The 130247-nt window shown below is 48.4% G+C and overlaps 7 protein-coding genes and 1 non-coding gene across 14 annotated transcripts; 2 read left to right on the forward strand and 6 right to left on the reverse strand.

Moving 5' to 3' along the window:
* Nucleotides 1-516: 516 nt before the first annotated feature.
* On the reverse strand, nucleotides 517-19433 carry RBM23 (RNA binding motif protein 23). 7 transcript variants are annotated; one of them, XM_063138372.1, is made up of 16 exons: nucleotides 19276-19433; nucleotides 13743-13870; nucleotides 13567-13647; nucleotides 11421-11468; nucleotides 11240-11310; nucleotides 11107-11160; nucleotides 9073-9246; nucleotides 8211-8264; nucleotides 7757-7874; nucleotides 6408-6560; nucleotides 5364-5501; nucleotides 5197-5262; nucleotides 4878-5088; nucleotides 2716-2814; nucleotides 2054-2138; nucleotides 517-1405 (listed from the first exon to the last, which is right to left on the reverse strand). In XM_063138372.1, the coding sequence occupies exons 2-16, from the start codon at nucleotides 13776-13778 to the stop codon at nucleotides 1402-1404; spliced, it is 1392 nt and encodes a 463-aa protein (XP_062994442.1). In that variant the 5' UTR covers nucleotides 13779-13870; nucleotides 19276-19433; the 3' UTR covers nucleotides 517-1401. The 7 variants fall into 7 exon arrangements, with proteins under 7 accessions (XP_062994442.1, XP_062994438.1, XP_062994439.1 ...); XM_063138368.1 differs by having other exon boundaries at nucleotides 2716-2817; XM_063138369.1 differs by having other exon boundaries at nucleotides 2716-2817; nucleotides 19272-19433.
* A 4461-nt stretch (nucleotides 19434-23894) lies between these two features.
* On the reverse strand, nucleotides 23895-50492 carry PRMT5 (protein arginine methyltransferase 5). The gene is made up of 17 exons (XM_063138052.1): nucleotides 50345-50492; nucleotides 46762-46880; nucleotides 46375-46460; nucleotides 44274-44408; nucleotides 43026-43141; nucleotides 42107-42156; nucleotides 41824-41987; nucleotides 40984-41145; nucleotides 36497-36574; nucleotides 35856-35914; nucleotides 33780-33902; nucleotides 30807-30982; nucleotides 29600-29709; nucleotides 27611-27704; nucleotides 27296-27412; nucleotides 27002-27066; nucleotides 23895-24280 (listed from the first exon to the last, which is right to left on the reverse strand). Exons 1-17 carry the CDS (start codon nucleotides 50467-50469, stop codon nucleotides 24128-24130), a joined length of 1932 nt encoding a protein of 643 aa, XP_062994122.1. The 5' UTR covers nucleotides 50470-50492; the 3' UTR covers nucleotides 23895-24127.
* Nucleotides 50493-50959: 467 nt separating this feature from the next.
* TRNAR-ACG (transfer RNA arginine (anticodon ACG)) lies at nucleotides 50960-51032 on the forward strand. The gene has a single exon. It is a non-coding gene; the product is annotated as a tRNA-Arg (tRNA).
* A 2029-nt stretch (nucleotides 51033-53061) lies between these two features.
* On the reverse strand, nucleotides 53062-62449 carry HAUS4 (HAUS augmin like complex subunit 4). Its single transcript, XM_063137436.1, has 10 exons — nucleotides 62375-62449; nucleotides 60715-60784; nucleotides 60489-60631; nucleotides 59872-59988; nucleotides 59317-59457; nucleotides 56787-56883; nucleotides 56396-56541; nucleotides 55645-55775; nucleotides 54916-54984; nucleotides 53062-53324 (listed from the first exon to the last, which is right to left on the reverse strand). Exons 2-10 carry the CDS (start codon nucleotides 60758-60760, stop codon nucleotides 53147-53149), a joined length of 1068 nt encoding a protein of 355 aa, XP_062993506.1. The 5' UTR covers nucleotides 60761-60784; nucleotides 62375-62449; the 3' UTR covers nucleotides 53062-53146.
* Nucleotides 62450-67065: 4616 nt separating this feature from the next.
* Nucleotides 67066-75036, reverse strand: C11H14orf93 (chromosome 11 C14orf93 homolog). Its single transcript, XM_063137649.1, has 6 exons — nucleotides 74518-75036; nucleotides 73571-73837; nucleotides 73300-73361; nucleotides 71621-71724; nucleotides 70439-70551; nucleotides 67066-67800 (listed from the first exon to the last, which is right to left on the reverse strand). The coding sequence occupies exons 1-6, from the start codon at nucleotides 75034-75036 to the stop codon at nucleotides 67399-67401; spliced, it is 1467 nt and encodes a 488-aa protein (XP_062993719.1). The 3' UTR covers nucleotides 67066-67398.
* Nucleotides 75037-80391: 5355 nt separating this feature from the next.
* PSMB5 (proteasome 20S subunit beta 5) lies at nucleotides 80392-87623 on the reverse strand. Its single transcript, XM_063137732.1, has 3 exons — nucleotides 87335-87623; nucleotides 83904-84210; nucleotides 80392-80953 (listed from the first exon to the last, which is right to left on the reverse strand). Exons 1-3 carry the CDS (start codon nucleotides 87581-87583, stop codon nucleotides 80655-80657), a joined length of 855 nt encoding a protein of 284 aa, XP_062993802.1. The 5' UTR covers nucleotides 87584-87623; the 3' UTR covers nucleotides 80392-80654.
* A 5163-nt stretch (nucleotides 87624-92786) lies between these two features.
* PSMB11 (proteasome subunit beta 11) lies at nucleotides 92787-93521 on the forward strand. The gene has a single exon (XM_063137213.1). The coding sequence runs from the start codon at nucleotides 92787-92789 to the stop codon at nucleotides 93519-93521; it is 735 nt and encodes a 244-aa protein (XP_062993283.1).
* Nucleotides 93522-104312: 10791 nt separating this feature from the next.
* Nucleotides 104313-120072, reverse strand: CDH24 (cadherin 24). The gene is made up of 11 exons (XM_063138379.1): nucleotides 119766-120072; nucleotides 118414-118708; nucleotides 114548-114667; nucleotides 113495-113662; nucleotides 111462-111652; nucleotides 110693-110946; nucleotides 110399-110535; nucleotides 109105-109226; nucleotides 108221-108335; nucleotides 106365-106613; nucleotides 104313-104833 (listed from the first exon to the last, which is right to left on the reverse strand). The coding sequence occupies exons 1-11, from the start codon at nucleotides 120030-120032 to the stop codon at nucleotides 104313-104315; spliced, it is 2439 nt and encodes an 812-aa protein (XP_062994449.1). The 5' UTR covers nucleotides 120033-120072.
* Nucleotides 120073-130247: the final 10175 nt, after the last annotated feature.

Consider the following 130247-nt stretch of genomic DNA (forward strand, 5'->3'; position numbering starts at 1 on the left):
TGACATTGCACTCCAAAACTCCGGATGACCGCACCCAATGGTTTCATGTAAGTAGTAAACAGCATGGGGGCAAGGCTGACCCCTGTGGAACCCCCTACTGGGGAATCTACAGGGCCGAGCAATGTCCCCCAAGCACCTTCTGGAGCCGACCTGCCAAGCAGGAGCGGAACCACTGCAATGCAGTGCCCCCCACTCCCAACTCAGCCAGACGTTCCAGAAGGATACCATGGTCAATGTTATCGAAAGCCGCTGAGGGATCAAGGAGAATCAAGAGAGTCACACTCCCCGTCTTTCTCCCGACATAGGTCATCCTACAGGGCGACCAAGGCTGTTTCTGTGCCAAAAACAGGCTTGAAACCCGACTGAAACGGATCCAGATAATCGGTCTCATCCAAGAGAGTCTGGAGCTGGCCACCAGCCTGTAGTTACTAAGATTTTCTGGGTCCAGGGAAGATTTCTTCAGGAGTGGTCTCCTGGAAAAAAACGGCACGCACACACACACACACACACCCCTGGTTAGATTTGGTGACTTTTATTACTCATTTATAAGCAAAAAAAAGAAGAAGAAAATTAAGATAAAAAGAAAGAAAACCAAAATACACCTTTGAAGGTTGGGAATAGGGGAGGGGGGGGGAAGAGGTGTTCTGAGGGACGTTGAGGGAAGGTGCAGCAGAAAATGGGAACACCAAGAACAGGCTACAGACCCAAGAAAAAGGAGAGGATGGGGAAAGGAGGAAAGGAAAGGGCGGAATGGGACGACCTCCCCACACTGTATGCAACCTCCTTACAGATTGAGGGGGAACAACAGAACACTGCTTGGGAAGGAGGGGGGAGGAATCCCCTCAGGACCAGGCCTCCCACCCAAACGCTGGTTCGCCGCTCTCCTTTCTATGTACAAGACACACACACACACACACACTTGCGATGATGAGTCCCTTCTGAAAGCCATCCAGCAAATACCCACAACACAGCATCGGAGAGCACAGGGCGGGAAAGAGGAATGGCAAAGGGGCACCCGGACACGGAAGTCCTTCCGGGCTCTGCCGGGAGGCAAAAGTAAAGGGATGCTGCGTTACAGGGGGGGAAATGGGTCGCCTGGTCCCTCAGAGGCTCCCACATGGGGGGTGGGGTAATGCGCCCCATCCAATTATGATTCCAGAACCAAGCGGCTGAACACAAACACGCGTCCCCCCAGCACTTGGTGGGAGGGAAATCGGAGTAAAATCAGTTCATGTTAAGAAGGCCTCCCAGCCCCAAGGGAGGGGGGGGGGAAGTGTTCCTTCAGAGTCCAGCCCCCTGCCTTGTATCCAATGGGGGGCGGTGAGGTGGTGATGGTGTGGAGATGATCATTCCCCTCCTGGCTCCATGGGAGAGGGAGGGCAGGGGGGAAACCGGATTACGTTACCTGCAAAAAAAGGGGGAAACAGAGACGCGTTAAGAGCGCCTCCCAGTTCTGCCATTGGTCAATTCCAGCAGCAGGACAACGCTCAGGACAATTTCAGCATTCACTTGTTTCTAGGAAAAGCTATTTTCTAATCCACAAAGTTGGAGTGAAAATCTTTTTTTTTTCTTTTTCTTTTTGCCCTCGTTTCTCTTTCGTTCCCAAACTCCAACCCCGCACCCCCACCCTGCAGCCCAAGTTTCAGGCCAAAATATTTCAGTATCTGAAAATCTGGATCACAAGCACAAAAATAAATTCTATTTAACACGAGTGAAGCTTAAAGGGGGAACTGTCAACTAACAGGACACTTATGGACATCGCAGCGTATGCGAGGAAAACAAGCCCTAGGTGTGAAAAGGCTCACATCAGGGACTGGGGGATAAGGTGGCAAAAGAGTAGGTTGACTGCGAAGTTCTGCAGCCCACGAGATGGTTGGGCTAGGACTGGAGGGGGGAGAGGCTGGATTTTCACACACCGATTTAAAAGGGTCAGCCAAATTTGGCTGCAGGCTTTTAATTGGGGGATAAAAAAATGTGCACAATTGGATTTCCTAGCGCGGGGTACACGGGGCTCGCCTCCTCTGCCCTAGACTCTGGCAGTTCGTCCACTCACATTGTTTGGGGAGTGAAGAGGCCCGAAAGTTGGAAGCACTGGGAGGCCAACGTCTGTGAAGCCAGGTTCAGTGCCGGGCTGAGAGCTGTGGGCGAAGGAGGAGAGAAAAGCATTAGGACGTTTAAGGGAAGAATTCCCGGCAGAAAGAGTGGTAGATGACTGCCCTGGGGTGCTGTGAAGTCTGTTTATCAGGTGGGGCAAATATCTGGCTGGATAAGTTTGAGGGAGTTTGAACCACAGCACAGGGACAAGATGCATGTTTTCCCCCACACAGGATGCCCCCCGTTCAACGGCACCTCCGGTTTTTTTAAAAAAGGAGTGCAGGCAGCAGGGCTGGGGAAATCCTCGGCCCAAGACCGCGGGGAAATGCTGTCAGCCACAGCAGACAACCCCGGGCCAGATGGACCAAGGTCTGCCCCTGTACATATCTGGATGATTTCTTCCATCCACCTCCAGAGGGTGCCCCACTGCTGGGGGATTAAAGAGGCAGAGGTTTTTTCTGCCTTGCTCAAGACGCTTTATGAAGGATTAAATGCAGTTATGTGAGGGCTGGAGCTCATGTTAGGTGAGAGGCCTTCCAACTCTGAGCCTCTCAATCAGGGAGAAGCCCACCCCGGCCCTCCCAAGGTTACCCAACCCAACCTGGACATTCCCTGCCTTACCTGTCAGGGCAGCCGGGTTCAGCGCTCCCAGGGGTATCGCTCCGTTGAGCTGCAGGGCAGCTTGAGCCGCCGCTGTAGTTGACAGAGGGAGCCCAGAACCTGCTGGGGGGTGGGCGGAAACACAAGAGGGGATACTGAGGCAAAGAGCGACACTTTGACATCCAAGTAGAAGGTTTCATCGACTCCAGAACTCGCTGCTAGAGGATGCTGCCAGAGCCACTAGGATGATCGTTACCTTGGGACATGTTTGAGGGCACTTTCCAGCATTCTATCCAGACACACACAAGCAAAACCTGAACAGAAGTGAATGTCTCGGACATCTTTTCTTCTGTGCTTCCAGGTAATGGCTGAAGCTGGTCTCAAGTTCTAGACCCAAGAGGCAGCTGGACAACCATCTGTCAGGGATGCTTTAGGGAGGATTCCTGCACTGAGCAGGGGGTTGGACTCGATGGCCTTGTAGGCCCCTTCCAACTCTGCTGTTCTATGATGCTTTACTGTAGAAGGCCAAACACGAACTAAGACGGCTTGCCAGTTCTCTCAGAGCAACTGGAGTAGTCAAAAGGATTTCTCATACTCTATTAGTAAAGTTCAATCAATAAAGCAGCTGTGTAGAGAAGAGCATTATTAAGTCAAAGTTCTTGGGGTTTGTTTATTTTTTTGCTCTTCCATCCCTCAATGAGTCATTTCTGACCATTTAACACAAGCGATGACTGTCCCTGTCTCTTATACCTGCCCCGCATGGTTCATGCTCTATTTTTCCTCACAACCCTCTTGGGTTTTTTCCCCTCAGTCCCACCGTCATCACAGGCATGCGTGTTGGGAACACGGGAGAGGGCCTTCTTGGTGGCTGCTCCAAGGCTCTGGAAGTCCCTTCCCAGGGAGGCAAGACCGGCTCCCTCCCTTGCTGTGTTTTCAGAGGCAGGCAAAAACTTTTTTTGTTCCAGCAGGCCTTTGGGAATATTCTGGACTGTGTTAATACGTTGGATTTTTTTAAATTATTTGCCTTTTATTTTTTAAAAAAATGTTTTGATATTACAGTTGGTTTAATTCTATTTTAACTTTGGTATATTTCTATTTATTTTTAAATTATACGTGTTCTAATTGGGTAAAGCTGCCTTGAGTCCAAGTATTGGGGAAAAAGGCGGGATATCATCATCATCATCATCTAAAAGGCTTAACACAATCAAAGCCCTTAACACAGCCTTCCTCAACCTGGGGCGCTCCAGATGTGTTGGACTACAACTCCCAGAATGCCCCAGCCAGTGGCTGGGGCATTCTGGGAGATGCAGTCCAACACATCTGGAGCGCCCCAGGTTGAGGAAGGCTGCGTTAACGGCTTATCACATACAAGGGACTGTCTTCTCCAGTAAGATGCCTTGAGAACGGAGATCTAGAGAGAACAGCCTACTGCAAGTTCCTCTACCAAAGCAGACTAGACAAACCTTTCCTAGGGAGGGGGCCTCGCTGGTGATGCCTCCCCATTCTGCGTTCCCACCAGATCAAACACCTCTGACTACACTGCAAAACTGCTAAACTTTGATCTCCAGCTACATGACTTCACAGGCATGTCGCCAGCTGTTTTTAATATACTGATTTATATTATCCCCAGCGCGGTTTTGATCTCGTTGCCATTTGGGGAAACGCAAACTTTAAAAACACTCCTGTCCCCGTCGGGAGTTTTCCTAGCTGAGGCAATGATCTCTACCCCCTCCTTCCCGGTTCCCTTTATTTCTGGTTATTATTATTATTATTACTATTTATTTATATAGCACCATCAATGTACATGGTGCTGTACAGAGTAAAACAGTAAATAGCAAGACCCTGCCGCATAGGCTTACATTCTAATAAAATCATAATAAAACAATAAGGAGGGGAAGAGAATGCAAACAGGTACAGGGTAGGGTAAACAGGCACTGGGTAGGGTAAAACTAACAGTATAAAGTCAGAACAAAACCAAGTTTTAAAAGCTTTAGGAAAAAGAAAAGTTTTTAGCTGAGCTTTAAAAGCTGCAGTTGAACTTGTAGTTCTCAAATGTTCTGGAAGAGTGTTCCAGGCGTAAGGGGCAGCAGAAGAAAATGGACGAAGCCGAGCAAGGGAAGTAGAGACCCTTGGGCAGGCTAGAAACATGGCATCAGAGGAGCGAAGAGCACGAGGAAGCTCACCTTCTGCCAGTTTGGCCATGAGCTGCAGCTGGGAGCCGGTGGCGCCGAGATTCAGGGCTGCCCGGTCGGGTTCATCAGCGCCATCGGGGAAGGTGATGTCGGTGGTGCCGTCCAGCCGCTCGGTGACTTGCCCCACCCGCATGGGCCGGCCGGCCAGCTCAAAACCATTCAGCTGCTCCAGGGCACGCCGGGCGCACTCCGCCTCTGCAAACTGCGGGGCAATGGGGGCATGCCGTCAACGTGGGACTCACGAGGGAGGCGGCAGCAGCAGGGGCGGGGGCAGGGCCTCCCCTCAAAGCGGGAGAGGATGAATACATACCGTGATGAAGCCGTAACCCTTGGACTGTCCAGTGTCCTGATCACGCATCAGCACGATGCTATCAATCTGCGTACAGGGGGAAAAAGGACGCAGGTCAGAACTCTGCGAGGCCTGCGACGGTGTTCTGGTCCACCCCCCGGTTTTGCTCCCAATTGTGAACCCCCAACCTTGCCAAAGGGCTCAAAGATTCCACGCAGCATCTCTTTGGTGATGTTGCAGTGAAGGGAGCCAACGTAGAGCCGCATGGGCCCGCCGCTGCCTTTCTGAAGGTTGTTCGCCATGGCTGCCAGCCGGTTCTTCTCCGCCTGAGGCCGTAGACACAAGGGGGGGGGGAGATTAGAAGCAGCCTTAAGTAGCCTGCGTCGATAGCAGTAACTTGTCAGCTGCGTTTCCAACTGGTTGTTCTCCCAAGGCGGCTAGCTAATAAATACATTGTCACCGTCATCTTAAAAGCCAACCACCAACAGCACAATGCATGTTGAAGAAGCTGAAGCTGCAAATCTGGTAGAGCCAACTCTAAAAGAATCTTACACACATGTAAACAAGTCCCCTGCCATGCTGTGTGTGTGTAGCTAACACTGGGCTTTCACATTGTCTCTGCAGAGGCCACCAGTGAGGGAGGAAGCAGCAGCCAGGCACCTCTCCATCGTGCCTGGGTCCAGCTGCAGCTGAGAGACCCCTCCCTCCTGCTACCAATTGTCTTTGGAGAGGCCACCAGTGAGGGAGGAAGCAGCAGCCAGGCACCTCTCCACCGTGCCTGGGTCCAGATCCAGCTGAGAGCCCCCTCCCTCCTGCTGTCACCTGTAACTGCTGAACTTTACAACTAAGATCGTAGTGCCTGAATTTGCTTTCCTTTTCCCCCTCCTCCTCCTCCCTCCCAATCCTCTTTCCTTTTGTGTCATGTCTTTTAGACTGTAAGCCTGTGGGCAGGGATGGTCAAGAAATACTTTTGTAAGCCGCCGTGAGAGCCTTTTTTGGCTGAATGGCGGCATAAAAACGCTTAAATAAAATTCAAGACTTCCAACCTTTTCCTTGGGAATTCTAGCCCTTTCTTAAAACCCAAGCCCCCATTCTTCCAATATGCTCGATATTCATACCCCCACCTCAAATGTACACCCCCCACGTGTCAAAAGTCCACTCCTCTCAGTCCGGCCCCCATTACTCCTTCCCTCCCACTCCGAATGTCAGGTGGTTCTCATCACGTCGCGTACCTGGGAGGCCTGGACAATGATGGGCACGCCAAGGAGGCGCTGCCCCGTCAGCCCAATGGCCAACGGGACTGACTGGATCTCGCAGAACTCCACGTAGGCGATGCCCTTGGAGCGGCGTGAGTTTCGGTCGGAGATGATTCGCACGTCGCGCACCTGCCCGAGGGGAGGAGACAAAGCAAGTGAGGGGCAGCAGGGTTTCAGGAGCACTGTAGGAGAAGGACTCCCGTATGCATTTCCTGCCAGTGAACCGAGAGCTTTAAGTCTACATGTGAAGGGGTCCAGCAGGGGCGGGGAACCAGTGGTCTTCCAGTTGCCGCTGGACTACAGCATCGACTGACCCTTTGCCATACTGGTTGGGACTGATGAGAGTTGGAATCTGACATTGGAAGAGCCACGGTTTACCCACTCGGGGAGGTAAAGGAAGTACCGTCTTTCTTCGATTCTGAGACACACTTTCCCCCCAAATAAACATCTCTAAAAATGGAGTGCGTCTTAGAATCTATGGCGTCTTAGAATTGAAGAAATATGGTAGATGCAAGAACACTCTATCCTATTAAAAAAGTGTCTGAAACATCCATTCCAACTTTCTCTCTCTGGCTTTATTGCTTTTAGAAAGCTGAGCAAGCAGGGTTTTTTGAGATCGCTTTGCAGCCTGATTGGAGCCTACAGCGTGCCCCGCTGGGTGGCCCTCGACAGCTGCGCCCGGAAGACACGCAGCTCCAAGAGTCAGGAGGCTCACCCCCCCCAAGCACCGGGTGCCCCCCCCAACCGCCATGCTGGGAAGACGCCCAGCTGGCTCCGGCGGCCGGGAAGCGCGCGTCCCAAGTGGAGCCTGGAAGTAGCCAACGTCCCCCTGGTCTGCTGGAAGGCAGGACACACTGCTAATACTCCTCACGCCCGCGGATGCTGGGCCAAAGTGGCCTGAAAAACCTGTGGCCAGAGGCCGAAGAAGTACTGCTCCGCTGAAGCTGCTCTCACGCGACAGCTCCAGTCGTCTCTCTCCTCCTCGTACAGGTAGGCCTCCAAAAGAGGAAGCTCCTGCAGCAGCCGCGAGCCGTGCGAGCGAAGAGGAGCTGGGAGGGTAAGCGCCTGGTTTTTTGCTTACCCCTAAGCCCCTCCCAGCCCAGTGGCACCAAAACCCAGCTCTTTCTAAGATATTTCTAAGATATTTCTAAGAAATTCTACTCATAAAAGATATTCTAAGAAATTTATTTTTTCTTAGAATTAAAGCTTTTCTTCCCTGTTGGTGGTACTGAAATTAGTGTGCGTCTTAGAATCGATGGCGTCTTACAATCGAAGAAATACGGTAGGCAATGTCCAAGGCTGAGGAAGAGAGAGGAGGATACTACCTTGCCAACGGCAGAGAAAAAGTCCTCAAGGTCACGCGGGCGAATGCGGGCGGCCAGCTGCATGCAGAACACTGTGCGGGCATCGCGCTCCTCGGGGCTCAAGCTGCCCAAGGGCTCCCTGTAGGAGACCATGGAAGTCATGAGAACATAAGAAGAGCCCAGCTGGACCAGACCAAAGGTGGCCGACCAGCTGCCAGTGGAAAGCTCACAAGTTAGGCATGAGAGCAACAGCAACCTCCCGCTCGTGATCCGGTCCACACAGGCATATTGCCTCTGATGCTGGGGCGGGTAGCACAGAGCCATCAGGGCTAGCAGCCATTGCGAGCCTTCTGCTCCGTGAATGTGTCCAAACCCCGTTTAAAGCCATCAAAGGTTGTTCAGGCACAGGGACCGAGGGCTCAAACCCAGGGAACACAGCCAAATAACCCTCCCCGCTGCCCATCAGAACACTCACCGGAGGGGGCTCTTCTCTCTGTACAAAGGGCTCTTGCTGTGTCCAAACCGCCGCCTGCAGAGAAAGAGAGATGAGACGCAATGCAAAGCAGGTGCAAAGTCCTCTGCTTGAGAACAAAGCCAATTGGAATTATCCCACCCAAGGCCTGGATGCAAAGAGGGCCGGCTTTACATCCCTGGTGGTGCCATTGTACTACTCGGCTATCCACCAATATCGCTGGGGAGTCCCAGGAATAGGAGGGAGGAGGAGGAACAGAAGCCTGAAAGCAAGTCTAGGGCCGTTTCTACACCAGCCCCAAAATCCAGGCTGGTCACGGCCGAATCCCGGTGCGTTCAAATGACACCCAGGGGCTCCTGGGAGGAAGGAGGGACGAGAACGGGTTTTCACAGGGGAAAACTGATTCTTCCCTCGGTCTCAGCCTCGTGCTGAGACTGCAGGAGGTGTGGCCGCCCATCCCGGATTCTTCCCTCCACCCCGCAAGGAGCAGGGGTCAGTAGAGGGAAGGAACCGGGCCGGGAGGAATCAGGGGTTGGGGGGGGGGAGCGGGGTCGGGGCTTTTACAGCCTGCGCTCAGCTCCTTAAAAAAAAAAAAGGCAGGCGCGACACCCTCCTTCCTCCCGGGATGGCGTGTCCACATGTGGCCTAAGGGGAGGGTCTTGTGATCAGGGCCTTGCGAGATCCCTCCCTTCCTCTACACTGGTATGGAGTAGAAAGGGCCTAGAAGGACTTGACGCCCACTTGCTCCAACCCTCGCGCAGCTGAGCCTTCCGGCCAACCGCGTTGCTCAACGCCGTTGATTCAGCTCATGGTGAATGCTTGGGAACCCATCGTTCTGCGCTAGGGAGGCTGCGGTGCCCCTTACCCGGGGGGTGGGGGGCTGCGGTAGCGCACTCTCTCATCCCGCCGGCGCTCCCGGCTGCGGGACCTGCTGGCCCGCCGACGATCCCGGCTGCGGGTCCGGTGGCGGCTGCGGCTGCGGTGGCGGCTGCGGCGATCCCGGCTGCGCCTACGATGGCGGTCTCGGTCCCGACTGCGGCTGGAACGGAGACAGGTTTTCATTACGGTTATGAACGTCGATATGCGGCCTTTGCTTAAAAGCCACCAAGGCGGGTTAAAACGCAGCAGAGAACATTTAAAACATGGAAGCTACGGAATGTAAAAGTCTACGTTGAAGAGACGCGGCTTCGCTCCTTTCTGAAAGCCAAGAGAAGGCCGGGGGGGGGGGGGGGGAGAGGGAATTGTAGTCCTTGAGTGAGCGCAATCCATAGGCAACACAGCAGACAGCCCTTTCACACAGGCCGGACAATCTGGGAATGGTGCCCGGAAAAGGGCCTCTTGCCTTCACATCTTAAGTCCCAGGCAGGTTCCCTTAGATAGCACAATTCTAAGACGTTTAGGGCTGTAACGGTTTAAACCAGCACCTTGGATTGATCCCTGGAAAGCAACGGACAATCGGTGCCAGTCTTTCAAGACGGGTGTATGATGGTGCCAATAAGACGCACTGGTGAAGCAGCCTAGCGTTTCACACCAACGGTAGCTTCTGGATACCCTTCAAGGGTTAGCCCCATGAAGAGCTCACTGCAGTAGCCTAACATTTAGAACCGGAGGGCTTTACAGGGCACATGTGGCAGGGGAGGGGGCTGATGCTGCCCTTGGCCACCCTTCCCTTTGCAGCAGGGATGGGCAACCTTCGTCCTGCTGAAGGCAAAGAAGAGTCTTGTGGCATGTGAAAGACTAGCGAATTTAAGGCCGGGGTGCAGAGCTGCCCCCAGATGGCCCCGCCCCTTCTCCCCCACCTCCAGACTGTTTGGTGGTTCCTGGCTTCTGTGCACATCCCCCCCACCCCCCAATTCTAAAATGCTGAAGTGCCTCTGCTAAGGCTAAATTATTGGCAGGAAGAACTTGAAGCTAAAATCGGCTGGTATGTTTCGTACTTTGGGCCTCGGTCCTTCTGCCGTCAGCCCCACCCACCACTGGAATGTGGCCCCCAAAATGTGGGCTGAGAGAGGTTCTGCACCCCTCCTTTAAGGCGCCATAAAACGCTTCGTTGTATTCCCTCATGGGTAATGTCAAGGGCACCCCCTTTTCCTCTCTCTTTCTGCCATCCCCGTTCCTCTCTCTCTTCCCCCTTCACGTTCAACAGGCTGCCAGGAAAGGGACTGCCTGCTTTTGTTAGAAGACTAAACTGACAGTAGGCCGAGGGCTTTTGAAATAGGGCCGGAGGCGGCAGGTTGCCCATCCTTGCATGACAGGGTCATCGGCCACAAAACAAGCATGCGAGGGGGGACGGACTTGGCCCCCATAGACCAACGGGAGGAAAAAGAAAGAAGGAATGAAAAAGAAGGTGGCATAGAGAGCCTTTACCCAACTACGCCAAATGGCCGCCGTGGGCCAAAACTAGGCTGTTATCGGCCACTAGCTGGTCCACCGCTCATTCTCTTGTCTTTTTTAAACACTAAAAATTAAAATTTTAAACACTAAATTTTAAACACTAAATGTTAAAAATTCTAAAGAAAAGAAAACCCAGAATAATGACGCTAACAAAAAAAAAAATCAGATGAACAAATAGGCGACTAATACATGCACTGATGCTGGCGAAGGACGAGAATTTGACTCCGTCCCGGCCCAAATTCTCAAACCTAACCGAAACGAGGAACAGAACGTCCTGGAGCAACTAGACGGGCACGGCCCCGTTTCTGGAAGCCGTCTTCCGCGCTAGTCCTCCCTTCTGCCCTCAACTAGAGGCGCAGCATCTGCCTGTCGGGAGCTTTTGGTTCCCGACAGGTGACAAGTGTGGGGGGGAGGGGGGCTTCCCCCTTCCTGCCCCCTGCCCCAGCCTAGCTGTCAACCCAGCTACTTACTCTCCGCCCAACCGTGTCTCCACGCCCATCCCTACCTATGTCTGTGGTCACGGCTCCTGCTACGGCTCCTGCTCCTCTTCTTTTTGCCGCTGTCAGAAAAGAAAGAGGTGAGAGACGTGCTAGAGGCGGGGGGTGGGGAATTACGCCAGAGAAAGCCCACTGACTCACCTGCTGCTTTCCCCGCTGCTGCTGGGGGCGCTGTCTTTCTTGACTTCCTTTCCTTGCTCCTCCTGAGGTGGCTGGGGAAGAGGGTCGAAAGGAAGAGGGTCGGTCAGCAGCCCCCTCCCGCCTCCGTCTCCTGTGCCGGAGCCCCCTCCCCTCCACCACTCCGATCGCTTTCGTACATTACCTGTGCTGTGGGGGGATCGGCCGGTGGCTTTGAGGGTCCTGGCTGGGCCTGGAGCAAACAGAGGAGGGGTGGGCCCCAGTGGGAAAGCGTCAGTGAGAAACACAAGGAGAGGGGGCGGGTGCACACACATAGGGCACACGCCACAATTCCCCACCCCATTTAAGGATACCAACCCATCATCATTTATTCCTAACTCTCTATCTAGCACAGAGTGGCACATACAAAGAGACTGGGAGAACTACTAGAAGCCTAATCGAGTTTGGTTACTTGAGTCATGCGAGGAGGAAGCCTGAACCCCGATATTAAAATCACAGCAGCTGTGACCTCCAGTTTCTTAGAAAGAAAGAAAAATCACGCTTTTTAAGACCTCATTGTTAAGATGTCGGGGTAAAGCACTTAATCAAGCCCTAGCAGACTGAAACGTAACGCAACATGCCTCAATACAACCTTCCCTTTTAGCGCTGGGAGGGTCATAATCTTTGTAAACTGCCCAGAGAGCTTCGGCTATGGGGCAGTATATAAATGTAGTAAATAAATAAATAAAAATTATAGCGACTTCTACAGGCGGAATCCAGGGCTACAACACAGGGAGGTTTATTTATTTATTTCATTTCTATACCGCCCAATAGCCAAAGCTCTCTGGACGGTTCACAAAAACGAATTAGATATTTGAGAAGTCTGAAAACCGCGGGGCGCCCTGACATTACTAGGTTTTCAGACCTCATAACTTCCCCAAGCGCCCCTGGCAAGGGATCGCTAATGCTGAGCTTAGTAATATGGAAGCTTTTAAAGACCTGCACCATTACTACCACCACACCCTGGGCTGGAAAAAGCATTCATTGTGATGCCAGGAATGGTTTTAACATAAACACCACACACCCACACCAACTGTGCAATGGGGAGTCATCATACACAGCTCACATGGAGCAACTGAACTTTGAACTTGATGCATCAGTGAGCTTCCTCAAAATCCCAACATCTATCGCAGGGGTGGACAACTTGTGGCTCTCCAGATGTTTTGGCCTACAACTCCCCTCACCACTGTCTATATTGGCTAAGGCTGATGGTGACTTTATTTATTTAACTTCTATACCGAATAATAGCCAAAGCTCTCTCAGCGGTATTGCAGGCCCAAAACATCTGGAGGGTCACAAGTTGCCCGCCACTGTTCTAGTGTATAGAAAAAGCAAAGTTTTAGCCATGGTTTCGTCTTCCTAAAATACCAGTGACAGTTACTCAAGTGAGGGTGTTTTTTCCCCCCTATTCCCCAAAATCACTGTAGGCATATTTATCTGAAAAATATTCTGACTGCTAAGGAAAAAAAATACTGCAACCGGAACAAATCTAGCAAGATGACACAATTCACAAAAAATGTATCCCCAAGTAGAGAATGCTTGCCTCCTTAACATGGAGTGGGTTTTTTTTTTAAAAAAATTATTTATTACATTTTTATACGGCCCAATAGCTGAAGCTCTCTGGGCGGTTCACAAAAATTTAAACCATGAAGAGCATAAAAATAACCAACAAGTTCAAAACACAAATACAAAGCACAATATAAAAACTGCATGGACCTATGCTCCTTGTGGATTCTTTTGCCACAGTGACAATTGCAGATGGGTTAAAGTTACCTATAGGACAAATACTAAGCAAGAGAGAAAACTCTCCACGGGCTAAGCCCTACAGCCTCCTGTTTCAAATGAGACTCACTTGAAAGGAAATAGAATCCAAAACCACCTAAAAAGGCGTATTATGCTAAAACACACTTTCGGCGTACTTTATAACACTGCAAAGTTTGGATTTGGTTTAGCAGGAATGGAAGAGTTGTTTAGGGCTTGTGGGGTTGGTGGTAGGGGAAGGAAGATTTAGGAAGTAGGGTGTTGAGAGACCAAGAACTATAGCAAGCAAACTGGCAACTCTCTTGATCCATGAAGCCTGTTTCAAAACTATCCTGATTTATGTTTTTTAGTAGGAATTGTCTCTGCCGTCCTTCCTCTGCACCACGAAGGCTAAAAACTTTGCTTCTTAAAATCAAAGCGGAGATGCTCAGGGTTCTAGTGCATTATGCACCCTACACACTATGTGGCATTGCAAAAAATCCTTTCCCACTGGTTGGATCTGCTGCTGGCTTCAAGACCCCAATCCTCACCTCCTCTTTCTTGTACGGGGCCTCCAGCATGGCCTCTATCACAATATCGAAGTCGTCCGAGGCCATGCCGTCCTCGTGGCTCTGTGAACAGGAGAGAGGGAAAAAGAATTAAAACACAAAACTCCACAAAACTGTTTCCCCCGGTGGTAAAAAAAGGAGATAAAGTGGATACTCACTGGGTCCTGGGATGGATTGGGGAACGCCGGATCCATGGCTGGCCCAAATGGGTGGGCTCCCCACCACCCCGAGACCAGGAGCGGCTAGTGGAGAAGGGCTTCTAGCAGGCAAAGAATTCGATCACAGCCTGGTGAAGAATGAGGCATAAGTGAAATTGAGAACTAGGCCACGCAGGAGAGATGAGGACCATGCATGTTGCTTGGATACAGTAATTCTAGATTGCAGAACAGAGTTATGTTCTAGAACCTAACATGCCAATCTGGAAACCATCCAGTGACCTATGGGATCCTGGAATGTCAACAGACAAGCATGAGAGGTCCTTTCAAGTTGCCTGCAAGCCTTCTATGCAAATAGGATCCCTACAGCAATCTGCCCTTGCCTCTTTCTAAAACAAACTAGAAATCCTTTCCCTCAGGTGTACGCTCGCCACCTCTAGAGGCCTTACGCTCCAACAGCCCTCAATGGATTAAGGTACGCTTCTTAAGATAAACTTGCAAAATATTGCTTGCAGTTTGCTTTGGAATGAGGCAGGAAGGGGAGAGTAGAAGCAGTGAGACAGAGGCATTTTGTTCTACATGTTTTTAAATCAACCGATTGGGAAAGGAAGGCTGAGGCAACATTTTACGAGCAGGGAAAGGCTATCAAAAAACTGTGCCACGTATTAGCAATCTTTGAAGACGAAGGCTCGTCTTTAGACTAAGAAACAGCCTGCTCAGATATGCACTCACACCTCAGTCCTCCACACATTTTACTCTGAACTCAATTGTGCTTATTGCTATGGGATTATGTAGTTGCATGTCCTTCTGGCTGAAGCCTATGTGCCCTCATCTGGGAGAATCCCCACTGAAGCCTTTAGCAAAACAAGAAAAGCATTGCCCTATTTCTCTAGGACAGGGGTTAGCAGAAGGTAGATAGACGTTTTGGATTTGAACTCCCAGAAGCCCCTGCCAGTATTGGCGAATGGGTAGGAATGCTGGGAGTTGAAGTCCAACACAGCTGGAGATGTACTTTCTGCCTGCCCGTGCTTTACAACCATGAAGACTTCACAGGCAGTATCAGGTTTTATGTGAGATTCTTGTCACACCACCACAGCAGTACAGAGTTGAGGCTCCCTCCTGACAAGCGTTCTTCAAACCTTTTAAACTTTGGCTCCCTTCAAGCTATCTGAGCTGCTGGCCCATCAAGCAGCCACCTCTTCTGCATAAAGAAACCCTGCCTACGGCCTCATGTATGCTGTGAGTGCGAAGATCTGGGGGCTGGGGCATTAATCCAAGACTGGCACGAGGACTGGAACTGGGCATCGCAAACTCCCTCCTGAAGCTAGCCAGGGGAGGAGGCGTGAGGGGGAGAAGCCGCCGTGGTCAGAAGCTTTGGTATGTTCCCTTCCTCAATGCAGTTATCGCAATTAGCAGCACAGTTCCATTGGCTACAACATTACACCTCTGTGGTTTGGAGGGAAGTGTGTCCAGGCTCTACCTGCTTCAGGATCCCCTCCCTGTCCAACCATGAACCAGCATCCTAAGAGAATTGCATAATAGAACCAGACAAACTATAAAGGCAGCCTTAAGGTTAAGAAGAAACTGCTTATTTTGGATGTGATTAATATCATATTGTCACAAACATGATGGATGGTGAGACATAGCCTGTAAATATGTGGGAGTTTAGGAGATGCTTTACTCTGGAATTCCCAAGCGTACATATGGGAAGCAAACCTTTCTACATATGGGAAGAAAAGCTTTCTACAGAGCCCTTCAAGAGAGGTTATAGGACTTTAAAACATGTTGCAAGGTTCCTGGTCCTTGCCTCCAAGCTATTAGTTTTACCACTATTATGGAAATTTCCATCCGAGGACCCAATGCCCTAGGATTTCTCAGGCTCTGTAGCTCCAACGAAAAGACTGAGCCACTCACTAACCATGTTCTGGAACAGCAACAGAACATTTCTTCAGACACAGAAGGAAATTCAACTGATCAACCACTTTCCACCTTCCAATGAATTATCCAGGCTGTAAGAATGTGAAGGCCTGGAAAAATACTGCAGGCAAAACCAAATTTGACAGCCCCTCCCCCATCCCCCCTGAGGACAAAAGAAATCCCTGGAAAAAATATTTTATTTTCATTTTCACCCCAGAACATCACATCTCTATGCATTAGAGAAACAGTGCAAAAAGCAACTTAATTTCCCTCAACAAGTTCCCGGCATTTTTTGTAGCAGAGGCAGCTTTGAAAGGACACACCTACTGAAGAATCCGAAATGCTCCCAACAGCCGGGCACAGCCGACACCAAACTCCTCATAACTTCTACAGTCTCCCCCTTCCCACACAAAATGTAGGCCTTCATTCTTGGTTTCTACCTGCTAAAATAATCTGGATTCTGGGAAGCTGGGAAAAAAAATGCCGGGTAGATTGCAAATTAAATGCATGTGTGGCTATTTGTCCAGGATTTGGACTCCCTTGGAACAACCAGCCTTTTGAAAAACATCTAATCTTAATAAGACCTAACAGTACAATCTCTGGATACCACTGTCTTCAGGTGTGGCAACACATTTAGACCACAGAGGGGTTGCCCTTAGAGCTATCCCCATCACAATTTTTCAAGACTACTCTAGAGATGGCAAGTTCTAGGCTTCGGAGCACAATAGTAGAAGCTACTACACGGCCACACTAGCCTGCATTGAAGAAAGCTAGCACTTGAAGATCAGAACAAAGGATCCAACAAACTTTGACCAGGAGCTCTGTTGCACCTGAGGTGTTCCCAATCTTCACAATGCTGGAAGCAGCTCTGGCCCTTCGGATATTGTTGGACTGTCAATCCTGAACATGTCATGCTGACTGGGGCAGACAGGAGTTGGGAGTCCAACAACATCTGGAGAGCCACAGGTTCCTCACCCCTAACATAAAGCAATCAGATCAAAACATTCAAAGTCTATATCAAGATTGTTAACACCCACATGCTTAAGGATTTGTTTCCTTTGTTTGCCGGCAGCTTTGGGGGTGGGGGAGTAATATACTTGTAGTTCTAAACTCCTTTGCTTTATATCCATTATTCTAAAGCAGTGGTTCTCAACCTTCCTAATGCCGCGACCCTTTAATACAGTTCCTCATGTTGTGGTGACCCCCAACCATAAAATTATTTTCGTTCTTCTCTACACGATCCATTGTCATGGGATGGTTTGCTAATGAAAATAATACATAACAATAGCTTTAATAATACAAAAGATGATACATGACATCGTTCAGTCAATACAGTTTCCTAGGACCATCGGAAATATGTGTTTTCCGATGGTCTTAGGCGACCCCCGTGAAAGGGTCATTCGACCCCCAAAGGGGTCCCAACCCACAGGTTGAGAACCGCTGTTCTAAAGCAACCTTCCCCACAACCCAGTTGCATCCAGATGCTTTGGCCTAGAACTCTCATCGCTCCATGGCCATGCTGGGCGGGGATGGCAGGAGTTGTAATTGACCACATCAGAAACGCACCACATTGGGAAAAGCTGCTCTAAAAGAACCACAGGTTACCTGTACCGTCAGAGCCCTTCCTTCCTAAGCCTGCAAATCCCCTTAATAGTGAAACAAACATGTATTGCTTGACTTTCTCATTTGTTTAATAGACTTTGATCAAGGAAGTAACATATGCACTTAGATACAATTTACCCTTGACCAGCCTTCCCAAACCCAGTGCCCTCCAGTTGTGTTGGGAGTACAACTGTAAGCACTCCTGACCATTGGACATGCTGGCTAGGGCCAATGTGAGTCTGGAGGACACTGGATTGGGGAAGGGTGCCCTAGATATTCCCTCAGCTTCAGGCTTTTCCTAATGTAACCCAGGAGCTTCCTAGTCTCCCAAACATCCAAGTCTAAAGGCTGGCAAGCACAGCACAGCCTGTTCCAACACTCTTCCCTAAGTAATCTCCTCAAAGAACTCAAACTGTCCCAGACCTCTTCAACAACTTCCTAACGCAACACTTACTCCTCACAAATCAACGAATATGCATTAAGCCTTCCTGTCATCTAGCAAAACAACCAAAGGAAAACATCAACATTTCCCATAACCACGAGTTGCCAGAGTGTACCACATTCCTGTTTGCAAGAATACAAGTAAAAGAGTGGCTGTTCCTGCTCTTTAAGGTTGGAATACAAACACACACACCTCTTAAGAACATAATAACAGCCGTGATGGATCAGACCAAGTGTCCACATAGTCCAGCATTCTTGTTCACACAGAGGCCTACCAGCTGCCCAAGCAGAACATCAACGCAACAGCACCCTTCCACTCATGTTCAACAGCAACTTGTAGCATATTGCCTCTGATACTGGAGATAGCGTATAGTCATCAGAACTAATAGGCATTGATAGCCTTAGCCTCCATGAATTTGGCTAGCCCCCTTTTAAAGCCATCCAAATTGGCGGTCATCACTGCATCTTGTGATAGTGAATTCCATGGTTTAAGCTCTGTGAAGTACTTCCTTTTATCTGTTCTGAATCTCCCACCAATCAGCTTCACAGGATGACCCCATTGGGGTCTAGTGTGTGTGTGTGTGTGTGTGTGTGTAGAAATCCCTATCCACTTTCTCCAGACCACGCATGATGTTGTACCCCTCTACCATGTCTTCCCTTACTCGCCTTTTCTTCAAGCTAAACAATCTCACCTACTGTCACTTCCCTCACGGGGGAGTTGCTCCAGCCCCTTGATCATTTGAGTTACCCTTTCCTGCATTTTTAAAGAACTCTACAACGTCTCTCTTTTTTTTTTTTAGTTTTGGTCTTACAGTAAGCCTCAGTAAACGCATCGGCCTCAATCTCTAGGTAAACGTGCACAGGCCTACGCTGCAAGTAACAGAGGCCCAACGGGATGCCATCTTGTACTTGAGGCATCAAAGCCTCCTGTTTCGCATCTGTTTCGTTATTTAGCCGCCTTGCGCCCCGTTTTCCGACTACAGCAAGCCTCAAAGCGGCTCCCATCTATTGTCACGTACCAAAGGCGAGACTGGGCAGCAGTGCCCCACCCCCACCCCGAGGCCTCTCGCGTTTCCTGGATCTCCCTCGAGTCCTGCGTCGCTCCTAGCAAAGGCATCAACCTCCCCACCGACCATCATCCCCAGCACACGCGCTCCTGAGGAAACAAACGCCACACGCACATGCGCCCCCCACCCCCGCCATGTTCAGCAGCCCGATTCTCGTCTCCGAGGCACCATCTTGTTACCTGCTTTGGAAGCTCCCCCCCCTCCCCCATCACATCGCCTACCTGGGCTCTATCTCTCCTCCCCAAAAACAGTGCGGGAGGGGACACAGGAGGAAGGTACCCAAGAGGCGAGACCCCGCCCCCTCCTCCGAGACCCCGCCCCCTCTCCCGGCAGCTGCCCTTCTGCGACCTGCGCTCTCCCCCCGCCCCGGCCGCTCTTTTTTTTAGAATCGTGGGAGTTCTAGAGACCCCTCCCGCTGACGTCACCGCCACGGCCGTGACGTCACGGCCATCGCCGCTACCCGTTCCCCCTCAGGCCTTTCGCTCGACGTCACTCACTCACTCACCCACCTCCCCCTCCCTTTTGGCCGTTAGACCCCGGCAATGTTTTCGGCCCGGGCCGGCTCCGAGTCTTTCGCTCTTCCCTCAGACGCGGCCGCAGCAGTAGCGATGCTAAGATGGCGGCGGACACTTCTCCCTCCAGAACCTTCCCCCTCCCTTCGCCTTCTCCTCGCGGGGGGCGTAGTGCGCAGGCGCGCAGGCTTTAACACTGTTGATTGGCTAAGAGAGGAGGAGGAAGAGCGAGACGTATCGAAGAGAAGAGATGAGGGGGGGGGTCGGTAAAGCCGGGCAGCGATTGGTCCAGCTGCGGCTGGGAGGCGGTATTTCTCTCTGTGACGCGGATGCTGATTCGATATGGCTCAGAGATGCGTGAGGTAAGGTGGGGCTTTCCCCCCTTTCATTCCCCCCTTCCGCCGTCCTCGCATCAAGTGGAACCAATGGTTGCAACCCAGAGGTGGGCCAAAGGCGGGACCTACTTACACCTGACTGGCAAGCCGGTCGAGGAACCGTCAGGACGAAGACTGATTGGATGGAAGGGCGGGGGCAACCTGCGGTATTGTTCACTACGGCGATTATGATTGGCCAATGTTACTGTGGGGGCTGAGCAAAGCTCCTCGAGCTACCACTTAATTTTATGAAAGCGCAGCCAATTGCTTGCGCTGATTGGACAAGTCCGTCAGGAGGCAAACGAGATCCTGATTGGTCACTTCGCTGTTGTTGTTGTGGCAAGGCCTCTTTTCAGCCGGGAGGTCGAAGGTCGCTCAGGTCCCCTGCGGAAAGGGGGCGGGGACTGTGCAGTTTCCGTAGCAACAGCAGCTCGGCTCACACCGTCCCTGCGCGCTTTATGGCTGTGGTGGGAGCCAATCACCCACCCACAGCGACCAATCACCCCCCCCACCCCCCGCCAGGCCCTTGTTCACCGGCAGCCTGGCTGGGCAGCCTCCCCTCTCCAAGATGGCTGCCACTCAGGCCAACCGTTGCTCCTAGCAACACCCAGTCAGACCCTGGTCCACCCAGCCCAGCAAGGTTTCAGATTCCTACCTGGAGACCCCGGGGATTGAACCTTGGACCTTCTGCATGCAAATGGAAAACTGAGTCACATTGAGTCTGAAGGCCAGGGAGAGACTGGAGATTCTGTTAGTCCACCGGCCACCCCGCTTGCATGTCAGACTGTCTGGAACTGGTGTTGGAGTGGCCCAGGCTTTTGGTCCTGGGTGACTTCAACATCGCATTCGGGACCGGTTTCATGAGTTCATGGCATCCCTGACAAACATGGGCCTATTGGTCTCTGGACCCACACATTCAGCAGGTCACACCCTCGATGCCGTTTTCAGTTCTGAACGTGGGCAGAGGTGATAAATGCCTCTGTGTTGTCATGGACAGGCCATTTTCTGATCAGGGTTAATATCATGGCTACCATCCTACAGGGGTGGCGGACCTATTAAGATGGTCCGCCCTCGAAGGCTGATGGATCCTCTTGGATTCCAGAAAGCCTATGGCTGGTATTGTCAACTATCCCTGGTCAATAGATGGAATCAAGACCTAACTAGGGCTATCGACACGATTGCCCCCAAACGTCCTCTCCGACCTGCTTCCAATCAGGCACCTTGGCACACAGAAGATCTCAGGAAGGTCGACGACTGGAGCGCCTATGGCGGAAAACTCGACTCATATCCGACAAGACACGCTATAGAGAACATCTTCGTTCCTATGGGGTGGCAATACGTGCAGCGAAGAAAGGTTTCTTCTCTGCCCGCATTGCTTCTGTGAATTCGCATCCAGCAGAACTGTTCAGGCAGGTGAGGGGTCTAATTCGGGCAACTTCTCCCCTGAACCCAGTTTTAGAGCCTTCAGTAGTTCACTGTGATGCATTTAACGATCATTTCACAGATAAAATCTCTCGGATAAGAGCCAATTTAGATGCTGTCGTTATAACGGAAGCTGAAGATGAGGTGTCCAGCAACTCCCTGAGTAGGATTACACTGGATCAGTTTCAGTTGGTGAGTAGAGGATGTGGACAAGCTGAGTAAGGTGGACAACTTGTCCTCTTGATCCCTGTCCTTCTTGGCTGGTCACCCAGGGAGGAGATGCAGTTAAGACTACAGCTACAAAATATGATTAATGCATCTCTCAGGCAGGGGAGTTTTCCATCATGTTTAAAAGAAGCAGTGGTACGGCCGCTTCTAAAAAAGCCCTCCCTGGACCCCCTGGATCTTAATAATTACAGACCTGTATCAAATCTTCCATTTTGGGGCAAGGTGATTGAGAGGGCTGTTGCTTTCTAACTCCAAGCAGTTTTGGATGATACAGATTTTCTAGACCCATTTCTAACCGGCTTTAGGGCAGGATACGGAGTTGAGACAGCGATGGTCACCTTAGTGGACGATCTCCGCATGAGTATTGACAGGGGGAGTGTGTCCCTGCTGGTACTTTTGGACCTTTCAGTGGCTTTCGATACCATCATCCATGGTATCCTTCTGGAACGCCTGAGAATCGGAGGCACTGTGCTTCAGTGGTTCCGATCCTACCTCTCAGGTAGATTCCAGATGGTGATGCTTGGGGATAGTTGCTCCTCAAAAAAGGAGTTGTTGTATGGCGTGCCATCCTATCCCCAATGCTGTTTAACATCTACATGAAACCGCTGGGAGAGATCATCCGGAGGCATGGGGCGGGGTGCTATCAGTATGCTGATGACACCCAAATATATTTCTCTATGCCTTCAATAACAGCATCAGCTAAGGACAGTGTGTCTCCTCTAAATGAATGCTTGGAGGCGGTAATAGGCTGGATGAGGAAAAACAAACTGAATCCAGACAAAACAGGGGTGCTTGCTGTCAAGGGCTCTGACCTAGGTTTGGAGGTGTGTCAACCAGTTCTGGATGGGGCTACACTCCCCCTGAAAGACTGTGTTCACAATTTGGGGGTGCTCCTGGATCCGTCGCTCCAAGTGACAGCCCAGATAGATGTGACGGCCAGGAGTGCCTACTATCAGCTTCAGCTGATACGCCAGCTGCGCCCCTTCTTAGAGTCAGAAAAGACGGTTGTGCACGTGCTGGTAACCTCAAGGCTTGACTTCTGCAATGCGCTCTACATAGGGCTACCATTGTACCTAGTTCGGAAACTTCAACTAGTTCAAAATATGGCAGCCAGGTTGGTCACCAGTACATCTAGGGGTGAGCATATTACCCCAACATTAAAATGACTCCACTGGCTGCCAATTAGTTTCCGGGCAAAGTACAAAGTGTTGGTCATTACCTTTAAAGCCCTAAATGGTTTGGGTCCAGGTTACCTGCGCGACCCTGTCACCCACGGATTGTGGAACGGCCTGCCGGAGGAGATTCGTAATATTAACTCTCTCTGTGATTTTAAGGCAGCTTTGAAGACTAGCCTTTTCCGGCAGGTCTACCCAGATCAATGTAAAATCAAGAATTGTTAAGATGTGTTGTTTTCTGTACTAATGTTGTTCCCCGCCTCGATCCAAAGGGAGAGGCGGGTAAAAAATAAAATTATTATTATTATTATTATTATATTATTATTATTAAAGTGGGGACTCTACCACTGAGCCACGGCCCCTCCCTGCTCCAGCCACTGACCTCAGGCAACATGAGTGCCCTTCGCTCCACCATCTGACGTCTTTTTTAAGCCATCTGTATTAGAGTGTGTGTGTGTTATATTTTGTCACCCGTTCCTTTCTTTACCCTCCTGTCAGAGCCCTTGTTTTATCCTTCATGTACAGGGATCCAGCAGTTGCTTTCAGCTAGCCTCTAAGCCTCTATTACAGCTTGCCCAACCTTGTGGGAGTCCCAACCCATCTCCCCCAGCTTAGGGAAGGCTACATTAAACTTTTGAGGGAGAATGCAAGCGTTCAGTTGCGAAGCCAGTAGTCAGGCTGGCTTAGAAAACCTAACACAATTCTGCTGGATCAGCCCAGAGATCCAACTAGTCCAGCATTGTAGCCCGTGCCCGAGAGAAGCTCAAAGACCCTGGTTCAGACGATACGCTAAGCGTTTTGAGCTAAACATTATGGCTTAGCGCGTCGTGTGAACCATTCCTAACCAGGATGGCTACATAACCACGGTTTGAACACACTCACTAACCATTTTCTGCAAAAGGGTTAGCGGCCTAACCATGGCTTAGCGTGTTGTCTGAACAGGCGTAAACAGGTCTTTAAATTGAGGCGCGTCTCGTTAGCCCCCCACATCGGCTATTCAGGGGCGTTGAACCTCTTTCCATCCCAAGGATTCAATTCCGTTTTGGAAAAGCTCTTGCGGACCACATTCCAGAGGTGGCCAAGGCTGAAGACAAAGTGGATGGGGCCCAAAAGCCGGGTAGCCACTAAAAGATCAGTGGTTGGGGGAAACGGGGCATAACTTCCTGGGCAAACACAGAGGACCAGATCTGTCACACAGCCCTACTCTAACACCTCTGCACGTGACAGCTCTATTTGGCTGTCACGGCCAACATCCAGTGCTAGACCTATCTTGGCATCCAATCGTTTAATCCTTTTTTTGAAAGGCCACCTAAGCTAACAGCTGTGACCACATCATGCCGCTGACCTGCAGAAAGGCTGTACCTTTTACACAGCTCTCTCCAGTCTTTGCTTCCTCATGCAACAGCGGATCCAGGTGCACATTTCAGCGACTTTATTGAAATTCCACAGACCAGAAAGAATATGATCAACGCAGGAGAAGGAATCCAAGCGAATGACCTTCTCTTGACCTACATCCAACAAACGTTGGAGACCCTGTGCCTCTGTGCAGAAAAACCAGTCTCTCGTCGTTCTCTGGAGTGGAGGCTCTCCCGTGTCTCAATGGTTGGAGACAAGGGGCGCTCTGCTAAGGGGGAAGGACGGGGCTCCTGCTCACAGCCCAATGGTGTAGGAACGTCCTGTGGGGTTGTGGATGACGGAGCACGTCGGGGAAACGACAGCCCACTCGTACCACACTTTCTTGGAGTTGCTGCAACGCCAGAAGGCTACACGGATGCAGTCCCCTGCCTGTACGCCTATGGGTTGCTGTGGAGAGAAGATTGTCAATAGCAGAGAGTCCATCCGTTCAGCGACCAAGAAATCACCACCACCACCCTGCCAACCACAGTCTTACGTGAATGCTCAGGAACATGGCCACAAGTCCCTTTCCCTCAGCAGCAGAAACCCTACCGCAAACCCAGACAAAAACCTTTCCGCAGGTGCTAATTAGGGCTGTGGAATCCGAATCACGGAGGCCATTTCATGGGGGATCCGCCATTTCCTTGCACAGCCCTAGGCCCCCCAGACAGCCTACAACTCCCAGCATGCAGTGCCTGGGAGGGCTGCACTTCCCGGGGCTCAGAAACAGGGCATACGTGTACTGGCCACTGCTGTGATCGCCCGCCCCTCCACAATCCAGAATACTCCATTGACCATAGAGGGGTCCCCGCGTGTTCCGCAGGTGCCCTGCAGCCGCCTGCTTCCCCCCAAGAGCCTGTTGGATCCTGGAATGGATCTTGGTTATGTTTTCCATTGCTTTGTTAATTGCTGAGGATCTGGAGGAACAGAGGACTCAGGTCAGCTCTACACCTGGACATTAAGTGTCATAATTGAATAATTGTCTAACTGATTGTCTTCAATTAAGGGTTGCAAGGAGTTGCATCATTGTACAGGTTGTCTATAAAAGTAAATGTGTTTTCATGTTCACCTTACTTCCATGTCCCTTACCCAATTTGATGTGAGCTGTATTGACTGACCGTTTGTAAGTATTTGTATCTGTACTGCCATAACTAAATTATATATTTATTTGCCAGTAAAAAGGTTTATTTTAACCTACATAAATCTCTGTCTTAATTCACGTCTTTGCTGACTTGGCTGAGAACCGCTGCCATCTCTGCTAGTCTCTGGAAGGCCCAGACAGAGACTTAACACAAAAGGTTATGTGCCAGAAACCCAGTCTGTGCCATAACTAATCAGCTTTTAAAGCCATAACTCAACAGAGCCGCCCACGTTCTTTACCAGAGTGGGCGGCTGCAAGGCACCTGCGGAACAGGCGGGGACCCCTCCAGGGTAATGGAGTACTCTGGACTGCGGCGGCAGTAGCCAATCACGCGGAGAAGCCTTCAATTGCGCCGAGGAGCGGGCGATGGTGGTGCGTACACGTATGCCCTCTGTTCCTGGCCCCCGGTAAGTGCAGCCCTCCCAGGCACTGCATGCTGGGAGTTGTAGGCTGTGTGGGGACTAGGGCTGTGCAAGGAAATGGCGGATCCGTCACAAAATGGCCTCCGTGATTCAGATTCCCGAATCTGAAGCTTGTACAGCCCTAGCGCTAATTCTTACCCCCTCAAAGTCATAAAGTAGGCGTTGCTCCGTTCTTCCCCATCCCTTTTAATTTTTTTGTAAGTAAGAATAATGACTGAGCCTCGTGTGGCGCAGAGCGGTAAAGCAGCAGTTTCTGCAGCTGAAACGCTCCCCACGGCCTGAGTTCGATCCCAACGGAAGCTGGTTCTCAGGCAGCTGGCTCGGGTCAACTCGGCCTTCCATCCTCCCGAGGTCGGTAAAATGAGTACCCAGCTAGCTGGGGGAAAGGTAATAATGGCCAGGGAAGGCAACGGCAAACCACCCCGCTATAAGGCCTGCCAAGAAAACATCAACGAAAGCTGGCGTCCCTCCAAGAGTCAGTAATGACTCAGTGCTTGCACGAGAGGTTCCTTTTTCAAGAATAATGACTACTATTCTAGAGCCCCCCCTTTTTTCTTTTTTGTTCTCTCCCATGTCTAAGAAGGAGGACATCAGCATCAGCAGCCTCTCTTGCCCCAGCTCATGCCACAGAGCCCTATGAGAACCACAACCTAGACAGCTGTGGACAAAGCCCTAACCTTAAAACCGCCTTCCCAAACTTGATGCCCTTCAAGTGTGTTGGGACTAGAACTCTCAATGGCCATGCGGGCTGGGGATGATGGGAGCCGTAGTCCAACACATCTGGAAGGCACCCGATTGGGAAAGGCTGACTTAAAACATTTAAGAGTGTGGGCTAGGTTTAACCCCTTGCAGGAGTATACGGCTTCTCTTATTAACCTGGATTTTCTTGCCCAAGTGAAAACCAGTTCATAGGAAGAACTGAATTCCACCACCCACCCACCCACCCCGCCCCTCAACCACCCCAATGTACCAACAAGAAGGAAAATGGGAAAAATACATGAGAAAATGAAATGGTGGAAGCCAAGAAAAGAGACACACACATAGAGGGCATAGGAAGGGGGATGGAGAGGAAAGGCCTGGCAAAAGCTGGGATCAGGTGACAGAGGCCTCATCTACACCAAGCAGGATATTCCACTATGAAAGTGGTATGTAAAAGGCAGGAGCCACACGACTGCTTTAGAGCGGTATGGAAGTGCACTGACAACGGTTGGGGCCCATTGACACATACCGTATACCGCTTTCATACCACTGTTATATCCTGCTTGGTGTAGATGTGTCTCATGGGCCCCAACAGTTGTCAGTGCACTTCCATACCGCTATAAAGCAGTCGTGTGGCTCCTGCCTTTTACATACCACTTTCCTAGTGGAATATCCCGCTTGGTGTAGATGAGCCCCTAGACTTCGCTGCCATTGTCTCCAGGAATAGAATTCGACTGCCTTGAAATACATGTTTTCCCCCTTGAACAGAACTGGAGATTCCCTTGATGAAAAATCCTTCGTGCCCAGAGCAATCCTTGTCAATACGGGAGTTACAGTCCCGCACAGAACATTTACGGGAGCTCTTACCTTGATGGGGAAGAAAATAGGGAACCACGAAAACATGCCAGGTGAGTGAGTCTCGGGCCGAATACCTAGAAGGAGGGGCGAGGGAGGAGAAGGTTGAAAGCGACACGCTCTGCCACATCAAGTCAAGATTGCCCTGGCCCTCTTTCCCAGCTGCAAGAGTTTCACTTCCCTCCCCTCTGTTAGATCAATGTTCTTTTCTTGGGTGAAAAGAACATTGATGGTGGAGTCGTTCCTAAGGGCTGTTTGGATCTCGTCCTTGGGTGAAAAGAACATTGATCTAACACCTCAACTTACTGAGAGTGATGTCTCCATATAGCGTGGTCTCAAAGTAGCCGGCAAAACCGTGAAGCACTGTGTTCACATCTACCGGGAACTCTAGCGACTGGTAGCGGTTGTTGTCCTTGACAGAGTCTACAAGACGGAAAAGCTAAGGTGTGAGGATGTCCTCTTAAGGAGCCTTGATATCATCCCAGGTTTTAGGGTGGCGGCGATTTAATGGTGTGGCTAGCAGTGTCCTCCCCATTCACAGGGCTGACGGTGTGGCGAATCCAAGCCCCACCCTCTGCAACCCCGAACATGTGGTTGGCTCAGCTGCAGCGCGCATCCTACCTGGATTGGGGTGTTTAAAGGAGAAGCAGGCTTTCGGAGGTGCTAGCTGGTGGAAGTTATGAAGCCGAACGACGTAGGGCATTTCAAACTGAGCCTGGAGTGGAGAAAAACAGAAGCAAAACACAATGATCTTAAAATCCGTCCTTTGTACATGGGCACCAACGCCTCCTCATGCCCCAAAGAGACAAGTTAAAAGGTTACAACTATCCCCCCCCTCCCAATTTCAAACTTCCAGCTGCACAGGGGGTGGAAAAGGGTAGTTGTACAAACAACACTGTCTTTCTTCATCCCCTGATTGATTCATGAACTGGAACTGGGTGATTTCGGAAGTGCTCGGTTAAATACACTGATCTCTCCACTCGCTACAGACCATGTCACCTCGGACTCCACATCGTGGCTCTGAATCCTTCGCACGCGCATTAATGCCAAGCTTCTAGTTCTTATTGCACAAGCTCTCCACGTCGGACTACATCCAGGCTGCAAATGTGTGGTGTTTGCTACTGGGCGCGGAACAAGCCATTAAGTCTTGCTTTTTTTAAAAGCCGAGGTTCTGTAGACCGTAAGGGCTGAACGCCTCGGCGTGAAAGCACGAAAAAATGTCGGTGAAACCTCAGAATTGGGGTGAGGTGGGGGGAGAAGGAGGATTTTGAAACACTGTCATGCACAGATCTTTGCTTCTTCCTCTGTGAACGTTATTAAGTAAATCAGTCATGCAAAATCTGTTTCTGGGTTTGTATTATTTATAGAGATAGAAATGATATTAAAGGTCCGGGTAAAAAAGAAATACACAGTTCCCCCCCCACGCTCCCAATATGAATACATATAAAAACACTGAGACGAAGCAATGTAATATAGCAATGTAGCATAGAAATGTAATAAATAAATAAATAAGAATATATGTATAAATCAAACAAATGCAAAGCGCAAATTATCTCAAGACCTGCTATTAAAATTGTAAAGCAGGTTATTCTCTTGCACATATAATTTAAAAGTAATTTCACGAGTCGTAATGAGAAGTCTTAAGTGGAACCAGCGGGAAACCTAGAAGACAAATGCTTTTCGGTCCTAGTGTCTTCTTCAGTGGCTTTGAGAACAATCCTAGGCACATGCTTAGACATAAAAGTCCTATAACCCGCAGCACTCTCCCCGGTCACAATAGCTGGCTGCAGAAAGCTGGGAGCTGCAGGACGTTTTTCTGCCTAAACATGCATACTTTATTTATTATTTTAATTTTATTCATTTATTGCATTTCTATACGGCTCAATGCAAATTCAGCGTTGCAAGCATTCACATAGGTACTCCAACTCACAGGGTTTGCTTTTCAAGAGGCAAATATGAAGCCTTATCCAGTTACACCTCCGCTCAGTAGATCTTATAGGTCTGGCTGCATGTGGTTTAATGCAGGAATACAAGGAAAAGGAGAGGAAAGGAACCTCTCGTGCAAGTCAGAGGTCATTACTGACTCTTGGAGGGACGCCAGCTTCCGCTGACGTTTTCTTGGCAGGCCTTATAGCGGGGTGGTTTGCCGTTGCCTTCCCCGGCCGTTATTACCTTTCCCCCAGCTAACTGGGTACTCATTTTACCGACCTCGGGAGGATGGAAGGCTTAAATACATTTAAATGCTGCTGAAATGACAAACTCCATCTAAACACATCTTACTATGGCAGAACTTTGGTAGACTAGGGTCCACTTCACAAAAGCCAATGCCACAATGAATGTGTTAGCCACGAGATTCTGTGTTGTTTCAGCTGAATCTCACTGTCCTTCCAAACAGATTTTTGTACATAGTTGATAATTTAAACAGTTTAGTTCTTTGACCCTGAGCTTTATGTCTTTTTTATTCATTGCTTGGGGCTATGAATGGTTCCATTTTCCATCCGTGTTCTTTTTAAAAGATCAGACTCGGTTTATTTTCACTGCAGAATTTTGACTTCTTTCCAGCACGGAGCAACTACAGAGCTGTAGCAGAGGGAACAGAGGAAGTCTCACCTCAGGGTCACGATCTTTCTCGCGGCAGGCGCGTACTTCGTTGTAGAGCTTCGAGGACGAGATGGGGCCCAGGAAGGAGGTATAGTCACAGGGGATGCTCACCCCACCTTCTGCGTAGGGGGAGAAGTGAAAAAGCATCAGGCTGTTCCTCCCTCAACTGTCACCACCAGCAGCCATTCCAGCAGGAGAGGAGAGTGGGAAGCCGGGCCATTCCACCAGTCCTGCCGAAAGACGACTTAGATTCCTAGAATAGTAGAGTTGGAAGGGGCCTATAAGGCCATCCAGTCCATCCTCCAGTTCAATGTAGGAATCCACCTTAAGGCATACCTGACAGATGGCTATCCAGCTGCCTCTTCAATGCCCCTAGGGTGGGAGAGCCCACGACCTCCCTAGGAAATTGGTTCCGTTGCTGTACTGCTCTAACAGTGAGGAAGTTTTTCCTGATGTCCAGCCAGAACGAGGCTTCCTTTAACTTGAGCCCGTAATTCTGTGTCCTGCACTCTGGGAGGATCGAAAAGAGATCCTGGCCCTCCTCTGTGTGACAACCTTTCACGTACTTGAAGAGTGCTATCATGTCTCCCATCAGTCTTCTCTTCTCCAGGCTGAACATGCTAGGTTCTTTCAATCTCTCCTCCTAGAGCTTTGTTTCCAGACCCCTGATCATCCTGGTTGCCCTCCTCTGAACCCCCTCCAGCTTATCTGCATCCTTCTTGAAGTGCGGTGCCCAGAACTGGACGCAATACTCAAGATGAGGCCTAACCAGTGCCGAACAGAGGGGAACCAGTACCTTGCGCAATTTGGAAGCTATACTTCTATTAATGGTATCCCCAAAATAGCATTTGCCTTTCTTGCAGCCATATCACATTGTTGGCTCATATTCAGCTTGTGAGTTTCATTTTTTCCTCCTCCCTTCCCTTCCCATCTCCTTTGCCTTGGGTCTTTTTAGATTGTAAGCCTGCAGGCAGGGACTATCATCTGTTTCCGACTGCCATATAAGCTGCTCCGGAAATCTTTTTGGTTGAGGAGCAGACTAAAAGCAATTTAAACGCATGAATAAAATCAGGAGGCTAGAAGCGTAAGGGGCTTGGGGCTGGACTGATCCGCCGGGCACTCATAGTGTTCACCATCGCTTCAAAAGGCCGCCCAATCAGCACGCCACGTGTTTTAGCTCCTCCCCGCCTCGACCGCGTCCCACACGTGGCCTCACCTTTGAGGCAATGCTCTGCACCATCCAGGCACTCTGGGGACAGCTCGTTGTCGGCAAAGGAGCCCAGCAGTTCAGACACCATGAGGTCGGCCTTCTCGGGAGCCTCCCACTCCCGCATGTCACAGGAGACCACCGACACCTGGCAACCCCACTCCTCGTACTGCCAGCTCTCCAGCCTGCGGGAAGGAGAAGGGAAAGAAGCAAGCACGGGCCTGAGCCGGTGGCCGGATTTCTCCACCCTGCGCCAAGCCTCCCTTTCCAAACTACTTGGTGCGTGAAGCAGACCTGCAGGGACACATCTCAGTTCTGAAAGATTTTCAGTCTTTTCCTTCCCTTCCTCTCTCCCTTCGGTCCAGGGGTTCCACTGCTTCGCCCTCTTCCGTCTTACCTCCACAACATGGGAGGGCAGGGATTCTTATTTATTTATTTATTTATTACATTTCTATACCGCCCAATAGCCGGAGCTCTCTGGGCGGTTCACAAAAATTAAAAACATTCAAAGTATAAAACAACAGTATAAAACCATAATATAAAATACAATATAAAAGCTCAACCAGATGAAAACAGCAGCAATGCAAAATTACAAATTTAAAACACCAAGTTAAAATTTACTTATAGACTGTTAAAATGCTGGGAGAATAAAAAGGTCTTCACCTGGCGTCTAAAAGCATATAATGTAGGTGCCAAGCGAACTTCCTTAGGGAGCTCATTCCACAGCCAGGGTGCCACAGCAGAGAAGGCCCTCCTCCTGGTAGCCACCTGCCTCACCTCCTTTGGCAGGAGCTCGCGGAGAAGGACCCCTGAGGATGACCTCAGGGTCCGGGCAGGTACTTATGGGAGGAGGTGTTCCTTCAGATAACCTGGCCCCAAGCCGTTTAGGGCTTTAAATGTTAATACCAGCACTTTGAATCGGGCCCGGACCTGGACTGGCAGCCAATGAAGCTGGAAAAGGACTGGTGTAATGTGATCTCGCCAGGCAGTCCCTGTTAGTAAATGGGCTGCCCTGTTTTGTACCAGTTGAAGTTTCCGGACCGTTTTCAAAGGAAGCCCCATGTACAACACATTGCAATAATCCAAACGAGAGGTTATCAGAGCATGGATAACTGTAGCTAGGCTATCTCTGTCCAGATAAGGGTGCAGCTGGTATATCTCTTCCATTTGGGGAAGGTGCCAAAAGGTCTCATTGCCAGTCTTCCCCACACCTGTCAAGCCCCCCTCCCCTCCCCCAGCATGAAAGCCAGGTGGAGGTGGAGTATGTGTTATCGGCCACTGCTGCCTGAAGGCAGTCTGTGCGCCTTCAGGAAAGGGTGTCCAATACTCGCCCCCTAACCAACCTTTTCTGTCATGTCTAACCCTACTGCCCCTGTTTTGGGAGAAGATGTTTCAGGTAATCAATCAGAATCAGATTCAGAACTAGAAGATGCAGCACCAGGCACCAGCCAGCCTGTACCAGTGGGGGAGGAAGCTCTCACAGGTGATTCCCCCAGCTGAAAGTCAGCCTTCTCCAGAGCTTATCTCCTCAAGGCCAAATCCTACACACTCGGTGGGAAGTGAGCTTTCTTCCAGAGCAGAGCGACCCAGACAAGCTAGCTGATGCTAGGGTCCGCCGGAAGCTCAAAAGCACAGAGCGGAAGGAAAGTGTGAGAAAGTCGGTCAGATTACGCCAGAACCTGCCTCCGCACCAGGCGCTCTAAAGTTATGAGCGTTTGAGAAGTGGCTTCTTATTCTTCTTGAGCGGACAACTGTCTTGCTTAGTTTGCATAGTTTTGCCTAGGGGGACATTTCCAAGAGGTTAGTCTCTCTTCAGGTCGAAGAGACGTTTGTTGCTTAATAAAAGCTTTGTGGATTACTTAGCAAGCCTCGTCATTTGCCTCCCATCGAAAGCAGTTTTCTGAGAAACAGGACATTTTCCTCCCCCACAGGGACATCTACCATCAACTGCTTTGTGGGAAGGATTCCAGGAGAAAGAGAAAGAGGTGTGTGTGTGTAGATATATTTATTTGTTACATTTATATTCCACCTTTTTGAACCTGTATACGATTAATCCCCAAACAGTAAATCATCTAGGATCATCTTTTTCATTCTCTCAGCATTTTAACAGTCTTTAAAATGTAATTTTAACTTTGCTGTTTTAAATTTGTATTCTAAATTTGTATTTTGTAAATTTGTATTTGCTGCTGATTTTAACCTGGTTGTGCTTTTATATTGTATTTTATATCTTTTTTTTAACTGTTTGTTTTATACTTTGAATGGTTTTAAATTTTGTGAACTGCCCAGGGAGCTTCGGCTATTGGGCGGTATAAAAATGCAATAACTAAATAAATACTGTTCCCCCTATGGCCTCCCCGGGGCCATTTGTCCAAGGTGGCACAATGCAATGACCTAACGGCTAATAATGCAACTTTATGCATTCAAATCATTAATTGGTAACTGTGTTTGCCACATAATTCCTACACAGGTGAGAACTTTTATCTTTACTTGGCCTTCAATACTTGGCCTTCCTTCAACCGTCACCTAAGGGCAGCCATTCCGTCAGGCAAACTGAACCGTTTCTATCCCAGCTGGTTGTTGTAAGAACTATTTTTTAAGGACTGGCTCCCAAGCTTGCTTTCCTTTTCCCATCTCTTTTTCCTTCTGTCTCATGACTTTTAGATTGCAAGCCTGAGGGCAGGAACTATCTTAATGCTGATGTTCATAAGCAGCTCTGAGAGCTGTTTTGGCTAAAAATCAGAGTAAAAACGCTTTAAATAACGAACAATAAATAACTGTCCAGGACGAGTAACGAAGCTCAGGACGTAGGAATCCCTTAGTTCTCCTGATTTTCAGCTCCCTTTCCTCGCAGGAGTAGCAGACAATAGGCAGTCTTGAGACGGTTTTCTGTGGCCTTCTCCACAGGACACTTCCTTTCTCTTTCCCCCTTGAGGGCAGCGCCACGTGTGAGGGAAAGAGCTGTGGCACTTGGGACATACTTACGTTACTACGGCATTGGGGTTTTTCTCCACAGCGTAAATCTTGACGTTCCGGTTGGCCTGGCGAGCAGCTCGCAGTGAGGCATTCACGAGAGGGCCCCGCCCTGCCCCCAGCACCATCACCACCCTGAGGGTTTGGGGAATGGAAAAAGAGAAAGACGCTGAGGAGAACCGAAAACAACAGGCCATTTTAAAAGCTTATTTCCTAGCTAAGCTGGAGCCTGCTGGGAGCAGCACTGCTCAAATGCACAACTTGGCCGGAGAGAACAATTGACACATACCCAGAAAACGCATCAGCACTCGCAATAAACGAAAGCCTTATCAATATATTTTGAAGAAAGCCTCATCTATAAATGAAGTACATATCGGGCCTGTTCAGACAACACGCTAAGCCATGGTTAGGTTGCTCACTAATGTTTAGTGAGGGTGTTTAAACTGTGGTTATGTAGCCGCCGTGGTTAGGAATAGTTCACGCAACACGCTAAATCATAGGCTCGGTTCACGGTGGTTTTAGAACTCCACGGTGGAGTTTTTACACCACCGTTGAGAAATGTGTTGTCTGGCAGGAAAACTCCACGCAGAATATCAATGCTGTGCAGAAGAGAGTTCCTGCACAACAGTTGTGTTGCGTGTTGGGCTCTGTGGAGTTGTCCGTTGCGTTGAGTAGACTTTTCCCACTGGCTACAGAGTTCTCTGGCAAGAGCAGCGAAAGGAGGGAGTGCCTCTCTAGGACAGCTGTCAGGATTGTTTTTTCACAGCAATGGCTGATGGGATACCATCGGGAGGACAGGAGGAAGGCAGAGGAACTGTCAATCAAACACAGCACTGACTTTTACTCAACTCCGCAGTAGCCCACAGTCACACAACGGTGAAGTGAGAACATGTTGTGTGGGGTGCAGCCCCTAAAAACTCAACCGTTGAGTGGAGTTTTCACACTGCGTTGACTAACATGTTGACTGAACTTAGCCACAGTGTTTAGTTCAAAACGCTTAACCACAGTGGCTTAGTGCGTCGCTGAATAGGGTCAACGTAAGTTACCTCACAATATGTAAATGGGCCCTTCATTTATTGCGAGTGCCGATGTGTTTAACGTGTGTCATGAATGAACGAGGTGACTTCAAATCTGTAAGCCAATTCTCCTTAGGCCACGTTCAAACTCGGGCAAGGTTACTGCATTTTAACCAACGTAGACAGTCAGATTTTATACACGTGTACTCAGTAACGTTCACTGTATTCAATGGGATGTGCAGGATATAGTCTTAATGTTCTTGAACTCATATCTTATTCTCGATGAGGGAAGTAAAAGAGTATAGATTCCTTTTAAAATGAGAAATGCATACCGTACAAATAAAGCCAGACTGCTCACTTGAGGGAATGGTATTAAAGGCAAAACTGAAGTACTTTGGCCGCATAATGAGAAGACAGGATACCCTGGAGAAGAGGCTGATGCTAGGGAAAGTGGAAGGCAAAAGGAAGAGGGGCCGACCAAGGGCAAGATGGATGGATGATATTCTGGAGGTGACAGACTTGACCTTGGGGGAGCTAGGGGTGGCGACGGCCTACAGAAAGCTCTGGCGTGGGCTGGTCCATGAAGTCACGAAGAGTCGGAAGTGACTGAACGAATAAACAACAACAAACCCCTAAACCATTTGTACCTGCTATTTATATATATTTTATGTACTATAGAGACATCCAGAACCTGTGGTTAGGGTAAGAAAAAATATAACAAAACAGGGAATTGAGAAGGCTTTATGAACGGGCGTGCTCTGCTATTCCTGGAAGACCCAAAATAAAAGACTTAGGCAGAGTGTCCCTTTCAACTTTGTATCCCCTTATCTTAATTAAGGGAATGGGGGACTGTTGAGACAGAACAGCAGGCGTTTCATTCCCACTCAAGTGCTGGGACATTTCGTACAGCAGTGAAAGTCTTGATTAACAAGGTTATAACATGGCAATAAACAGGCAGGCGCCAATGGGCAGGTGAAAAGGGCAACTGCTCTAATCCCTTTTCCCAGCATCCTTTGCAAAGTAACAGTCAAACATGGGGCCAGTCAGGGTCGCTGTCTGGATTCTTACTCACTGGACGTTTGTTTCTTTCTCCTCATCAGGCACACGGTCTAGCAGGCACTTGTATATGGCCTAAAGAGAGGAAAAGGACGGTTGAAGTATGTTTGCGGAACGCGGCTTTGCCTCCCTATCTAGAGCTGAAATCACCTCAAAAACAGGTTTCTTATATAGCCACCTCTATCTAGCCCAGGGGTGGCCATTTTCACACCCACCCTGGGGCTGCCCTTCTGCCACCACCCCATAGAATTTGCGCGCAGCAAAAAAAAAGTCAACAGATTTTCTCATTTTTGGCTGCAAACCACTATGGAATGTCACCATGGCCACATTTAGCTAAAGCCAAGTTAAACGTAGCCATTGCAGAATTCCACTGATGTTTGCCACCGATCTTCCATGGCAAATTGGCTATTGGTTTTTCGCCATCCTGAATTTCGGTGGTGCCGCTGTACCATGGTGCCCACTCCTGATTTAACCTCTCCTCCTTCATAAATCACCCAACACTAGCCCTTCAGCGCTTTGGCTTTCCTCCTGTATCCCACCTACTCACACGTAGTTGGCCTACACTCCTTCCCATTTACCTCTCCCCTCTCTCCTCACCTCCCCCTCCCTCTTAGACCATCTCAGGAAATCCCACCCTCTTTTCCTTTACGCACTCACCTGTTGGTACTGGGAGTACTTGATGGGGTCCTTCTCAAACACTTCATAGGTTTGGGATTCCAAGTTGTCCATCAAGGGCTACAGAGAGAAAGCATCAAGAAGTGGGCTTCACCGTACGGATGAAGACACAGCAAGCTCAGGGATGGCAGCAAGGGAGAGGGCCTTTTCAGTGGTGGCCCCCAATTTTTTATTTACTTATTTATTTATTTAAGGATTTCTATGCCACCACTCAGCCAAAAAAGGCTCTCATGGCGGCTTACAAAAGTATTTGACAGTCCCTGCCCACAGGCTTACAATCTAAAAGACATGACACAAAAGGAAAGGGGATTGGGAGGGAGGAGGAGGAGGGGGAAAAGGAAAGTAAATTCAGGCACTACAATCTTAGTTGGAAAGTTCAGCAGTTACAGTTGACAGCAGGAGGGAGGGGGCTCTCAGCTGGAGCTGGACCCAGGCATGGTGGAGAGGTGCCTGGCTCCTGCTTCCTCCCTCACTGGTGGCCTCTGCAGAGACAGTTGGTAGCAGGAGGGAGGGGGCGCTCAGCTGGAGCTGGACCCAGGCACGGTGGAGAGGTGCCTGGCTGCTGCTTCCTCCCTCACTGGTGGCCTCTGCAGAGACAGTTGGTAGCAGGAGGGAGGGGGCTCTCAGCTGGAGCTGGACCCAGGCATGGTGGAGAGGTGCCTGGCTCCTGCTTCCTCCCTCACTGGTGGCCTCTGCAGAGACAGTTGGTAGCAGGAGGGAGGGGGCGCTCAGCTGGAGCTGGACCCAGGCATGGTGGAGAGGTGCCTGGCTGCTGCTTCCTCCCTCACTGGTGGCCTCTGCAGAGACAGTTGGTAGCAGGAGGGAGGGGGCGCTCAGCTGGAGCTGGACCCAGGCATGGTGGAGAGGTGCCTGGCTGCTGCTTCCTCCCTCACTGGTGGCCTCTGCAGAGACAGTTGGTAGCAGGAGGGAGGGGGCGCTCAGCTGGAGCTGGACCCAGGCACGGTGGAGAGGTGCCTGGCTGCTGCTTCCTCCCTCACTGGTGGCCTCTGCAGAGACAGTTGGTAGCAGGAGGGAGGGGGCTCTCAGCTGGAGCTGGACCCAGGCATGGTGGAGAGGTGCCTGGCTGCTGCTTCCTCCCTCACTGGTGGCCCCTGCAGAGACAGTTGGTAGCAGGAGGGAGGGGGCTCTCAGCTGGAGCTGGACCCAGGCACGGGGGAGAGGTGCCTGGCTGCTGCTTCCTCCCTCACTGGTGGCCCCTGCAGAGACAGTTGGTAGCAGGAGGGAGGGGGCGCTCAGCTGGAGCTGGACCCAGGCACGGTGGAGAGGTGCCTGGCTGCTGCTTCCTCCCTCACTGGTGGCCTCTGCAGAGACAGTTGGTAGCAGGAGGGAGGGGGCTCTCAGCTGGAGCTGGACCCAGGCATGGTGGAGAGGTGCCTGGCTCCTGCTTCCTCCCTCACTGGTGGCCTCTGCAGAGACAGTTGGTAGCAGGAGGGAGGGGGCGCTCAGCTGGAGCTGGACCCAGGCATGGTGGAGAGGTGCCTGGCTGCTGCTTCCTCCCTCACTGGTGGCCTCTGCAGAGACAGTTGGTAGCAGGAGGGAGGGGGCGCTCAGCTGGAGCTGGACCCAGGCATGGTGGAGAGGTGCCTGGCTGCTGCTTCCTCCCTCACTGGTGGCCTCTGCAGAGACAGTTGGTAGCAGGAGGGAGGGGGCGCTCAGCTGGAGCTGGACCCAGGCACGGTGGAGAGGTGCCTGGCTGCTGCTTCCTCCCTCACTGGTGGCCTCTGCAGAGACAGTTGGTAGCAGGAGGGAGGGGGCTCTCAGCTGGAGCTGGACCCAGGCATGGTGGAGAGGTGCCTGGCTGCTGCTTCCTCCCTCACTGGTGGCCCCTGCAGAGACAGTTGGTAGCAGGAGGGAGGGGGCTCTCAGCTGGAGCTGGACCCAGGCACGGGGGAGAGGTGCCTGGCTGCTGCTTCCTCCCTCACTGGTGGCCCCTGCAGAGACAGTTGGTAGCAGGAGGGAGGGGGCGCTCAGCTGGAGCTGGACCCAGGCACGGTGGAGAGGTGCCTGGCTGCTGCTTCCTCCCTCACTGGTGGCCTCTGCAGAGACAGTTGGTAGCAGGAGGGAGGGGGCTCTCAGCTGGAGCTGGACCCAGGCATGGTGGAGAGGTGCCTGGCTCCTGCTTCCTCCCTCACTGGTGGCCTCTGCAGAGACAGTTGGTAGCAGGAGGGAGGGGGCGCTCAGCTGGAGCTGGACCCAGGCATGGTGGAGAGGTGCCTGGCTGCTGCTTCCTCCCTCACTGGTGGCCTCTGCAGAGACAGTTGGTAGCAGGAGGGAGGGGGCGCTCAGCTGGAGCTGGACCCAGGCATGGTGGAGAGGTGCCTGGCTGCTGCTTCCTCCCTCACTGGTGGCCTCTGCAGAGACAGTTGGTAGCAGGAGGGAGGGGGCGCTCAGCTGGAGCTGGACCCAGGCACGGTGGAGAGGTGCCTGGCTGCTGCTTCCTCCCTCACTGGTGGCCTCTGCAGAGACAGTTGGTAGCAGGAGGGAGGGGGCTCTCAGCTGGAGCTGGACCCAGGCTCGGTGGAGAGGTGCCTGGCTGCTGCTTCCTCCCTCACTGGTGGCCTCTGCAGAGACAGTTGGTAGCAGGAGGGAGGGGGCTCTCAGCTGGAGCTGGACCCAGGCATGGTGGAGAGGTGCCTGGCTGCTGCTTCCTCCCTCACTGGTGGCCCCTGCAGAGACAGTTGGTAGCAGGAGGGAGGGGGCTCTCAGCTGGAGCTGGACCCAGGCACGGGGGAGAGGTGCCTGGCTGCTGATGGAATGATCTCCCCGATAAGGCTCGCCTGGCACCAACATTGTTATCTTTTCGGCGCCAGGTTAAGACCTTTCTCTTCTCCTAGGCATTTAACAGCATTTAACAACATGAGCTGAGTTTGTTTGTTTTTAACGGACCCCAGAATAGCTGCTTTTATAAGGATACTATTGTTTTTATACTTTTTATATTTTTAAACTTTGTATATTTGTTTTTAATGTTTACTGTTTTTTAACTTTTGTAAAACGCCCAGAGAGCTTCAGCTATGGGGCGGGATATAAATGCAATAAATAAATAAATAAATAATAAACAAGAGGGCTGGACACATGTGAGGAATGAGACAGCAACGTAGTGGTGAAATTTGCGTAACACACTTGGGACTACTCCAGGAACCAAAACACCTGAGTCTGTTTACAATCTGCACCTTGCTTGAGTGTGCAGGGCAGATTGTACGGGGGAAGGCGATCCCGCAGGTAACCTGGACCCAAACCGTGTGGGGCTTTAAAGGTAATGACCAACACTTTGTACTTTGCCCAGAAACTAATTGGCAGCCAGTGGAGTGATTTTAATGTTGGGGTAATATGCTCACCCCTAGATATACTGGTGGCCAACCTGGCTGTCATATTTTGAACTAGTTGAACATTCCAAACTAGGTACAATGGTAGCCCTATGTAGAGCGCATTGCAGAAGTCCAGACTTGAGGTTTCCAGCATGTGCACAACTGTCTTTAGGTCTTCTGATTCTAAGAAGGGGTGCAGCTGATGTATCAGCCGAAGCTGATAACAGGCACTCCTGGCCGTCGCATCTATCTGGGCTGTCATTTGGAGCGACGGATCCAGGAGCACCCCCAAACTGCAAACACAGTCTTTCAGGGGGGAGTGTAGCCCCATCCAGAACTGGCTGACACACCTCCAAACACAATTTGGGGCCTTTCACGGTAAGCACCCCCGTCTTGTCTGGATTCAGCTTCAGCTTGTTTTTCCTCATCCAGCCCATTACCGCCTGCAAGCATTAATTCAGAGGAAACACACTATCCTTAGCTGACACTGTTATCGAAGGCATAGAGAAATATATTTGTGTGTCATAGCGGTCTCAACTCCATATCCTGCTCTGAAGCCAGTTTGAAATAGGTCTAGAAAATCTGTATCATCCAAGACTGCTCGGAGTTGTTAGGCAACTGCTCTCTCGATCAACTTGCCCAAAAACGGAAGATCTGATACCGGTCTGTAATTATTAAAGTCCAGGGGGTCCAGGGAGGGCTTATTTTAGAAGCAGCTGTACCACCGCTTCTATTAAACATGATGGAAAACTCCCCTCCCTGAGAAATGCGTTAATAATATGTTGTAATCGTAGTCTAACTGCATCTCCTCCCTGGGCAACCAGCCAAGGAGGAGTTTAAGAGTTAATTGCTTATTATTCAACAACTTATCATTGTACTTAATAAAGCTTTCTTTGTTTATAAAATCCTACGCCTTCTGCTTGCGGCTGCAGAAGAGGGAGATAACAAAGGGAACAGCGCAAGGTAATCGAGTAAAACCTGCGTGTCCTCGCAGGATGAGGATGGAGTAAAGGGTAGGGACTGAGCCTTAAAGGTCCTGGTGGCATCAAAACCCAGGGTGTGTGAGAGAAGGCGTGGGTGAGAAAAGTCTTCGAGGAAGGGAATTCTCACTAGGAGAAGGCAGGACCGCCACGGAGGACTCACCTGCAAAGGGGACTGGAGGTAGTCTTCGTAGCCCTTTGCAAAGAGCTCGTAGGCAGAAGGCGGTGGGCGGTTCTGGCTGAGATACTCCAGGTACTGCAGGTAGGAGCAAAACTCCTTCTCTGGATGGTGGTGGGCGCCTGTGATGATGAACTGTACCTCAAGCTGGGGAGTGCCAAGAAACAGGGGTAAGCACAAGCGACGGTCTCTTCCTCTAAGACCCACCATCAAGCTTGTTATCAACATCTATCTATTTACTTCCATAGCACCGCCTATTTCTATAGTACTTTACAAAGAACGATGAGCCTCGTGTGGCGCAGAGCGGTAAAGCAGCAGTTTCTGCAGCCGAAACTCTCCCCACGGCCTGAGTTCGATCCCAGCGGAAGTTGGTTTCAGGCAGCCGGCTCGGGTCGACTCAGCCTTCCATCCTCCCGAGGTCGGTAAAATGAGTACCCAGCTAGCTGGGGGAAAGGTAATCACGGCCGGGGAAGGCAACGGCAAACCACCCCGCTATAAGGCCTGCCAAGAAAACGTCAGCGAAAGCTGGCGTCCCTCCAAGAGCCAGCAATGACTCAGTGCTTGCACAAGAGGTTCCTTTCCTTCCTTACAAAGAACAGACTTGACAGGTTTCTTTCCCAAGGGGGCTTGCAATCTAAAAGCAGACACTGCGGAAACAACAGAGGAACAGGAGGGAAACCGAGGCAGGCGTAATAGGCTATTACTTCCGTTGCATGTACTTTGGGTTCCAACATGGGAAAGGCAGGTAGACCCAGGTGAGATTGACGGAAGGGAACTATCAAAGGTGGGGACGAACCAAATGGAAGTAGAAAGCCAGAGGCCGACCTTCAACAAGCGGAAGACCAGGCGCTGGTGCATCTTGGAGAGAACAGGGAACCCTTTCTTATTGGTCAGGAAGATGCTGGTGGGTAGTATGGCTGCTTTGATTGGTTCCCCCAGCCAGCGGTCGATGACGTGATTGGACGGCAGGTCGGGGCCCACCTCCAGGGCTGAGGAGAAGGGACAAAAGGAAGAAGAGACGTCAAAGGGGAAGAAAAGAGAGGACAACCTTCATACAATGAGGTTGTCATGAGTTGTTCCCAGCCCTGGTCGGTCCAGCGGCACTCACCCACGGCAACACGCTTGTTGTAGTCACACAATGTCCGGAAGTTGTGCCACCTGTAAAGATAAGAAGCTAATTTGAGCACACAGGAAGGCTGGCATCTTCTACCTCTTCCTCTGTATTCCTCCTCTTCCCCTTGACCCATTCACTCATTATATTTCTATAGCACCCAACAGCCAAAGCTCTCCGAGAGGTCCACAACGTGATAAAACGTAACATTAAGAAGCTTAAAGATCCAATCACACAAACATTTCAAACAAATAGTTAAAAAACTATTAGCAATAAAACTACCGGGAACTGATTTTTTTTTTTAAAAAAAAAAAACCCACACCTTTCTTTCCTTCCTCTCTCTCTCTAGACTCGCTAACAAAATTAGCAGACTGGATGATAACATTTCCAGGAGGTGAATCAGAAACTGATGCAAGTTGAAAGAGAGAATTCCAGAAAAGGAAATGGGGCTTTTCACAAGCAATGACAATAAAGATCCAAGCCGCAGGTATCAAAAAGCTGCTTTTCTCAAAGCGATCAAAAGGCAGCGCACTTCAAGGCAACGCGCTCTCCAGCAGTTCATATTAGAAACTATCACCTTCAAGAGCAGAATTTCATCTTTTGTCGTTGATTTAAAGAAGGTGAACTTCCTCCGGCAAGGTCAGGTGCTCCTTACCTGCCTTCTCTATTACCTTGGGATAAATGAACAGCGGGCTTATAATATCTAGCATATGGATTTCTTCTTGGATGCTGCAGTAAGCCTTGGACTGGGATCCAACAAAGACTTACCTCTGCAAAATCGCATTTGGAAGGAAGTACTTGCACTCTGGAGCTTACTCAGCCAGTCTGAGAAACCTAACCAAGACACTCCACTATCCAACTGGTCCACCCTTACGACGTTTACCCAGGTTCCTCCATTATTAAATTCCTCACTCACCACTGCCAGGTCTTCTCCTCGCCAGAACACTCCTCTTCTACCCCTTGCACGGCCTCATTTTCAATCACATCGTCCCGCAAGTCTTCTGGAGCCAGCAATGGGACCCGCATCCAGAACTGTAGAGGGAGGAGAGAGAGAAAATGGCCTGTTCAGACGACACTTCAGGCTCTGTGGTTAGTGAAACTGTGGTTCCTTGGGGTTAGCACTAACCACAAGCCATGCTGATGCACACAACACTTTAAGCCATGGTTAGAGCCGCTAACCTTGCTGGAGACAGTCTGATTGGTTAGCGACTGAACAGGGTTTAGCAAAACGCACCACACAAGACACGTTAAACCCTGCTGCTTAACCAAAAGCCTTACACAGCAGGGTTTAAGGTGCCTTCTGAACAGGCCCAATGAGAACCCATGTGAAGCAGGACAGAAAAGTTTAGCTATACGCCATGAGCTGGGTCCGAAATGCGCATGGATACACTCACAAAGGATATTTTAGGATTGGTGTCTCAAAGAGCTTGGATCCATGCTGGGATTACCCCACTCTTAAGATTCTAGTGGGATTTGTCCCACTGAATACAGAAAATTAAGGGCTGTTCCACTTAACAAAATTAAAAAGGGGTCCGTGCAAGAATGGCGCAGTGCCCAATAAAACTCATTTGAGATGACTTAATATAGCCTTCCCCAACCAAGTTCCCTCCAAAAAAATGTGGACTTCAATTCCCATCAGCCCCAGCCAGCAGGGCTAATGGTGAGGAATTCTGGGAGTTGTAGTCCAACACATCTGGAGGGCATCGGGTTGGGGATGGCTAACTTAGTAGATGAATTTTGAATATTTATTTATTTATTTAAAACATTTGTATCCCGCCCTATATCGCTAGGAACTCAGGGCAGCGTAAGAGTCCAACGGCCATATTTGGGGTCAGGAGGAAATCTTTGACCAGTCAATGTGTCTAGCAAACTGAGGAGTGGGGGAAAGAAGGTGTTTTGTGAAGTTTTTGCCTTCACCTGGAGCATGTGGCAGCATGGCTCGCTCAAAGTATTTGGAGCTACTGCTCTGTTAAGCACAAACCCACATCTGCTGGATGAACACAACGGTGGAGACTCCTTCCGCACGTTAACGGCTTGGAACTAAATAAGTAAAGGAAGTGTCATGGGGATGTGGGGTCTACTCTTGAGGGGAATGATTTTGTGGATGCGCCAGGGTTCTGCGGTGCCTGGCCTGGTGAGGCTGGGAAGCATTTGCTGAACATACCATGGAAGTGTGATGCCCGGTGTTGATGTGATTACACAGAACACGTGCCAAGTTGGGGTTGTCTGCCTGGGTCAGGGGTATGAGGAATGCTGGGAGCCCCAAGTACGCCCCAAAATTCAGCTCCTCCAACATGGCCTGCAAAGAACAGAGAAGCACAGATATGTCATTTGAGAATACTGCGTATAATTCTAGTCAATCCAACTGAAAGGATAAAATGGCAGAGCTGGAAAACTTTTAGAAAGTTAAAAAGTTGAAGCTTTTTAGCTGATGTTTTTCATTGAAAAGAAAAGTAACTTGAAAAAGCCTGATTAAAATTATAAATGGTGTGGAAAGATTACAGAAGAACATACAACCCCTGCTGGATCAGACCAAGGGTCCAGTCTAGCATTCTGTTCGCACAAGCAGGACATGAGTGCAACGGCATCCTCCCACCCATGTTCCCCAGCAACTGGTGTATATAGGCTTACTGCTTCTGATACTGGAGGTAGCATATAGCCACCAGGACTAGTAGCCAATGATAGCCTTCTCCTCCAGGAATTCGTCTGATCCTCTTTTAAAGCCTTCCATATTGGTGGACATCACTACATCTGTGGCAGGGAATTCCATAGCTCAACTGGGCACCGTGTGAAGAACTCTTTCCTTTTATCTCACCTGAATCTCCCACCAATCACCTTCATGGTTCTAAGTACTATGGGAGAGGGAGAAAAATGTCTCCCTGTCCGCTTTTCCTTAAACAACGCATAATTTCGTATAATTTCCCCTCACTTGCCTTTTTTCTAAGCGAAATATTTATTTATTTATTTATTACATTTCTATACTGCCCAATAGCCGGAGCTCTCTGGGCGGTTCACAAAAATTAAAAACATTCAAAGTATAAAACAACAGTATAAAACCATAATATAAAATAAAATATAAAAGCTCAACCAGATAAAAACAGCAGCAATGCAAAATTACAAATTTAAAATACAAAGTTAAAATTTATTTATAGACTGTTAAAATGCTGGGAGAATAAAAAGGTCTTCACCTGGCATCTAAAAGCATATAATGTAGGTGCCAAGCGAACCTCCTTAGGGAGCTCATGCCACAGCCGGGGTGCCACAGCGGAGAAAGCCCTCCTCCTGGTAGCCACCTGGCTCACTTCCTTTGGCAGGGGCTCGCAGAGAAGGACCCCTGAGGATGACCTTAGGGTCCGGGCAGGTACATATGGGAGGAGGCGTTCCTTCAGATAACCTGGCCCCAAGCTGTTTAGGGCTTTAAATGTTAATACCAGCACTTTGAATCAGGCCTGGACCTGGACTGAAATAGTTGCGGATGTTGTAACTTTTCATCATAAGAAAGGAAAGATTGACAGACAGACAATCTCCACTTCTTTCCACCAGAAATCCAGGTCACACAATGAAACAGATTGGGAAAACAAAATGAAAAACTAGAGGAAGAGGCCTCAGCTTAGTGGTTAAGTGCCTGATTTGCATGCGGAAAGTCTTGCGTTCAGTCCCCAGACTCACCATTAAAGGATCTCAAGCAGCAGAACTGGGAGAGACCCGTCTCTACCCGAGACCCTCTGCCACTCAGAGCAGATAGTACTAGCCTGCCTTGACACAGCGGCCCAGTTTGCACGTCACAGCAACCCAGGACTTTTTAAAATCCTAGGTCGTTGAGAACAAAGCAGGAGTGAGAAAGCATGCCGATTCCTGCCACCTGGTGACTCCTGCTAGGGTGAAACAACCCAGGAACACTCCATCCCGGGGTTGTTAAATGTGTCATGCAAACCAGGATTTCTGGGTTGTTGTGGGGAGACAATCCAGAGTTATAACCCATGGTTTAACCATGGGTTACAACTCTGGGCTGTCTTTCCTTCAACAATCCTATACACACACTTGCCAGGGAGTAAGTCCCATTGAAATCAGTGGGTCTTACTCCTGAGCAGACATGCATAAGATCACACTCTTAAGAGCACAATTTTCTTCATGTTTAGACTGAATGGAGTCCTACAACTCCCAGCATTATTATTAATGGCTGATTTCTCGGCAGCATCTTAATGCAAACGTTTCTCTGCTACAAGAGTAAGACTTTCCACCCCATCGCTGCCAAGGTCACTCACCGCCTCGGAATTCCTGCGCACCTTCTCCACGTTGGAATCAGCCCGGATCCATGGGGACAGTTTGCCCACAATCAGTGTGTTCCAATCTAGCAAGAAGTAAGATGTCGTGGGGATTAGAACAAGCCCCCTTTCATTTGGAGAGGGGCAGGCAGTTCAGAGGTAAGAGCCAGGTTGAGAATATGGCGTGCTCTTTAAAATCAACCAAAAGCACGTCTCTTCTTTATTAATGCATTTTTTCTTCTTTTTAAACTGTTGTTACCCACCCCCCTGAGAATGGGTGAGGACGAAATAGCCTAATCATTTACAAGTACTAAATAAATCCATAATCCTACCCACAACCAACAGGGAGATTAATGAAAGACAACCACGTTTCCCCTAGTTTCTCACCTCTCCCTGAAAGCAATAGGTCAGAGCGGGTGTGGGGACCCGGTCGTTTTTTAGCTGGCTCCTGGAAAAATTCCCTCTTGTATCGGGGGTGGAAAATGGGCATGCAGAGGAAATCGAACCTGTGGAATGAAAAATAGGATGGGGTGGGATGTGTTAAGATCATGCGTTAAGATCATGGTATTATAGGACAAAAAGCCAACACTGTGTCCCACCAATACTGGAGGTGCATTTGGTTGGGGTGAAGGAAAAATCTTTTTGAAGCTGTGCCTAGACGTTGCCAAGGGAGGCCCACCTGAACCGCTCTCTGATGGCCCTGCACAGCAGAAGACGACCATTTAGTTTCTAGTAGGCATCTGACTTGTTGAGCTCTGAAATTTAAACTTCCCAATACATCAGACGGCAGCATGTTTTGCCTGCTGCCTCTCTTTCATTTATTTATTACATTTATATCCCGCCTTTTTCCCTCTTGCAATGAACCCAAGTCGGCTTACAATCAGCCTTCCTCAACCTGGGGCGCTCCAGATGTGTTGGACTACAACTCCCAGAATGCCCCAGCCAGCTGGCTGGGGCATTCTGGGAGATGCAGTCCAACACATCTGGAGCGCCCCAGGTTGAGGAAGGCTGGCTTACATGGTCCGTCTCCTCTCCATTTTATCCTCACAACAACCCTGTGTGAGGTAGGTTACGCTGAGAGTCAGCAACTGGCCCACGGTCACCCGGTGAGTTTCATGGTTGAACGTAGACTAGATCCCGGATCTCCTGCGTCCCAGCCCAGCTACACTACACTGACTAGGGAGGTTGTGGGCTCTCCCACACTAGAGGCATTCAAGAGGCAGCTGGACAACCATCTGTCAGGGATGCTTTAGGGTGGATTCCTGCATTGAGCAGGGGGTTGGACTCGATGGTCTTGTAGGCCCCTTCCAACTCTGCTATTCTATGATTCTATGATTCTATGACTCTTATTGCTGGTTATTCTCTGGGTTACTGTTGTTTCAATATGCCAATTGGCTTGTAAGCCATCTTGAGCTTTTCTATTAATGGAAAGGTCGGATAAAAATACTTTTAAAATAAAAACACAGTATTTGTGTACAGATTATTCAGGCTTCTATGGCTTACACACACACACACACACACACACACACACACACACACACACACCATTATCTTCACAGTGGTGATAACCAAGATTATCTTGAGGTTTTTCTACAGAGATACACTTGTAAATAGTCACCACCCCAAGCAATTACAAGAGACCCAGGGAACCTTTCATGTACTAGAAGAGTTAGGGCACAATCCTATGCATTTTTAGAGAGCTAAAAGTCCTACAACTCCCAACATAAGATTGTACCCTTAACTGCTTTTTTTTCCCTCTCAGGCAATTAACCTTTAACAAATAACACTTCATGCATCTGACGGAAGTGGACTGGAGCCCACGAAAGCTAATGGCACAATAAAGCTGGTAGTTTTTAAAGTGTCACAAAAGTCTCCTTTGTTTTTGCTGCAACGGACTAACAAAGCCTTGGAAATTATAATTGTTAGTTTCTATGAGCACTTAGGCTAGTACATTTTGAGGCTTTTTTTTTCAAGGCTGCCACAGTGATTTAGTTACCCATACAGCCCAGCACAGAGTCTGTGGCTACAGGAATTTAGTGGAAAAGGAATTTCGCAATACCTGAAGCTGAATGCAAGATTTTAAGAACATTTTTTTGCATCTACCATAGGGGATGTAAGTACAAAGTAGAGTGTGAAGGAAGAACAACATGACTCCTGCTGGTGGATCATTTTGAGAGGGGTGCAGAGGGGAAAGAACCACAGAGTTCTCAAAACACTGGGGCCTCCAGCAACTTAGACTTTTTTTTTCAAGTAAAGGGCTGCATCCTTTGAAGTGCGTGGCCAATTTGGTCCACAAGCCATCTCCTGGTGCACAGAGTCCTAGGTAAGGTCATATTCAAGGCTCGACTTCTGCAATGCGCTCTACATAGGGCTACCTGTGTGCCTAGTCTGGAAACTTCAACTAGCTCAAAATATGGCAGCCAGGTTGGTCACCGGTACATCTAGGGGTGACCACATTACACCAGTTTTAAAATCTTTTCACTGACTGCCAATTAGTTTCCGGGTGAAGTATAAAGTGTTGGTTATCACCTTTAAAGCCCTACATGGTTTGGGTCCAGGCTACCTGCGAGATCGCCTTCTCCCATACAATCCGCCCCACACGCTCAGGTCCTCTGGGAAGAATTTACTCCAGCCAGCAAAAACAAGGCTGACAACTATTACCCAGAGGACCTTTTCTTCTGCCGCTCCCAGTTTGTGGAATGGCTTGCCGGGAGAGATTCGCCAACTTAACAGTCTTCCGGAATTTAAGAAAGCCATAAAGCCATCTCTTCCAGCAGGCCTACCCAGTTGAACTTTAAGATGCCTTTGTAATAATGTGCTGCTTTTAATAATGTATTAGTTTTAAATGTTTTAATTAGTTATATGTATTTTATAGTGTTTGTATTTGTGGTGTACCCTGCCTCGATCCAGAGGGAGAGGCAGGTAACAAATAAATAAATATATTATTATTATATAACAGAGGTAAAACTTCTCACTACCACTGTCACCAGCTGCTACGGCTCCTCAGCCTCCTCCTCCTCATTTTTACCACTTGTTTGAGAGCCAGAGAAACAGCAGCTATTGCTCCTTCTCACCAGATGGGCCAGAATGAGAGGCAGGTTGTGAGGGTGAAAAGGAGCAGTACCTTCAGGGGTGTTCTTGCCAGTGAGCCCCTGCTGGGAAATGGGTCCTCAGCAGGTGCCTAAATTTGCCTCCTTTGCCACCAGCCCTGGGGAGAACCATGCCAAAAGGCAGAACCTTGTTAAGCAGATGGGGCAAGGAGTCCGCTTTCAAAATCCCATTGAGGCCTGTGCATATGAAGCATTCATTTTCTGACTGTTATTACTCAGTCAAAGCTCAAGACATAGAGTAGCTTTTTTTAAAAAAAACGAATAACACAGACAGGTTAAGTATCCTCAGCTCCTACTGACATCAAAATTCATGACTTAGATGACCTCAATCCAATTCCCATATGACTTCTTTTAAATCCCTTCCCCCCTTTGTATGTTTTAATGTGATTTTAGATTGTAAGCCTTTAGGCAGGGTGTTGCTGTTTTATTTGTAGATTTTGTACAGCACCAAGTACATTGTTGGTGCTATATAAATAAGTAAATAAATAAATAATAATAATAATAATAAATCCCATAGCCTTGGCAATAGCAGAAACCAAGCAAAGTCGTCATCATGATTGAGGGGGAGTTTTCCCTATTGCCACATCACTATGGCGGGGAAAGCATCACCTGTGGGATTTCTACCTGTTTTTAAAGGCACAGGGGCCTTGTGAAGGAAATAAGAGTGTGGGGGGGGGCAGCCCTGCATCCTCAGCTGAGGTCTAGGTCATCCTAAAAGTCAGGAATATCTGGGGATGGACAAAAATAAAAGCAGCCGACCCCTCCCCAGGCCAGGGATGACCCACTGATGGAGGTCAGGGGTCAGCATGGCCTGACTGAGGGAGTCAAAGGTCACCGGGGGACCACGTGGCTTCGCTCACCCCTGCCTGGCGACTGCCCCAAGGGTGCCCGCCACTTCCGGGACGCAGCTGAGGTCCCTCCCGCAAGAGACGCGAGCCACTGCGGCTGCCCCGGGACCGACCGCGGACGCCGCCGCTGCCGCCATCGCCGCCACTGTAGTCGCCGCCATGGCCCGCCACACAGAGAGGCGAGAGCCGGGCAGCCCCGCCCACTTCGCCGCTCCAGCCAATCAGCGGCCGCTCTTACGGAAAGCAGCCAACCAGAAGAGGCCTTTCCCTAGCCGAACGGAGGGGTCTGGTCAAAGCGGAGCCAATCAAAGCCCAAGTCGGGGGCGTCGCTTTCTATTTCTATGAGGGAGCATAAGTGGGCGGGGAGGAATCCCCATCATGCTCCTGGACTGAGAAGTATTTACGGACTATGTTTCCCGGCAGGCAACGCGCTTTCCGCGCTTGCGTTCTTATTTGTACTACATAAACCAGTATGCATTGCTCTCCCGAGGCCTGTGAAAAATGCAAGAACTCTCATTCCCAGCATGCAATTCCCACACGGGCAATTCCTGTTCAGATTGTCCTAAGCACGCGCTCACAGTTGAATCCTATATAATAGGGGCGCTGTAAGCTTTTCATAACGTCTGAGGGCCAGTGGCGCAATGGATAACGCGTCTGACTACGGATCAGAAGATTCTAGGTTCGACTCCTGGCTGGCTCGTGGAAGACATTACCTTTTCTTAATTCTGATTGATCCCCAAATAGTATCAGCAGCTTTAGTCAGTTTATTCTACTGTGAGCGTTCACATATGGTACTAATTGTTAAACCAAAGCGAAGGATGACACGTCAAAGCAAAGAATAGCATTTAGCGACCGATTTAGAATTCCAAATTAGGGTTAAGTGTTACCAACAAATCTGTTTTGAACACCGAATTTATTCACGGCTTGTTGCTAACCTTTACATAAGGAAGATCTACCTAGAGATAGACCTGCTGAATTTCTACTAATCAAACATCCTACCAGGAAAAGGTAGCACCCCTAATTATATTCCACAAATTAAAAGATATTAACTATATGGGTTCAAATATTTACACATTGGAAGTTCAAATTTTCTTGGTTAAAGACAACTAAAACTCACATTTGAATTTAAGAACTGAACCTTTCCTTCTGAGGTCAGATTTGCATTTCAGGTTCCCAGGGAATGAATATTTTATTGCATACCCAAGAAACTCTTTAGCAAATGCTGCAGCTGAGTCAGAGAGCTAGTTTTCTTTTATCCCACAAGAATTCACATTAAGTAATCTTGGCAGAATACCCTTATTTATTTTTCCTACATAATGCAGTAGTTGAGCATGTTATCTTTGAAAAAGCTTCTTTTCTTCTCTCCTCCAAGGGATATTGTATACAAGTGCACAAAGCTAATCTCATCAATAAGCAATAAGGATTTTTTTAAAATTTAACAGCAAAAAAATAAAAGGAATAAATAGCAACCATTAAAACAGCAACTTCGTGTCAGAAAGTTTGTTATCAGCAACAACTGTACTGTGAATTACTGTTAATAGAATTTCCTTCTGACCCATTTACAATTCTTCCCTGTGCCCCGAATATATACTGTATTTAAACCTGAAACTCTCTGTAATACCCCATGCATCTGATAGTGGCCTATAGTCCACAAGAGCTTGTACTAGAATAAATGTGTTAGTCTTTAAGATGCCACAAGACTCTTTGTTGCTTTTATTAAGAGTTAATGAAACTGATTTCATTAATTCTGCAAAGCCACTGAAGTTGCTCATGACAGATAGCAAAACACAGCAAGGGTCCTTTGTTAAAGCCTATTTTACAACAGAAGTCTATTTTTAAGTTGCCCTTGTGAGGCATTCGCAGAAAAAAATTGCAAAGTATAGATTGTTTATGGATTTTTCTTAGTTTATGGCTGTTTAATAACACACACTACAGTAACAGAACTGTTATATTGGATGCTTATTCATAGTTCAATTAAAGATTGTATTATATCCAGCTTTTCAGCCAAGTCTGGCTCCCAAACTAGCTCAAAATTAAAATCCATACAACAGCACAATATGGAAGTGGAGGTTCCCAGTTTTTTCCTCTAGGAGGAGCTGCAGATGAACTCAGAGTGTGGCTAATGTCAAGATGCCATCTACAGAGGTAGTAGCCCTAATATGTGAATTTTACCAAGCAGAAGTCAGCAGGGGGCACTAGATTCCTGGGTTGTGTTTTTGCTTTCAGATAAAGAACAAGACAGGAAGACAACCACAATAGTCAGTACCATTCATTCACTCACATTAACAGGCTCAGCCATTTATAAATGTATAAATGTGAAATTCTGGATGGTTTTTTAATTAGTTGGGTGCTGTTTATTTCTTTTATTGTGTTTATTTGTTTTTATGTTATGTTTTAATTATGATTTTCCCCCCTTCTAATCTGTATTTTGTTAGCCACCTTGAGTGCCATTTTTTGTGAGGAAAGGAGGGGTATAAATTAAATAAGTATTATTAGGAATATGTGTAGCGGGCTCTTAGGTTCTGTTCCTTGGAAATGAGGTTTTAATGAGAAAGAAATTGATTCCAAGAGTAACCCAGCAGTCTATCAGCAAATTGGGAGGAAAGGGCAGAAGAGGAATGAATATGAATTGAAACATTAGAGCAGCATATATTGGGAGGCAGGAGTCCAAATCTCTGTCCAACAGAGAAAAAGCACAAGATAAAAGAAATTAACTATTTTTTCTCCAGCTTTTATTGCATAAAGTAGCTGTTACTGGTCAGTACAAAACAAGTCAGCACTCAATTCAGGGTCTAGCTGCACACCACAGAAATCTCAGTTTTTGTTGAACTCTTTAAGCACCCACCGCCTATTCTCAATTATGGCTTGCAGCCGGGCATACTCCTTCACTAATTCCTCGAATTCAGGGCCCAGCGTCTCATAGTTGGAAAGGATCTTGCGCGAAGTGGCTAGGTCTTGCTCTTCTTGATTTAGCGTTGCCTTCAAATTGTCCCTAAAAATGAAATGCATGAATGAACACATTGCAGGGAAAGCTTTTGCAAACAGAGCTAAGCGTGGGACAAGACACCTTTTTCTGTCCTGTTCACAAAAATCATAGAATAGCAGAGTTGGAAGGGGCCTACAAGGCCATCGAGTCCAACCCCCTGCTCAATGCAGGAATCCACCCTAAAGCATCCCTGACAGATGGTTGTCCAGCTGCCTCTTGAAGGCCTCTAGTGTGGGAGAGGCCACCACCTCACCAGGCAACTGACTCCATTGTCGTACTGCTCTAACGGACTATGTATTCAACTTCTTTCCACTGTCCATTCCTATAGGCCCCTTCCAACTCTACTATTCTACGATCCATCTCTGTGCGATTTCCTCAACAAATTGCCAGTTAATTACTATTTTTTTTACACACACACTTTTAACCCAAGCGTTTTAGAATCACGTTATTAAGCAAGCACTAGAAAAACATGCATTTCCTTCCCTTTGTCCAAGGATGGGGAACCTCAGGCCCTCCTGGGGTCCCAATATGGCCCTCCCAGTTTCCCCAGATAATGATGATAATAATAATAATAATAATAATAATAATAATAATAATAATAATAATAATAATAATATTTATTTGTTACACGCCTCTCCCTCTGGATTGAGGCGGGGTACAACACAAATGAACACACTATAAAATACATATAACTAATTAAAACATTTAAAACTAATACATTATTAAAAGCAGCACATTATTTTTTAAAAAAGGCATCTTAAAATTCAACTGGGTAGGCCTGCTGGAAGAGATCAGTCTTTATGGCTTTCTTAAATTCTGTAAGACTATTAAGTTGACGAATCTCTCCCAGAAAACCATTCCACAATGGAGATGGTAACACTCCTTCCCTTGGCCCCACCCCTTTCCCCAAACACCAATCATTGGGTGGTTTCCTGGCTTTTGTGCAGTTTCCTCCCCAATTCTAAAAGGTTAAAGTGCCTCTGCTAAGGCTTAGTTACTGGCAGGAAGAGATTTAAGCTAAAATATGCTGGTATTTTTAAAATATTTCTGTACCCACCCATTTTTCTTTTGGCCTGACCCACACTGGAATGCAGCTCCCAAGAGCTTCCCTGGAACTGAATTCAGACCTCAGACTGAAACAGGTTTCTCACCCCTGCATGAGACCAATCACAATCTTTGTAGCTAACTGGAAAAGGCCTCTTCAAAATTACCTGCATGTAACACATCCGAGCCTCAAGAACAAAGAGGCAATTCTGTATGTGGGGCTACCGAGAGATCCCAAAAGCAAATGTGGTTTAGAAGAACAGGATCTCCGTTTCCTTTTAACTTGATCCCAGCACCACCCTCCAGTGAGGACGTAACTTATCAGGAAGCTCAATGCAAGCTGACTCTTCCTGACTTAGGGTACCTCAGAGATTACTTTTTTTAAAAAAAGCAGTTCCCTGCCAACAAAATACCATTTGCTGGTAATCACCTTCCAGCTGCTATCTGTATTCACACCTCCCACATTAGTAGGACCTGTGGGATCTCAATCTCACAGTACAGCTCTATCACTATGAGCAAAGACAAACCCCAACCCCTGCAAACGCCAGCTTACCTCATCATCCGATGGACGCCCACTTTTTCAGGCGTATAGGTTTCCAGAAGGATGCTCAATTCCTCAAGCCTATAGCAAATAGAGTTACTTGGAGAAACAAAGTTAACAGACACCAGACTCCTTCTCCTACCTGACTTCCAAAGCCAACAAAAAGGGGGAACCCCACTGCCAAAGCAGCCAAGGGCAAAGGAGCAGGAAAAGGGATGTTTAACATAATGAAAGAACTCCCAAAGCGTTTCAGACTCTCAAGTCCTTCTTCAGGATACTTTGTTAGAATACAACGGATATCATTCACACCATATCCATTGTCTCCTATGGTATCAACTGCTATCCACTGATTTCTAACAAAGTACCCTGAAGAATGACCCAAGGGTCTGAAACGCTTCAGCATTCTTACATTAAACACCCTTTTTGCTACCTCTATGCCCTTGGTGTTTTTTGGCAGTCCCTACCAGGCTGCCGTGCCCTTCACTCACAGATGATGATTCAACTCAGAACCAAAAACTTTAGAAGGTTCTAATCAAAGCTTTAAAATGTTTTCTGGATTGTAGCTTGCACTTATCTCTGATCCCCTTACTTAGGCACAAACACCATGACATATACACTAAAAATATATGGAGTAAGGGCTGGAAAACTTTTCCTTTTATCCCTAGACTCAAGAACCACACCTCCAAGCTTAGCTTCCCAACAAGAATGGCCTGTGTAGGGGAAAATAGGGCAAGACCTCACCGTAGCTTGAGGAACATGGCACTGCACTTCATCTCCAGGTATTGGGTGTTCAGCTGATCAAGTTCAGACTGGGCACCAAGGCGATACTCACGGGCCAAGCGTTTTAGTATGGCTAAGCAGCGTAACAGGACCTGCAGATGTGGGGAAATGAAATGAGAAGAACAAAGCACAGCAGAAAGAATATGCACAAGGCAGTGGATGCACAGGATAGCCCACGCATCTACAGGATCATAAATTTCCAGGCTTCGTAATTGTAGAGAAAAGTGTAAATATGTGGACAGTACTCAGAGAAGTCTTCTGTGTTGGGGAGAAGCTGGAAACAGCCCTTCAGTGGTCTGGGGGTATATCATGGCAGGGGTTATGCTGGGGCATGAGGAAACAGATATTTTCAAGAGGCAGCTAGGGATCATGCTGTTTAGAGATTTCAAGAGGTTAAAACAAGAAGTCAGTCATTCTCAACACACTACAACAAGCCAGAACAAATGCTGAAGCACTGACTCAATGTGATTCTTTGTCTATGTTCCCTGCCCCTCCCGGCCTCATACTCTTCAGTATCTATGAGTCTCACTCCACATCATTACACACAGACACATATACCCATTGCCCCATTTTTTGTTTTTTAAAAGTTATTTGAAACTTGGATGTCAAAAAGAATATATAGACATAGTTATGTGCACAATTCCGGACAGAGTTTAGATTTCCTTAGCAAAGAATACAGTCCACCGTCAACATTTTCTGCTCTATCCCTTACCTGGGGATATGCAGCTTTCTGTTGTTCCAACAATCCCACAAGCTCTTGGTGCCGAACCTGGGCCTCCTTCAGGCGCTGCTTCTCTACAGCCAAACTTTCTGCCAGTGTCCCAAACATCGCTCCCCGTGCAGTCTCACCAGCACCATCTGCAAGAGGAGGCATCAAAGTCAGGGGAACACAAGCGGGAGGGTGCTGTTGCAATCACATCCATCTTGTGGGGTTCCTATGAGTTAGCCACTGTAGGAATAGGATGCTGGACTAGATAGACCTTTGGTCTGATCCAGCACAGCTCCTCATAACTTCTTAAGCATCAAGCCCCAAACCCAATGGTTCCACACTCCTTTCCTGCACCTGCAGGAGCTCCCTTGAAAGTGTTGGAAGTGCGTCTTACCACTCTCAGGGCGATAGTAACTAAGCACAGCAAAGCATTTGGATTTAAGACGTTTCTCCAATTCTGTGGGGAGCTGCTTTTGCATTTGTTCCAGTTCCTGTGGGAAAGCACAGCAGCAAAGACTACATCAGATTATAAATGAGCTTAACTGTCATTGCTTCCCTTCAAGAAACATTGGGGATTTAAAAATATTTTCACTGAACACACCAGATTGGCACTTCAAATATCCACAAACCACGCTAGGGCCTTGATGATTCTAACTGAAGCTAGTCCAAGCAACTGGTAGTTATAGGGCAGAGGGAAGTTGGGGAGAAATAACACAAATAAAGAGAAGCCTCAAGTAACCCTCCCTATTACATAAAGCCAAGTAATCCATGCCAGCCCATAAAAATTCTGAAATCCATGGTCAGGTAATACTTTATTACAACCAACCAAATATGCACCAAATTGTGGGCAACCTTTTGAGATCTCCAGTTCACGTCATCAACCACGGTATTATAAAAAAAAAACCCGGGAGAATGGAAGAGGAGAAAAGTAAAATCCTCACTCACTGTTGAAATCATGAAGTCTGTATTGTCCAAATCTTAGCATGGAGAGGAGATTTAAATGGATTAGGCTGTATTAGGTGTCCACCCCAATTAGGCAATTTTAAAAACAACCCAATTTGCCTCAGACTAATTCGGAGGCTGCCCAATTTGACTTAGCAGCGAATCTCAACTTGGAAATCAAAGCTTCTATTATCATTGGAAGACATTTTTTTTTTGCTTTTTGACAGAATTGGAAGAAATTCACAGGCGTAGTAGCCTTTTGTGAGAGGTTTGACACTACACAAATAGATGCCTGGGTGGTGGTGTTGCGCTAGACACCTTTAAATTCTATATATACACACACACTGCCAATAGCATTTTTATATTTTGACAGAATTGGATGAATTTTTAAGGCTTAGCTGCTCCTTTTTGAGGAGAATGAGGCAGCGAAGTTTCAGATGAAAAGTTTCAGGGGGTTTTCTGCAAGAGCAGTTTTTATATTTTAGGGAGATCCAAAAAGGATGCTCTTATCCCCTTATGTTCTTCCTAGGCAATTTGAATAAAAATGGCCTACATTATAGAGGATGTCCCTAGGCAGGAAACTTGCAAAACGTCAAAAAAAATAAATAGGTGCAAGTGCTAGGGACATTTTTGTTTCCTGCTCATTGGCACCAAAGTTACAGAAAGGGTACAGGACTGAGTTGCATAATAGATGTGGAGAGGTAGAAAAAAATGTAGGGCTACCATTTTTAGGAAAACACCCAGTGCTACACCCTCCCAGGTCCCATAGACTCCAGCAAAACTCTTAACATTCCTGCTCCTGGGAGAAACACCGCTGAAGACAGAAACAATCATGCTATGTATTACTACAACATCCCTGTCTTAAAGCGCTGGGATTGGAAAGCCCTGATAGAATCATCTGTGCTTAGAAACTAGAGCTGTCAGTCACAAAACCAAAAATTAAGCCATTATATTTTTTTTGTAAAGTTCTACCCGTTGAGGCAGTAGAGGTCCAATGAGCCCTGAAGGTAATCTAAACCAACTCCTGTCCTAGGACAGAATCTCTCACATATCAGCCCTACCGTCGCTCCAAATGACAGCCCAGATATATGCGACGGCCAGGAGTGCCTACTATCAGCTTCGGCTGATACGCCAGCTGCGTCCCTTCCTAGAGTTGGAAGACCTAAAGACAGTAGTGCACGCACTAGTAACTTCGAGGCTTGACTTCTATAATGCACTCTACATGGGGCTATCTCTGTGCCTAGTCTGGAAACTTCAATTAGTCCAAAATATCGCAGCCAGGCTGGTCACTGGTACACCTAGGGGTGACCACATTACACCAGTTTTAAAATCTCTTCACTGGCTGCCAATTAGTTTCCGAGCAAAGTATAAAGTGTTGGTAAAGCCCTACATGGTTTGGGTCCAGGCTACCTGCGGCATCGCCTTCTCCCGTACAACCCACCCCACACGCTCAGGTCCTCTAGGAAAAAATCTACTTCAGCTAGCAAAAACTAGATTAACAACTGTTACCCAGAGGACCTTTTCTTCCGCTGCTCCCCAGACTGTGGAATGGCCTGCCGGAGGAGATTCGTCAACTTGAGTCTTTTAGAATTTAAAAAAGCAATAAAGACTGATCTATTCCGGCAGGCCTATCCAGTGAAATTTTAGAATGTTTTCAGGATGTTTTAATCATGTATGGTATGTTTTAATTCATTTTAATGTGTATTTTATATGTTTTTATACCTTTTGTTTTACACTTTGAATTGTTTTAGTTTTTGTGAACCGCCCAGGGAGCTTCGGCTATTGGGCGGTATAAAAATGCAATAAATAATAATAATACCCCTACAGATGACTCTACATTATGCATATAGGTGCATCTGAAGCAGTAGTTAATACTATACCATAGATACTGGCAGTAAAGGAAAAGTTTAATAATAAAACCTAAAGAGAAAGGATCATGCCTCCCCCAATAACTCTATTTATGGAGTATACAGATATCTTACTTGGCGAGGGGGAAGAAGTTCTAGCACCTGTGAGGATTCCAAACCCAAGAGAGATGGCTGTGTGCCTTGCAGGGAAGGATTAAGAGAAAGGATTCGTTTCAGCTCAGCTACCAAAAGCTGCTGCTCCAGGACCTCCAAGACCTGAGGGCGAGACACATCAGGGAGAGACGAACTTCCATTTTAACCCCCTCATCAATCCCACTAGACCTTCCCTTCTACACAAGACCCAGTGCTTTGCTCTGAGCCTCTATATCCTTCTGAATATCGCCCCAGTTCAGTTCCCATGCTCCCTGACAAGTTTATTTCCCAGAGTTCATTTATCATCCCGTATTTCTTTCCCTAACCAAAATCCCGTTTGTTGCCTCTGAACCTTGTTAGAGCTCTGTGAGATCCCACTTCAAAGCTTTCTTCAAGCACAGCATCATTTCTACAGTGCTCATGCCAACCCCTTTAGCCAGTCTCTTTCAAGGTTTCTCTCCCCTTCCAAACTCTTATGGGCAGCCATTGCTCATCCTCCATTTCCCCACAGATATTCAGTTTCTCTTCAAGCATTACTTTTCTGTCCTGTGGGGCAGGGCCAGTTCCCAATTCCCTTAGTGCCTCCTGCAGAAGCCTGTATATCGCCTCCCACTTCAGCCAATTTGCTCTGCGTAGCTGTAGTTCTTTCCGTGCCTACAAGGGAAGAAAGTGAGAAAAGAGGTAAACAGCAATATAGGCATTTGTGCATGATAAATAAATACACCGTTGTTAAAATTACCCATTGCTCTGCATATTCTACACTAGGTAATAAGGGGCAGGCAGTGAGGACCAATTCTGTCACAAGGAAAGAATTTTGCAACCTCAATTTGCATATATATATTTTGCATAATTTATTCTATTATAGGTAAGGGCAAATAGATATGTACCATGCTGAGTCATTGGAAGTATTGCCAATTTCCCCCATTCTGGGTTCTGAGATTTCAAAACGCAACGCCCACCGCTTTCAAGAGTCGTCTTTGCAACCATCAGACACAGTAATAAGCTTCCTCTTCCCACCGTCAACACCCCCTTAAAATAATAATGCAAGGTTGGATTCTCAGGATGATGCCTTTTATGTCCAACAATACCACATCCATGTTGGCACAGTATAGTCATGATGTGCATAGTAGCCTGGATAATAGCCCTTATCCTACCTCCTCCATTTGTTGTGCCAAGTTGACACTGAGCCCGCTGGAGTCCATATGTTTAGTGAGACCCATAAGAAGGTTAGCCAAGCCAGGGTAGGCAGCCAGATCCTCATCGGTGAGCGAGGACGGGGGCAGACAGCTCCCACAGCCTGTAGGGTTAGAAAGTGTAGGAGAGTCAAGTTCCTCCCTCTGGACACCTTCATTTTGCTTCTGGTAACCACAGTGATGTTACCTTGTTGCAGCAGCTCAGCACTGACAGCCCCCATGGCAGATGCCATTAGCCCTTTACCAGAAAAAAACACCTGGAAAGGAGAAGGGGAGATAACAGCAGTTAGCAGGAAAAATGCTAAGGCAAATTCCACAAGGTGGGGAATTGCAACAGTCCAGATAACGTTCACACCATCTGGTGCAGGAAGCTGGGAAAACAGCTTCATGCAAACCTGGGAAATCAGTTGGCTATTGGTCAGTGTGGTGTAGTGGCTAAAGCGTTGGACTGGGAATTGGGAGATCTGGGTTCTAGTCTCCATTCGGCCATGGAAACCCACCGGGTGTCTCTGGGCCAGTCACAGACTCTCAGCCCAACCTACCTCACTGGGTTGTTGTTGTGAGGACAAAAATGGAGAAAAGGATTATGTACGCCGCCTTGGAGGAAAAAAGGCAGGATATAAATGCAATAATTAAATAAAATAAATACCAATGGTTAAGAGTTCAACTCATGCCAACTAGAGATCTGCTAGAGCAGTGGTTCTCAACCTGGGGCACTCCAGATGTGTTGGACTGCATCTCCCAGAATGCCCCAGCCAACACATCTGGAGCGCCCCAGGTTGAGAAAGGCTGTGCTAGAGGCTCAAATCCAGTGTCCCACATCTGTACAAACTTATGGGACACTGATGACAAATTTTCTTCAGAGGACCGTATAAGTTAAAGGGCCAAGTTTCCTAGGAAGGAATGTGCAAGTTAGAATCCCCTCCTATCCCTCTTTGTAAGGAAGTCACACCAGCCTGAGGGAGATGTGCTCATGGCTAGTCCCCAACATGGCGCTTACACCAAACTGAGGAAGATCTCTTTGCCTCCTTCCTTATGGAAAGTCGCACTAACTTGCAAGCAGCTTTCCTAACATAAAGTAACTCTTCTTTATAGCAATCTCAGGGACGTAGGCCCATCTGCCTTCAACTTGCCAACGCCACAGCAGCCATCTTTTCCCTCCCTCAATGGTCATGACAGTTTGAGGGAGACTTCCCCAACCTGGTGACTTCCAGATGTGTTCGACTACAGCTTCCAGCATCCCCCAGCCAGCATGGCTCAGGGGAGCTGTAGTCAAACTTCCAGAAGGCACCAGGGTGAGGAAGGGTGCTGTATGCTATTTTGCAACCAGTCATGGCAACCTGAAGACAGGCTCCTTATCCTGTCCCCCCAGAATGCAATGGGCCACAAGTCAAGCTAAATGGCCCCACCTGAACATCCCTTGCACACACCCACATCCCTTAGCAACACCACCTCGACATTATACCCTGGCCCCTGCATTTTTAAGCATCCTCACAAGCAGGTTTGCCACTTTCCATGAGAGAGAAGAAAGTCTGCAGCTTTAAGAAAACTTCAGGACAGGCAGAAATTCAACAGATGCACCTTCCCTTTTTTTGTATGTGATGATAGTGGAAGCTTCACCAGTTCAATGTCTGCCTAGTGTACAACAGTTAAAAAGAAAAGGTGCCTTCCCAGAAAGAGAGGAATGGAGGTCCTTCCCACACACACACCAGCCTAGGAGTCCCCCATATTCTTATGAAAAAGGAAAATTAGCAAGGTTCAACAACAACACAGGAAGTTCACAGAACCCAACTACGTGGACAGGTCAGACGTGAGCGGGAAATGCCCACCCTGAGGTAAATCAGCACCTTTCCCGCCCTTTTTTTTTTCTTTCTCTCTCCCTCTTCGTTCCCGCCTTTTTCCCCTCTGAAGATTCGATTTGCACGCGCTCGACGTAACACGTTCCAACCGTCTCTCCGCGCGCCCTGAAAACCCCAGAAGTAAAAGCGCTTGTGGGCGGGGAGCAGATAGGTAGTGGGGCGGGACGCGGCGCGAGGTAGAGACAGGAAGCCAATGAGAAGCCGCGAGGAGAAAAGGAAGGCGGAGGCTTAGAATAGTGCTCATGGCAAGGGGAGGGCGGGCATGACAGGAGGGGCGGGACATCATCCGCTTCTTGATTGGTCCGGTGCCTACCAGCACTTCCATTGATTTTCATTCTGAAACCTAAGGATGGCGCGCTCGTTTAACTATTGCCCAGCTGCTGTTGCATTGGCCGATGTGTACATCAGGCCACGCCCCCAGCGTCACACATGCACCGCAGTACTGAATGGGGAACAGGCGCCTTAAGCCGCTTCGCATTGGCTCGTGCTTGTCACCTCCCAGTGCTGCAGAAGGGGAGAAGCTACACCTGTCAAAATTCTCCCTTCTTATTAAGAGTACAGAACCCTTGTCTGCCTTTGTACAATTTATTTGTTAAATAAATTTTAACTTGGTGTTTTAAATTTGTAATTTTGCATTGCTGCTGTTTTTATCAGGTTGAGCTTTTATATTGTATTTTATATTATGGTTTTATACTGTTGTTTTGTACTTTGAATGTTTTTAGTTTTTGTGAACCGCCCAGAGAGCTCCGGCTATTGGGCGGTATAGAAATGTAATAAATAAACAAACAAACAAATAATACCTTTCCACCCTAGAAAAGGATATTTAAGCTGCCACCCTCTCCCATGCTCGGGCGGTCAATGTTGGCCTTGAAACCAGGCAGGCGGCTGGGGTTCAGACTGATTAGGGAGACTTGAGAGGAGCCGCCTCACCTGACCCAGTTTGTAAAAGAAGTGCATTGCATTAAAGGAGTTGAGATACTGAACTGTTTTAAGCTGTTTATTATTACATTGTTTTATGGGCATTTTGCGAACCACGTTGAGCTTCCGATTGTTAAGATGTAAGGTTTGTCCTTATAAAAACAACTACAAACTCAATCACTGCTTTTAAAACTCAGCTAAAAACTTTTCTTTTCCCTATAGCCTTCAAATATTGAGTTTGTCCTGACTCTATATTGTTAGCTTCTCCCTACCCGGTGCCTGTTTACACTTCCCTGTGCCTGTTTGCATTCTCCTTCCCTCTTTATTGTTTACTACAACTTATTAGATTGTAAGCCTATGCGGCAGGGTCTTGCTATTTACTGTGTTATCTGTACAGCACCATGTACATTGATGGTGCTATATAAATAAATAAATAAATAAATAAATAATAATAATAATGTTCATACAGTTTGGTTGTATAAGGTTGCAAGCCACATTTCCTCAGCGATGAGCCCCACTGAACTGGAGTGTACTTCTACGTAGACATGTTATGCAAATGAAATACAGTGTATTGAGAAGAGTCCATTCCTTTATCATCTAGCACAGCCTTCCTCAACCTGGGGCGCTCCAGATGTGTTGGACTGCATCTCCCAGAATGCCCCAGCCAGCTGGCTGGGGCATTCTGGGAGTTGTAGTCCAACACATCTGGAGCGCCCCAGGTTGAAGAAGGCTGATAGCAAAACCAGTCCAAGACTCAACTGGACCAGTATTCTATTTCCAACCCCAGCCAGCCAGTCACCTCTGGGTCCTCAAAGTGTGCATTAGTGATGCAGACCCCGTCATTTCCAGCAGCTGGTATTTAGAAGTAAATTGCCCCTGTACCTAGAGTATTCATTTGATTATCACGATTAATGGCTTTCACTAGGCCTATGTGTGGTTGCCCTTGATGATTCAGAAACAGCACCAAGTACAGAATGCAGCTGCTAGACATCACTCCTATTCTGCATTGATTTCTTTGGCTATCTGTTAAGTTTCTAAGCCCAATTCAAGATGCTAGTCTTGGCCTTGAAAGCCCCAAATGCCTTGAATCCACACTATCCGAAGAACCACCTGTCCAAGCATTAAGAACTGTGATTGAGTCCCTACACATTGGCCCACCAGCAAGAGCCATTAGGCTAGCAGATACTCAGGATAGGGCTTTCTTAGCAGTGACCCCACACCCTTGAAACTCCCTCCCCAGGAAGATACATACCGTATTTCTTCGATTGTAAGACGCCATCGATTGTAAGACGCACACTAATTTCAGTACCACCAACAGGAAAAAAAAAACCCTAAGGCACACCCGCTATTCTAAGATGCACCCCATTTTTAGAGATGTTTATATGGGGGGGAAAGTGCGTCTTAGTATCGAAGAAATAGGGTATGTCCTCATGACTGCTGGCTTTATAAAAAAAAAGCCTCAAGACTTTATTCCAGGCTTCATTTCGTGCTTAAAAAAATCATTAGCAGCAGCTGCTGCTGTGTGTGTGTGTTTGACTGTCATTTTTATGTTGATATTTTTGTATTATTTTAACTCTGAAAGAGGGGGTTAAAAATCTTTGAAATAAATAAATAGACCTATTCTTCATGGATTTCAGTTCACGTTTATCTGGAGAGTGGGGATTCCAACTGGACCATGACGAGACAACCAGAGGGCAGCAGTTAGTCCAGATCAATTAATCGGGAGTTCTCAAAGTGTGCTCTTTGCCTGAGATTTTGAACATAGGAAGTTCCCTTATACTAGGTCAGATTAATATTTGCCATCTAGCCCCTGCAGCTGAGGTTTTTCTCATCACCTACTACCTGATCCATTTAACTGGAGATAACAGGGGTTGCAGTTGGGACTTTACTTGCTCTCCTAGTATTGGGCAACTGTCCCAGCATTTCAACACATTATCCGATGGCTGGAGGGGAGCTTCTAATCCTTGTCAGTGAATGTATTTAAATACAGCACGCAAGGATGGATGGAGTAAAGAGAATCTTCTTGTCTGTGGCACAGAAACACACAGGTGCCGGGCCATGGGCTACAGGAAGTAGAGTGAATGTTTAGGAAGGGGCAGAGTAGGATAACACTGACCACTCCTATCCTTTGGGTTTTTCTAGATCAAGAAACAACAGATAACCGGTGTCTGCCCAACCAGAGAAAGGGCCTTCCATCTTTTTGTACTACCTAGAAAAGCCACTAGAGGACAGTGATGACAAACAAAAACCCACCCCAAATTATGCTTCTGATACAGTAGGTATGCAGGAACATGGTACCAGACCCCTCTTCTTCCAGTTTTTTTGCATCCCCAATGTCTCACATCTGACAACACCTTATAAAATCGTCTATCCATATCTAATAATCGAGGGGTCAATGTTAGGACTGACACGTGGCCAGTTTTAAACAAAGGGGTTTTTTTTTTAAAAAAAAAAACTTCAGCCAGAATATTTAAGCCAATGGACACAAGTAGTGTATGTTTAAGTGAATTAACATGTGCAAGTATATAACAGCTGATGTTTTCTTCCTCTCGTGAAATCCAGGACTGCATTCTCTCCTGAGTTAGGGAATCAAGAGCCTGGCATTCAAAGTTGACATAAAAAGCCAAGAGTAAAACTCAGGCATGTTCTCTTCGTTCTTCATCCCTCTCTTCTCCTACGCATAAAATCTTTAATCTACCTATCAGTAAGGGGGATAGGACACACAAGTTCTGTATGCTAAGTTAATACCCACAACCAGCAAGCTTCGAGAACTCACATCCAGAAAAATAAGGGCCGAAACGACGTTTACAGAAAAAGCAGGCTCGTAAGAACTTAAGAGCCACACTGGATCAGACCAAGGGTCCATCCATCCAGCTTTCTTTTCACACAGTGGACAACCAGCTGTTGACCAGGAACCCACAAGCAGGCTCCTGTTTTTAAGGAATGTTTCCTTCCCCCACACCCAACCACCATTTATACTTCAGGTCCTTGCATAGTCCTGGTTACATAGCCTGGCTTTTCAGGCTGCCTCGATTTTGAAAGGTGCAACCCTCAGGTCAAGTTGCTTGTCCCTTCGTTTTCTCTCAGGTGTGGAGGAAGAACACACAATTTCCCACCCACCTATTGTTTACAGAGATGCAGGCAAGGGCAGGCAAGTTCGTTCTATTAGTATCATGTTATGTTGCTACTTTAAAATCATTACTGTCAATGAAGAAGTCCATTAGAAGGTGTTCCGCTAATCCCTGCAGTTCCAGGAAAAGAGCAATCCCCACCATTTCAGCAAACTGTCAGCCATTGGTTTTATGTTACCAGGAACTCAAAGGTGGAACAGAAAAATTGTGGAGGAGGAAGGGTGATCCCCGCAATGCAAGAGGGAATCTACACGTCGTTGTGAGGGTGCTTATATGCGCCCCCAATGCGCCCCCACAGCGACTGTGTAGACCGAGGAAGAAGAGACGGAGGAGGAGGCGGCTGGGGAACCTGCCGTGTCCTTGCCGCCGCCGGCTCCCCGCCGGCCTCCTGCTGCCAGGCTAAGAGCCACCCACCTTAGCCCGGCAGCAGGAAGCCGGCGGGGAGGCGGCAGCGGCGGCAAGGACGCGGCCGGTTCCCCAGCCGCCTCCTCCTCCGCCTCTTCCTCCGTCTCTTCTTCCTCGGTCTACACAGTCGCTGTGGGGGCGCACTGGGGGCGCATATAAGCGCCCTCACAACGCCGTGTAGATCCCCTCCGAGTCACATTTTTAATGGGAATTCTTACGTTGCTTCAAGTTTGCCTTATCCTAAGCTCAGAGTGGAGAGAATTCCCTCTGCAATAATATAGATCAGTCATTATAACTGCAAAGGGTTCCCTTTTTCAGCGTTGTCCATCACAATTACTATTTCTTCTCCACTGTGACCTAAAAGGGGCTTCCGATGAAGTGAAGACTTGTTTAAGCCCATAAAAGTCACTTGGCAAAAGTCACCTGACAATTTGCTTCCCCTCCCAACCTTGAAGAAGGAAATGAACTCAATCGGAGGTGAAAGCATCTCATTTGACCCTGTCTTCTCTCTTCCCTGTTATTCTGGCTGCCGTAGTAAACAAGGCCAGCCATCTTAGGTCACTCATCCTTTTCCACTTTGATCTCGACAAAGGTGCTGAGGTCGGGACAAAAACCTTTGTGGCTGGGTGGGTGAGGGGGGGTGCCAGCTCTTGCTTCTTCTTCTTGAAAAAGAGGGTTATAGAGGTGCTGTGGCAGAAGCTGGGCTTCAGCAGAGGGCAAGCGATCCGAGGGATGTCCATACACCCGGTTGGCTTTGGTACCGTGCTTTGAGTTGGCGTCCAGCCGGTAGCAGAGCTGAGTGAGGGGAGCAGCACGGAATCGTGGGGGACGCGCCACCCACACGCCAGGCTCACTCAGGCTGTCTTCCTCATCTGACATGAGCTCCTCAGTCACACCTTGCCACACACGCTGCTCTTCAGGGCCTAACAGACGTGCCACCCCCGAACGGTTTGCAAAAAGCTAATGGTAAGACAAAAGAGAGTCTAATTAGTCATTCTAAGAAAATAAGTTTTGCTTCCAGCCCTGCAATTACGCACCCCATCTGTCTTCACCAGTCCTTCCCCTCCCACGATTCCTCTATCATACTCCATCATACTCTGCCATTTTGTCTCCTAGTGTTGGAGGACTGCAGAAATGTACCCATTGGACCTGCAGAACATAGAGCCTGTGGGCAGATGGCAAGGCCTAGTTTAAATATTTGCGACCCACTCTTCCTTTAAAACCAGAACCTTTTCCATGCCTGTGTGCAAATCACAGCTGTCCCCTAAAAAGCATTTGACAGTTTAGCTCTGAAATCAACTCCACAGGAGGAAAGGGCACATGCTCCACCATTGACAGTTTATAATGGAAACACCTCTTGGCAGCCGAAGTTTAATGGCTCAGCCACCACCGCTGCCACCCCCAATCCAAGTCTCAGCTCCCCTTTATGAAGGAGAGTTCCGACTACTGCAGGGAGGTTTCAGAGAGTGGTCTGAGACAGTATTAATTTTTCTCTCTTTTTAAAGGAAGACGAGCACTGCTTTGATAAATGAGACTGGAAAGCAAGTGGGATGCAGACATAATGATCCACTTTCCCCGCTTCTGTCTTCTTCTTTTCCTTTTCCTTTTCTGTCTAAAAAAGCATTTTTCTGCCTCTTCGGCTGCAATCTTATACACATACACTTGGGAATAATAAGCCCAATTGAATTTAGTGGGACTTCCTTCAGGGTAAATATGAATAGGATCAGGCAGCTAGGCGAGAGGCTAATTTTTATGATGGTTTGTTTAACAACCCCGATCAAGTAACTTTTTGATTGAGAGAATCCTTTGTTTTTCCCCCTTCCCTCACTTTCCCCTCTCACAGCCCAATCCTATGCATATTTACTCAGAAGTAAGTTCCACTTTGTTGGATGGAATTTCCTTCAACATCTTAACAAGATGGTAGCCTTAAAAAAACACAATGAGCATTTACTGATTAAAGACCTTGCTCGTTAAAACCACCCATAAAACTTACTGAGAATTGTGTAAATCATCCCCAATTACCTCTTACTTTAAAGCAAGTTACACATTAAGACTTTTTTAGACTCCCCTTCCTCCTTGTTACATTTTGCCCCCCCTTTCTAATCCATAATTTGCTGCTGCTCCTTTGTCACAAATTACAACGCTCTTAATGCAGGTGATCCAGAGGCAACTGGATTCTCTTCCTCTTTCTGAAAAGTTCCTGGATTCTTCTCAATAAATAAATTAATCACCATTACAAGTGCTATTTTCCTTTCAGCTAACATAAGTCCCATTGAATTCAATATTTAGAATATTTATATACCGCTCCCCATTGAAAAAATTTCGGAGCGGTGTACAAGGTAAAATGAAAATAAAAACAGAATAAAACAGTGAAAACAAAATTTAAAAAGAAGCAAAAAACAACAACACAGAAATCCAAGGCTGCATGTTAAAGAAAGGCTTCTTGGAATAAAGATGTTTTCAGGAGGCGCCGAAAGGAGTACAAGGCTGGAGCCTGTCTGACCTCCAGAGGCAGGGAATTCCACAGGAGGGGCACCACCACGCTGAAGGCTCTTCCCCTGGTGGATTCCAATCGGAGGATGGATCTAGGTGGAACCACCAGGAGCAGGCCCTCGGATTATTATTATTATTATTATTATTATTATTATTTAGTGACCGGACAGGTTGGTAAGGGAGAAGGCGCTCTCTCAGGTATCCTGGTCCCAAGTTGTTTAGGGCTTTGTACACAAGTACAAGAACCTTCAACCTGGCCCGGTAGCGAATAGGCAGCCAGTGCAGTTCCCTCAGCAGAGGAGTTACATGCTGGAAAGGGGCAGCTCCAGACAGCAGCCGAGCTGCAGCATTCTGCACTAGCTCCAGCTTCCGGAGCAGCTTCAACGGCAGCCCCACATAGAGCACGTTACAAGCAAACATGCATGGAGTCAGGCTACAATCTTAAACATAAGCCTATGCATCTTTACTCAGAAGTAAGTGTCACTGAGTTCAATGGGCTGGATGTACAATTAATCATACTTGGGTGTAGACCTTTTGAAATCAATGGGACTTAAGATCATCATGGCCATCTTAAGTCTAATTTATTTCAGTGGGTCTACTTTAAGCATAAGGTTCTAACTCTGGCTTGTTGGAGGAGAGACAAGCCAAAGTTCTGGGGTTTGGATGTCATGCTAAACAAGCCAGGGTCCTTGGGTTATTTAGCCACTCCCACCGGCAGGAGGAGGCAAGTGTGAATGATTGATTAGCTTGAACAAGCATGCTGGCTTGTTCACATAATTCAAACCCTCAATTGCCAATGCGTTTGAATTGGGCCAGTGTAGCCTCTTGTAATCAGACCTGTACTTAACCTATTCCTTCATATGTCAAATAGACTGTTGGGGTTTTCTATATGTTTGAGTGAGAATATTGAGGTAATTTCCTCCTCCACTTCAGTGTGATTTTTAATGTTCTATTTACACATGTCCTGGAATAAAATCGACAAGAGGAATGTACTTGGGTTAAAAGTGTGACAAAATTGCTTTTCTGCAGGTATTGTAGCAGTATGGCCCTCTTGAGATAATAAATGTGCAGAAGTGCTCCTCAGAGCCATTGAATTATGCTTTACCCGATAACGTCTGCTGCGTAGCTTCTTCTCTTCCTTCTCCTTGAGTCCTTTGAAGGGGTTGAGAGAATTACGATACTCACGTCGCTTAGTCAGAAAGTAGGCCACACAGGCACCTAACAGAAGAAAAAGTGGGCACGGGGTTGCGGAAAGGGGGAGATCACAAGGATGGAAAGCAGAAACCAGGGCACAGATGAATGGCCAGAGGATATAAGATGTGTGTATCTGTGTATACAAACAACCAACATTTCAAATATCATCAGTAGGTTCTAGAGTAAATGCCAAGAGATATGTTTATTTTGAAAGCTGTGGGGTGTCCTGATGGTGACGTTTTGCCGCTCATTTCCTCAAAACCCTGTGACATTGTAGCTGTGGGGTGGGAATGGCAAATCTCCACAGCAGGAGGGAGCCCACATCCTGCCTGGCCTTCCCTCACATCCCCTGATCTACCCTGGGCCTTGATCCACCCCCGGAATGCCCCCAGCCTCAATCTGAAATGAGGTCACCACCAACAGACCAAAGAAGGTGGTGACCTCAGTGTAAAGGAAAAAGTTGTGGTAAATCAGCAACCTTTGAAAAGTGTAGTTTTGGGGGGAGGACCCGTGGCGGCTGGAAGTTGGCAGGTGCGTCATATAAACAATGTGGCACCGCTGTGCAACTACCATGGGGTATACAGCACATACAGACAAGCCCTTGGACAAAATTCCACCCCCAAAGAATTATTTTTATTTTATTTCGAGCAAAGTGCAAAAGTGACTTTTAGAAAGAAAAGGAAAAAAAAAAAGGTTGTAGGAGAAACAAGGATATACTGTTCATTTGGAAATGCTCTATTATCCAAAGGGAGAGGCGGGTAAGAAATATATATATATATAATTTATTTATTTATTATTGCATTTATATCCCGCCTTATTTCCTCCAAAGAACCCTAGGCAGTGTACATAAACCTCCTCCTCTCCATTTTACCCTCACAACAACAACCCTGTGAGGTAGGCTGGGCTGAGAGTCTGTGACTGGCCCAAAGTCACCTAGTGGGTTTCCATGGCCAAGTGGGGACTAGAACCCGGATCTCCTGACTCCCAGTCCAACACTTTAGCCACTATACCACACTGGCTCTACCACTGGCTTCTAGCTACAATACAATTAAAAATGGAATAAGGGAAGCATTTTTATCAATCTCCACCTTACCTTTTAACTCTTTGTCCGTGTAATTATGGTGATTTGATACCAATTCATGCTTCAGTTTTTCTAGCAAGAATTTCACAACAGAGATATTCCATGAAGATTTAATGCTACAAGAAGGGAAAGGGAGAATATGTAAATATGGAGAAAGCCAGGATCTGGCATATCCTAGTAATTCCACATTTTCTCCAACAAAACTTCTGATGAACTAAACTAGGGAAAGTCACTCAATTTCCCAACTTTAGGAAGTAAAATAAAGTATCACAATCCAATCAGAAGCATCTTTACTCAAAAGTAAGTCCACTGACTTAAATAAGGCTTACACACTACACCCTAGTAAGTTTGTTTAGTATTGTAGCTTTAGTATGCAATCCTGTGCATACTTACTTGGGAGTAAGCCTTATTTAACTCAACTGGACTTACTTTAGAGTCTCAACTGGACTATTTTAGAGTAAACACTAAAGGATTTCCCTGTGTAACTACTCTATTTCTTCGATTCTAAGACGCACTTTTTTCCCATATAAACATCTCTAAAAATGGGGTGTGTCTTAGAATTGCCGGTGTGTCTTGGAGGGTTTTTTTTCTGTTGGTGGTACTGAAATTAGTGTGCGTCTTACAATTGATGACATCTTACAGCTGAAGAAATACAGTACTACTCTTTGGTTCTATAACTACTATTGTTGCTAATAATCCACAGCTCATTCATAATTGTTTATGAAAAGTAGGAGGTAGGCGAAACCTAACTTTCAGTCACTCTATTTAGTCTTTTCCATATAGAAACAAGTGGCCAGTCTCTGTGGAACAGAATAAATGTGCACAAATATGACATCAATATTTTTTTTTTTAAAAAAGAGATCACTTCAGCCTTCCAGGACACAAGTGGCCATTGTGGAAGAAAGAAACTTCAAAGGGAAATTAAGAGAGTGAGTGACTGCCAAGTTACAGTTCATCAAGAGGTTCTATTGCCAGAAGCTTGTGCCAGAGGCTTGAATTGGGATAAAAGGTTGTGAGTTTTAAAAAATCACGCTACATGTGTTAATTGGCTTATCTAGTGCCAGGATGTTTGCATTATCAGCAGCAACTGTTCTGGGAATGGCCAATGTTAAATAATGTGATTGTCACTGTTCTATTTCTACATTTAATTTCCCCTTGACCTCACCATTTACAGCGCCGCCCTCCATCCTCCCAAACATGCGTAATGCGTATATACCTGAAACTCTCAATAACACATACATCTGATGAAGTGCATTATAGCCCATGCAAGTTTACGTCATAATAAATTTGCTAGTCTTTAAGATGCCACAAGACTGCTGTTTTTGCAGCCACCCAGCCCTTTTATTTTCTAAGAATGCCTCTGGAGACCCAGCGTCTTACCATCCAAGTCCTTACTGTAAGATTAAGGTCCCGATTACATAGCAGTTGTTTCATTTTGACAAACGCTATTCTTGGCATCTCTTGTGTTTATCTCTTGTGTTTATTCCTTACTTTCATTGAGCCAAGTTCCTGGGCATTTATATTTTGCGACACGCTCGACTGGCACATTGTTTATTGTAACGTTAGGCACAGTAAAAAGAAAAAAAAATCCCTTCCATTGCAGCACAGTTATGTGAGAAGCCACAACTGTTTAAGTTTTCCTTTATTGAAAGCACTCTTTGCCAAGTCAAACAATCCCGGCTAGAACTCACCTTTCAGAGCCATCAAACCTCTTATCATTGGTGATGTGGTTATGGACATTATGCACCAGTTTCTGGGAGAAGAAACAAAAACACAGGAGAGATAAAGAAGTGAATCTCAACAGCAACGCTGCAAATCCCAAGCTATTAAAACAGGCAGAGCAGCCGGCTCCTGAAAGTTAATTAAAATAAGCTTTTGCAGTTCCTGAGCTGCTGATTCTATGCCGTGTTCCTTGCAAGATACAAGCTCCTTCATGAGTAAATTAAGTAAAAAGCAACTCACTGAGAGCACCAGGTCTCTCTTGCGCCTCGCATTCTTCTGTCCAATGCTTCGGCTTCTACATGGAAGACTGGCAAAGCCCAAAGAGAAACGTGGCTCCCCATGAATGGGATCCTCCAAGGTGGGGCTGTTAGGGGACACCTCCGGGCAGGAGAGAGGGTCATCCAGGGCCTGTAGGACTGGCTGATGAGCCATCTGAGGAGCAGGTGAAGAGGCTGTGGCATAGACCTGCTGCATGGAGACATCTACTGTGGGGGGTTCTTCGGCTACCTGAGGAGACAAAGACTTGTAATTCTCAGTTCAAACAGCAGCCCCTTTTCCTAGTCCAGTTGCTGTGTTATCTCTCAGCCCCAACCTGTAGCCACTATATCCTAGACAGACCTCTAACTTGTCCCTGTTCTGTTACTATCCCTTAAAGTCACCCTAGCATTTTCACCATTTTTTTTAAAAAATTAATTGCTCTGTAAAACAAATATAAAATTTACAGTGGCCAGAACGTATATTTGATTTTAAAGCCTCCTTTTATCTCATTAACATTCGTACTTGGCTGAAATAGTGCAGGAGCCTCAAAGGCACTTTTTAGTGTCATGAGAAAACATACTAAGCGCTAACCTACTAGAACTTTTCCCAATTACAACTTCGCCAGTGCCCTTTAATCACCAAAGCAGCTCCAACCTCCTTTCCCAAACCAGCCTTGGTGTCATATATACATATACCCATGCGTTTTTTAGCTCTTGCCATGGCCCCTCAACCCCAGGCCACAACAGTAGAGCAGTGCTTGGCGTGACTCCCAGAATGCCTCTCTCTTGAGCAGGTCGTTGGCAGGGAAGGCGAGAGATGCCATCAAATATTCATGATGCCATCTGTGCCTGACCGGAGGGACATGGGGACTGTGTGTGTTTTGCGGGGTAGGAGGGACAAAGAAGACCCTAATCTTGCAACCTACATACCACACCAAGCCCTCCAGCTCCCAGCTGCACAGGAGAGAAACCCAAGTGCCCAGGTGGCCCTGCTGCTGCTCCCAGCTGCCTCAGCTCTTCAATGACCACCTGGACACCATTTCTGAAGCCTTCGGCTTCTTGTTCCTCATCTTCCTCTGCATTGTCCTGTTGGTGCTCCTCTGGAACACACAGAGGGCTGGCTTTGAGGGCTGCGGGTGTCCCACGGCGCAGTGCTCCCATTTCCTCTTCCAGTCGCCTCAGGGCTTCATTGTTGGCCTTCGCCAGACTCAGCGCCACCTCAGCAAGGCTGACAGCCTTTTCGACACGTTGGTAGATGACATGCAGGAGCTGTTCTGAAGACTGCACCGCCAACCCGCTTCCTGTAACGGTAATGGGGGTGCACGGCGAAGACGGGGGCGGCGGGGCGGCAGTCGCCTGAGTCCCTGGCTCCTGCTTGCAGCTGCAACAGCAGCACTTGGCCTCTTTGGCATTGGGAGGCGAGAACAAGATGGTGGCACTGAATGACATGGCAGCACAGGAATGGGTGAAGGATTCTGGGAGTTTCTCAGCTAGTACTCTTCGAGAAGACGAAATGGGTTCCAGATCCGGTTTTGAGTGCTTTGCAGTGGGGACCGACCCATGACAGTAGTAGGAATGTGTTTGCTAAGGAAACAGGCTATTAAGGAATATTAAAAGATTTCTTTTCTAACGATATTAAAAGATCTAACGATGACTAGATAGTAGTCAGTCATATTGGGAAAAGGTCTGAACAATCCAATATCTGAACATTCACAATACTTAGATTTTAGGCTCGTATCTCTTATAAATCTCTTACCTATCTCCTCCAATGACTATCATGGAAGCTAAAGCCAACAGAACTAAGGCAGGTCACTTGGTACTTGCATTCATTTTGATGTCTTTCTAAATGTATGTTTACTCTGAAGTTAAGCACTGTGTTTTTAACCTGTAAGAACTCGGCCTGCCTGTATATTTGAATCCATATCAATTCAAAGATGTCCTCTTATAAATCTTATTCTCCCAAAGCCATCTACACCTCCTGATTATCTTGCCAGTTGAGTCTTGCAATGAACTCAGTTCTGGACTAGCAACTCAGGTTGTGCGATGCTCACTTTAATTTCTTTGCAGAGGAGCTGAGGGATCCTGTTTAAAATAAATAAATAAATAAATAAAGAAGCAGCAGCTGTGTTTTGCTTAGAGGTAGGCAACCCTTGGGGCCTATGGGTATCTCCAGAAACCTGAGCAACTATCCTGAGTACAGCCATAAAATGGCTGCCATGGGTATGCATGGCAATTCATAACAGGAGAAGAAACCTGCCCAGAAGCATTCAGGGGGAATTAAGATGCCAGCAGCTAGGAGGTCCTACTTCTTTTTGAAGCAATGCCGGCAAGAAAACATAACTAGGGTGACCATATGAAAAGGAGGACAGGGCTCCTGTATCTTGTATATATCATCTGTATATATGGAGAACCTGGTGAAATTCCCTCTTCATCCCCACAGTTAAAGTTGCAGAAGCTATTGAGTGACCAGATTCAAAAGAGGGCAGGGCACCTGCAGCTTTAACTGTTGGGATGAAGAGGAAAATTCACCAGGTTCTCCATATATATGAATGACACCTGCTGAAATTCCCTTTTCAATGCAACTGTTAAAGATACAGGAGCCCTGTCCTCCTTTTCATAGGGTCAGCCTAACATAACAATATTTCTAAATAAAACTTGAGCGAAGTAGGTTGTCTTGTGGGCACCACCAAAGATGTCCGAGGGCTCATTGGTCCCGAACCACCACCAACACCACCTCGTCAAGTAATTCAAGGCTTTGCAAAGTTTGTTTTTGGCTCCTGGAAAACTTGCAGAGGAAGAACTGCAGCCTTGCACCCGCAACGTTCAAGTTCTTACAGAGCTTCTCTCCAATCACTTGCAAACAGCCCTTAATGAATAAACATTTCCTAGCCCCTCTATGTCTTGGGGAGGGGGAAAGATTCCCCCCCACCCTTTCTCTCTGCCAGCTCTGGAACCGATTTCCCTCCCCAGTTTCCAACTGCAAATGTCACTGCAGAGGTTATGCAAAGGGCTCCTCGGCTTGCGCGTTTAAATGCCACGCGCCCCGAGTGGGCAATATGCCTGGGGCGTGTTTGGTTCTGCAACGGTTTGGAATCCTGCGCTCCCCAGTATTCCATCCCCGCGTGTGCAGCTCGGCAGGGAGGTGAGGAGGGGGGTGGGGGGAGAGACGAGGCGCGAGCCCCGCAGTCGTGTACAAACAGAACGGCCCTCGGTTCTCCTCCGTCGCTCTGCGATTGGCTAGTGCGAAGGAGCCGAAGGGAGCCGATTGGTCACGAACCGCGGCGCCTCGGCCCGGGGAGGGGGGGGGGAAAGGGCCGGAGACGGAGAAGGGGCTCTTTGAGGAGATCTGTGAGGCCAGACTCTTTTCAGGGCCGCCTCTCTCCCGCCGCCTAGCCTAAAAGAGATCCATTCTGGGCCAAAACAACGAAGAGTCTTGTGGCACCTGAAAGGCTAACGGATTTATAACCCATGGAAAACTTATGCCAGAATAAATGGGTTAGACTTTCAGGTGCCACAAGTCTCTTCGTTGTTGGGTTTCCCACCCACCAACCCCTGCAACAGATTAACAGCAGCCCTCTGGAAATTGTCATTATGGGCTAGGTTCAAACTCAGTACTTCCTGAAGTGGCCATCTAAGCTAGGGTGACCATATGAAAAGGAGGACAGGGCTCCTGTATCTTTAACAGTTGTATTGAAAAGGGAATTTCAGCAGGTGTCATTTGTATATATGGGGAACCTGGGGAAATTTCCTCCTCATCACAGCAGTTAAAGCTGCAAGTGCCCTGCCCTCTTTTAAATCTGGTCACTCTAGTATAGCTCCTGCAGCTTTAACTGTGGTGCTGAAGAGGAAATTTCACCAGGTTCTCCATATATACAATGACACCTGCTGAAATTCCCTTTTCTACACAACTGTTAAAGAAACAGGAGCCCTGTCCTCCTTTTCATATGGTCAGCCTAATCTAAGCTAGTGTGTCATACCAAATACCCATGATTCCAAAACACAAAATTCGTATAAATGGTTTGCCATGTCACCAGAAAGGTTTCCAAAAAGGTTTCTTCGAGGTGAAGTTGTGTTAAGTAGCCTATCGAAATGGCTGAGCGAGGCCAAGGTCATCTCAAGACCCACACGACCCAACGGCTGCCCTAGCACAAGGTCATTCTCACGAGGACGCATTGCCTCGTGTCAGAACCCTTCACATTTAAACCCATGCTTTCCAAAAACACCAGTGTTTCCATGAATTCTCCTTCAGGTAGCACCCTCAACTCCCATAACTGTCCCCAATGTGCTCATGTGTATCAATTGCAGCTTTAAAACCATACATAGCACTTTCCTCTCTTAATTTACACTCACAAACCTGGTGAACACATGCTTAGTTAACGCTTGTTTATTGCCTTTTTTATTTAATCTGCAGGCCTCAAGTCCGTTTTCCCAACTCCTAACACAACCCTACCGCACAAAATGTACGGATTTTCCGGTTTATTAGCCTGCACCTCTCTGTGCCCGTTCCCATGGTTACTTCAGTACTATTACACCTTAGGTTACATACACCTAGAATGCCCTTTTATGCCAAGTTAATTTAAGTTCAGAATGACAGAACCACAACCAGCTTCTGTACTCCGAGTCACTTATGCAGATTGAACCATTGAGGCACGAGAAAACCCACCCCTTCCACTGATTTTAAGCTATCCAGATTGTGGGAACAAAGGAATGACCGCCTAATAATGTGGGTTTCACCCTCAAATACTATTGAATAAAACCCTGTAACTCTAACCATCATCTTTTATAAAAAAAAAAAAAGCAAGGTTAAATTGAGACAAGTTGAAGGTATACTTGATTAAACCTCCCATGGAAATCCATGCACTACTCCTTTGCAAGGCTGAACACACCCTCTGTGTGCCTCATTGGTATTCTTCTGCTCTTAATTCTCCACTTATTTTTCTATACATTCTTCTTGAACCACCACGTTCTCCTCTACAGCATCCCGTACAGATCATCACACCTTTTACACGCGATTAAGTAACCTGGTGTAAATACCAGCTATTATCAATGACCTCTACCTTTTCTGATTAGAATCTCTACTTCCACCCAACAATAAAATGTAGAAAATTATTTTTCCCATTCTTTAAAGCCCCATGGGTCGGTTAAAGTGCTTTGAGGGAGAATTAAATCTCTAGTATCTGATGCAGTTTCTCCGTTTTCCATATCCTGGTATCGCTTACCCGTTCTTTGAAATATACTCCTATCTATTTCCTCTCTGCCCCATCTTCACTATCTACATGTACATAAGCCTACATAGCTGCTCTTATGCCTGCATGTACATCTCTTTTCTGTCAAGCATACTCCCCGCTCCCTCCTCCTCCTCCCCTCCCTCCTTCTGTCACATACAAGCCTTTTTCCGACTTGTCGTATATTTCCCTGGCAAGGCCAAATAAACAAGAGAAGACTGGGTTGCCTCCCTTTCAATCTGCCTTGCCATTCCCAGTCCCCCCCACCCCATTCCATCCCCACTCCCACACGTCCCTGGGAAAAGGATACTGGAAGGTCGTGCAGCTCTTTGTATTCGTGTGTGTGCAAAGGGGGAGGATGTGCACCCTGCTGCCAACCGCCACACCCCCATGCTCCCCCCTTCTGCCCTGATTGGCCAATCTCCTGCAGGCACACAAACACACACCAAAGCTGCACACGCATTCCTGAGCAGGGCCCCAGCAGGGGACACCTAGCATGGCTGGGCACTGCCAATTTTTCCTCTCCTGGACATGTACAATCAGGCTGCTTTTTATTTCTCCTGCTGCTGCTCCTTGGATCCTTGTCGCCCATTTACTATTTCCTTTTTAAATGTGTTTTTGTCGATCCTTTATATTCTGCATCTATACTTTCTCCAGCTTAACCTGTTTGTTTTTTAATATACTACTGCTGTCACCTTGGCTCATGTACATCGTATGTGCACATATGCGTCTCAATCTTTTACCTGTCTGCCCTTCTCTCCATGAAGCTGTAAAAAAAGTCCTTGTCTGTTCCCCGCTCTTTTGTACACAATTGTGGCCTTGTTTCATTTCTTCCTACCCCCGTTAGTGAGCATGGAACACAACTTAAGGAAAGGGCATTTAGCTGTGTTTTGTTTTTTTATTATTCGCTTCTATTCAACCACACCTCCATCTCAGCCTGCCTTGTTCCTTCTGTCACAGCTGCCCTGCAGCTGGCAATAACCTTTTCTGTTCACATTAGGTTCTACGCGCTGCACACACAGCCTTCGCGTCAATTGGGTGGGAACCAGGGAATTCAGCAGTGCATAAAAGTATTTGAAAGGGTTGTGCTTGGTGAAGGGGCTCGAATGGGTTAATGCCAGCATGTACAATAAACATCAAAGAGCAGCGCAGAAGGGGGGGAGAATCTCTGCAAAGGGTGAACAATTGGCGTTAACAAGGGTGTGTGGATGGCAAATGGGGAACAGGGTACAAGTCAAGGAACAGTGGAAATCATATGGGAAAGGAGGAAACCATTTAACAGTCGTTTGACTTCCTCCCTCCCTTCGTATCACCAACACGTATGCTTTAGTGCCTGTGGGAATCACCGACCTTCTGGGTGTTTTGTTTTTTTTGCCTAGAAACGAAACTTTCAGGAGACATTTATCTCCCAGCTTCTGTGCCCCATCACACATGCCCACACAGTCAGCCAGAGTGCTTCCCCTCCAGGGCATCCCTCTGCTGGCAAGAATCCAAAGCCACCAATATACTTCACATGGGACCGGAGGAGCCAAGATTTTATCTTGCCCGCCCTAGTTCATTAAGTAAGCACACAAAACTGTTCAGACAGTAAACATTTAATTCCGCATGAGCAAAACGTTTTACTACATGAAACATGGGTCGCAAGCATGAGATAAACACCCTGCCATCCAATAGTCAAATCAGTGGGCCCCACCCTTCTCCCATCGAGTTGGCCAAGCGTTCCCTATTTGCCTAAGGCTTGATCTACAATCTCATCTCTTTATACTTTGGTGAACTCTCTATAGGCAACAACCCCTATAGGCCCAAGTTCAGTGCTCCCCCTTCTCCCCAAAGTCCACTCTCTCAAGCCACTGTCTCTGTGGCTTTGTCGTGGAACATTTCATATAGTTTGGACACATCATCACTGGAGACACGGATCCAGCCATCCTGGCGTACATGATAGAGGTTGACTGTGCCCCCTGAGTAGGCGTCACGGTGTGTGGCTTGGTAGATTGCACGGCGCGCCAGATCGTAGGCTTCCTCAACTGAGAGATCATGGGAGTAGCCACGGTCCATCACCCCGTAGGCATAGACAGAACCAGAGCCCACGGAGAAAACCGTGCCTGAGATGCGGTTCCCTTCGCTGTCCACGTAGTACAGACCTGAAATGTAGTGCAGGAAAAATTGAGTCACTGGTTGCCACATATTCCTTGCAATTGCTTCATCAGCTAGCTTGCCTTTCGCCCTTCCCAAATGAGAAGGGACACAATCAAAATATTTATACAGCAGCACCACATTTTTCGACAGGCTGCTTGCAAGAAACATCAAGTCCACTGAACTTCTCCAAACACAGCTTTTCTCCAAGTATTACCACCTTAGTGCTATATTTCCTCATGATATTGCACATGTCCCAAAATACTTGTGCAACATCAGAAGGAAATGCGTCAATGGGAGCGTTGGGTTCTTTTGTGGAGCTACAGCGGCACATATTATACCACACGCTAACATAAATTTGGATATCTTTGCCCCTGTGTTCCCCATTCTAATAAACCTTATAAAGCTGGTGAAAGAACTCAAAAGGACTGACCCTTCAGGATAATGGTTTCCTAGACTTCTGCATTTCAGGAAAAAGATACCCAGCTCAGAAATCTTAACAATCTGAACACCGGGGCTCTTCCTTTTCAAAGAAATAGCCACAACAAACATCTCTAAATCTTGTAGTCTTAAATCCTGCAGCCTTATTCAAACAGAAAAGAGGTCCCTCAGGAGAACTCGATTTTAAGAACTCAGAAGGGAAAGAAGACCTTTAGGAATATTAAAAGAGTAAAGTGGGGAAGGTGTAGATTGTGCTGCATATATCAGTGGTGGGCAGAAGATTGAGATCTCAGTTACGATTTTCAGGTGATTTGCAGTAGATCTCCAAGAGTTTCTGACTCCTAATTGTTTAATAACAAGTAAAATGCTTTCCCTCATCTGAATTAAATCGGTGAAAAGGAATTCTGGGGAGGAAGAGAAATAACCAGGACTGGATTTTTGTGTGGAAGAACTTGTGAACCTGATTTTGGTTCCAATTCCCAGGCTGAGCATGGACTCAGAGGCACCCTGATCCTTAATTCTTAGCATACGTCTGCCCACCGGAGCCATTATTTTACACTTGGCTCTGGTTGCTAGATCTCAGGGTTCTAGACAAAACCAAAGCAGAGCCGGCATGGCTGAAGTCTGCCCACCCCTGGTATACATGATATGTGAAATCTTGAATACATGTGCGTGGTGCGTGTGTCTGCACTGAGAACAGAGTTTTGGGGAGTGAAAGGACAGGCCTGCTGAAGTTCCTTATGGTAATGTCAGAGGAATAAATGAAAAGAGGAGGCTACATTAGGTTTGTATCCCAGCCCCAAACTCCACCACATGAATGCCAAGCATCAGTGATTTCAGTGGAATTCACTCCCAAATGTAGGTATTTTACGCTTTGTATACCTCTCAGTCCCAAGAACCATAAATAACTGCTTTGGGTATTCAACATGGAAAGGTGAGATGTAAATCTAACAAATACATGTTACAAATAAATTAACAAAATAATGTTAATCAAAGGAACTACTGTCAGGGCAAATAACTGAGGTAATTACAGTTTTAAATAGCCTCGAGTAAATTCTCTGGCATTTCTCTCAGCTAGCACCCAGCCTGACCCAATGGCCTGGTGCGCAAAGAGAACAAGGCAGTAGAAGTGGATATATTGGCCCTTGTAATAGTGCGTCACCGCCTTATGGTGTCACACTCGTACAACCAAATGCTCGAGGTGCTTTCAGAGGAAGAGGCTTTATAGGCAATAAGCACCAGGCGCGGACAATCTATTATGGTTATCTCCCCGCTGATCACTGCTAGTACAGACAACCCGGCAAATTCAGTGTGGGTAGACACAGCAAGTATTATGTCAAGGCAGCAATGGCAGTACCAAGTCCCCGTGCTAGTTAGCATCTCCTGCCTGTCTCCTCTGCCTTCTGGAAGCATCCTCAGCACAGTCAGGGCACAGTCTGAGTTACATGATGCAGCAGTCTTACAGAAGCTAAGCAAATCTAGATCTGGTCAGTGCCTGAACAGGAGACCACTCGTGAACCATAATTATAATGCCTTGAGTGATAGGATATAAATGTAACCTATTAAATAAACAAACCGTAATGTTGCCACGATTGGCAAAGTAAGCTTCAAAGTGGAGCTGTGTTGGAAAAACATACACAACGAATAGAAAAGAAATATTGTCAGACACTTCCGCAGTAATTTATTCACGTGCCTGCTAGGTAGTTAAAGAGAGCTAGCAGGTTTACTGGTTTCACCTCCCTACGCAGTTGAACACATGTTGCTGTATTTCCTTTCGTGGGAGAACAGAAATTAAGTTGGTTTACGGCCAGAGAGGTGCAGCGGGCTTAACAGAATTCAGCAGCCAGAGTCAAAGTGTGACATCGTAAAACAGAATCCAGTACTAAGCACAACACCTAGAAAACACAGTGTGTTTGAGATGGGGTATGGCCTGAGTGCCCCAAACATAATGCAAGAGAAAGGTTTGGGTATCTGGGAAGGCAGGCTCAAGGAAAAGATGGAACAGGGGGATATAGAGCCTCCAGAACTGCTTCGGCCACTACAGCTAAGGATTCAAGGGCTACCAGGAGAATATTGGGGCAGGCAGGAGTATGGCAATGAAGAGTGTGATACTACATCTAGGTTGTGCAACTCCCTTCCAAGGCAGGCTCATCTCACCTCCTCGTTATTTTCTAGAAGCTGGTAAAGACCTTACTTTTCAGGAAATCATTCAGTATGTAATTTTGATATTTGGGATTTCCCCCCAATATTTAAGGTTTTTTTATCGCTGTTGCGTTGTTGTTTGCTGCTATTTCCTTGTTTTATGCCATGATGTAAATTGGAAGAATACTTGTAACTGTTAAGCTATTAACTTTGTTGTAAAACCACCTAGAACTCCCTGAAGAGAAGTCAAGGTATCATGTTTTACAATTTTAAAAAATGGCGAGGCTTAAATCTGGTTGGAATTTTGCAAGATAGGGCAGCAGACAGGGGGGTTTGTGCTTCTAAAAGTCCTCATGAAACATTTGGGATCCTCACCTGGCCCTCGCTTGTCCCAGCCACAGATCATGGTACCCATGGAGAGCCCCATGCCCTTGTACTGATACACCATGTTGGCCAAGAGCTTGGAGGCAGCAGCCACAGAGATCCGCTCCTTGTTGCGGAGTTCATAGATACGGCACTGCCGTGCCAGCAGACGCTCCCAGAAGCTGCAATCAGCTGCACCACCAGCCATGGTGCCCAGCAGGTAAGGGTTGATTTCAATGACCTTCTTTACTGTTTGTGAAGCGATGTAGACCCCTGCTGTTGCCCGCGAATCCACTGCTACAATCACGCCATGCTGAAACTGGAGAAAGACGGACGCAAAGATCAAGATTGTGAATAGCCCACAAAAGATACCCACAATGTGGACTGCCGGTAATCCAAACCTTGCCATTATTCGCTTGCCCCTCCCAAGAAGATTCCGACAGTTCATCACACCCTCTCCAACGGCTCAGGTGATACAATGCCATCCTAAGGCAGCATGCCAACTCAAAATGGCAGCTGCCAATGGTGCCTACCTTTGCCTCAAACAGAATCACCAGCCCAAAACTTCATCAGCGTTTCATCCCCCCTTCCACAAGGATGCCCAAAAGGGGAGTGTAAATGAGAGAAATTCGTGATTTTAGGTACCTTTCCTGAAAACTCAGGTGACAACCTTAAAGTCACTCTGGATCATTCACTGCAAGAATTGCTACAGCCCTATAAATAAATACTTAAGAAGAGCCATGCTGGATCAGACCAAGCACCCTCCTGCCCATGTTCCCCAGCAACTGATGTACATAGGCATGCCGCCTCTGACAGCAGAAGCAGCGTATAGCCATCAGGACTTGTAGCTACCGATACCCTTCTCTTCCAGGAATTCGTCCAATCTGGAAATAACGAAGCATGGGGGAAATGTTTTTTTAAAATCCTCTGTATGATTCCTACCAGAGCTTATTTATTCCATTCCTTATTAAGATTATTGATATAAAATATATTCTACTGATAGAGATTTACGCTCAGTTTCCCAACATGTGCGTAGAGCCACCATTGTGCATTCTTGACAGTTTGGGTTTTGTTCTATAGAGTCCTGTATTTCTGTTGCTGAAGCAATCATTTAAAGTAGTTGTAGCAATAATTTAATGTAGTTCCAATCTATTCAGACAATAATTACAAATTTACTGAGTTTACTTTTAAAAGTTTTAAAGCAGAATGTTAATTTTATGAGCTAAGTTATACATTAAAAACCCCTTTAGGAACAGAAAGCCTGCTTTATGTTCCTAAAGCAGCCCTCCCCAACCTAGTGCCCTCCAGATGTTTTGGACTACAGTGCCCAGCATTCCTGACCATTGGCCATGTTGCCTGAGGCTGATGGAAGCTGAAGTCCAAAATACCTGGGGGGAACCAGGTTGGGGGAAGGCTGTCTTAACACAACAAAATTACTTTAGATCTGTAAAGAGTGCTTAAAAAAACCTATTGCTTATTTTTCCATTTCCCTCCAAATTTCCATTTTTTTCCATGGCCTCAAAATTTCCGGAAATTTTACATCTCTACCCCTTACTCACCCTTTTTCTAAGATAATCATTTCCCCCCTCATAGGGGATTGCTCCAGCCCCTTGATAATTTAAGTTGCCCTTTTCTACACTTTTCCCAACTCTATTAATATCCTCTTTAAAGTGTGGTGACCAGAGCTGTACTCAGCATTCCAAATGTAGCTGCACCATAGATTTGTATAAAGGCAGTACGATACAGGCAATTTATTTTCAAAGAATCACAGAATCGAGGAGTTAGAAGGGACCACAAAGAACATCTAGTCCAAACTTCTGCAATGTGCAGGAAAACCAATTAACCCATCCATATAGAATCATAAAATTGATTCGACATTTTAAATACTTTGGCCACTCACAAGTTGCACACCTTTTATAGCACGAGTGGCAACTTGTAGCACTCCAGATGTTTGGGCCTGCAACGCTCATCAGCCTTAACCAGCATGGCCAATGATGAGACACAATGGGAACTGTAGGCAAAATCATCTGGAGGGCCACAAGTTGCCCAAGCCTATTTTAAAATCTACTGTTCCCCCAAAACCTGTACCTTTCCTTCCTTACAATAAAACACTGCACTCCTGTCCTCAAAAGAGTTCCCTCCACGGCCAAATTTCTCATACCCCATAACTGAAGCCACCTATATTCCAAACATGGTGATGGCCAACAATCTGGATGGCTTTAAAATAGGGTGACCCTATGAAAAGGAGGACAGGGCTCCTGTATCTTTAACAGTTGTATTGAAAAGGGAATTTCAGCAGGTGTCATTTGTATATATGGAGAACCTGGTGAAATTCCCTCTTCATCACAACAGTTAAGGCCGCAGGAGCCCTGCCCTTTTTCATATCTGGTCACTCTAGTATAGCTCCTGCACTTTAACTGTTGTGATGAAGAGGGAATTTCACCAGGTTCTCCATATGTACAAATGACACCTGCTGAAATTCCCTTTTCAATACAACTGTTAAAGATACAGGAGCCCTGTTCTCCTTTTCATAGGGTCACCCTATTTAAAAGGGGGTTGGATAAGTTTCTGGAGAAGAAGGCTATCAGGGGCTACTAGCCCTGATACCTTCGATTGTAAGACGCCATCGATTGTAAGACGCACACTAATTTCAGTACCACCAACAGGAAAAAACAAACCCTAAGACACCCCGCGACTCTAAGACGCACCCCATTTTTAGAGATGTTTATATGGGGGGAAAAGTGCGTCTTAGAATCGAAGAAATAGGGTAGTTGTGTGCTAGCTTCAGCATTCGAGGCAGTAAGCCTGTGTGCCCCAGTTGCTGGGGAACATGGGTGGGAGGGTGCTGTTGCGCCATGTCCTGCTTGTTCACCCCTGGCCGATGGCTGCTTGGCCAGTGTGTGAACAGAATGTTGGTCTAGATCAGCCTTTCTCAACCTGGGGCGCTCCAGATGTGTTGGACTACAACTCCCAGAATGCCCCAGCCGCTGGCTGGGGCATTCTGGGAGTTGTAGTCCAACACATCTGGAGCGCCCCAGGTTGAGAAAGGCTGATCTAGATGGACCCTTGGTCTGATCCAGCACCAGGGCACTTCTGATGTTCTTATCCCCACCCACCCCTTCCCCAGTATCCTTCAGACCTACCCCAGCACCACGGAACGACGGCCTCACAGCTTTGTTCCCAAACCCACACCTTCCCATTCGCCACCCCCCAAACGTATGGGGCTACACCCCACCCCCAGATCTGATACCTCTTTCAAACCTGGGCCACCTATTCTTCCAATATTCGTCCCCACCCAGCCAATTTAACCCCAAACCTCTCCCCCACAAGCTTCCCCAACCGGACCCCTAAGACCTACCCGCCCACGCCAAAGACCTGAAGCCCCCAGGTCGTCTCAAACCCTGACCCCCTGGAGCCCCACTTGTACTTCCCTCAGCGCCCACCTTGAAGGCCAGAGTGGTGGTCCCGTGCAGTAGCTCAATGTCGGCAGCCTCCTTGGCGGCGCCTTGGCTCAAGCTGAGACGAGGGGCGGCCAAAGCCAGCGGCGGCCCCGAAGCCTGAGCCGCCGCCACATTCTCGCCCCCACCGCAAGTGCCGAGCGCGGGCAGCTGAAACTCGCACCCGGCCCCCAAACCAAAGAACCCGGCCCTGTTCACGGGCAGTTGAGGCTCCAGCAGACTGGCCAGCGCCATTTTGGGTCAGGGCTATCACCGTGACTAAGGGAAGCTTCACGGCCTATCTCCTATATAGGCTCCGGGCGCCATGTTGGTTGAGGGCAAACAAGCGTAGGCACACGTTCGGCTGCGGCGGCCGCCATCTTGGCGCGGCTTCGTTCTCTTCAAATCCCGCTTGCGAGGCCAACCTCGCCATTTTTAATGAGGGAGGAGCGTCGTTGTCTATGATTGACTGGCCTAAGTAAAAGAGTGGACGCCACCTTTGATAAGGGCAATGGTGGACTGGAAAGACCAGTTGGTCGGGCAAAAGCAAGCATGCCTTCAGTGGGTGGAAAGAAAATCCGACAGTCGCCATCTTCCTTTCCTCTGGGGAATGTCAGTTTGGGATGTAAAGGAAAAAGAACAGAATGGGAGGGTTGGTTTCAAAACGTTCAGAGCAGCCAGGGAGCTAAGCCAGAAGCTAAGAAAGAACAAGGATGAAACAACGCAAAGGAAGTGGGCTTTCTGCACACAGTGCAGGATATGCAACAATGGTGGGCGTTTTGTCCTCTGGAACTCACTGCCTCATGATGGTGTGGAGGCCAACAGTGTAAAAATAATGCACAGATACATCTTCAGGAGCGATTAGACAATGCAACTAGGGTAGGGTGACCCTATGAAAAGGAGGACAGGGCTCCTGTATCTTTAACAGTTGCATAGAAAATGGAATTTCAGCAGGTGTCATTTTTGTATATATGGAGAACCTGGTGAAATTCCTTCTTCATCACAACAGTTAAAGTGCAGGAGCTATACTAGAGTGACCAGATTTAAAAGACGGCAGGGCACCTGCAGCTTTAACTTGTGAAGAGGAAATTTCACCAGCTTCTCCATATAAACAAATGACAACTGCTGAAATTCCCTTTTCAATACAACTGTTAAAGATACAGGAGCCCTGTCCTCCTTTCCATATGGTCACCCTAAACTAGGGAATCCACTAGCAGAACTGCTTCCCTTATTGTGAATTGTTTATATTATGCTAGTAACCAACGAACCAGACTTTGCACTGGTTTGAATAGCCCCTAGTTTGATACAGTGAAACCTTCAAGCAAATTGAAAATGTGCATCGTGCCTGAGTGAAGGCATACCAGCTGGCACCCTAGGCAAGGCCCCTGCCATGGTCCACCCTTATAGGCCCCCAGAGGGAGGGATCTATCCAGGGCAGGCGTCAAGGGTAGGCATGGCCAAGCACTTGCAGAGCGCCCTGTGAAGCAGAGGCTCTCTTGGACCTGCTCCACCTCTTCGCCATTGGAACCTGCTTGTTCACCTGTCCCAGGCAATGGGGGTGGTGAGGAGGAACAGTAGGTGCTACTGCCCACCTGCTCTCTGCCTGTCAAGCAAATGGTTGCAATGATGAGCAAGAGGAGGAGAGCAATAGCAACTGGTGACAATGGTAGGGTGACCCTATGAAAAGGAGGACAGGGCTCTTGTATCTTCAACAGTTGTATTGAAAAGGGAATTTCAGCAGGTGTCATTTGTATATATGGAGAACCTGGTGAAATCTCCTCTTCATCACAACAGTTAAAGCTGCAGGCGCCCTGCCCTCTTTTAAATCTGGTCACTCCAGTATAGCTCTTGCAACATTAACTGTTGTGATGAAGAGGGAATTTCATCAGGTTCTCCATATATACAAATGACACCTGCTGAAATTCCTTTTTCTATGCAACTGTTAAAGATACAGGAGCCCTGTCCTCCTTTTCATAGGGTCACCTTAGACAATGTTGGTAAGATGGACTCGCTGAGGGAGGAGGGCCTTGCAGGTGTCTCGCCCAAGGGCCCTTAAAAAATTGGAAGAGGCACTCCATTTTCCGGGGTGGGGGGGGCTGCCCCACAGCAAGGGATAGTGGACAGGTGTACAACTGTCCGTCGGCCTACTAATCTCTCCTAGCTTCAAACTGGACTGCAAAGCTATGTGCTGGTCAGGGAAATCTGCTCCAAGCAGCTGAAGAAGTTACTGCATGCTTCAACCACATAAACACATTTGCATTAATAAACATTAATTTATGGGTTTTTTAAAATAAAATAAGCTGAAGGTGCACACCTCTGGGGTCTCCTTAACTTGCATGTCAAATTCCAGGTGTCTTACGTTCATGGACTTGACACTATGATGACATAAACAGACACACATCCTCGTTTATTATTATAGACGTCCATAAAGATCAGGCAACTGTCAGGACCCCTACATGTCTGGAACCAGCCCCCTTGATCTGCTTCTTGGCACCATTAGCGTTTAAAACTTGATGTTGTGCAGACTTTATACTGTTAGTTTTACCCTACCCTGTGCCTGCTTACCCTACCCTGTACCTGTTTGCATTCTCTTCCCCTCCTTATTGTTTTACTATGATTTTATTAGATTGTAAGCCTATGCGGCAGAGTCTTGCTATTTACTGTTTTACTCTGTACAGCACCATGTACATTGATGGTGCTATATAAATAAATAAATAATAATAATAATAATAAGTGCCAACTAGGATGGTTCTGAATATGTACATTTACATACTGGCCTCCTAGCGAACGCAGTTCCCATGTTAGTATCCTCCTGAAGTCACTTTTCAACTCTTTTCCACTGTCACTGGGGAGCAGCCAACAGTGGTTAGTTGTTAGTAGCAGGTTCACAGAGACAGGTTCACTTCTACCATCTTTAGCCCCCCCCCCCCCAAGCTGCCTAGCCTTGGGGCGTTCCGCTTAGCCTTTTTTTTCACTTTTCTTTTTTTACTTCAGATGATGGAAAGGCAAAACGCTGGTCCTGGATTTGCGGTAGCCCTTCCTGCAGCTCTACTAGCCCGCAGGAGATCAGCTGAGATAGAAGATCAGGACAGTAAAGCAAGCAGCGCACATTTGCTGGACAAGGTCTTTCACGCACAGGTGTGGGAGTGAGGAACTGCAGATCTCTTGGGCTTGGGTGGATTGGCGTTAGACGGAGCTGGCCCTGTTAGGCAAGGATAGAAGTTAAAATATGCCTGGTTGGCTTCATCATTATCATCTCTCATTGCATATGCAAATTTCACTTGAGCCTGCCGTACCCCGCCATTCAGAATAGAATTCACACTTACCTTTCTTTTTTGCTGCAGAGTTAGCACAGCTGATTCTACTCCTGTGGCAGTTTCAGTGGTAAATACTTTGCTTCTCATTCACGTAGAAGTTCCAAACACTCTCCGTAAGGAGCTGCCATTTCTCATTAGCTGTGCTTTCTCCCTTCCTAACTAATTCTGCTGGGAATGGCTATTTATTTATTTAATTTCCCCTCTGCATTAATTAAGTGGCCCTCTGGAATGACACTTCAACCCACAATTTCTGTCGTGGAGGACTTTAGTTCTACCAAACCCCCCAAACACCTGCATTTTCCCTTTAACGTTGCTTCTTCGGAAATGTTAAGAACAGCTTCAGAATTTTCCAGAGATCTTGACTGTATTCAGCATTACTGAGCTAAACCCCCACCCCCTGCCTTGGCTAAGGAAACTTCTAGAGATAACCAGAATAAGATGCTAGCATTGCAAGCACCAGAGAAATGAGGAATGCTATCAGAGTGTGCAAATTCACCACGTCCAACTTTCCATGCAATTGAACTGCCCTCTGTCAGTCACCCAGTCAACCCTCATGCCCATTTGCTTGGTCACATCTATCACATACTCCCCACCTCTTCCTTGCAAATTCCTCCTTCCCCCAGCCCCCAAACGCTGGGTGGACGCTGCTGGGGGACTCGGCGTCCCATTTTGGTAGGTGACGCGGAGGAAGCAGTTGAGGGTGACAGCTGCTGACAGGGCAGCGTCTCTTTTAGGTCAGGGAGGAAAGGGAGGTGGGGAGAGAGAACCCTCTCAGCGCTGGGGACGGATGCAGTTCAGAGTCTTCCTTGAACTGTCTCGGCTGCCGGCAAAGTCTAACAGAAGTTGAGATGGTGCCATTCTGCAATGATGGACTAGCCCTGCCAATAAATGGTAGATACTAAGATGAGTAAACAAAGCAATATTTATTATGAGCTAAATTGCATGCAGCAAAAGCTTATTTGATGTGTCTTGCAGTATAACTCCAGCTGCCGGTTTGCTCTCAGAGATTGTCCTAAAGCTGCTTCCCTGGGGCCCAAATATAAAAGTCGATTACAGCCTCCACCTAGAAAGGACCCTGTGGCTTCTGCCTTCTCTGCAGCACCACAACCGCTGCTGGAACAAAATTATTTGTTCACCTCAGTCAACCCGTCTCAAAAGCTCAGGTTAAGAAGCAACATAAACATCTAACCGCCTGACCCTGTACCTGGACAATCAGATGTAAGATCTATTGAATGCAGTGGGACTTACTCCCAAGTAAGTGGTATAGGATTGTAGCCAAAATTGGATTTTCCTGGCTGTTGTGAAGACAAACGTGTTTGTTTTTTAAAGGCATCCTCAATGCAAAAGTGTTTTAATGAGAATCGTCCTGTGGAGGCTGGGGGAATGCGGTTGGAGGACTGCAGCATGGTGTGTGAATGTCCTAACTTTTCCTCTTTTCACTTCTTTCAGTGTTGACTCACCACCACTTTTAATGCTGCAACCCTATGCAGACTTATTTGGGAGTAAGCCACAGTGGCCCTGTTCAGGAGACACCTTAAACCACAGATTTAACCATGGTGAATAAAGCAAAAGGCCTTATTCACAGTGGTTAAAGCTGTGGTTTAAGGTGTCTTATGAACACAGCCTGGCTTTCTGGCTTAACTACCATGGTTAACGTCATGGTGGTAAGCTGGAAAGCCAGGCTGTGTTCAGAAGACGCCTTAAACCATGGCTTTAACTATGGCGAATAAAGCAAAAAGCCTTATTCACTGTGGTTAAAGTCATGGTTTAAGGTGTCTCCTGAACAGGCCCATTGAATACAATGGAATGTACTACTCCAAGTAAATGTGTATAGGATTGGACTGTGTTCTTCTCCGCTGCCTCTAAACTAAAGAAAAAGAAAAAAGGAAAACAGTTAGTGGCAAAAACAGGTCGAAACCTGCCACCTAGCAAAAAGACCTTTCACAAACTTTATCTGCTCATCCTCCTAATTCCTCGGCCTCTGCCCCGTGAAACATATCCCTTACCTCCCCCATCACGCTCTTCCCACCCCACCTTAATCTTCAATTTCATCCCCCCTCCCTCGTCTTCAGTTATAAGCTCTCTTCTCCAATTGCTTCCAGCATTCTTCCCAAATGGCTCTTCAGGACATCCTGGGAACGATGGACTTGCCTTCAGAAGCTCCGTCCTGGCCTCTGCCACCTCCTGGTGGGATGGCGGTACCCCCACCTTTCTTGCTGTCCCACGGCACAACCACGCTAGCCTTCTGCTGCAGCCACGGGGTGGTGGTGGCGGCAGATACCCGGTCCTCCTGCAAGGGCCTCGTGTGCGATCCGTCCTCCCGCAAGGTCATCACGCTCCATCCTCACCTCCTGGCAACCACGTCTGGGACCTCGGCCGACTGTTCCGCATGGCTCCGTCTCTTGCGTAGCTCCCTGCGCCTGAGGCAGCTGCACGCGGGACGCCAGCTGAGTGTAGCTGGAGCAGCCAAGCTGCTGGCCTTTCTGTTGCGTGGATGCCACAACAAGGATCTGTGTGTGGCCACCCTGCTGTGTGGCTGGGACCACAAAGGGCCCGGTCTGCATTACGTCTACAGTGATGGCACGTGTCTCTCTGGGGATGTGTTTTCCGTCGGCTCCGGGTCCCCCTATGCCTACGGTGTGATGGATGGCGGCTACCGCTATGACCTGCCACGTGCGGAGGCTTTCATGCTGGCCCGCCAGGCTGTGGCTCATGCCACTCACCGAGACGCCTACTCTGGGGGCAATGTGGACCTGTACCACGTCCGGCCAAGTGGTTGGGTCTGCGTCTCGCGGGAAGACTTGAGCGAAGTCTTTCGAGGCTTGGGACCAGCAGCCGAAGACGATGGAGACGCCGAAGGAAAGCAACAGGGATAGACCAGTCTAAACCAAGATGGGTCATTTTACTCCATTCAGAAGCAGCAATAATCCAGACTTGGGAATCGTTTATTTCAGCAAGCAAACATCGAGACAGCAGGGCACAGACTGCAGGACGGGGCAGGGTCTCATGTACAGATAAACCAATACAAACCAGTATGCATCATCTTGCAGCAGCACTATGCTTGCTACGGAGATGGAACAAACATCCACATCAGAGAACCGTGATGAACAATCAAAAGATGAAATAATTCACCAATATGGCGGGAAAAAATCATTTGCATCGTCGATAAGAAACCAGCTTGAGCCAACATAAACCAGCATGATCCAGCATAGGACAGATTATGTCAGTGTGGAACAGATGGAAATGCAGCATATATTACGGAGGAGGTTCCGGGAGCCTTGGGCCAGCATGAGCCAGTACAGAACAGATTGTGCTGGCTCCGATATAGGGCCTTCATCAGGGGAACCTAAAGAGAGACCAATAGATGGCAGAGGATCAACCAGGACAAACCAACCAACTTATACTAGTACCAGGATGGATTTGGTTCATTCTTTACAGAGGAAGGCAGAGGCCACGATTCCTGTTTGCGTACAGCAGATGTTGGGACTGCAACTCCCATCATCCCCGGTCAGCATGGCCATGGGTGCCCTCGCCAGATGGCTGGGGATGATGGGGCATGCCCTCCAACACACCCAGAGAGGCTTGGGTAAGCCTCCTGAACACAACCAGGTGCATCGCGAAGACGGAGCCAGCATCCTGGGTGGGGCGGGATACGGGCCACAAAATGCGCACCTGTGGAGCAGTGGATGGAGGGAACCGGCTGCGACTGGAAGTAGCCGAGCCAGCAGCCAGCTCCATTGTGTGTGCTTTTCTTTCCTCCCCGTCTCCTCCTCCTCCTCCTCCACAGGCTGCAGAAACGTGCCTCGGAGGCGGCGGCGGCGAAGCGCCGACTGGGAATGCGGTGCTGAGTGGTGATAAATCGACGTTTATCTCTCTGTCTGTCGCTGCCGCTTTCTCTCCCCCTCCGCGGCGTTGTCCTTCCGCGCGCCCCCCGCCATCTCATGACACTTCTCCCGCTGGGCATCAGCGCCCTGGGCGCCGCGGCGTCTCCCGATCTCTTCGGCGCTGTTGTGGGCGAAGGAGCGGCCGCAGCGGGCAGCCTTGGAGGGAAGGCGCTCCGAGCCCCACCGCGGCCCCGATCTCCCCCCACCCACCCCCAAGGTGGCGTTGGCGGGGCTCGAAAGCCCGGGCTCATTGCTATTCCCGGCGCCCTTTGTGGCGGGCGCGTTTCAGGGGCGCCGCGCCATTGTCCGCGGTTATCTTAATTGGCATCTCCCAGCCGTGGATGCGATGCTGGCGGAAGGCCCGTGCGCGTCCCCTCCCTCCATCCCCTTCTCCCTCCTCCGGCACGGCCGGCCTCGCTCCGTCGCCCCCGATCCGTCTGGCCCCCGCCCCTCCCTCCCTGCCCTCTGTCTCTCCCCCTCCTCTCTCCATCTGCCCCTTTCTCCTCCTATCCATCCATCCATCCCTCCCCTCGTGTCCTGTGCGCCTTCCTCGCGCGCCTTCTTCTGCCTTTTGGAGGCCATTGCCCCACACTTCTCCCCTTCGCCTCTTCCTATCTGTTGGCTCCCCCCCCCCCCCACTGGTCTCTTTCCTCCATCTTCCATCACTTCTGTCTTCCCTCTCCTTTTGTCCCCTTCCTTGCTCTTCCCCCCCCCTCTCCACGTGGCCCTGGTCCGGGCCTGTCCATCACCGCCTCTTGCGCCATGGGGTGTCAGTCCATTAGCAGGCTCCGCGGGGGAGGGGGGCGCCAATTATCAGCACTTTAGCTGTTTCACGCTCGGGTGGAGGCTGCACCTTGAGGCGGAGAGGCGGGGGGGGGGGGAGCGAGCGAGCGAAAGAATGCAAAAGTGGCTGTGAAGGAGTGCAGATGGAAAAGGGAGGCGAGAAGACCAGGACAAGAAAGTGCACGGATCCGGGAAGCAAAGGGGGGGGGGGCTTGGGAGCGGTGCAGAGAGAGGAGGGCTGAGGGCCTGCCCTGACACAGTGCAGCAAGGGGATGCAAAGGGCCCGGGGATGTATGTGGGGGGCGAGAGCAGACAGACAGAAGGAAGGAAGAGGGGATAGCAAAACGATGCAGAGGGCGAGGAAGCAAGGGAACGAGGGAGAGGCCTTGGACGCGTATGGAGGAAGGGGGAGCAAAGGACACCGGAGGCGGTTGGCGGCGGCCTACGGGGAAATTCGGACTGGGAAAGGGGCCGGGGGAAGGAGAAAAGCAGTCACGGAGTGAAAACCCCCGGCCCAAGCAGGCCGAAAGGCCAGGGACGGATGGATCGCCGAGAAGAACGTGGTGAACTTAATGCGAGCAGGCATTAAAGGCATGTATTTTTGAGGCTCTGGGGAGGAAGGTAATGAGCAGAGACAGCGGACGAGTGTCGGAGGAGTTGTGATCAAGGGAAGCCGAGGGAGAGACGGACGCGGGAACAAGCGGGCGATCAAAGGAGGGAAGGCGGAGGGCGGCCGAGCGAGCAGGCGGCGAAGGCCCGGGAGAGCGGGCCAAGGCGAAGGGGAGCGCCGGCCCCGGCCGTGGAGACGCCCAGGGAGAAAGGGGTGGGGGTGGGGAGGCGCAGCGAGCCTGTTTGCGCTGCGCTCCTCTCCGAAAGTAATTAATATTCGCGTAGCGCTGGGCACAGAGGGGGCAGGCCCGCCCTCCTCATTTGCATATAAATTAAACGACAGACAAAAGACACCGCAGCCAGAAAAGCAATCACGTCCCTCCAGCCCACCAGCGCGGCCCAGGGCTGCTCCTGGCCCTCCAGGCCTTGTGTCCCTGACGAAAACCCGGGGTAGCAAGAGAGCCGAGGGGGTGTTGGGCCGGGGTGGACCTCAGGCCCACCACGGCTCTCTCAAACCCCCTTCTGCCCCCGCCCCGCGCCCCCATTTCTTTATGCGCGTTTTTGGGCTGTGAACCCGCTCGGCCAACTCGGCAGCGAAACTTCCAACACCCGATCCAGCCGAACTGGAGGCTGCTGAACCTGGGTCGGCCCCATACTCACATTCATGATATCACACCTTCGCTTTCTCCCTCCCCAGTGGGAAAAAAACAAACTCCCCACGTCTTGCGAGTGTAGGACCAGCAGGGCTGGTGCCAGACTATTTTGCGCCCTAGGCAAGGTGAGCTACTTTCACACACACACACACCCCAAAAAATGCCAACTTTGATTTTTAAGAACATATGTTTCCTGGAAAAAATAAGCACAAAGCTTGAAACTGCTAAATTTATTTTAAAGTGCAAGAAATACATCATGCCAATTATAGCAAATAAATGGGAAAGGAACGTCTATGGGTCTAAAATGCATTATTTAATAGGAATATCACCTCCAAATCATCTTCCCCAACTCACACGCGTGTGCACACACACACTCGGCATCACTCACTCCAAACAAACACGCATGAACACATGCATTCACTCAAAGACCCCCTGCACCCCATTCACCCATACATTCTCTCTCTCTCTCTCTCTCTCTCTCCTGGGCACATTCCGGAAGTCCGAACATGGAGCCGCCCCACCCCAGCGTCCCTGGCTTTGCTTCGTCTGGGCGGGCATGGGGTGCCATCTCACCCGCCCAGTCCCAGCTGAATCCTTGGGCCGGGCCGGCTCACAGCCAATCATAGAATCATAGAATAGCAGAGTTGGAAGGGGCCTACAAGGCCATCAAGTCCAACCCCCTGCTCAATGCAGGAATCCACCCTAAAGCATCCCTGACAGATGGTTGTCCAGCTGTGTGAGTACTGCACTGTGCCCGGCGCCCCTCTTAGCTTGGCGCTCTAGGCAGCCACCTGAGTGGCCTCTATGGTAGCACCGGCCCTGAGGACCAGATAGGTCTTACTTACTCAGCCTTCATTACAGGGATGGCCAGCTGATGAACCAGCCTGGGGACTATTTCTGCTCCCTCAGAGCAAAGCTATCTGGCCCCTGACTGACTTCAGCGAAGCTACAGTAAAGAGAAATGTGGAGAAATGGCACCATTCCATACTCAACTGTCATTTGTCTTTTGGAGATATTTGTATGCAACATGTCATGTTTGCTGGAGCACCAATTTTGGGCAGTTCTTTTCCCCATTCTAAAGGGTTAAAATATGCTGGGGGGGGGTTTGGCCCCATCCCTTCGCCTTTGACCCAACTCCCGTTTGCCTTCATCGCCACTTACCATGGGAATGCAGCCCCCCTGATAGCTTTTCCGAATTTGTCCCTCGAGCTGAAAGAGGTTCAACATCCCTGTGTTACAGAGCCTGACCGCTTGTGAGCTGATTTATGCCGCAATAATATACTTCTCACCTCCAGCCTGCCTTCTCCGGAATAGAGTGGCCTCACGGGATATAGAACTGGACGTCCCTCCTGCAAAATGCTCTACATAAGAAGATCAGGCCAAAGGTCCATCTAGTCCAGGGCCCTGTTGCCAATAGTGGCCAATCAGATGCGTCCAGGAAGCCCACAGCAGGTCTTGAAGGCATTTCCCCTCCCCTGCTGTAGTTCCTCAGTATCTGATGCTCCGCGGTGTCTCTGTGTGGCCATCAGGACTGGAGGGAAAACGGAGCATCTGAGAGACCAGGGCAGGATCTACACTACTGCTTTAAAGCGCTTTATAACAGTTATAAAGCGCTTTAACCGCTTTAAAGCGCTATAAAACGGTTACAAAGCGCTTTAAAGCAGTAGTGTAGATCCGGCCAAAGAGGGAAGAATCAGCATGTTCAGGGGAAACTGAAGGTCTGCAGAAGTACCAAAATGAACTTTTTGAGAGGGGGGGAACGTAAGGAGGCAAAAACTCACCCCCCAAAAAAAACAACCCAATGAAGATTGAATATAATCAATAGCTATGAAATGTGGGCTATCGGCTGCGGGGGAACTGGGAACTGGGTGGAAAGTCCTGTTTGAGCTTATTATCCTGGAGGAAGACAAAGTTGTTTAGATTCTGGCTGGACATCAGGAAAAAAATTCCTGAGTGTTAGAGCAGTACGGCAGTGGAACCAGTGACCTAGGGAGGTTGTGGGCTCTCCCACACTAGAGGCATTCAAGAGGCAGCTGGACAGCCATCTGTCAGGGATGCTTTAAGGTGGATTCCTGGGTTGGACTGGATGGTCTTATAGGCCCCTCCCAACTCTACTATTCTATGATTCTAGAAACACCCATATTAGGATGCAAGGATATACTGCAACATTTTGCTACAGGTCGCACCCTACATGCTTCTCCCTGTCTATGAACTGGTCTACTCCCCTTTTAAACCCATCTAAGCTGCTGGCTGCTACCCCATCCTGTGGAAGCAAATTCCATAAATGAATTCTGAGTTGGATGAAGAAGTTCTGCCTTTCATCTTTTCTGAGCTCACCGTTAATCACTGTGTGACCCTGAGGCCTACCATTATGAGAGGAAGGAAAATTATCTATCTATCTTTATCTACACTATGCATAATATAATAAACCGCTCTCATGCTTCATCATGCTTGTCATTGTCTTTTGTGTTCCCTCCCACAATAACCCTTTATAAAGTAGGTTACAATTGATCCCATTTTTCAGATGGGGTATGTAGAGAGAGAAATTGTGACTTGCCCAAGGCCACGCAGTGTGGTAGAAGTGAGCCGTGAAGTCAAGTCTCCCAAGGAAGTTCTTCTCAAAATTCTGTCTTGTGGATCTTCCTAGCTGTTTGCTATTCCACCCCAGCCAACAGGATTTAGGATTGCTCTATGGGAATTCTCTCTTTCTCCTTGCAGCATTTGCAAGCAGAAGGATAAATCCTGTGAGACCTGCATTCCCTTCTCATATGGGTTCGTGCTTCGTTGCTCATATGGGTTGCTTTAAAGAGCTGAAACTTTGCCGTTCTTCCGTTCTTTTGCTTAGCTGGCCAGCCGGAGGCGTCCTGATACATTTATTACCAGGCTTAAGGGTTGTGCGATTATTTAGGGTGTGTGGGCCTGTTTTCAGTCTCTAATAATATCGCAAGCTGTTTCTGAAAAGCACCGTGCGGCTTTTCCCCCTTCCTCTCTCCTCCCAACCAAGTTGACCTGAAGGCCTTTGTATTGTGGTGGATGTCTGGAAAAAATAAGTGCTTTTTCGTTTTATTTTTGCCAGCCCCCCCTCCTGTATCAAGGTGGTGGATTGTGCTCTGCCAGCATTTTTCCCTCACAGGTGGAAAGTGATTCTAGCACTTTCTTCGGGCTCATTTGCTCCCCTGTGGCATTTTGATTTCCAAGCAGCAGGGAGAAATTAAAATACCTGGGCATTTTTTTTAAAAGAAGCAATAGAGAAGGGAGAGGTTAAGAACAATTGTTTGCTAGCCGCCTCTAACCTGGCCTGTCTCCGGGTTCCAGGAGAGGCCACTGTGCCCAATGGAGTTGGGATAGGCTGCAAAAGGAGGAATGATAGGAGGTGAGGAAGGAATTTTGCTAGTGAGAAGGAATGGTCAGTAGGGAAAGAATTAGGGCAATGAGGCTGTAGGAATGGAGCCTTGGGCAGGAAACAGCCTTAGAAGCCATGTTCAGCACCAGGTCTCAGTCCTGGAATATGTCAAGTATCAATAAAGGAAAGGGTGCCCCTGAGCATGTGCTAAGTGTTTTCCGCTCAGCACCACGACAGTACAATCAGTTCACACGTGACTGGGGTTAAGAGTTCCCAGGGTGTGAGTCCTAGGTGGGCTGGAGCCATTAACCGATTAATTGCTGACTGGCTGGAAAGATGTTTGACAGGGTGGGATATGAATGTGGAATTGGAGGGGGCTACAAGGGTCTACAGTGGGGGTGGGCAGAACCCAAGGATAATTTGGGGACGACGACACCTCCTACACACCTCCCACAATCCCATCACCAGAATCGTGAAAGAAAAGTTTATTTTAATCCTGAAATTACATTTTCAATGTTTCTGGAATTCCATCACAGCCCATGCTAGAGCTTTTCTGCCATGCTTCCAAACACCCCTCCCGGATTTGGCTTTTTTGTTTTGTTTAATGTAACATCCAGCCTGAAGTAGAATCCTACTAAACTTACTGGCTATTTGGTAACTTTTTGGCTGGTCCCTAATATAGGGGGTATTATCCTGTTGCCATTTTTTATTTTATTTTTTATTCTGGTGGACCAATATGGCTGCAAACGTTTTATATATCGTCCAATTTACTTTAAAGCGTTTGTTTTTTCTGGAGTCTTCATTGTAAAATCATGAATTATCTCACCCAAATTACATTTCTCTTGCAAGTTCACATCTGATAGACAGAATAGCTAGGTAATTTAGTATGCAATCTGATGCATCTTTAGAGAGGGAAAAAAGTCCTAAACATGCATAAGATTGCACCCTTAGCCATTCTAGAGCACTTGAAATTTTTGAAGAATGCTAGTTTGCTGAAATGCCTTTCAGCTTCTGCCACAAACACTGGCAGTATGCAAAAATCCACAGAGCTCCACACACTTCCCCGTAAATTAGTTGCACTTTTATTTGTTGTTGTAAATCAAATTTAATAAGATATGTGGGGTAGTTCCTATACTTTTGCCAAAGCAGAATGGATGATTTTAACCAGGTGCAACATTTTACAAGGAAGATTTTCAGTAAAGTCAACATTTACTCACCTATCTTTTGGTCCTGTAAATCCTATTTGCAGCACTGGTTCCCACTGGCTCTGGGATCAATGTCCCCTGGTGTGTTTTTCCCCTCCTACTTACTGTCCATCCCTCCTGCTATGCACAAAGAATCCTGGGAGTGGTCATTCTTGAGAGAGCACATCACAAAGAGGAGCACAAAACTGTCTTTCAAACTACAAGCCCAAGTTTAAATGTACAAACACACACATTCTGTTCTGACTCACAGCATTTGGACTTGTGGTTTACGGATGTTATTCTGTTTCAGAAGCTCCTGAAGAAGGATCGGGAGATCCAAAACGTTGAGCTTTTTATAATAATAGTCCGTTTACAACAACACAATTTTTAAAGATTGAAGATACACGTTACAAAAAATAAAAACCTTTTTCTAATTTTCTAACACTAGAGACTATCTCTTCTTTTTCATTGGATTCTGATTGGACTCAGCAAATCTCTATTATTGGATCCAACCCAACCACCATCATCATCATCATTTGCTGTCTCTTCGAGACATCAAAAACCTGCTGCCTGAAGCAGCCGCCTCCATCTGCCTAATGATAGGGATGACCCCGGACAGTCCCGAGTTCAAGTTCTTCTCCCTAGTAAACTGAGGCCATTCCGGGTTTTATTGAGGGTGTATCTCTTAAAATCTCGTTAGGGTGATTTAGTAACGGGAGGGAAGGTTTCCAAAATCATCCTGGGGTGTTACAAGTATGTTCCTGTTTTCATCTGTGAAATGTCAGAGCGTATAGTGGACTATTCCCTAGGCTCAACCCAGGTACCAACATCTTGGATTTCAAGAGTTGGTAATTCTACCTTTTGAACATGTAAAGGTCCCCTGTTCTTCTCCCACAATACACACAATTCACACCACCATTTCCAATATATTTTCATACACCAAGAAGGCCCTTCTGGGGCCACTATATACCATGATCCAGTTAATCTCTTGATATCACTTGGAGTCAACATTATTTTTAAAGTATGTGTGTGTTTTAATGTGTTAGATCAGTGATGGGAAAAGTGTAGCTCTTCAATTGTTGTTGGGACTGCACATCCCATCTCCCCAAGCCAACATAGCCAATGGTGAGGGATGATGGAAGTTAAGAACATAAGAAGAGCCCTGCTGGATCAGACCAAGGGTCCATTTAGTCTCGAACTCTGTTCACACATTCGTGTATATAAGCTTACTGCCTCTGATCCTAGAAGTTGCAGTCCAACAACATTTGTAGAGCTACCCGTTGCAAGTGTTCGATTATGTCCCCTGATCCCTATATACAGGTACATTCTTACTATATTTTCTTTTAAAAAATATCGTTGCTAATGAAAATATAGAGAGGAGAATATCTGGAGAGAGATGCTTGTTTGTCCCATTTCCCCAGGATGGGAGTCATAGAATAGTAGAGTTGGAAGGGGTCTATAAGGCCATCGTGTCCAACCCCCTGCTCAATGCAGGAATCCACCCTAAAGCATCCCTGACAGATGGTTGTCCAGCTGCCTCTTGCATTCCTCTAGGGTGGGAGAGCCCACAACCTCCCTAGGTCACTGATTCCATTGTCGTACTGCTCTTACAGTCAGGAAGTGAAGGCATTTAATTTATAGCTGTAGTCATCATAGAATAGTGGAAGGGGCCTACAAGGCCATTGAGTCCAACCCCCTACTCAATGCAGGAATCCACCCTAAAGCATCCCAGACAGATGGTTGTCCAGCTGCCTCTTGAAGGCCTCTAGTGTGGGAGAGCCCACCACCTCCCTGGGTCATTGATTCCATTGTCGTACTGCTCTAACAGTCAGGAAGTTTTTCCTGATGTCCAGCCGGAATCTGGCTTCCGGTAACTTGAGCCCATTATCCCGTGTCCTGCACTCTGGGAGGATCGAGAAGAGATCCTGGCCCTCCTCTGTGTGACAACCTTTTAAGTATTTGAAGAGGGCTATCATGTCATTTTGAAGGCTTTTTTTTTTTTTGCTTAATCCTTCATTATCTGCATATACTAATAAGGCTTAAGCTGAATGTTTAAGGAAGATATTCTTGGTGTAAGGAGGGACCCAGAAGTTCTAGCTGTTCCTCCTGATATTAGATGCGTCCCCTTCCCCAAGATTGGCAGCTCAACCCGGGAGGCTGAACTAAACAAATACCCTAGCTCCAATCCATTACACCCCCATTTCCCTTCCAGACTGGATGACCTTTGCTGGCAATAGCTTCTGCAAGTTATGGCTCATACACATAACTCACAACAGCCTTCTTTTAGAAAATAAATTGTTTATTACGAAATTATAACATGGATGTCCCCACCTGACACCGGTTAAACCATAGCTCCCTAGAATAAAATTGTTCTGGATTTGGGAAGTCCCATTAGGGTATCAGAAGAGGAAGGCTTTGTCCAGAAGCCAGAGTCGGGCTCAGTCCTCCACCCTCAACACCGCCTCGACAAATATCCTGGGAGCCCGTGCGGGAAGGTGGGGCGAGGACCCCTGCCCTGGCAGGCCGGCTCCACTGTTCAGGGCCTGGGGGTCTGCGAATTGAATGAGAGGTAAGTCCATGCTGGCAAAACTGGATTATTAGGGTTCCGGGTAGGTAGGGTGTTTGGTACCAAAGGATTCTGGGAGAGAATGAATGCATAGAGTATTTTTTTATATAGGAGTAAGGGGAGGAAAGAAAACCGAACATAATCAACACAGCACAAATACGGCAAAATGAAAAGAGAACCCTTCCTACGAAACCGAACGATGCGAATGACAAAAAAAGGCAAAGAGGAGAGGCATAGGGGAAGGAGACTCCTTAAATAAAAGGCTGCGTAAACGGAGAGGTAGTAATACAGAAGAGAACGCTGGGAATCTAAAAAGAATGGAAGAAAGCAAGTAAAGGAAGAGGGGGGAAAGTGCAGAGAGGAGGAAGGGGAAGTTGAAGACTCAAGTCTGAGATAAAGGAAACTCCAACCGAAATAATGTAGATGGCCGAAGTTCACGAGAGACCCAAAGGTACAGGAGAACTGTCATAGGTGAGAATGGGGTGCTGCAAATAAGAAGAAAGGCTCTCTGAAGGACAAGTTCAAAGTAAGAACGAGAAACTGAACGGGAGAAAAGAACAAGTGACGTAAAAGGGACTGAAAGGAACAGAGGGCTGCATTCGTCCATGGATGTCCCCCCCCACACACACACACACCCGAGATCTCTCAGGTGGGAGGTGGCCCTTCTGGGGCACCGTACAGCTCGGCCAGTGTTCGGAAGAGCGGGCCCCATTCTTCCAGGTATTCGTATCCCCCCGCGTCACTGTCGCCGGCGCACGAGGAGCTGGGCGAGCTGAGAGAGCCGGCCGAAGACCCTTGTCCCTCGTAGCCGTACACCTGGATGGAGTCATAAGGTGGCACGGAGGGGTCGGCGTCCACCTCGCTCAAGCGGGCGGCCAAAAAGCTGGCCACGTCGTGGGGCTGTGGGGCCACGCGGGCGGGCAAGGAGGGCGGGAAATGGGGCCGAGGCAGCACGTCCCGCCGCAGGAGGAGGCGCCGTTGCTGGGGGGCTGGAGGGGGGGCGGCGTCGGGGTTCTGCAGGGCGGCCATGTCAAAGGCCTCCGTGTCCTCCTCGCCACCCCCCTCGTCGTCGTAAGTGATGATGTTCTCCCGGACGTCTTCTTCTTCGAAGGGGAGCAGCGCTGCCTGCTTTTGCCTCCGGAGGGCGACAAAGAGCAACACTAGTGCTGGATGGGGGGGGGGGCAAACAGGGATGTGGGGTGGAGAACGGCAGGTGTTAGCAAGGTGGAACCATGGTGGCTCACACGCATCCTCTTGTATGGCTTCTTCACGGCCATCCTTTCAGAAGTTTCTTGTGCAACCCAGCTCCCACCACACCTTTTCCCAAAGGCTCAGAGAACCATTGAATGGTAGAGTTGGAAGGGGCCTAGAAGGCCATCAAGTCCAACCCCCTGTTCCATGCCCTTTACCCGAGTGTCCCTTTTTCTCTTTGCTGGGGGCCCTCCCTTCACTCAATTTGGACACCTGTCCTTCAGGCCTAACCTCCGCCATCGGGCCTCTTTGCCTTCCTAGCGACTCTCCGTGCTCCCGAACAAGAACGGCCTTCCCCAACCTGGCACCTTCCACATAAGTTGGATTGCAACTCCCATCATTCCCAACTCCCATGATGGGAGCTGCAGTCCAATATATCTGGAAGGCGCCAGGTTGGGGAAGGAAGGCTGACCGAGACGTTTTACGTTGCTGGGGTTCCACAGCAGCGTCTCAGAGACCCTCACTTTACAGCTTTGGTCCTTCTGCATTGGCTGCCATTATTATTATTATTATTATTATTATTATTATTATTATTATTATCATTTATATCCCGCCTTTTTCCCTCCAAGGAACCCAAGGCGACGTACGTAACCCTCCTCTCCATGTTATCCTCACAACAACCACCCTGTGAGGTAGATTGGGCTGAGAGCCTGTGACTGGCCCAAAGTCACCCAGTGGGTTTCCATGGCCGAGTGGGGACTAGAACCCGGATCTCCCAGCTCCCAGTCCAACACTCTAACCACTATACCACACTGGCTCTCAGTTTGCTTCCGAGCCCAATTCAAGGTGCTGTTTTTAACTCACAAAGCCTTACACGGCTCAGGACCTCAATACCTGATGGAACGCCTCTCCCAACCTGAACATACCCAGACACGCTGATCAACATACGGGGGCTCCGTCTGAGTGCCTCCTTCCGAAGGAGGCTTGGCAGGTAGCGACAAGGGCGAGGGCCTTTTCAGTGGTGGCCCCCCGACTCTGGAATGAGTTCCCTACACAGGCCCGCCTGGCACCAATACTGTCATCTTTTCGGCGCCGGGTTAAGACTGTCCTCTACATCCCAGGCAGGTTTAGTATTTTATTGAAACTGTTTTGAGTTATCTAAATTGTTTTACGTTTTGTATATTTATATTTTTATGCTATGTTTTATGCTGTATTTTAACTTATGAACTGTTGGCGTTATTTATTTCATAGAAATGTAATAAATAATAATAATAATAATAATAATAATAATAATAATAATAATAATAATATTTCCAGTAGTCCACAGCCACAATTCAAAGCCACTTTTCTTATTGGTGAAAAAAAAAAAAACCTGCCCTATGGTTGATGAAACTCTAACCCAACAACACATCAATTCCCACCGTTCCGCCTATCCACCCCTACCCTCCTGGCCTGCCAGCTCCCACCGCTGCCACCAATGTACGTCCCATCCATGTCCTTTCTCACCAAGCAGAGTGCCCATGCAGGCGAGGATGGCAAGCAGGGCGCCCGTGCTGAGCCCGGCGGGAGATCCCAGGGCCTCAGGCCCGCAGAAGGGCACGGCCCCGTCTCGCCGACACCGGCAGACGCTCACGGTCAGAGTTGGAGAGCCCGTGCGGGTGGGGGATCCGCCGTCCACTAGCTCCAGCGGCACCAGCAGGGACCCCCCTTGTGCTGGCAGCCGGGCAGCACGGAGCAGCAAGGAGGCAGAGTTATCTGGGAAGGGAAAGGTTCAGGAGAGAAGAGCGAATTCAGACCTTCTTCTAACAGTGGGCTGTCCTTGCAGGGTAAATAAAAAAAACACAAAACAGCCAACTAAAATATATGTAGCATCCACACCCAGGAATGTACATGTGACGATGTTCAGGTGGACTATTTAATGAACCTTTAATGCAATTTAACTTCCATTTCATAGAATCATAGAATAGCAGAGTCGGAAGGGACCTACAAGGCCATCGAGTCCAACCCCCTGCTCAATGCAGGAATTCACCCTAAAGCATCCCTGACAGATGGTTGTCCAGCTGCCTCTTGAAGGCCGCTAGCGTGGGACAGCCCACAACCTCCCTAGGTAACTGGTTCCATTGTCGTACTGTTCTAACAGTCAGGAAGTTTTTCCTGATGTCCATCTGGAATCTGGCTTCCTGTAACTTGAGCCCGTTATTCCGTGTCCTGCACTCTGGGAGGATCAAGAAGAGATCCTGGCCCTCCTCTGTGTGACAACCTTTTAAGTATTTGAAGAGTGCTGTCATGTCTCCACTCAATCTCTTCTCCAGGCTAAACATGCCCAGTTCTTTCAGTCTCTCTTCATAGGGCTTTGTTTCCAGACCCCTGATCATCCTGATTGCCCTTCTCTGAACACGCTCCAGCTTGTCTGCGTCCTTCTTGAATTGTGGAGCCCAGAACTGGATGCAATACTCTATATGAGGCCTAACCAGGGCTGAATAGAGAGGAACCAGTACCTCATGCGATTTGGAAGCTATACTTCTATTAATGCAGCCCAAAATAGCATTTGCCTTTCTTGCAGCCATATCACACTGTTGGCTCATATTCAGCTTGTGATCTACAACAATTCCAAGATCCTTCTCGTTTGTAGTATTGCTGAGCCAAGTATCCCCCATCTTGTAACTGTGCCTTTGGTTTCTATTTCCTAGATGTAGAACTTGGCATTTATCCCTATTAAATTTCATCCTGTTGTTTTCAGCCCAGCACTCCAGCCTATCAAGATCACTTTGAAGTTTGTTTCTGTCTTCCAGGGTATTAGCTATCCCACCCAATTTAGTGTCATCTGCAAATTTGGTAAGCGTTCCCTCCTTCTCACCGAGGAAACAGTTAAGGGTTAAGAGTTCTCCCAGAAGCCGCTTTTATTGTGCAATTGTTCATGGGATTTTACAGTGGATTCTGACATTTCCCATTTCCCACCTCTTCTGCTGCCTTTTTCCTTTCCCCACAAAAAGACAGAATAGTTGCACAATGCCTTTGGACTGGTCGACCTATCAGCTGTCCATCTGGAAGCTAAAACTGAAGAGGGAGCAGGCAGCTAAAGAGAGAGAAGGGGAGGCAGACCTATGTGTCTTGTCTAATTCTTTGTACAGATGCTAGCATTTCTGGAGAAACAGCTGTATTCATTGAGCAGTCCCACTTTAATTTTCTCTCCTTTAAAATAATACAACAACAATAATAATAATAATAATAATAATAATAATAATAATAATAATAATAAAAACACCGCGCAAACTCCTAGTCCATATGGTCAAGGAAAAATATTTTAAAGTTCACAAGGGAACAGGGCTATTTAGCAGTCAGGCACAAGAGCGATAGCTCACCCCTGTTGTCTCGCACGGTGACGTTTGGTTCCCTGGCCCCAAGCGGCGAACGGATGATGATACGGCTCAGATTTCCATCTTCATCTCGATCCACTGCCCGGATAAGCTGCACCAACTGGCAGGAGAAAGGAAAGGAAAGGCTGAGGAACCCAAGTATCGTCACTGCCAGGGCCTTTCACTCCGGCCTCCTAGGCCCCACTGGCCCTGTTCAGAAGACACCTTAAACCATGGCTTTAACCATGGTGGTAAAGCCAGAAAGCTGAGCTGTGTTCAGAATACACAGCCCTATGAGGAGAGACTGAAAGAACTGGGCATGTTTAGCCTGGAGAAGAGAAGATTGAGGGGAGACATGAGAGCACTCTTCAAATACTTGAAAGGTTGTCACACAGAGGAGGGCCAGGATCTCTTCTCGATCCTCCCAGAGTGCAGGACACGGAATAACGGGCTAAAGTTACAGGAAGCCAGATTCCGGCTGGACATCAGGAAAAACTTCCTGACTGTTAGAGCAGTACAACAGTGGAACCAATGACCTAGGGAGGTTGTGGGCTCTCCCACACTACAGGCATTCAAGAGGCAGGTGGACAACCATCTGTCAAGTATGCTTTAGGATGGATTCCTGCATTGAGCAAGGGGTTGGACTTGATGGCCTTATAGACACCTTCCAACTCTACTATTCTATGATTCTATGACACCTTAAGCCACGGCTTTAACCATGGTGAATAAAGCAAAAAGCCTTATTCCCCATGATAAAAGCCATGGTTTAAGGTGTCTTCTGAACATGGCCTGACTTTCTGGCTTAACCACCATGGTTAAAGCCATGGTTTAAGGTGTCTTCTGAACGGGCCCACCGCCTTCCTAGATCCAGAGCCCTGGGAAGGACTTACCTGGCCGGGGACAGCGTTATCGCAGACGAAAGGCTCATAGCTATGCTCCAGTTGGGGCGGGTTGTCATTGATATCCAGGGTCTGGATGGCCACTTGGACGTGGGAGGCCTGCGTAGGGCTGTCTGAGAGCAAGAGCGGGAGGTGGGGAGTGACGTAAATGCAAAGCCACGTGCGACATGCCAGGACAGGGCATGTGGACAAACACACAGCCAACGCGTAGTTAACATAGAAGCGACACATCAGGTACCAAGATCCAGAGCGGGGAGAGATGAAAACCCAGCCGCATAAGGACAGCATACAGACCGGCCACCCCAGGCCAGTGCATTTCCATGGGATAAATAGACAAAAGCCAGTTACATACAATCACAAGCCGTCCGTAGCCACGCCGCAGCCATTACGGCAGACAAAAAGATGTACACAGCCCACACCCAGGCCAACAGGAGGAGCACCCCCAGGCGTGCCATAATCGCGGCCGTGAGGTTGGGCGAAAATGAACAGGAGAGGCATAGAGACGTTTGCAGCCGTGCGCGAGACGCACGCCCAGGCCCATCAAAACCAGGCAGGTGGAGGCAACGGCACACGGCGAGCCGGATTTATGCATAAGTAGGGAGTCACATGCACCCAATGTACGACATCAGGCCGCACATGCAAAAAAGCCGCAGCGAAACACACAGACGGCCCGGCCCGCCACAGGCCGCCGGTGCCAGAAAACGGACACGTGGAAAAAGGGTATCACCCCCAACGTGTCCAACATGTATGGTCATGGCAAGGAGCCAGGCAGGACAACCACGGAGCCAAGTGGATGGCACAAAATAGCGAAACGGGAACAGAAGCGAAGCCGGCAGCCACCACACAGAATGAGAGAGAGAGAGAGAGAGAGAGAGAGAGAGAGAGAGAGAGAGAGAGAGAGAAAACGAATATGAGAAAATATTTGCCAGTGATGAAATCTTTTGTACACTTTGTGGATAATGAAAAGCATGTATTAAAACAGCCTTCCTCAACCTGGAGCGCTCCAGATGTGTTGGACTACAACTCCCAGAATGGCATTCTGGGAGTTGTAGTCCAACACATCTGGAGCACCCCAGGTTGAGGAAGGCTGTATTAAAATATGTAACTTTTGTAAACCACCCAGAGAGCTTCGGCTATGGGGTGGTATATAAATGTAATAAATGATGATGATATTTATCAATGGGGTACTCTGACCAACAAATGGAGAATGACCTCTCCATCACCCCCATCGTGGGTTCCCCCGCCCCATGGTCACTCCACAAAACCAAACCCACCGGGCCCTTACCAAGTTCAGTCGCCACCACGGTCATGTTATGCCAGGACAACACCTCCCGGTCGAGAGGCACGGAAGTTAGAATCGTCCCGTCCTGGGGGTTGATGCTGAAATAGCGCTCGGGGTCCGTGTGCGGCAGGATGGAGTATCTAGAAGATGGGGGGGAACCTGGGGTATCAGGTTGTCATGGCAACCAGGTATAAATGGAGCGACTGTAACTCGACACATACACAAACACACATACACACAAACAAACACAGCCAGTTCTCCCACCCCGCTCCTGCGGGGGACCCCCTCTGCCATTACCGGATGACACTGCTGGGGGAGTCCAGGTCCACGGCCACCACTTTGCCCACCAGCGTCCCCGGAGGGCTGTTCTCGTAAACGGCGAGATGATAGTCGGAGCGGGAGAAGGCCGGGGGTTCGTCGGCGTCCTCCACGCTGATACGGACCGTGGCCACGTCCTTGAAGGGGCCCTTGCGGATGTACTGGGGGTCTATGAGCGTATTGGTGGCCTCCACTCGGAACGTGTAAGAGCGGCGGGATTCAAAGTCGAGGGGCTAGGGGAGAGAAGAGGAGCAAAAGATGAAAGAAAATGATATGAGGAGAGATCGGTGTCAGAAAATAGCGGGAGGAGCATGTGCTACTCTGAGCCCTGGAGGGAAGTGGCCGTGGTTGAGAAGGAAAAGGTAACACCTCTGAGGCAGGGAAAAGAGAAATTAAGTAGCGGCTCCTGTGAGGCTATAACTACGGTCCAGGACTTGGAGCTACTGAACACAGCCTACCTCAGGCCTGATTGTTTGGCTCCCAGCCTGGTTTCCTGATTGGTTGGGAGCCATATAAAGCCCATTCCGAGCGAGGGCAAGTCCCACTTCCTGAGCCTTCTACTGCCAACCACCGCCACTGGTGTGTCAGAACTTACGGCACTGCTTTTGCTTGGCCTGTCTTCCTCAACCTCAGCTCACATCCTTCGTTGCCCGTGGGGCAGACAGGAGATCCCTGAGAGTAAGGAAGGAAGGAGGATCAGGGATCCCTAATGCCAGGGTTCAGTGAGAAGGGGGAGTCCTCCACCAACCTTTTTGACAGTGATGATCCCATCCTGCCCAAGGGCGTCAGTATGGATGGCGAAGGCCTCGGCTCCGTCTCCTCCGTCCAGAATGCTGTAGGCCAGCAGCGCATTCTCCCCCTCGTCCGGATCGTGCGCCCGCAACCGCCCCACTGCAGAGCCCGGAGGTGCAGTCTCCACCACAGAAAACTGATAGGAGCCTGGGGGTTAGAAACGGGGCAGGAAATGTAGGGAAGAGGCTCACCCACGGGAGAGAATGGCAAACGGGTCAACTCCACCCTCAGTAATTCTACACCGGGGGAGGAGGGTTTGAAACTCTTTCAGCCAAATCCATTCCAGACAAGCTTCTCAGGTGCCACATTTGAATGGTGGGTGTGGCCAGATGCAAAGGGGGAGTGGCCACCAGCAGAAGGGGGTGGGGCCAAAAATGTCAGCATATTTTAGTTTAAAAGTCCCAGATTCAGGGAGGCTACCAGCCGTCCTGCTCTGGTCCCCCCTCGGACTACATGTCAGACAGGACAATATTTGTAGGCTGAATGGATGCCTGCGCTCGTGCCGGCTGAATTCCAATATTCAAAAGAGGGGAAACATTAATCTCCTTTCCGTGAACCTGAACGTGGCCGTCCTTTTGTCCCCGCACATTGTGAATGTGGGGAACGGAATGATATATAGAAGATGTTGCAATGTTTTGCATTCATCCACGATCATATCTCTAAAACATTTTAGAGGCGCATCTATTATACGTTGCATCTCTTATACGACATCTCAGAATGGACATTTAAGATCTTTTCGCTGCTGGTTTAAGAGATTAAAGTTTTTCTTTATTTGGACATTTATCCGTGCAAATTTGTTTGCCTGTTATATATTCGTTAAAGATTGTAGCATCAATATTGTAACATTAAGGATACTGCATGTTTTTGGTTGAGAGTGTATAAATTGTGTATTTATGAGCTTTGTGATAATATATTAAAAATTACATTAAAATGCTGAGGTAGAACAGAAGATCAAAAATTGGATTAGATTATTAAACTTTCCCCAGGCATGGCTTGCCTTTCTTTCTTGCCAGGGCTGCAATTAAGATCCAGTTAAAGCTACAACCCTCTATTTACCCGGGAGTAAGCCTCATCCAACTCAATGGGGCTTGCTTCCAAGTAGACGTTTTTAGGGTTACACTTTAAGATTTTGCTGAATTTGAGCAAATAGGTAGCTCAGATCTAAGGGTTTGCAAGGTTTGCTGGCAAGAGCGTTCTAGCAACACAAATTTAGCAAACTAACAGGCAAACAAGCTGCAAAAATGGCCAAGAATCTGGACGTTATAGCTTTGTCTTGTGTTTGTTGCTTTGATTCAGCAAATTCCACTCAGCTGCTGGTCCATGAAGTCACGAAGAGTCGGAAGCGACTGAACGAATAAACAACAGCAAATGGTGACTATATGAAAAGGAGGACAGGGGCATAGAAAAAGGATTTTCAGCAAGTGTCATTTGTAGGCATGCAGTACCTGGTGAAATCCCTTCTTCGTCACAACCGTTAAAACTGCAGGAGCCCTACCCTAGAGTGACCAGCTACAAAAGAGGGCTCCTGTAGCTTTAACGGTTGTGATGAAGAGGTGATTTCACCAGGTGCTGCATGTATACAAATACTTGCTGAAATTCCCTTTTCCAGTCCTCCTTTCCATATGGTCACCCTAACTCAGCCCTCAAAGCCTTATTAAAATCTGAACTAGCCAAGTAAATCCTAAAATCCATCAAGGTCATCTCAGATAGGCCAGGTGGACGCCTTCGTTCTCCAATCAGGAAACAGGCATTTCCTTGCTGCAATCAGGTGCCTCTATCTTCACCCACCCACAAATATGGCTGCAGCCGAAACCACTAGGACCCACTGCTAATCAACAGTGGAGGTTGGTGACTCCGATGTCAGTGGGGCTCTGCATCCGCTCTGGGTTTCAGTCAGAACTCCAAAGAAGCTCTCCAAGCTGCGGATTCTCCACCTCACTGACATGGGAACCGCCAGCGTTCCTTGCTAATCAACCCTTTCCTACTCACTCTGCGGGAAGCGGGGCGGGTTGTCGTTGACGTCACTCAGCGTGACTGTGACAGTTGTGCTTCCTGAAAGCCCCCCTGCGTGGCCCCCCATGTCCTTGGCTTGCACCACGATGAGGAATTCCTGTTGTGTTTCCCGGTCCATGTTGGGTGTGGCTGTCCGGATCACACCTACCGCCATGAGGAGAAAATAAGACCAGCGTCAAAAAGAGAGAGAGAGAGAGAATGGCTGATGGATGAATCAGGACAGGTGGATATTCTCACCCCAAAATTCCCCTTCTACAATCCCAATTAGCCCCACCTCAAGCAGAAGGGGAGACAGGTGAAACTGAGGAGGAGAAACTTTTACAGAGGACTGTAAGACAGGACACATAGCCACCTGGCCGTTTTGGGGTTCAATTTGACCAAAGGCTTACTAGGCCTTAATCCCAGACCGCTTTTTTTTTTCAAGAGCAGAATTGAATCTAGGAGATACGATATATAGAACCAGAATCACTGTGCTGAGGCACAGGTGGAAGTGGGCCTGAGGCATATGTTACTCCTGGTCTAAATGAACCACTGACCTGGTTCACATGTAATGGCTAACTATGGGCTAAACAACCTATAGTTAGTTGTGGCCACACCAGAGCAAATGAGTGCCTGCCTCCTGCACACTTGTCATTTCTCTTTTATATCCTGCTTTGTAAACAACCCAGGAACCATGAGCTAAAACTCTAAACCCTATTTAACCCTAAACAGTGTAAGGTTCACATGTCATGACAACAACCCTGGAATGAGGCGGTCCTGGGTTGTGTAGCAAAGTGGAAGTGGGAGAGAAACAAACCACGGTTTGTTAATCACGGATTGTTTGATCGTGGGAACTGGGTTATTGTCTCCCTAACATCTTTATGATTATGAACCAAACTAATATCCCACAATAATATCCAGCAACAAGTCCCAGTCTCCACGAACATATGACAGTTGCTTCCCACACCGGGCATTCCTTTCCTCAACAACAGGGTGACAGTTGTACCATTACCCTCCACCCCAAATCTGTCCCCCCCCCCAAGTGTGTACCCGTCTGGGGGTCGACGGAGAAGAACGGCAACCCCTCGAGTACCGTATAGACCAGTCTGGCGCTGTTCCCATAGGCAGGATCATCTGCATCGTGGGCTGTCACCTGGATCACAGATGTACCTGCAGAAACGGGGCAGATTGAAAGAGACAGAAACAGATTAGTGAAGGTGCCAGTCCTGTGTGGGGGGGGGGGGGTCAAGGGGCAGAGCTCCAAAAGGCCCTTGGCACAACTTGTACGATGATCACTTCATATGAGCAAACCTGCCATCTTGGTAGCTGAACCAAAATGTTGTTGGCCTGTCATGACAACACAGTAGAAAGAAGGTTGAAAAGCAGAAACCTAACAATGCTGAAGGCCAAGGTGTCCTGCCATCTTATGAGGGGAATGTAAATCTGTTGACTTGAGACTGTAAGACCCTGGTCAGACGACACACGAAGACACAGTGGTTAAACGTTTTGAGCTAAACATTGACCGTGTTCAGACGACACGCTAAGCCATGGTGGTTAAGCATTTTGAGCTAAACGTTATTGTTGCAAAAATTGCTTGTTCCCTGGTGTACCAAGTCCAATACAGCACGCAAGGAGGAGAGGAGATGAAGTATGGGTCCAAACAACGTTTATTCTGCAGAATAAAGAGACACAAGGAGCTAATTGCTGCAAAGCATGTGCCTACCTCGCAAGGGAGGTAGCTAGGTTTTACACACTATCTTCTCTGGTGTCACATACGTAGACACCAAACAACAGGAAATTTCTAGCTGAAAAGAGAGTACATGGCATGTTCTTTTGGCAAACATCAACACAAAGAGATAGGTATTCACTGTTCTAGGAGAGAACATTCACTCAATTTTGGTTATCTAGGAATATTCCGGCCCTCTCCCAGATATTCCGACTTTGCAACTTCTCCTAAGCAACTCTGGTTCAGAGCTGGGCTCTTTTTTAACATTATGGCTTAGCGTGTCATGTGAACCATTCCTAACCATGGTGGCTACATAACCAGGTTTAAACACGCTCACTAATCCTTTGATGCAGAAGGGTTAGCAGCCTAACCATAGCTTAGCATACTGTCTGAACTTAGTTTATTCACTAAGTAGGTGCTACTTTATTTATGGTTATATGTGCAACCCACCACATTATTTGTTCATACGTTGCTTTATAACATGGGAGAGGAACCTCTGGCCTGCAGGCCTCATCCAGCCAGCCCATGGAGGTTTTCCATCTGGCCTGCAAAGACTTCCTGGATTTCTCTAGCGGGTGGTTGTTCCTGGGGGAATCCCTGTGGTTATCATCGTCAGATAGCACGTGTAAGACTGGGTGGGGGTCATCTCCCCCTCACACCCCAATTGAGTTGCTCACCCCTGCTTTATATACAGCCTAAAATGTCTAAACACTGTTCAAAAATTTAAAAAGCAACACCTGTCCTGCTCACAGGCTTACAATCGAAAAAATTGCTTTGAAGAGTCCACAGGGAGTCAGACAACATCAAAAACCTCTGTAAAAATCCAATACATAATCTCCATTAAGAACAAGCTGTAAAAGTGAACAACAGGGTCCCCAAACGGAACGCGAGATGGGAAACTCCCCACGACTTGTCACAAGAAGCCAGTTTGCAGAACAAACGTGACTCGTTGGCAGGCTGAAACGTGTTCCTTTGAGTCCACCGTTCCCAATCCAGGTGCCGTTGGCAAGCACAATTAAACCATCAAAAGCACCTGTTCACCTCCAACATACGCCACAGAGGAGACTCCCTGCTGCGTCTCTGTATGATTCACCACTCTGGCCTTGCCTCCTTCCAGTCGGCCTCTGCGGGAGCACAGGCAATTTCTGCTGTGAATCAGCACAGGGTAGGATTGGGTCTTTCATTCACTCTCCGGGCAGAAGCACAGGGTGAATTACCGCCCTGGGAGGAGGCTACATGTTTCGCCCCGCGTGAGTCACCGTTCTGGCTTTGTCTGTTTCCAGTCAGCAGGCACGGCTAAGTCAGAAGCGCAGAGGGGTGGATTTCTCTGAGATGGAGTAGCTTCTCTGAGGCTGAGCGATTCTACCTCTCTAATGCTAAAGTCGGCTTTTCGTGCCGTAAGAGTCGACACACGCTTCCAAGTTTTAATTCAAGAAAGACGGTAAGCCTTGCTTGAAGGGGTATGCCTATGTACACCAGTGGCTGGGGAACATGGGCAGGAGGGTGCTATTGCTATGTCCTACTTTGTCCGTTTCCCACAGGCAGGTGCTTGGCCACCGTGAGAACAGAATGATGGACGAGATGGACCTTTGATCTAACCCAGCATGACTTCCTTATGTTCTTAAAGGGTCTTGACAAGTCCCCCGGGGCTACTTCAAAGCTAGGCAGGAGACCCTAGTCCGAATTCGTCAGCCGTACGTGTGCGTTTCTAGCTCCCGGTGAGACATCACTGCCACTTTCCGCATCCATGAAGCCACAGGAGGTGTAAGAGGAGAAAACGTATTGTTGCACGTAAAGCGCTTAGAGATTTTACTACATTAAGCGGAATCCAAGTGTTATCAATAAGCAAGACTGGGAACGGCCTGCCGTGGGCTCCGCAGAGGACATTTCAGCCGTTGCTCCTGCAGGCCACAGCCCTGTCGCCATGGCAACCGAGACACGACTAGCTTCCCTGTGAGACTCGGGTCTTGACGGGCAACCGAGGATGCTGGCACACTGGCCCAATTTGCTGTGCTGGCTTCACAAAGGGGAGGGAGGTGGCTGATGATGAGAAGCCAGAAGCAGGCAGAGAGGAGGTGCAGCGGTGGCAGGGGACGGTGGTACAGCCCCTCCCTATCCCAGATGGACGGTGGTCGAACCAAGGAATGGCTCAGGGGGTTCTCTTCTTTCCAGCCCTCCTTGATGCTGCTGCCCCATTGCTGGACCGGGAGCTGCAGCCTGCCAAATGATGCCTCTGGGCACGGCAGCTACGCCCGCTGCTGATTCAGTGTTTGTTCACGCCAAAAGAATTGCAGGGACAAAGCCCAGAAGTTTGTGATAAGGGGGGCTACAAGGGAAGGGAGGGTGGCATCCTATGTTAGTCCTAGGGCTCCATCAGGCGAGCATTTTATTGCACGCCTATTACTGGGCGCTCACGGATTTTCGCGGGTCCCTCTCACGACGTTGTCTGCCTCCTGCCCCTTCTAGCCTTCTTTGCGCGTAAGTCTGCCTTATTTTTAAAGGCGGAAGTTGCCGCTATCTCCTGCCGTGTGCAGGAGAAGCAGCGGGATCAAAACGGCCCGCTGAACGGGCCCCGCACAGGCCGTTTACTTCCTCTTTCAAAAGAGGAAGTAATGAGGGACAAATGCGTGGGCGGAGAAGCGACGGTAAGCAAACGCGGTTTTCCCCTGTGTGATGACGCTGCTACTTAGAGCGGACCATTGAAATAAATAGATCTTCAGTTAGTCATGAGTGACATGTGCCATTCATTTCACTGGGTCTATTCAAAATAGGATACTACCCATAATCACTCGATAACAGCCAGATGATAAATGCCAGTGGCCTGATAGGTTTGAGGCTATTTTAGTTGTTTGCAATAGTAATACAATACAATGGCCCTGTTCAAACAACACGCTGAACCATGATGTTTAAGTGTTTTTGAGCTAAATATCCCTAACCATAATGACTACATAAAATAAAAGTAATTTGCCCAAGAACTTGAGTACAACACACTTGTGGGGACTGAGATCTAAAACCAAGCCACTCTTTTGAACCCAAATAAAGTTGGCGGTGGGGGGCATGCCAGCCTACCAGTTAAAAATCAAGCGATTTTTTTAAAAAAGAAACAAACACCAGGAGGAGCAGGGAGCCAAATGGGCGTCAAAAGAGTTGTCCACAGACACCGCATTGGAAACCCCGCTACTAAACTCACCCACGTTGCTCATCTCGGGCACAGTGGCATGGTAGGGACCATTCAGGAAGACTGGTGGGTTGTCATTGATGTCTTGGACTTTGATAATGAATTCGGATGGTGGCTCCAGGGGCCGGTTGGAGACCCGGTCCACAGCTTGAGCCAGCAACGTGTATTGGGCTTTCTCCTCTCGGTCCAACGTCTTGGTGACATGGATGTTGCCCATCTTCTCATCAATCACAAAGACCGTACCCGCCCCCTCTCCAGTCAACACATACTTGATGCGCCCTTCGCCGTGGTCCACATCCGTGTGAAGCTGTCGGAGAAAGAGAGCAGAGGATACAGAACTTGGACAGTGGCAGAAGTGGTAATGAAACCGCTGGCAGTGATTGGCTGAATTCCCCTAATGTCAAACAGATGCATCTCTGCCATTGGTTGAATTCCTTTGATGATAGAAGGGGTCTGAGTAGGCCAGAATTGGCCATTCAAGATCGTTTATATGGGGAAAGAACTCAAGGCACTAGTTCTCATGTGTTCCCGCATGCTTTTGTAGAAGAATTTGGCCTAGCTGTTTCCCCTCACATCCTTCCCTGGCCAACTGGCTCATTTCGTAGTCAACTGGGTCGTAGCGTTGCACAAGATTGAAAACAGTGCCTTGTCTAAGTGAGTTCATGGCTCAGCTGAGATTTGAGCCAAGGACTTTTTGACTGAAAGCCAGTTACAAATGAATATTATATCTTAGATTGTTTCTATGTTCAGTGTACAATAAATGGCTTTCGCTCTGATTCAAACCTGGAGTTTGTTTGTAAGGGGTTATTTTAATGATTTTGCTTTTCCTCAGTCAGTTCCAAGAAGACATAACACAGATGAGAATCGGGAGGAAGACGTGAGAATTTCCCAATGCAGATCGAGCAGCATTGGCACAGGCAGCGATGCAGGGCTGGATTAAGACATGTAGAGGCCCTAAATCAAATAAAGATTCAGAGGCCCCATACCATAAAAATGAAGAGAGAGAAAAAAGTATTACATTATAATAGAAAGGGTCATGAAAGGGTACCACCCAACGTTTGGGGGCGTTTGTAGTTAAAAACCTTCTCTCAAGATGTGTATGAAAAGACTAGTAAAGTAAGTTGATTTGAACTTCTTTTAAACTGGCTCTAGTTTGCACGTATTGCCTCCAATACTAAATGCTGCGTTGCCGCGCTTTCTCTCTATAAGGCATGAGCCAGAGGTTCGGAACCCCTGGCCTAGGGAATTGGGTAGAAGAGGAGATCGCATCCATGTATCCCATGGATGCTGGCCGCCCAATTCCATCCCATTGCGACGCCTCCGCCCATGCCAACACTGTTGTGCCCACTTCTTCTGGGGCTCACCCTCCCAATGAGGACAGGTTCCGGTCCGGCATACTCCTCGATGACAAAAAACTGGTTCCAGACCCAGCTGCGACGGGACCTCAACAGGGGCCGCTCCCAACGCTGAGACACGTTTCCCCGGAAGGTTCCAGCTTTGGTTCCCTCGCTGAGGGGCACGAGGCGTCCCGCGCAGCCGCAGCCTCCTAACCAAGCCAGCAGGAGCTGCAGGAAGCTGGCCATGACGCAGCCCTGCAGTTCAGTCCTCCTGCAGCGGGGGGCACCGCTCATCCACGTTGCCCATAGGAATCAGCTACCCCATCTGGGTGGATCTAGGGAGAAGACTGGATATTAGGCAAAAGACAGCAGACTGTACCCCTCCAATCATGGATCCATCCCCACCCTTGAATCAGTGGCTGAACCATACGGATATTCTATTTATTTATTTATTATTGCATTTATATTTATATCTTGCATTTTTTCCTCTTAAGGAACCCAAGATGGCAACCATAATCCTCCTCTTCTCCATTTTATCCTCACAACAACCCTGTGAGGTAGGCTGGGCTGAGAGTCTGTGACTGGCCCAAAGTCACCCAGTGGGTTTCCATGGCCAAGTGGAACCTGGATCTCCCAATTCCCAGTCCAACACTTTAGCCACTACACCATACTGGATACAGTACACTAGTACAGGATACGGTCTGGAAACAAAGCCCTATGAAGAGAGACTGAAACAACTGGGCATGTTTAGCCTGGAGAAGAGAAGATGGAGGGGAGACATGCTAGCACTCTTCAAACACTTAAAAGGTTGTCACACAGAGGAGGGCCAGGATCTCTTCTCAATCCTCCTGGAGTGCAGGACACGGAATAACGGGCTCAAGTTACAGGAAGCCAGATTCTGGCTGGACATCAGGAAAAACTTCCTGACTGTTAGAGCAGTACGACAGTGGAACCTGCTACCTAAGGAGGTTGTGGACTCTCCCACACTAGAGGCATTCAAGAGGCTATCTGTCAGGTATGCTTTAGGGTGGATTCCTGCATTGAGCAGGGGGTTGGACTCAATGGCCTTATAGGCCCCTTCCAACTCTACTATTCTAGGATTCTTTGCTATTGCTCAACCTGCCTCTCATCTGGTATGGCCAGTGTAGGGGAAGAGAGACGCAGAGGCTTCTGGGCGAGCTGTAGCACAGGTTGGTTGCAGCTGCTTCTGGGGTGAAAGATACAGTATGTGCATTTGACAGAGGGGGTTCACCCATCACAGCTACCCAGAAGTCTGTACTGCACTGGGTAAATTGGTCCCTTTGGTGGTTATATTGCTGCCGTGCCTTGACTTTTCCTTCTCATCCCACCTCATAGTTCTGGGGCTCTCCCAGGCTAGGGTGTCACCCATTAACGTTTGTAATTGAAGCTGGCTAAATTCGGGATCCAAACCTCTTCGTCCCACGTGACATGAGCTACACCTGGACGTTGCATCCACCCACAAGGGCATTAGTCTGCTTGCTCTGACTCAGGAATTGGAAAGAAGCATTAACTGGGAGGGACAGTCTGGATTTGGTTGGTGCTGATTGTTAGCTGGGATTTAGTGTGATGGCTCAATCTTTGTTGAGGACCAGCACTACTTGTGTGCTTAACATGAACATTTGTAAATAAGCAGATTGTTCCATAGACACCATAAGAACATCAGAAGAGCCCTGATGCTGGATCAGACCAAGGGTCCATCTAGTCCAGCACTCTGTTTGCACAGTGGCCAACCAGCCATCGTCCAGGGATGAACAAGCAGAACATGGTGTAACAGCACCCTCCCACCCATGTTCCCCAGCAACTGGTGCACACAGGCTTATTGCCTCCAATACTGGAGGTAGCACACAACCATCAGGGCTAGTAGCCATTGATAGCCTTCTCCTCCAGGAATTTATCCAACCCCCTTTTGAAGCCATCCAGATTGGTGGCCATCGCTACATCTTGTGGTAGTGAGTCCCGTAATTTAACTATGCGCTGTGTGAAGAAGTCTTTCCTTTTATTTGTCCTGGGTCTGTCTGTCACCCATCTGCTTCATGGGTTCTAGTATTTTGAGAGAGGGAGAGAAATGTCTCCCTGTCCACATTCTCCATACCATGCATAATTTTGTCCACCTCTATGTCCCCTCCCTGGACTCCCCTAGCTCTGTGGGGTTTTCATGCACCCTCCCCAATGCACAGCCTGGAGAGATTCACCCACCAAGCCGCTAGTGCTCATGGAGTACCTACGGTATCTCCTACCAAGCGCCTGCCCCAACACACCGTGTTTCGGCCATCAGAGGTCGCTTTTCTCCACCGCTCCTTTTCCTCTTCCTCCTCTCCCCACACTCCTCTTTAAACCACCCGTCCGTCTTCTTAAACACCCACTCGGCAGCCAGCCATCCGTCCGCAGAGATCTTCAATATGCCCTCCGCTCCATCCACCTGCCTATCACCAACCTGTCCACAGACAGCATTTAACTATTCATCTAAGCCATCTGCCCATCCATCCGTCCATCCGTGTAGATTATTTATCTATCCATCCGCCTGGCCGTTCCCCCCCCCCTTCCCTTCCCTTCCCTGCATTTTGCATCTCTGCCTGGTCTTCTCACTTTCTCCTGCCTCATGTCTCTGTTCTACATTCCCCTCAGGTCCCACTCCTCAGGCCGCCCCGGAGACAAGAGAGGAAAGATGATGGATGGAGTGAGAAACGGACAGACAGAGAGAGAGATACGCAGTCACAGGAAAGGCCAGAACAAGACAGAGATACGGCCTTTGCTGTTGTGTTTATGTTTGCATGTTTATTTTTGGGGGGTAATTCCTCCCCGAACCTACTCGGTTGAGAACAGGAAAATACAAAGAATTCAGAACACTGTGGTGTTTCAGCAAGATATTTCAACCGCATTCATGAGTACTGGCAAAACGCAGAAACCTCCGCCGTCGTTAATTTGCGTCACAGAGGAGGCCCTATGTCCCATCGTCCCCTCTGTTCTAGCACCCTTGACCACCCTGCTGGGTTAATCACTTATCGGCTTGGAGTACCCTCTTATCTGGTCCACTTGTCCCTCCAAAATTACTAGCGCTTTGTTTCAAGAAAAACAGATGTCAGGACACAAACGTATCCGGAAACACCACTCTTTTATCCGGAAACCCTTCTCCCTAGCCCTGTAGTTGGTCAGTGGTAAGAGACAGACACTCTGCACCTGCCCAGGGGAACACTTGGTCCTTCATACATTCCAGGGTTTAAGCCCTGTCCTTGATAAAAGATGCCGGAGCTGAGCCCAGACGCAAATGAAGCCGGAATTCCTTCCTTCCTTCCCACCACGGGTATCTCTCCCGTGCCCTCGTTGTACAGCTATTGCTCCGCCGGCATCCGCATTCATCGCCGCTCTCTTTCAATCTCTCTCTCCTTCTCTCTCTTTCCTCGTTAACGATGATTTCCCTCGGAGAGGCCTCGGATCAACCCAATTAACCTGCAGGGCAACCAGGCCCAACAGCGGCCAGACCTGCCATCACCTTTCGAGTGCAAGCCAGGAGTGCAGTTCATAAAAGCCCCTGGCCTCCGAGGGTGCCCTCTACTGAAACCAGTGTGGACGCCCTGTCCCAGTGCCTTCTGTCCCCGTCCCCCCCCCCCCACAGCCACCCTCCGGCAAGGGTCCGTAATCGCTGTAATTCATTCAGAGCGACAACTGATTCAGTCACTTGGCTTCTCCTTATTGATCGGAAATGAAGATAAACAGCGAGGAAATGAGCAAAAGGGGGAGGGGAGGGGAGAGAGAAGAAAAGGAGGCTCAGAGTGCGTAGCCAGCAGGTGCTCCGTCCTCCCTCCCCGCACCCCGCTCCGGATTTAATCTGAGATGGCACTGGGGAGGGCGGCACAGAGAGATGGGCTGGGTTCCTGCTGCTTCTGCACACCTAGACATTGGCTCCGGATTTATTTACTTTTCCTGTAGCCAGACACAGCCCCCAGCCCTGCAACTGTTTGAGCTGGAAGGCACCCAAATTGAGCGCCTTCTCCTCCCCACGGAGGGACCCCTTCACTTCCCCACGCAACTGGGGATGCGGGGGAAAGCCCTCCCCTCCCTCAAATGCCTCTGAACATAGGCAGAGTGCTTCCCCCTCACCAGTGAGTAGCCCCAAACCATTGGGTGGGTTGTTCCAGGTCAAAGGGGAGGTTTCTATGGGGAGGAATCTCTCCTTGCGCAGACTGAGACCTGTCACTAAAAATAGGTCCTGGGGCTCAATGTAGGGTGACCCCGTGGAAAGGAGGACAGGGCTCCTGTATCTTTAACAGAGAACTTCAGCAGGTGTAATTTGTACACATGCAGCACCTGGTGCAATTCCCTCTTCAACACAGCAGTTAAAGCTGCAGGAGCCCTGCCCTCTTTTAAATCTGGTCACTCTAGTATAGCTCTTGCAGCTTTAACTGTTGTGATGAAGAGGGAATGGCACCAGGTGCTGCATGCCTACAAATGACACCTGCTGAAATTTCCTTTTCTACGCAACTGTTAAAGATGCAGGAGCCCTGTCCTCCTTTCTATAGGGTCCCCCTAATCATTCAATAGAGCCCTGAACCTTCCTCGCCTTTCAAGCATCACAGACATCTTTCTGCTAATCGCTCCTCAGCCTTGTCAGCCACATCGCAGGATCTCTGCCCGCCTGCCTGCTCGTCCTCTCTTCTGTTTTCCCTCCGAAAAGCCATGTGGAGGGCTCTTTCCCAGAAGCCACTTGTGACCTTGCAAGCCGCGATGGTGCAAAGTGCAAGGACTGTGCGGCGACGTAGCTCCGGGGCCAGGCCCTGACGAGAACAGAAGACGTTGCATTATCTCTCCTCCTTTAGGCCAAGGAGTGTCAGTTTCCAAATATTTTAAAGGATGACAGAAAGAAGAGAGTGTGTGTGTGTGATAGTTTGCTATATCTGCTGAGGATAAGGATAAGAAGAAACACGTTCACATTACAGGAAGGCACGTTTAAGATCTGAGAGATCGGAGGCCCACTTTCTACTTTTAAAAGCAGATCCGCGTGGAACAATCAGTCTGGGAAAGTGATGGGATCCCCAGATCTGCAGAGAAATTAAGCAGGGCCTGTTTCCATTCAGCGGTTTGTTTCCCTGAAGGGCCACTTTGGGAAAGGAGCTGTCTAACCCTATCACCCATACATACACCATAGTTAGTTGGCCTGTCCCACACACCACACGTCCTCCTGCCCCAGGCAGCGTGCTCCAGAGGCCCTTATTCAGCCCCCAAATTGTGGAGGTCTTGCCTCAGCAATCCTGCCTCTGAGCTCAAGTGGAATAATTTACAAGGCTCCCCTGTAAAATCTAAAACCTTCTCCCCATGTGTGGCGCTTAAAATCCCTTTCTTTCTTTTTTTGCTTTCGAATGTTAAGAAAAAAAACACCCACATTGTCTGGCCCTACATTATCGGCACGTGATTTCAGCCTGGCACTCTTCCGTTTTCTATCTCATATTAATAACATTCACGCTTGCACACAAATAGCACTGGAGGGACTCAAATGCTCCTTCGTTGTTGTGCATGAAAAGGCACGCCGGCGCCTCTTATTCATTTCTTCCCCGTCTAATCAACCCAGAATTAATTACCATTCGCAGGTCAATAACACAGGTTAGAATTAGCCCTGGCAAAACACATTTTGCAACCGCTTGCGCGGGGAATTCACCCATTTCCCGCTCTTTAATGCTCCTGGTTGCACAAGCGAAAGGGTAGTTAACAAAAAGTGTGCTAGCAGATGGAGGAGACTGCTTTCTCACTTGAAATGTTCCAGACCTGCATCTTAAGACAGGCGTACAAAAGCAGCCCAAAGCTGTGTAAAAGGGATCCCTCACAACTGGGTCAGCTTGAACCCATCTAAACTCACTCTGTGAGAGCCCCAAATTGGTCAGTCGAAGGCAGTGAAGCAAACCCAGAGACAGACGGTTGCGAAGTTCTCTTCATAAACGTTGGGCCACTTCCCTAGACGTGTGAGAGGTCCAATGGCAGTCTCAGATCTATTGTCACCTGAAGCAAAAAAAAGCTAAGCTACTTTTCCCACTGCAGCCCACCCTCGGCCAAGGTAGGCTAAACACATCCAAAATGGCGCTCGCCCACCACCGCTGTTGCTGAACCAGTAGGCCACAGAGGTGGTACGTTTTGGTCAAAACTTGTCCAGCTATGGCTAGGAGCTACTCAAGCGCACCCCAGATGTGATGGCTAAGGTGAGGACTTGTGGCTGGGCTAGACTGAAAGAACTGGGCATGTTCAGCCTGGAGAAGAGAAGATTGAGGGGAGACATGATAGCACTCTTCAAATACTTAAAAGGTTGTCACACAGAGGAGGGCCAGGATCTCTTCTGGATCCTCCCAGAGTGCAGGACACGGAATAACGGGCTCAAGTTAAAGGAAGCCAGATTCCGGCTGGACATCAGGAAAAACTTCCTGACTGTTAAAGCAGTGCGACGGTGGAATCAGTTACCTAGGGAGGTTGTGGGCTCTCCCACTCTAGAGGCCTTCAAGAGGCAGCTGGACAACCATCTGTCAGGGATGCTTTAGGGTGGATTACTGCATTGAGCAGGGGGTTGGACTGGATGGCCTTGTAGGCCCCTTCCAACTCTGCTATTCTATGATTCTATGACTTCAGGTCCCAACAGGAAAGTTATTCTGTGGAAAAACTGGCCCTAAGAGTGAACACAGAAAGCGCTCTTGGTGACTCCACGAAACACACTTATCACTTACACACTCAGGGTGATATACACACACACACACACACACACCTCTTTCAATGCATTCTTATGGGTGGAGTCATAATTACTACCTGTGTTAAAGAATGTATAGTTTGAGCAAAGTGATAACAATTATTCTAGACTGTGGAACGTAGAATAAAAAGGAGAGATTTTTTCATACAAGAACAGACAAAGCTGCCTGATATGCAAGTGGAGGCTGGTGGCTCCAATGTCAGTGGGATGGTAAATCCACTCCGGGTTTTAGCCAGAACCAGTCAGAACTCCACTGCTTCTACCAGGTCAGACTGTTTGCCTCTTTATCCTAGTTCTTTCCACTCTGACTGGCAGCAGCTTTCCAAAGTCAAGGTTATAAAAAGCAGTTTTTCCTATTACCTGGTTTTATTTTTAATGAGCTGGAGATGCTGAGCGCTGAACCTGCAACCTTCTGTGGGCAAAACAGGTGTGCTCCCATGGAGCTACAATTCCTACCCTTCTACATGAAGTAAAGTGCCCGGCCTCAAGCCTGCCTCTTCGCCTGGGAATCATGCCTTTAATACCAATGGCAGCTGGTTGTGGTTATCCAATCTTGATGGGAAAAGGCACTCTGCTTAGGCTCAGAGCACACGTGTCCTTATTGTTATTTCCCCACGTCCCCAGGCTGAGTCCCGGCACTGCAAACTAGCTCAAGGGCCAAGCCCCAGGTACAGATTAAAGGCATTTCCCCCACAAGTGGCATTAACAACACCGTTTAGTCTGGAATGTGGTGCTTGCAGAAGTTGTGAATATAGTTCAGACAGCGAAAGCCAGACTTTTAAAATGTTGTTGGAATCGTTTTCACAAAAGCAGCTGTGTGCTCGTGATGTCGCTTTTTTCATTTAACTTGCTTCAGATCTCTTACTACAGGAATACTAAGGAGATGATTTGCTTGTCTGGTTGCTTGTTTGTTAAAGCAGGCACCCTGGAAGTGTGGGTTCTAATCTGCATTAGGGACTGTGATTACGGAATCAGGGTGGGTGGTACTTATTCCGGATTAAGTAATCCAGACTAAGTAATCCAGACTGATCATCTCTATATACATCCTCATCTGCATTAAGCGATTTTGAGTTGGTGTGCCCACAGCGGGCTGTGATCTCCTTGCCCGTTTATCCGTCAAGAGCGTTGTACTAGCTCCGTTCCTGTGCTTTTGAGGTTAGCTCCGAAATGTAGCTAAGTAAATATTTTCCTGACACAGAAATCAAAAGGTAGGAAAACCTCATTTGCTTAATTTCTCCTCAGGTCAGACTGCTGTTAAAGGCACAAGAACAAGGCTAGGAAAATAAAGGTGGAAACCTCAAACTGTCCATTTATCCAGCCGTTTACATCTCTCACACACACACAGACACACACTTATTATATAATAATATTTCCTTTCCCCAAGACATGGAGGAAGTTAAGTCACCCCTGGGGCCCCCTTTATACATGCCCACTGATTAAAAGTGCTTGCATTTTAAGAAATATATACGCAAAAGAAAAGGCCCGCCTCAAAATATCAGTTATTACTTCGCTGTTTAAATGCCAGTTATTTGTAGATTGGTTAAACGGAGACCTTGTATCGCACACTTCCATTAAAAAAGATCAGTGGATCGGAGTGGGGGACCCCAAAGCTTAGAAACACACAATAACCCACCAATGTTTTCCTTTGTTTTAGTTCATCCTTCCTTCCCAGTGGGTGCCTCCTTTCCAGCCCTCCACCCATCCGTATTTCCTTCATTTATTCATTCTCCCCTCCAGGCCGTTCTGTCTCTTTCCCTCCCTCTCTGCCCAAATCTAAGCGGATTTTTTAGGATTAGTTATTCCCAGACCCTGGGAGAATAAACCCAACAAATCTTATTTCGCCTCGTCAGAAAATTGACTCCAGGAGAAGGGGGGTTAGTGAGCAGGGGGGATAGTGAGCAGGGGAGGGGGGAGAGACGCATGGTGGGGGAGGGACATCTATAATGGGAAGAGAAAGAACGGGGTGGGGGCAGGTTCCTCAGGAAAGCAAAACCCAGGAAAGACGGAAAGAAATCACAGGCTCAGTTTGACAGGGACACTCTGGGGTCTGCCTGCATTGTCAAAGGGGGGGGTGGACTGGATGGCCTTCTGGCTCCCCCAGCCCCTGATGTTATGATTCTGTGTGTTCCCCTGCAAGTATAAAAAGGAAAGGTCTCACCAGGTGTTGGTGGAGGGGGGAGTGTGGGTCATGATGGAGGGTTGTGGGTACTGCCTGGGAGCAAGGCTGAGATTTGTGGGGTGGGGGCTAAAACTTGGATTTGAGGGACATGAGTAGAACTAGGGGATGTGTAGAATGAAGAGGGCTGAAGTGTTGATATGTGGGGTGGGGGCAACTCGGGAGTGCATGGCAGGGGGCAGTCTGGGGGGGGGGTCAAGTCAGACGGATTGGTAAATGTAGAAGAAGGGGCAGGATATTTTGGGGGGGGATGTGGGGGACGGACAGCAGCTGTGATTAGGAACTGAGGGAAGAGCTAGGCTATGGAGCGACTCTAGATTTAGCCGGGGGGGGGGGGAGTATCCACAGTCGAGGGGGGCCCCGCTTTTGGATTAACACTGAGATGCATTAATCAATCTGGGAGCAGGGAGGAAACCCTGGCAGAGGAGGTGTGCAGGGTGGAAATTAGCGGCCTCCTCAGAACTAGGGGTGGAGAGCTGGGGTATTGGGGGGGGTTGTGGGTCAGCAAGTGCGCTCTCCCCCCACCCCACCCCCCTTGGAATCCTTGCTGTGGAAGGCAAGAGCTACGGGGGGGGGGCGTCGGAGGGGACACCTTGTGATTCATCTCCATCCGCCCCATCTCCATGCCAGCAGGTGTCTCTCCCCTCCACCCCACCCCACCCCCGATTTCCCATCTTCCCTCCCCGCGCTGCGGTCTTAAGACTCCTGGGGTAGATTTACAACCCAGGTCTGCGTGAGTGAAATTCCTAATGAGGCGCCTCGGAATCGCGGAATGAGACAGACAGAAAGAAAGAGAGGAAAGGATGGGGGGGGGGGGAGGGAGGGAGGGAGGACGGGCGTCTGGGAATGGGGGGGGGGTGTCCCCTCGCCATCCTACCCCCACCCCACCCCCACCCCCGCCAGCCCCAGACGGGAATCCCGCCAGCCACAACATTGGTCACAATCCATTCGGAATTCTCTCCGGACGCGGAACGCAGGAACGCGAAAGCCCGGCGGACGGAGGAGTGCGGGCGCCCCCGGGCTGGCAATCGCCCCGGCTCTCGTCACGTCCCTAATCAAACTTTGATCCCCGACTTCCCCCCCCCCAGGGAATGGGGATATGTGGGGAGGGGGGGGGCAGAGGACAGGGACGCGCAGCTGCTGGGGCTGGAAAGGAGGAAGGAGAAAGTGGGAGGAACAGGAGGGAGGCAGGAACCTCTCCCCCCCCCCAAATAAAGATACTTTGCCTTTGATCAGTTAGGGATTCCTCTCTCCCCCCTCCCTATTCCCTGGACTGGAAGGAGTCTAGAGAACAACCCCCCGCCCCAATCAAAGAAGCTGGGGGGGTATAAATGGATAAAGGGGGGGACACTGACATCTAATCGGGGAGGGGGGTTGTGGGCTTCGCCCCTTCTGTGTGTGTCCCCCCCATACACAGATCCCTTGCCCTCCCCCTTCCACCCCCGACCCTCTGGGGGCTCCCCCCTCCCCCCCTCCAATAAAAGTGAAGGGTCCCTACCTGGGTCGTTGGGAGTCCGAGAACGAGGTCTGAAGAAGGGAATGAGGCAGAGGTGGAGAAAGGAGGGGAGAGAAGGAAGCGGAGCGCGGTGGC

This window comes from Elgaria multicarinata, chromosome 11, assembly GCF_023053635.1.
Source record: "Elgaria multicarinata webbii isolate HBS135686 ecotype San Diego chromosome 11, rElgMul1.1.pri, whole genome shotgun sequence".
Lineage (NCBI taxonomy): Eukaryota > Metazoa > Chordata > Lepidosauria > Squamata > Anguidae > Elgaria > Elgaria multicarinata.

Bases quoted from the DNA above. Each gene is read 5' to 3' on its own strand.
- PSMB11 (XM_063137213.1), top strand. From the start codon at position 92,787: ATGGACTTGCCTTCAGAAGCTCCGTCCTGGCCTCTGCCACCTCCTGGT.
- HAUS4 (XM_063137436.1), bottom strand. From the start codon at position 60,760: ATGGCATCTGCCATGGGGGCTGTCAGTGCTGAGCTGCTGCAACAAG. The intron at 59,458-59,871 runs GTAATGCTTGAA...TCTCGCCCTCAG, and splicing joins CTGCCCCACAGGACAGAAAA to GTCTTGGAGGTCCTGGAGCA. The intron at 56,884-59,316 runs GTAAGATATCTG...GCTTTCCCACAG, and splicing joins AACTTCTTCCCCCTCGCCAA to GAACTGGAACAAATGCAAAA.
- PRMT5 (XM_063138052.1), bottom strand. From the start codon at position 50,469: ATGGCGGCAGCGGCGGCGTCCGCGGTCGGTCCCGGGGCAGCCGCAGTG. The intron at 44,409-46,374 runs GTGAGTGACCTT...TGTTCTTTGCAG, and splicing joins TGCGCAGGAATTCCGAGGCG to GCCATGTTGGAGGAGCTGAA. The intron at 41,988-42,106 runs GTGAGTGCCGCT...CCTTCTCCTCAG, and splicing joins CAACAAGCGTGTTGCCGTGG to CCCTGGAGGTGGGCCCCGAC.
- CDH24 (XM_063138379.1), bottom strand. From the start codon at position 120,032: ATGAGCGGTGCCCCCCGCTGCAGGAGGACTGAACTGCAGGGCTGCGTC. The intron at 108,336-109,104 runs GTAAGTCCTTCC...TTCTCCTGCCAG, and splicing joins ATAACGCTGTCCCCGGCCAG to TTGGTGCAGCTTATCCGGGC. The intron at 104,834-106,364 runs GTGAGAAAGGAC...CCCCCCATCCAG, and splicing joins CTGCATGGGCACTCTGCTTG to CACTAGTGTTGCTCTTTGTC.
- RBM23 (XM_063138368.1), bottom strand. From the start codon at position 13,778: ATGGATCCGGCGTTCCCCAATCCATCCCAGGACCCA. The intron at 11,161-11,239 runs GTGAGTCAGTGG...CTTTTCTGACAG, and splicing joins AGCAGCGGGGAAAGCAGCAG to CGGCAAAAAGAAGAGGAGCA. The intron at 9,247-11,106 runs GTAGGGATGGGC...TCTCCGTTCCAG, and splicing joins AGCCGTGACCACAGACATAG to CCGCAGTCGGGACCGAGACC.
- PSMB5 (XM_063137732.1), bottom strand. From the start codon at position 87,583: ATGGCGCTGGCCAGTCTGCTGGAGCCTCAACTGCCCGTGAACAGGGCC. The intron at 84,211-87,334 runs GTGGGCGCTGAG...GTCTTTCTCCAG, and splicing joins CCACCACTCTGGCCTTCAAG to TTTCAGCATGGCGTGATTGT. The intron at 80,954-83,903 runs GTGAGGATCCCA...ACTACATTTCAG, and splicing joins CTGGGACAAGCGAGGGCCAG to GTCTGTACTACGTGGACAGC.
- C11H14orf93 (XM_063137649.1), bottom strand. From the start codon at position 75,036: ATGTCATTCAGTGCCACCATCTTGTTCTCGCCTCCCAATGCCAAAGAG. The intron at 71,725-73,299 runs GTGAGTTCTAGC...CCCTTCTTGTAG, and splicing joins AGGTTTGATGGCTCTGAAAG to CATTAAATCTTCATGGAATA. The intron at 70,552-71,620 runs GTAAGGTGGAGA...TTCTTCTGTTAG, and splicing joins CACGGACAAAGAGTTAAAAG to GTGCCTGTGTGGCCTACTTT.